The sequence below is a fragment of the Enhydra lutris genome, unplaced genomic scaffold, assembly GCF_002288905.1.
Source record: "Enhydra lutris kenyoni isolate GAN:26980312 unplaced genomic scaffold, ASM228890v2 scaffoldscaffold5, whole genome shotgun sequence".
Lineage (NCBI taxonomy): Eukaryota > Metazoa > Chordata > Mammalia > Carnivora > Mustelidae > Enhydra > Enhydra lutris.
In genome coordinates this window covers 48,439,070-48,541,689 of record NW_019154089.1, presented here as the reverse complement: position 1 = coordinate 48,541,689, position 102,620 = coordinate 48,439,070, and the positions used below count along the sequence as shown (strand labels likewise).

General features: G+C 43.0%; 1 protein-coding gene across 1 annotated transcript; it reads right to left on the bottom strand.

Moving 5' to 3' along the window:
- Positions 1-9,985: 9,985 nt before the first annotated feature.
- On the bottom strand, positions 9,986-83,577 carry LOC111140973 (LIF receptor alpha). The gene is made up of 20 exons (XM_022493260.1): positions 83,525-83,577; positions 60,328-60,488; positions 58,385-58,499; positions 55,525-55,664; positions 49,394-49,557; positions 44,059-44,233; positions 41,968-42,222; positions 37,113-37,242; positions 36,507-36,676; positions 34,489-34,634; positions 33,117-33,279; positions 30,501-30,571; positions 27,694-27,907; positions 24,914-25,093; positions 22,112-22,213; positions 21,361-21,528; positions 17,515-17,676; positions 16,298-16,391; positions 14,574-14,652; positions 9,986-14,209 (listed from the first exon to the last, which is right to left on the bottom strand). The coding sequence occupies exons 2-20, from the start codon at positions 60,467-60,469 to the stop codon at positions 13,586-13,588; spliced, it is 3,294 nt and encodes a 1,097-aa protein (XP_022348968.1). The 5' UTR covers positions 60,470-60,488; positions 83,525-83,577; the 3' UTR covers positions 9,986-13,585.
- Positions 83,578-102,620: the final 19,043 nt, after the last annotated feature.

The following is a 102,620-nucleotide window of genomic DNA, read 5'->3' as shown; positions in this document are numbered from 1 at the left end:
GGTGTTCTTGCTGTTCCTATTAAAACTGACTTCACAGCCACAACTTTCCTCTAAGCCCGGTTGCGGGATTTCTCTCAGGAAGGTCTGTGGGGTCTTCTTTGTCCCCACACTGTCCCAGAAGCCCGTGAGTGGCAGCTTGATGACCCCGGCCGTCAGGCACCGCTCTGAATGGTTGCCCTGCTCTCCCACCCTCTTCTTTGCTTTTCTTTTCCGGACCCGGTCCTGTTCCAGCCTCCAGGCCTGCGCCAACACAAACAGGCCTCAGGTTGCCGGACGCGAACCGCCCGGGCTTCAGAGTCAGAGGAACGGGCGCTTTCCTTCCAACTTCCCGCCTCGCCTTCCCTTCACCGCCCCCCTCATCACTTCTCCCCCTTGCAAGCGAGCTGCCTCCTCCCTGAGTGGGAGGAAGGATCTCGGAAATGTGCCCGGAGCTGGCCGGCCCAGTGCTTTCCACTTGGAGGAAATGCTGCATTTTTCACCTTTAACCCAGAAAAATATGGTTCTCAGAAAGCTTGTTTTTAGCACTGAGAGTTCCCAAAGGAAGAAGAATTGGGAGGAGGAGCAGCTCCCAACCTCTCTCAGCTCTGACAGCCAAACCCCCACCCCAGAAGGCTGTTCCTCTTTGGGAGGGGAGGGCTGGGGGGCAGCCTGCAGAGGCCCAGCAGCTGGGGAAAAATCAAGGCAGAGAATTCCAGCTCCAAGTAGAAGGACGATTCATCTTTTAGGAGAGTGGTCTGGACAAAGCATTAGCCACTCCCTGTTCCCTTTATGGCCCCTTTCAGCTCGGGCCCAGCCACGCACTGGGTAGCTGACCTTGCGGCGGGAGGTGGGGGTCGGGGTGTGCCCGGACCCTTTGCTGATCGGGCTGTGTGGTGAGCTCACCAAAGGCAGGAATGGCATCAAGGTCAGAATCCCAAACAAGGGACGTATGGTGCCTCAGGCCACTCCCGAGTGGCTTATTCCCAAGGTGGAGAGCATGGATCACGCAGCGGCCTCATCGCTGCGTGTTTCTGCAGCACACACGAGACAGACAAGGGAAGAAGAAGGGCCCTGCCTCAGCCCAGTGAGGCAGGGGAGCGCGACGTCTGAAGGCGGCCCTGAAGCTGGTGGGTCTCGGTGGAGGTGACAGGCTGTGGTCCGGAAGTTCCAGCTTGCAGGTGGCTGTATTCTGGCGACCACCGGGACCGGCCTCTGGGATGGCCCCTGTCAGCCGTTGCGCTCCAGCCCCACGTTCACACGTGGACGCTTAATGACAGCCCTCCTCTGGTGACAGCCGGAGCTGACGGGCACGGCTTGTTCGGCTTGGGAGGACAGAAGCTGGCCAGAAAGACCGGGCGACTTGCCCTGGTCCTACCATGAGGACACAGCCATGACGCTTCCTTGTGGAGCTTTCCTCCCCCTGACCTGGATCTGCAGTCAGACGCGACCGGCCCAAGGATCCCAGGATCGTTCGGTGCCCTCTGGGCTTCTTCAGGTTGGCTGTGACCGGCAGCACAGGCCTGTGGGTAAGGGGATTTGGGCAGAGGCTGGTACCCAAGTGTCTGATTGCCAGTTTCTCATCAGAGCTCCAAGTCTGCCTTCTTCCAAAATTCTCTTATCTCAAGGACTCTGGAAGTAGAAACCAGAGCCACTCAGTCTGAGTGGGATTTGGGGACCCACGGTATACGATGAGGTCTGGATTTGAAGTGTTTTCCCTTCTCTCCTTCGCCTTCCCCTCCACAAATAACCTCCAGAACTCAGGGGAGTTGTTGCGAAGTATTTCCAAACAGCAGTGTGCTCCCCTGGGCCCTGGCCTAGCCCCGGCCAAGCCAAGAACTGAGAGCACAGGGCCGGCAGCAGGAAACACTCCCCACCACTCCTCCTCTTCCTGCCTCCCCTTGTGGAGACTTCTTTGGTCCTAGAAAGTGCATGGCTCCCAGAGCACTTGTCTTTTCCTGGAAGGACGTGAGAGGAACACTGTCTCAGTCTTTGGCATGAGGTGGCTGCTTTCTGTCTTTGTCTCACTGACCTATTTAAGATCCAAGTGGTTTACAAAGACAGAAATTTCTAGCACGCAGTATGACCTCCCCCAGTGTCCCAGCTGCCACCTCCAAGCAAGGGCCCAGCCCGGGACTACAGCCTCCTGGGACAGCCCGGTAATGGGGCTGCAGCTCTGAATTAGCTAGAAGACGACTTGGATTGGAATGTCTCTGAGGACGGTCAGGGGAGCTCAAAAAATGTGTTCAAATAGCCTCATTTAGCAACAGAAGTAATAGGCACCAGGCCACAGACTGAGCTGCAGAAAGCCCTATCAGGAAATGGGCTTCAGGAAGGTAGAGGCCAGGGGAGGGAGCTGTCAGACCGAGAGAGTGTGGAGGGGACCTGGGCCCTGGCTGCAGATGTCCTGTACTCCCACTGGACTTCAGCTCACAGGGCAGCTGGGGGAGCGTGGGTGTGACAGGAGAGACTGTCAGAGCAGAAAATGGGCCATACATGTACAACCTCTTGAATGAAGGAAGCTGACTGATGGTCCGATCTAGTCCCCCAAACAGGGCTGGGGAGCTCAAATGATTTGCCAAGTGCTGGGGTCTTATTCACGGTGACATGACTGCCTCTGGCCTGGCAGCCTGGAGCCCGTGGGTTTGTGCAGGGCCGTTGGGGCTATCAGAATGGAAGGAGGCAGAGTGATCTGGGTCCTCACCAACATTGCGTTAGTGCCCCCATCCCCCGACATGTGGCAGCGCACATTTGCTTTGTGAACATTTCCTGAGGATTTGCTGTGTGGAAACCAACCCCTGGAGGAGACATGGGGGAGAGGATGAAGGATAGATAAGACTTGGCTCCTGAAATCCAGGTGTCGGCCAGGGCTGTGGTCTCGTCTGACAGGCTCACGGGCCACCTGCCCCTTCAAAGCCCGCAGGAGACTCTCTTTCTGCAAGACCCAGTCCCTCCTGCGAGACCTGTTGATTAGGTCAGGCCCACCCCAGATGATCTTCCTTTTTATTAAGCAAGTCGATTAATGAGTAACCTAATCACGGCACGAGGTCTTGTCTCCTTCACTTGGGTCGGGCTCACACTCCAGGCAATGGGATGGTAGCAGGCCTGTGCCCCCAGTGCTGGGAATCCTGAGGACCATCTTGGAATTCTGCCGACTACAGCTCATCAACCCTCCATGCCCGCCGTGGGCCTCCACACAGAACTGCCCTGGAAACCAGATCTGTTCGCCTAAGACAGCCTTCATGTCGCGTGTCTCTTGTTAAAGAATGTGCCACCATCTGCTATGTCCCTGCACTAGGGTGTCAAAGACTCCTAGGATAAAGGGACTTCTATTCCCAGTGAGCATCAAAATATTTCAAAATCCCTATGACAGTTCCTGAAAGTCCTGTTTCCCTTGGGTGCAAAGATCCTTACCAATGCCTAAGGGCTCAGGATGGAGTTCGGCGGTTGGTGTGGGTGCCCTGAGGACCAGGGGAACCTGAGCCAGGCAGCTGCCTTTTCCAGGGACCTCCCAGCGTGAGCCCTGAGCGGTCCCCACTCCGAGCTTGCTGGCCACCCCGTCATCTCAGAGGAAGTAGCATGTGAGCAGCAGAACTGCATTAGGCTGGAGTCTTCATTATTCAGTTGGTAGGAAAAGACCATGTTTTATGGCACAGAGAAGTTACGTGCTCAAGGGAGTGCTTGAGTAGAGGGTACCAGTGGCTCATGGTGCCAAGCTTGAGTGCTGGGTTTTTAGTCCCAACCAAATCAACCCCAAACATCTTTGCCTGGCTTTCAAAGTCATCCACTGTTTAATGAAAACTATCAGCGGTTTTATAAATGAATAAACGAAGGAATTCAATAAAGAATAAAGAATAGGAAATTCAAATAAACTATCCATACACAGAGTGTTATAGATCCAGGAAAGAACAATGCCATATAAATATTGACATGAAAAGATTTTCAAGGTACATTAAATAAAAGAATCAGGTTTGGAAACAGAATATACAGTATAACCCTCATATATGTGCACACATACATATGGAAACGTGTAAATATTTAGATACATTCACAGAGAAAAATTGTAAGGGTAGAAGGAAAAGTGTTAAAAATAGCTAAAGCTATATAAGAAAACAGTGTGCTTTTTTTCCTTTTATTTTCTAGCTTTTCTTGAGCGAGCCTATAGTGAATATTGTTTTGTTCACTCAGAATATTGCCCATCTTCTTTTGGGGGACTGGTCCTCCTCTGACTCGGAACGTGTAGTTTTGCCTACGGACAGAACCTCTTTCGGGCCATGTGACCGCGCCCCCTCGGCCATGGACACGTGACCCAGGCCACGCCCACCAGAGTCCTCCTCACTAGGCGCTGGGAGGAAGGGCACCCTCCTCTCCCTGACCATAAGCCTGTTAAGCTTGGAGGAGCCTGGCAACCCAGGCCCAGCTCTGTGGGGGCTACCCGACCTGAGAGAAGAAAGTTTGGGATGTGGAGAAGAGATGTGTTAGCCCCTGGGTGGAGCGGGAGGCTACCGGGGGGCCTGTGGAACTTACCAGGACTTCCCTACCCCACCGAGGCAATGTTTGAGAGGGGAGGCCACGCTTGTCTTCTGGAGAAGCAGATATGCAACTGCGGGGAGGAGAGGTGGTGGCGGAAATGGATGACTTAGTCATGCAGATGGTCCCTGGGAGGGAGAAGCCAACCCAGAGAGAAAAACATAAATTTCGAAGCAGGGAGGATGTGCAGGTGTTGGCGGACGGTGGGTAGGAGGAGGGCTGTCACCTGTGGTCGCTTCCATAAAGCCTATTTGTCCTTTATCTACGTTTGTCAGAGAGACAGGAGGATGAAGGCAAGTGTCTGTGAAGGAGAGCAAAGGGTGAGGGCAGGCAACAAAGACTGGAGCGCCGCGGGTGAGCGAGGTCTACCCGAGCCCACCTGGGAAGGAGCTGCTCCTGCCACCACAGGGGCCTCCGTTCCTTGTGTGAGGCACGCCGGTGCAGGGCGATCCCTTGTCTTTCCACGGCTGGAGACCAGATCCCAGGCAGATCACCTCTCTGTTCGATGACGTAGTTCTTCTATCCAGGAGACACATTAAGCCATGTATTGGCTTTTCAAGGTCCAGGTATTTCAAGATACGTACCAAGCCCTTGTCCTGTGGTTGGCACTATGCCGAGCTCTATGGATACAGCGACAACCAAGATGCCCCTCCATTTCTGCATCAAAGAAAGCATTCAGAATTGTGCTCAGTGCTTGGAGGGGTGGGGGCTGCACAGAAATGGGGGGCGCGGAGAGATGGGGGTGCTGAGACACGGGAAGAGACTTCTCTCTGCCAGCCATGCTTAGCCTGAGATGTGAGGATGGAGAAAGGTTACCCGACTGAAGAGAGGTCACGTTCATTTAAGCAGGGGGGAACAGGTCTCGGTAGGCCTCTTGCCATGTAACACCCCTCTGGGTAACCGGGGGCTGTGACCTCAGGGGCATCCAAACCAAGTTTAAGGTTATTTACACCTTAAGGTGCTAGTCAGAAAGTCAGAGGCATTCGTGAAGTTTCTGGAGGGACAGAGGCACGGGTGACAATCCCACATCTACCTGTTGGGAGCGTGGCCTGGAGTCCAATTTTCCGTTCCCCTTGGTGGCTCCTTTCCTTTCCTGGGGTGGCGGATGGGGTTTCCCGTGAGGCCAGGCCCATTTGGGAAGGGTGTGTGCTGTTGGGAACTGGGTAACGTGGCCTCTGGGATCAGAACCCGTCCCAGGACAAGGTGAGTGCGGGTGTGTGTGAGCACCTCCGGGGCAGGAAGCAGGTCTGGCTCCAGCCCAGGAAAGCTGTCAGCAGCGGTAAAGACGGTGAAGATGTCTCCAGGGCGGTGAGAAAGCTGGCTGGGGCCCCGGGGCAGGTGGTGGGGGCGTGGGGGGGGGGGTGGCCAGATTTCCATCTGAGCTGGGCCCTCAGACTCGCTCTCACCTTCAGGAGATGCAAGATGTCTGAGCAGCTCACTATGCTCCACTTGTACTCAATTTAACATGATTTCACTTCCGGGTTTTTATCAAAATCCTCACAAGTTTTTGTCTCTTTAATCCAAAACTAATCACTCTGGGATAAAATCCAGTCCAATTCAAGCCCAAATCAATTCATCTTTGTTAAATCAACTTCGCTGGTTCTCAGACACTGAATAAATACTTTTAATTCCATTTTTCTGTTAGTCACTCCAGGGGAAGGGTAATGGATCAAATTTATAGGCCATTCAAAACTAATTGTTACACGGCTCTTTTGTAAAGAACTTGAGATTTCTAAGCATTTTAGTGATGTTGAATACTATAAAGAAAAAATCCATACAGCTCTAGTTTTCTTTCCCTTAATACTTACACCATTACTCTGACCTTTTCAAAGTTCCTGGGGCGCATGATGCTCATGTATTTTGGCTCAAGAATCCACCATCTGGGAAACTAATTATGCACGGACATCTTCCCCGAAGGACAGACCATATGTATGTGCTCTTCTAGGACTTAAATACGAACATGTGTTTTACAACTAATTCTAAATTGTCTATGGTTTCTTCAGGTTAAATTGTAGCCATTCGTATTTTAGTTGTGACTCTGGGTAAAGCAAAGGGAACAGAGGCCTTGAAGATTTCATTTCTCCCCTTCGGATACGCTACTTAAGATCACTTCTACTTTTTGAAATTACTGAGGTTTCGCTCAACCAATGACAGTATTTCCAAATTCGGTGCCTTGAAATTAAACTGATTTTGCCATATTCCCAGAATCTCCAGAAATGTTTAGGTTGTCTTCAGAGTTAAAAAAAAAATTAAAAACCATACTTTTAGGACCAGTATTTTTTGTTTCATGATGTTGGATTCCCACTTTTTATTTTTATACTAACTTCCCTGGGACACGGAATATAGATTTAGTGGAACATATGGAAGATTATGTCAAGGGCATACCAAAATATTAAAATGTTAAAAATTTAGTTAGAGCTCTGTGTGACTGCTTCATAAACCAGTGTAATTCTTTTGGGAATTAATAAAAGTATTAACTTTTTCCTAAGTGTTTAAAACAGGAGAAAAAAACAAAACAGCAATGTCCAAATCCGTCAGTGTAAGTTGTAAGAAAATATATTTATTTTTCCATGACAATACTATGATAAAATTGTTAAATACATGCATTTTAAAAACAAACATAAGTAACATCTTTAGAGTTAACAGCCAAGCATACTAGTTTTATGTTTAAGGTGTCTTAGTAATAGGTTACTTATATTCTATGTTCTTGATATAATCATGTTCTCCAAAAGATATGGAAACTAAATTCTGAAATTATACGAGGATATGAAATACTCAAATTTTTCCTTCTAACACCAACATAATCTCCCAAGTTTTCACAAGGTAGAAAATACTTCAGTTGTCATCTCTGTTAAGTGGAGTTATTTTATTCCGTTAAACTCGAAATTCTGTGAATCACACCAATATATAGTTTGGTGCCTCTACCTGTGTATTTAAAGGTTTCCTTATACAAATAAGCATGATTTTAGGTATAGAACATCACAGAGGAGAATTCGGGTTAAAAAAAAAAAAAGTCTAGTGGTAACATTTCAAGAAATGAAAATGGGACCGGTTTTGGATGTGCGGCTTCTCCTTATCTTTCAGCTACATTTGCACACACCTGACCAAACAAAAGTTAGTAAACAGTTACTAGTATTTATAAAAAAAAAAAAAAATTGAAAATATTTAACATGTAACAACTCCTTTAAAAAGACACTCATTCTACAGACAACCTTATAAAAGACAAAACTTCTATCTGTTCACAGTATGTGTATTTTGTAAACAGTTAATTCACTATAATGCAATTGTGAGAGTAAAAAAATGGCGATTTCTAAACATGAAGACGACCTCTGACTTAGGGCTGACTAATGAGAGAGAAGAGAAGGCAACACGTCCCTTTGGGATAGTTGGGTATTTTTCAATGATTTTCAACCTTTGGATACTTTTAAGGTGGTACCATCTCAAATTTCGGATGTCTTTCTATCCAGGCCAATCTTTTTCAAGCAATTTTAAACTGAAATTTATTTAAGAAAAAGCCATGCTCCTTTTTTGAGAAAATAATAGGGAAGCACAAATGCCAAGGTAGGCTAGAATACCTACTCTTTCCCAACAACAGAGTAAGGGTTTCTTACTGTGTGTTGTCTTCAACTATTCATAACATATTCACCTTTCTCCAAAACATTATGTTGGGAGGAAAAAATTAAATAGAAGGGTGTATCATAAATAATGGGAAAAAGTTTTGGAATCCAACGGGGGGGCCAAGTATTTGAAACTTTTTTTTTTTAATGAAAATCATTATCAAATCATTATCAAATCAGTAACAAAATATTGTTGTCTATGATCAATTTGTTAGGTTTAACAGTATTTTGGCAATTGATCATATCAACCAACCCATGTTTCAAAGCAAATTGTATTACCACCTAGAAATATTTCTGAAACGGAATGTTTAGGAGGCACAGTAAGTTCAGAAATTAAAATTACCTACTTTTAAAATGGAATATTCTGAAGGGAAGTATATTTTCAATGTGTAAGGAAATTCTAAACATTTAAATAAGCCATTCAACCAAGTATACGAAGTATTTTTGGCTTAAGGGCAACATAAGGTCTGCTGCTGTTTGGGTTTTTAAAGTTCTGGTTAGTTATTACAAAGGAAATCTTAAGGAAATACAGTAAGTGTAATACAAATTAATTTCCTTATCAGTGAAATATTAATTTTCCCCATCACATCTCTGAGTTTTTAAGGTAGTCAGTTATAGCAATCAAAAAGTAATATAAATTATTACTGTTTTGTATTTGGTTAATATTTAATCAGGGATAGCTTACTTGAGAGATTTTGAAGGTTTCTGTAGTTCAGCTAGGCACCTGTAATGAAGACATGCAGAAGGCTTCCCTCTTAAAACGCTACTTTTAATTTTCATAAAAATGTTGCACAGTTAGAATTTATCTTCCATAGGTAAATTTAAATTCTGTCTGTAACTTGGACACTTATAATCCAAAATAATAACTTTCTTAATACAGGGAGAAACAAGCACTAATCATGGTTAAGAATAACAGACACCTGTCATAACTCAGTATCGTAATTTTGAGAATTTGAATATATTTAGATCAAATCACAGCCTGTGGAATTTTACCACACACAATAAAGCCTGCACTATCAGTTAACTGAATGTTCTTAATCCTCCATACAGGCACTAAAAATAGCTCATTCGTATTGTACTGGCATGAATGCGACCATGTAATAGTTAAGACAAAGGCACAAATTGAAAAATCTCACCACCCTGTCGGAATAAGAGGTTTAAATATTAATAGCCTTGGTACATAATCCACAAAGACCTAAACGGACCAAATTTAAACCCAGTGATTTCCAATGACACTCTAAGGTCTTGTCTAAAGGATGCATTTCCAGTAAGTTTAGAAAATCATTTTCTTCTATGAAAAATTTTCTTCTGGATCTGAAAGGTAGGACGGGCGTTGGTACCCTGCGATTTTGTTTCAGCGGGAAATACCAGTTTAAAATAAATGCTTTGAAGAAATGGTTTATCAAGTGAATGCATGAGTCCTTATAGTTAAGCTCACACATCAATGTCTTGTCGGTTTGCTAGAACAATGCTGATTGGTACAGACACATCCCAAGTTTTGTACACATTAAATAAAATGTTGCTATGGATCCTCACGATGAGGGAGGAGTAAGAAATCTAGTGACGCCTTTGCCAGAGTCTCTCCCAAGTTCTCACCCAAACTGGAGCTACTTCTTGAGTAGATTCAATCTTTTCAGTCAATAGTCTCGGCTCTACACAGGCTAGATGCTAGTATAAAGCGCCCCTTGTGAAAACTGCACATTCTGGAATGGGACTCAGTCAATAAACACTCACTCACTGAATTTCCACCATGTACCTAGCTGTCTTTGGAATTAGCTAATGATCTCACATTTGACTTCTGGGATGCCTAATATTAGATTTTGGAGAAAAAAATGGCATTTTATAAAAGGTATGCAAACTTTAAATGGTTGAAAACAGAAAATAAAAATTACTTTAAACAGAAAAAAAGAGCCTTATCAGATTATGTGCTTGAGCAGTCAAAAAATCTGAGATAACATCTGCATTTTGATATGTTAGGGAGTACTTTAATTTAAAAAATACTATAAAACTGATTTCAAATTCCTTTTGAAAGAAAATATTCCCTAGTCTCCTTCACTAACCTACATCTGATTATTCAAATGTAGAGAGGGCGGTCATGTTCTTTATACATGGTCTGTATGAAGACAATTAAGAAATTACAGGACTAATGATTTCCCACAAGAATACAAGTTGCCTCAAGTTTTAACAATGTGACTTTGACCACGGTTTCCGAGTACGATAGTACCAGACGTTCTTAAAAGCAGTCCTTCAGATCCATGAGCCATGAAGTAATGCTGGTATGGAAAACAGGGCTGATCCTTTCGCCCTTAACCTTTTCCGTGAATGGCTGCTTCAGAGTCTAAGCTGTCGGAACACAGCACCTCTGTCACCAAAGCACATAAACACACAACTATCCAGATATCCAGGGCCACAATCTCAAATCCAGGCTTCTGTCATTCAACACACAGATGACTTCAACTGTATCTGGGTACTAATCCATGCACACGTAATGCACAAGCTCTACCTAATGTCAGAATTCTAGCTAAGTCGTCTAAGAGTATTTTTATAGTACTGTTCGTCTAGGAGGGCCACTCACAAGAGAAGTGCCGTCATAATCACCACCAGAATCTCCATTTTCCACAAGCGAAGCTTGATCTGAAACCGGTTTGTAAGTGAACTGGCTTATCCGAGACAGGAAAACGTGTCCTGAGACAGACTACAATTCAAAAGACGTGGTGAGGCATAGATGAGTCCAGATACTTAAGAGTTTTCTAACCAATGACTAGGCTTTAGTTGAGGAAAGGGGCATCTCCCCATTACTCTGCCAGTCGGGAAGGGCTGAAGGGAACACATCTAACCTCCCCTTCCAACTAGCCTTTAGTTTCCCCTCCCCCAGGCAGAGGAGCTAAAATGACTGGACAGAGCATGACCAACTCTGACTGCTTTTCACATCTGAGAACAGTCCTGGCATTGACAAATAGTGCACATTTACCCAGGGTCTCCAGTGCCACCAACAAGTGGATATGTGACAAAGGGCAGTGTTGAGGTCGCCCCCACATGCCCAGGTAGGGTGGGGAATGGGGGTGGGGAGGGAGGTAATGACTTCGGATTTGCACAGTGAGTCTAGCTGTCTTCAATTCAGTGGGGAAGGACAAGCAACCTGCCTTGGCCTCAGCCCTAAACCATGTATTTCTAGGTATATAGCAAGTTATAAGGAGCTTGCCCAGACGAACAGTGTTGTTATGCTTCCCATTCACCAAGTGAGGATCACTGTGTATGAACTCCAGGGGCAGGGAGAGGTGAGCAGCACTCTGATCCTTTCTCATGCAGGAGAGACACTGAGTCTTGGAGAGAAAGGACTGAAGAGCCCAGTGATATTCACCGTAAGCCAAACAAATGAGTCATTCCGCAGGTTAGAAAGGGCACTGGAACCAGAGCTGCAATGCAATATATACTGATGACAGAGGTCCAATACTCTCTTCTAGACCTTTCCCATTCTCGGTTTAGTGTAGCTCAGACCCACCAACTTCTACTCTAGCCAACACTTATCCTCAAGAGATGGAAGTACGGGATCCACTGGTTTCAAGGGGGAACAAGGCAGGAGCCTGGGGCAGGAGGGGATAGAAATGACAAGCTTCAGCAGGAATGCAGGGAACCCCAGGTCTGAGCACCTGGGGTGCAGGCTGAGGACAGGAGCCTGAGAGGAAAAAGGAGAGTAGCAAACTGTCAGGGACGATCTGGTTTGAGATGTTTTTCACTGCTGAAAATCTCTAGGAGCCATTACATGGTTTTAACGTCTACCAAATGTGAACATAATTAGTTCAGTTTCTATTTCATTCCACGTGTCCCTATATCATGAAGCTCAAGAATTTAGGTGAATTCTAGCAATTAAAATCAGGATTCAGAGAGTACCCAAATGGATTTTGGCCCTTGTCGCCTTGTAGCTTTTTTCCATGACGTGGTTTTTATAAAGAAACATGAGGACCTAGAACAAAAGGATAACCAATCCATTATCATCACAGAACCTCAGAGGATTAAAGAAAGAAACAAAACAAAACAAAACAAGCACATCTTGATGTATTCAGGTATTTCAAATTTTCTGGTACTTTGCCTTAACTACCAAAAAATAAAATATCCATGGGGTAAGGAAAAGGTGTAAGATACACTTTTTAGTTTTTCATTCTGCTTTTCCAAAAACCACGTTCATTCTAGACATCACTTGAGAAAAGCAAGGACAGGCAGAGGCGGCTGTGAAGACACATGGTCACAGACAGCTCACAAAGCTGACACGGGTACACCCGCTGATTCAAACGGACCTGGCCACAATCCGTACGCCATAGCCCTTGAGGAACTGTCCCTGGAGAAGGCATCACCTTCTAAGTTTTAGATTTAAAAATCTGAAGACTGTGTTTAAACAGTCTAGACTGATGATCATTTCAAAAGCAAAACTGCCAAAATGCCTGATCAGAAGGAACCTTCGCTACGAGGTGTCAAAGGTCACCACTGCCCTGTGTCCTGGGGAGGCGCTGAAGCTAGTCGGAACCCTACAGACAGCTAACGCAGCGAGCGTTTGTGCAGGTGTCCCCTCAAACAATCACTGCAATTCTGTTTCTCAGTAATGTTGGATTTGCTCGTGTAACATGGACACTGTGTCATAAGAAAACCAGTTTTTAAAAAAACCTCAGGTCTCCAGGCTTAGAGAATTCGGTCTTAAACGTCAGCGCAACCAAATGCAATAAAGGAAGTTCACATGCAAGCTACAGGGTAAGGAAAAGGTTTGCAAAACCTCCCAAAGCAAAGACAACATGATTGTAATTTGGGCTGGTCAGTGTCATGCTCATTTTCAAAGTTTGTACCCCTGAGAAAACTGTCTGAAAACCATTATACAGTAGGCACAGAAATCAGCATACTTTGTATCAAACAAAACACTACATAGCGGTCACTACATCAGAAATTATATTAATTTTTTGTAAATGCTGTGGACAGAGGAGACTCATGTTGAAAGTTCTGAAATCTGTGCTTGGTTTTCATCTAGAATGGAGCAAGTGTCAGGCAAATAAACATCATCTGGTACTCTGACGTCTTTCTCCCGTGCCTGTAATCGGCTCGCAATTCCACAGCATCCGTATGAGAAAACCACTAGCAGAACAGAACACGCGGCTGGGGGACTTGTTTTGCGTGTGCGGACCGGACGGTATCCGCCGGGAAGTGCTTCCTGAAGGGAGAGCACGTGGGAACTCTCTGGCTCTGATCACGGGTCGCTCCAAGACTTGAGCTGCATGGACCGAATCTCTGAGTGACTCTACTTGGGCTGTGAGACTACACTGAAAGCACAGGGACACTTGGAGTGTGACTTGCGTGCGGGAAGGTCCTCCTCGCCAACAGTACTTCACAGGATCCCTCCAAGACGCCCAGTGCTGGCCCAGGAGCGCCGGAACGGAGAGCTTACTGAGATGGCAGACTGAAGTGACGCGGCGACGCTGTTAGTCGTTGGGTTTGTTCTGAAAAAAGTTTGTGAAGGACCACCCTCCCCCGTTCGACTTCGGGGAGTCTTCGTCTTTAGGAGGGATCAAAAACTGCCTGGAGTTAATGGAGCAGGGGCTTCCGAAAGAGGCCGTTTCACTGGTGCTGTCTGTGGACCTGGGAGAGTCTGGAGACACTAAGTTCCAGTTATTGACATTTGCCTGAGGTCTGTAACCAGCAGTTTTATCTAAGTCGTCCTCCGCGCCGAGGTCTGCCCCAGTAGCAGGGACCAGCAGGTGCATCTGGGGCTTATAGCCGGCGCCCCCGACAGGGTCACTGTCTTGATCTTCCTCTGGTTTCGCCTGAGGCTGGTACATAGACTGGATATCGATGTACACGACCTGAGAGGTCCCTCCGGCCTCCTCGGCGCCCGGCTGCGCCGTTTCCTCCTCAATGACAGGGGGGCAGTAGGACACGACCACGTGGTTCTCGGCATCTGCATCACAGCTCTCGTCCCGCCGCTCGGCTACCGGAGAGATTATTTCCGTGTCTTCTATTTTCGGAACCACTGATCGAGTTTCCAGAACCTCAACATTATTTGGGGTACAAGGATTCATTTCCAATGTTTTGAGAGCACTGTTTCCCTAGAAATAAATGATGAGGCAATGATTAAGAGGGGCACGAGAAGCTGCGGCAGTGCCCTTCCTACAAAAAGGGGCATTATCTCGTGTATGTTCCTCGTGGCTACTTAGGGAAATGTGTCTTTGCTGTTCTGTACTGCATACGAGAACACAGGTACTGTTTCACATATCAGTATATTCCCGGCTATTCATAGCAGTAGCAAAAACACACGTTAATATGCATCAGCGCAGAACTTCAGCAGATGTCCAAGACGCCCTCTGCTCAACACATTTTCTGCTGGGTACATATCTGCATGTTACAAACATCTCACAAAAGACTAAAAAAAGCAGCCCGTACTGACAAATAAATGTAAGAAAAGAGGATTACCTCACAGACACTCTTCTGAAACTGCAGAGCTTTACAATTCTCTGGATTTGGAATATCAGGGTAGAAGGTTTCTTTGATCCTTTAAATAAAGATGATTAAGTGCATTTAACAATTAGGATTATCAGACCACAAGTAAGTTAGCAAACCCCTGGGCTTATTTTGACATTTCACAGGACGCTTCAGTGAACATCTGAGACTGTGAAGCCGCATCAAAGGTGCGCTCGCTCACGAAGCTCCTGTCTGAAAACTACAAGCAGTACTTCTGTTTCTAGAACTACAGTATCTTACGGATCTTATGAAAGTGGAAAAAGCAAAGGATTCAAACGGTGACGGTGCTCTCAGGTCAAAAGTACAACACAGGCACCGCTTGTCTGACTCAATGGCCACAGTGCGAGTGGGATCATGCACCGTCTGGTTGTTGGGGAGCGTATCTGCACGAGGCAGTTCCCCACGGCTCCTAACAAGGTCTGCACTCTGGGGGGAAAAGGCTACCAAAAATGAAAGGCAAACAAAAACAAGATTGGCTCAGAGCTGTGTCATATGTAGACCTGTTAAAAAGTCTGGCATTTGACATTCCCGCAGGAAAAAAAAACAAAACTTTATTAATCTAAAATGCCTTAGCTTCTAAATATCTTTTGTATTCAAATCGTTTTTATTTTTTTTATAATTTTTTTTTAAGATTTTATTTATTTAGTTGACAAAGATCACAAGTAGGCAGAGAAGCAGGCAGAGAGAGAGAGAAGGAAGCAGGCTCCCTGCTGAGCAGAGAGCCGGATGTGGGGCTCGATCCCAGGACCCTGAGATCATGACCTGAGCCGAAGGCAGAGGCGTAACCCACTGAGCCACCCAGGTGCCCCAAGGATGGCATTTTTAATACCAGTGAGGGCCGTCTATTCATGAACACAGCCATCTGTCCCAAGCCCCGCCCAGGACGCCTCCTGCCAGCTGACCCTGAGTCCCCGCTCACCACCTCCCCTCCTCTCCCCTCCCCTCCTGCCTCTCTAGCTTCACTCAGACACCCAGGTCTTCTCACTGCCTCCTGATGACCACGCTCTTTCCGGTTTCTGGGCCCTCACAGGATCATTCTCTCCTCCTGGGACACTCTTTCTCTTCTCCTTACCCTGTGGGACTCTGCTCAGATGGAACTCCCCTTGGGAAGTCGTGGCTGACCACCTGCAGTGACATGGTTGCCCCGTTATTCCCCTCATGGTACCCTGTGACCTTCCCAGTACACACATACTTTATAAGCATGTGTTTACTGGATGATTATGGGTTTGAGGTCCCCCCTTCCCCACTGAGCTCTAAGTCTGTAAGGATCACGCTTATTTAGTTCCCCACTGTTATCACTCTTCATGTGGGAGGCGGCATTCATATTTGCCAAATATATGAGTAAATGACAGTATATTCTAAATAGGTCACCAGGACAAGTGTGATCTAATCATTAATCCCGCACACAGCTATTGCCGTATCTACACCTATACGTATTTTTAGTGCATCTATTACTTTAAATCATTAGTAAATACAGTTAAGAGGAGGTTTACCTTTTATATTATTACTTTAAAAACCTTTCAGTAATTCTTGTTTAATATTAAATCCAATATTAATTAGGACTAAACCAACATTTTTTACCAACCAGTTTCAACCAAGTACTTATTTCTTAACACATGAACTGAATTATCACACTCTTCAGAAACAACAGCAAGCAGAAACGCAGGTACCATTACCATTCTCGTTTCCGATAGCAAAGGACACTCGTGACCACTCCCACGGTGACAGCCACGGCCACTGGGATGAGAATGGCGATTATTAACCCCACAGCTGAAAAAAGAATATTGGATATATTCAAATCACCACTTTAAGCAGGATGTATAGAAGACATTCATATTATAAGATACTTAAGTTGACAGATTAAAGAAAAAAAATCCTACCTGATCCAGAGACACCAAAAAATTATTAAAATACGACCTTCAAGCATTTTAGTAATTTTTACACTAATACGTAAATTCTTTAGAACAGGACTGAGTGCCACTGACATGTGAGGCTGGATCCTTCTTCCCTGTGGGGCTACCGTGTGCACTACAGGGAGCTTAGCAGCGCCCCTGGGTTTCTACCCACTAGATCCCAATATAGCACCCCACAGCTCTGAGATCCAATCCTGTCACCAGATGCCACCAAGTATCCCCCAGGAGGCAAAATGGCCCCCAGCTGAGAACCATGTCCTCATGGTGCTTTATTTAAGTGTGTGTGAACTCTAACTCCAGGCTGGAGGAGATGCCACCTTCCAACTCAAGCTCTTCGCTGCAGACAGTCAAGCCCATCTTCCCTATTCTCCTTCTCAAACTGGTGAATGCTGGGGTTTACAGTTTTTTAAAGGGTATTTCTTTAGCTCTTCCCTGGGTATGTTAAAAATCACATTTGGAATAGGGCAAAAAGGTGTTAAAGTGGGGGACACCTGGGTGGCTCATTCAGCTGAGGGTGCAACTCTTGATTTCAACTCAGGTTATGATCTCGGGGATGTGAGATCGAGCCCTGCATGGGGCTCCCAGCTCAGTGGGGAGTCTGCCAGAGAGTCTTTCTTTCCCTCTCCCCCTGCACCTCCCCCACTTGCACACACGTGTGTGTTCTCTCAAATAAATATAATCTTTAAAAAATATGTTAAAGGGGGTCAGCTTTATATAGATTTAACATGAATTTAGAACTCCAGATTTGAGATGTATCCTTCATACAGTAATTTCTTAAGTACTCTTAGGAAAAGAGCTTCAAATAACTGACAAGAATAAATATGAAGTCATCCTGTGGCCTTTGAACACTGCTGGCTACGCATGATAAACAAGCAACAATACATGCAATTTTAAAAAAGGGGGTTCCTCCATGAACAAAACTTGCTGAAAACTTATGCATTTAGGTACGGAAAGCACCTCAACAGCAATAATTATCTTACAATTTTCCTTCGTCACCACGAACATGCTCTTCTCTGGGCCCATGCCACCATCTGTGTAGGCTCGCAGGACCAGATGGTAACTTGTTTTACCCTGAAGATCAGCAATTCTCAGTGTCTTCTGGGATAGGTCAGTAATGTTCTTAATCTTTATGTCTGACCGACCTATTTTCAAAGGGAAGATTATTATTACTGATCTCTACACCATTTTTTAAACACCTAGCTACTCATACCTGTTCGACCCACACCTCTGTCTCGAGTGAGTGGTTGCCGACTGCCCTTGAGGCCAGTGCCTGTGGACCCCATTTCAAGTTCTCCCTCTGCCGTTAGCAGCCATGTGGTCCAGACCTGGTATTGAAACTACCCCAAACTTGAGTTTCTCTAATTCATGAAACAACGATCACGACCTACCTCCCAGGGCTGTGAGAAGTTGTCATACATTCTCTAGAATAATCCTGGCATATGGCAGGTAATCAACAGAAGTCCCTTCTCTTCCTCAGAGCAGGAAAGTGTACCTCCACCTGCTGGGGCAGGGTCGCTGTGCCTGGGGCCACCCCACCGAGTGGTGCCAGAGCCCCCTTGCTACCATGCTCGCTCCCGACTGCCTGCGAAGAGGCAGCACACTGAGCTGTCGCGTGAGCCGCTAGCCAGGAAGCCTTGAATACTCACAGGATCATTTCAGAAGAAGGATGAAGAACTGCTTCAACTATTGTTTTAAAGTTTTAATCAAAGTAATAGACGACTAGTTTGAAAAACTGAACAAGATTAAATGGTAACAACAAAACGCAGCAGTTTTCTGCTCGCACCTTCCCTGCCAAACGTCACCTGTTTCTTTGGATATTTACTTCTGTATTTTGAAATAAAATCACGCTGGCGGCACTTTAAGACTTGTAGACATTACATACCCATGTCCTACAAAGAAGGTGAAGCTTGGGTGTTCTCAGCACTCTGTCTCCCTCACGTCCCACATCATTCACACATACCACAATGTTTGGGAAATTCACCATTTACATTACTGCGATCGTTTAAGTATGGATTCCTGCTAGACAAACTGCTTGGTCTGCTCATGTTTCCCTTACTTTTCTGTTGTTTTAATGTCTTTTCCTCATTTGCTTAATGTACCCATTCCTAATTCTTCCCACACCCTCCTGTGACTATTCAGTGCAATTTTCCACATGGCCCAATGCAACAAAATCCCAGAGCCATGACTGGCTGCCCCACCTCCCCACATCCCCCCACCCAGGGCCCCCTTCCCAGTGTATCTGCTCCAGACCCAGGCCTTCCCAGCTCCCACCGTCCTGAACCACCTTGTCCCACTTGCTTCCTCAGGCTGACCCACTGTTCTAGAACCATTGCCTGAGAAGGGGACATGGGGAAGGAAGTATTTGCAGCTCTACGGGTCTGAAGATGCCTTCCCTCTGCTCTCACACTGGCTGCCGCTGACAGAGTACAGACTTCAAGGTTGAAAAAAATTTGCACTCAGTTATCTTGGAGACCCAGCTGTGCTCTCTTCCAGCATCTGCTGTGCTGCTGAGAAATCCGAGGCCACTTTCATTCCTGAGGCCTCACACCTGAGCCAGTCTTTTCTGTTTCTAGGACTTGTATCAGGTGCTTGGGAAATTCATGACAGCCTACCCTGGTGTAGATTTCTTTTTTGGTGTAGATTTTTTTCTACCTATCTTACTGTGTACTTACTGAGTGCTTTTATCTGGGAAATGTTCTTCTGCTCTTTGGTCATTTCCTTCTATTGCGGCCCCCTCCATACCTCCCCCACCAAGAACTCCTATAAAGCGTGACAGCACAGGTCTCCGCGTGCTCCAACTTCCTCATTTTACTCCAAGTTTTCTCCTCTGCATTTGTCTAACTTGGGGAAGAATTTCTCTCCCATGTAATTTCACTACTATTTAATTCTTTAAAATTTTCTTTGATTACATTTGTAATTTTGATGAGTTCTTACCTATCTTCTGACCATTCTTTTTTAATAACACCAGGGGATAATAATAAATACAATAAATACAGGGAGGGTATCTCCACTATGCAAGGATAGTTTTGTTCTTTGTTTTAAAATTTTGTTTCCCTACTCTGAATCTGTTTTCTCTAATTTCTTCTGGTTTCTGTTAGAAACCAGAAGAAATGTTAGAATCTTTCTCAACCATCTGGTTATCCCTGGCTGCTAGTCACAGTTAGAGCGAGCCCCTGGAAGGTCACTGTGAATGGGTGGAGCTTACTGGTTGGTGGGCTTCACTTATCACTGGTGGGGAATGACCAGGTCAATTTCTGGCCTTTCACTGGGACAGCCCCCCAATACCAGCACCTTTTGTGTCTTGCCCCAGGAACCATTTCCTTTTTTGCAAAGAAAGATCCTCTTATCTTGTCCAGGGAAATAGACCTTAGCTGAAGATGTCCTATTAGCTTCCTATTAGGGGAAGGAGGAACAGAAAAGGTCACACTGTTCACTAGGGTCCCTCTCTCTGGAGGTTCTCTGGCTGTTTCTCCAAAGAATAAAGCCCTCATCTTTGGGCAGGGGAACGGGCACTCACGTTAGCTGAATGAAGTTGGTGTACAACTTTGGGGGTTCTCACTGCTTACAAACTTTCAGTGAGTCCTCACTGTTCAGCTCCTATCCATCCTAACCACCTGCCTCCAATCCCGACCTATAGGATGAGTCAAATTATTTCTCGCTGAAGCCTGAACGTCCACCTGGATTTCACCATCCTTCATCCTCCAGGTGATCTGTCCTACTCCCATCAGCCCAAAAATGTCCAAATTTGGTGTACTCTTGCCTGTCTCTGTTTGTTTGGCTTTATGCTTTTCTTTTCCTCTTCAACTTCAGTGACCAATCCTCCATGTCTAAATGGAGTCTAGGTGCTAGAATTTTAATTGGTACAGCGTAAAATTTCTGAACATTTGAGAAAAATTTCACCAGACTCTAGGTATTTGTAGAACTTTGTATGTGGGGTTTTTCTCATTCACAGGCAACTGCGAAGGTTCTGGAAACACAGACCTTAGTGGTGAGGAGGCGGTGCACAGTTGGCACAGCTGCTCTGGGAAGTGCCTTAGCTGATGCCCGGGCAGCACCACCATGCAGCACTACTGTTCTCAACTTGTCGGACGGGCATTGAATAATTAAAGTGGTTTTCTTCTGAGGAGAGGTCATTAAGGGAAGTGAGAGCTCTCAAACTGAAAAGATGATAGCCTTGTGTTATGTGGCTATGAAGAGGAAACATCTGACTCCCAACAGAAATATAATTTAGGGAGAAGCCATAAGTCTGCATAAACATTTCTGTATTTATAAATTTGAAAATTCTCTATGGACTCTGGACATCCGCTTACCAACTGTCAAGGACTGACTGAACCTTTAAAGATCTAATGGATGCTCTTGTCCCCAGTCAAGTCAATTAAGCTTGCCAGCTCACCAAGGCCACTACTAACTGTGCGGACGGCTCTCTGTCAGGTAACAGCAGAGGCTCTGGAGCCCTTCTCTGGGTTCCTGAACTTTTCTCCTCCATTATTAGAATTACAGAAAGACTTTTTTAAAAAAATTTTAAATAACCTAGGTAAGATGCTATGTTTGTTATGCATGATACAAGACTGCTAAGAGATGATCTCTGTCCTACGGGGCTTATAATCACAGTCTGCAGAATAATTTAAATGCAAAATGGTACAAGTCATTTATCACATACTAAAATCCTGAAATTCTCATATTTATCCATTTTCCTTTATCTCTTTGTCAGTTTTGGAAACCAGTATTACTCAGCAGCACTTCTCTTTCCTTGGTTTTTATTTTTTTATTTTTTGTGGTTAAAGAGAACTTCTAGGAAATATTCCCGCTGTAGTTAAGTGACTTACCGGATTCCAAACCCCTTATTTTAGATGTGTCTCTCTCTCCTTTTTCAAAGTAAAATAAGTATCCTCTTAAAAAGCCTCTGAGCTCTTCCACGGGAATATCTTCCCATTTTACTAGTATCGAATCTGCAGATGTGTCCTCAACAGTGAAATTTGGCGCAACAATTGGAGCTGTAAAGAGAAAAACGTCCGCAGCTAGAGGAGAGTTGACGGACACAGAGGAAGACCGCAACATTTGATGACATTTCTATCCTCAAGAATAACTGAATCTGAAATTAGAACTTTATTGTCTACGAAGTCCCACTTTCAGAGGTACTAGCACAAGCACTGCTCCCGTGAAGCTCATGCACTACTGACTGGAGACACAAGGGGGTTTCTCACAGCACACACCCGCAGCAGAGGGAGAGGGGGCCCCCTCGGCAAAATCCGGGAGCAGCTATGCAAACAGAACTGTGTCCCCCCTCTGTACACAGTCTTAAAGTTAATGGTTTTATTAAACGTGTTTAAGTGCAAATTTTAAGTCTCTCTGACATCAAAATTCAGATTTCATTTCTCAATGACAACAGTAAAACTGTGAAATATAAACATTAACGAAATGAAGATTAAGTAATCACAATTTTCAATTTATCATACAAATTATTCTTCCTTCCTTAAACATCTCAAATCGTTTTTAGAATTCAATCTTGCAATCGCTATTTATTTCTGATTCCTCATGTTACCTTGGACTCTAAGAAAACATACCCATTTAACTTACCCAGTTCTTCTACATATCCAATTATAGAGCGCAGTAACTGATACCCTTGATTCCTGCACCCATACAGAAAAAACTTGTATCTTACACCAGGTCGAAACTGATCTACAGGATGGAGACAATTAACTTTTGTTAAGCACATATTACTATGAACATCTATTTTAGAAATAGCAAACCTATATATAATCACTTATTCTGAAGTTTCCAAAGCTAATTTTAAATAGCTTTTTTCTTATCATTAAAAAAATCCATTTTTTCGAAACTGATAAATATTCAGAGTGAAAAATGACTAAAGAAAAATTAAACAAATTCACTTCTGTAATGAACAGTGTAACATACCATGACCTTGAAGGGAGAAAATAGTGAACAGGGCTTTCATTCTGTTTCTTTAAGACCAAGCAACGAGGACTTCTTCCCAATTTGGGCCGGGTCAGTTTACTAGCCAATTCCAGGTCCAAGTCAAGCCTCTGGAAAGCCCTTCCTGCTCTAGCCAGTGTGATCGCTCTCTCCCCTTGCCTCTGAAAAGCAGAAACTAACATTTCCACTCTACCTTGCTGCTTCAAGTATGCCGGCCCATAGAGTCTGTTTTTCTATACAGCATCACTATTTAGTGCCCTTGAGTTAACATCACAAAATGCGCAAGAGAAGCATCTTAACTTCAAAAAGCCCCCTTTAAAATACCTGACACAATGCAACATGTGAAATCTTGGGAACACAGAGGCAGACACTGTGTGGGCCATAGCCTAGAAAGGTGGTAGAATGGTGGGGAGACAGATGAACGGGGGTAACCAAGACACCACGTGCTAGACTACAGGGACCTATCACAGGCTGGGGCACCTTTACCGTGCCACCAAAGGAGTCTAAGAGTACCACGAAAAGCCACCAAGAGGTGACATCTGAAACAGGGTCTTAAAAGGTAATTAGGAGCTCAGCAGTGGTGGTCTAGGAAGAAGATCCCGCCTGGGGGAAAACGGCAGCATGTGGGGTTGCACTGCGCTCGTGGAGAGCAACTCTTCTGGTGTGGTCAGAGCGCCAGTTCTCTAACTATGCACCCACGTAACACCAGTGCTTCTACAAGCTCCAGAGTGAGATGGCCAACCTCTATGATCGTTTTGTAACTTTTTCTTTGGCATCAGGCATGCCTGAGGTTAGTTTAATCTTCATGTAAGTTAGTAAACTGTACCTAGTGTTACGACGATAAGTATGTCAATATTCATAGGGTTCTGCTACCTTAAAAAGAAAAAGGGCCCGAGTGGGGATTATGGCTTTAGTTCTGTGTTTTGAGGTGGTAAAATAGACAGCTGAAGAGATGATTAGGTTGGGAAAAGGACAGGAAGTGCCTCCTGTGGCCTCCTGTGGCCACGGTGCTGTCCCAGCAGCAGTAAATGCGAGAGACCATTCCTGGCCTCCCAAGGCACTGAACGTTCTGCTTTGAATTTGAATCCTGGAGCTGCCACAAGCTGGTTCTGTCAACTTGGGCGGTCTGAGCCTTTCTCAACCACTGTGGGGCCTTTGCTAACATGCTGTAATCGGGAGCTTCTCCCTCTCACCATACAGGTCTCAGCTTCAACTTCTGTCTCCAGATGCTCTAAGACGACCCCTCCCACACCACCGAGCCTGCCCCAGTCCACCCTCGTTATTCTCAAAGCCCAGGTGCGGAGGTGGAAGAGGGACGAGAATCTACGATGTACATTAGGCTGGCGTAAGGCTTAGGCAGCCCCAGGTGGGGACGGTGCGAGGGCAGGTGCGGGAGAGGAGGGTGGAGAGTGCCAGGCACTCTGAGAAGGGAGGCAGGCGCTAAGGAAGGATAAAGGGAACCATCAAGTACTTCAAGTAGAACTGGCAAATACTCTTAACCAACCTGGAGTCATCTAGCCGACGCGACTCATCTTCACCAGCTGATGGTGAAAAAGCAAGCGGGCAGCACTGGCTCCTGGGCGAGAGGCTCAGCCTACTCTCCTGGGCTTCCCCTCAACGTGAGAAGAACCGGGACAGGGGGATGACCTCGAGGAGCATCACCACCAAGGCTATAGGATCCAGAATCCCCAAGGGCAGGGGCACGAAACACTCACAGCTACTCAGAATGAACAATGGTGGTGGAAAGAGGGCTGTAACGTCCAACGGCAAGGCTGGCTTCGCCTGCTCCTGTTGTTCTCCTCATGGCTGACCTGTAGGCTGGTGCTATCAAAAGCAGCGTGCCTTACAGGGCTCCCCAGCTTGTCAATGGTCAGGCGCCGGGAACCGTCCCCTCCCCGCCCCACACACCCTGTGCCCCCTGCCACACGGGTGCCCCCCATCCTCCATCAGTGGCTCTGTTCTTGGCTCTGCCCAGAAAACTGCGCTTGGACACATGAAGGCAAAGGTCGAGGAGTGAGACCACACGGCTTAGGGCTCCATGGTTTTCTTTCTTCAGGAGCATTCCTCCATGCTGTTATGGTTTTGACGCCATCTGCGGTGCTACTTAACATTCCACTTTACAGATACACTGTAACTGACTCATTCTCTTATTTGGGTTTTCAAGTTTTGTGATTACAAGTAACACTATGGTGAACCTTCCTAGATGGAATCCTGTGCTGCCCTCTGATTTCTTAGAATAAACTCCTAGACAAATAATTACTAAATTAAAAGATAGGAACCCTTTTCCATGCATACTGCTACAAAGCACTTTCCAGAAAGGTCAAACCAATTCACACCCATTCCCGTGGTAAGGTGTAAACGACCACTCATCACACGCAGTCACCCCATGTACTGCTCTCTTAGAAATATTTTTAACAACTTTCATGGAGAGGCATGAGTTCATCTTACCAGATTCTATTACAGTTTCAGTGCTGTTTGAAGGGACTTTTTTCCAGTCCATAAGGCAGGGTTCAGACCGAGATGAGTTACACCATTTAATAACATAGTCACAAGTCATATTGGGATCGTAATTCCAAGTGAGGAGAATTCCATTTCCCATTCCGACAGCCTGCTCTACTTTGAGATCATCTTCAACAAGAAAGAAGTGCATGTTACTTGTATTAAAAACAGTAATATAAGGTATATCTCATGAAAATGGGCAAGAGTTAAAAAAACTACTTCACTGGACAGAAATTTTTGAAAGAGTGCTCAAACTACCTAAACCTGTAGCAAAGTTTAGAAGACTTACTCCGCTGCTTTTGTTGTAAAAAGCTAACTGCCTGTGCGTACAGACAGATTCGGAAGCTGGAAAGTCATGAAAGCGCACCTGGGACAGGTGAGGGCGCAGCAGGCCAGGGTGTGAAGGCCGGCCAGGGCAGATGGGTGGGAGGACGGGGCTGCGGGCATGCAGACAACGGGGGGGTGGTGGCAGTGTTTGGAGGGGAAGGCAGATGTGAGCTCTGTGAGCAGACGGGGGTGACTATGCCCGCGACCCCCGCCCTGGGGCCAGACCTATATACCGGGAGCACGAGAATCTGTGGTGAACAAGCGGACCAAACCTTCTCTTCCTCTCAAGCCTCTGGGTGGGCTTAAGGGGCTTGTGGAGACGGGCTGAGGAATGGGGAATCGGCTAATACGCAGAGGGATCAAAGGCCATGGGACGGAATGGCCGCTATGGGACAGAACGGCCAGCTTGCGCACAGGGAGGGAACCACACACACACACACACGGGACAGAGGGCTGAGGTGCAGAGGTTGGAGGGACAGGGGCTGTGCTGAGATTCTGCCTCCCCATCCTGTCAGATCTTGGCCTACAGATGATGGGGGGGTGGCTAGGCTGGAGGTGAGGACTGGGTAGCTTAGGCCCAAAGGGAGAGGGTATTTTCCACAGTTAATAGCAGGAAATTCCTTTTTTTTTTTTTTTTAAGATTTTATTTATTTATTTGACAGAGATCACACGTAGGCAGAGAGGCAGGCAGAGAGAGAGGAGGAAGCAGGCTCCCTGCTGAGCAGAGTGCCCAATTCGGGGCTTGATCCCAGGACCCTGGGATCGTGACCTGAGCTGAAGGCAGAGCCTTTAACCCACTGAGCCACCCAGGTGCCCCCATAGCAGAAAATTCTATAACTGATTTTTATTCAAGGGTCCAGTAAAAAGACACAGAAAGGGTTTTTGGAGAAAAAAAAAAATGGTATTCATAAAGCAATTCCTACCTGACACAAGACAACAATTTGGCTTAGAATTCAGAAGACCCTGGACATAGGAGTGTTTGGGCTCAATGTGATTAAACCCCCACACTATGAACCTGCTTCGGGGCCACAGGGCCTCCGACGCAGGAAATCCTCAAGGAAGGGTGATTTTTTGTGAGGCTTCCGTAACTGTCTAGGAGCTGATGCTATACCATTGTTAGTTCAGAAGTTACCACCTTCTGAAGGACACATGGAAAAGGCAGGAAAACAATCTGTGAATTAAAAGACAACGCAGCTATTGCCTATCATTGTAAAGCAATGAAATGTAGAATCTAAACCAGAAGGCTATCTTCTTAAGGATGTTCACACCTCTCTTCTCTTTTTTTTTCTTTCTGCTGTCACAGCACTGCCTGAGGACCTCTGCCCTCTGGTGTGTGCTGAGATCTGGGCTCTGTGTTCCATGTGTCTGAAAGGAACAGTGCTTCCCCCTGTCCTTCCTCCCCTATGGTCCACTGAACAAAGCCAAGCAGCAGCTAAGTGCAAGGAGTAAGAAACTGCCTCGGTCAAGAGTTGAAAAGATACTTGGAGGAACCTAACTGGACCAACCAACTTTTCTTCCTTCAGGAGTGGCTGGTCACAGACCAGCGCCCCCATATTGGGGCAGGACAGCAAAGGGAGATGGGAGCAGGGAATGACCTGAAGAGGAATGAACTGAGAAAAGAGGCAGAAGTGGCTATGGGTTAAGTATTATGGATTACTGGTAATCCATAACATTTAAAGAAAGGCACTCAGTTAATTTTAAAATTGTTCTAGAGTGACTTTTTAAAGTTTATACTGAAGATCTAATTTAGACTTTAATTTTTTTTTTTAAGATTTTATTTGATAAGAGTGACGCCAAGAGAGCAAACACAAGCAGGGGGAGTGGGAGAGGGACAAGCAAGCTTCCCGTTGAACAGAAGCCCGATGTGGGACTTGATCCTAGGACCCTGGGATCATAACCTGAGCCCAAGGCAGATGCTCAATGACTGTACCACCTAGGTGCCCCTAAGAAGAATTTTTTTTTATTAGTAAAGGATTCCTATTAATAAAGAAATGTCTTATCAACAAAGCTGCTATTAAAACTAAGTATTTTTTTCCTCCCTGGCAGTTTGTGGAACAGCGCAGCTGATACAGCAACAGCTCCCATGGTCTTGGAAAGATACCTGAAAATGGTCTTAAATAAACGAAAGTCCACCACCATAACTCTCCAATGTTATGCCCTACTGTGACTGGGTAACACTAATTATTTTATCCACCAGCACCGAGGTCTGGAGTCACCACGAGTGACTAATGGCTGCTGTCTCTTCAAGAATTCTGCACAGGAACGGGCTAAATCCTCCTTACAGATCAGCAGCAGCCGGGGATATGATAAGAGAGCTGACCTTGTAAGAGCAGGCGAACACCCTTTAAAATGTTTCGCTGTAATTGCCGGTTCTTAGATTCTGCATTATCTTAGGTACTCACCGTTTGGAATTTCCATGCTAGCTATTTTAGAAGGTGGCGATGAGCCAACAGAATTTTTTGCCACCACACTGATGATGTAGTCGTTTTTATCAAGTTGTAGTTCTGCCTTGTGTTGAGGATCAGGGATCTCAGAAAGGGACTGTGTCTCCTCATCAAGCAAACAGGATACATTATAGGAAAGTATTTTCCCATTTGCTTCATTAATGGGTAAAGGCTGAGAGAAACAGAAAAATAAATTGTCAAGAAACCTGCAACACCAGCCATGTGGTGAGGCAAGACGGTCAGGTGTAAACCAGACACCACGTCAGTCATGACAAGGCAACATCAGACTCACGGAAGCTGTGAATGGTGTCAAACACAGATTCAGAAGGCACCGTGGCCAGGACAGATCAGGGGAGTGATGCTGAGGAAAAAAATATACTTACTGTAAGCAGTTTAAAAGCACACAGCAATTTAAAAATTAAGTTAATACGAACCAGTTTTTAGCCTCACATTTTTCAGAAGCAAACAAAAAAGTAACAATGACTGCTCTACCAAACGAAACATAAAATATTACGGCACTGGGGCGCCTGGCAGGGTCAACCAATGGGGCATGTGACTCTTGATCTCAGGGTCATGAGTTTGAGCCCCACACTGGTGGAGAATACTTAAATAAATAAAACTTTAAAAAAAAAAAACAGCATCATAGTTTTTAAAAAATATATTTATTATTTTCTCAAAATAGTACATGCCCATTACCAGAAAATTTGGAAATGATACAAAAGTTAAAAAAAAAACCTGTAAAATGTTCCCATATTCCCACCTCTTAAACACTCTTATATTTTTGCATTTTCTTCAAGTTGTTTTCTAAGATGTAGATATTTTTTAATTAAAATTGTTTTAATCACGATTTTATCTTTTTTTCACCTTTCTATAATATAGCTGTCTATAATATATATACACTTGAATGGCTTTATATTTTATGTAGTATTTTTACTAGTTATTTGAATATTCCATAAATAAATGAAATTTAAGTTGTTTCTAACTTATTACTAAAATTATACTTTGGTGTACCTTTTCATACCACTTTTTTCTTTCATAGTTAGGATTAATTCTTTAATGTGGATCTCCAAAGTAGACTTATTAAACTGCTTTTCCAAACTATTCCTCCAATTTATACAACAACAAACAGGACACTCTGATCCAGACTGACCTCGATATTAATACTCTGTTGAAAACAGTGCTCCAAACAGGGACTCTCTGATGGCCTGTCCTATTGGGTCCTTTATCAGTCTAAGGCTCATGGGCCTTCTTTGACGCTACTGATGGCTCGCTCCTTCACAGAACCCCACCCTGGGTTTCTGCTTTACCAGTTTCTGCTGGTCTTCCTGTCCTCTAACCTTCCCACTCTCTTCTGCGGGCTCCTCCTCCTCTGCCGCTCCTTTATACGCTATCACCTACGCGTCCCTCCTTGGCCTCTTTCCTCCCAGCATGGTCTCCCTGAGTGATTCCACGTACACGCTACTCAAAGCTATGTCTTTAGCTCTGACTACCCTCCTGAACTCCAGAGCCTCACATTAAACCACTACCTATTAGACTTTACTTTGATACCCTAGTGGCACCTATTTTTAGAATGTGTTTTTAAAAAGTCAACCCCAACCAACTTAATTTTCCACCCAAACACACTCCTCCTTGGCAAATGGCAGAACCATCAACCTAGTCTCTGAAGTTACAATCACCTCAGTATTTTTAACCGTTGGTTAGGCATTCATCTAGTTTGAAGCACGTCCCAGACTTTCTCTACACTGAAGTAATGGTCCTGCAACACCAGGCCAATGAGTGGAGTGGGTACAGTAGGCTCCTGTTCCATCACCTAATTCCAAAGACCCATGTGATACATTGTCTTTGGCTAGAGGACGCATCAGCTATTACACCATGAAGAACAGACCCTACACTTGATCTTAGCCGAAAGGCTGAGAAGCGACACACTGAGGTGGTGTGGAACTGTAACTACATCGTCATGAAATCTGACAGACAACTCTGAGTAGCAGTGGATTCTCTAATCAAGGGTCAGAGGGGTACACGGTCATACGCAGACAATCACAAAGCAACAGGACTTACAGTGAATCTGCACACAGACTTAACTTTCCTCAAAGCTGGGCTGACCTCAAATTTTCGTAAAAATAATGTTTTACTTTCAGTAACAAAATTCACTATTGAAAGGAATCCAATTACGGCTGCTCTTGTAACATCTGACTCGAAAACAACCGTTTGTTTTTGACGTTTGCAAATCAGATAAAGAATATAATGCTACAAAAATGTCTGCCCCAGTAGAGGAACACCAGTGAAAACACAATACAATTTATAGTGTATCTAAAAATTTCACAAAACCATGAAAGTCTTTTTAAGTGGCATACAGTAATACAATTAAGGGAAAACAAATTACATATGAGATATGTAAGAAGTTTCCTATTCAGTGAAGAAAAAAATGTCAAGAGAACTGAGATTCTAACTTGTAGCTTCTGGCTGTGTTTCTGGCTCAGGTGAGAGAGAGGAATTCATGAAATCCTCAGTTCCTTTGTAGGCCTCATGAAATCGAACTAAAGAACGCTGCGATCTGTCAGAGAAGATCCCCGCCAAACTGACCGCGGTGCATACGGGGTGATGAGCACTGTGGGGGCTGGCAGGAGCTAGTTAGATTCGCAGCAGGACTGCGAACAGCCAGTCTCGGAAACCCGGGCTCCTTGATCACCGAAGTAACACACATAAGCTAAGTAACTCAGCACAGTAGTGTTGTTTAAATTCTCAGGGGAAAATCAGGTATTTACCTTCCAGTAGATTATCAAATTTTTTCCATCGGAACTCCACTCTCTCCACGTATCTGGTCCCTTTGAAGGAACTAGGAAAGAGATTTAAAAGTTAGCAGCTGAAGGCGTGGACTACATGTCAGTTGTTAACAGCAGTAATTGAAACAGTGGCACTGCGATTTTTTTCCCTAGGTTTTTGGAATTCTCATAAAAATGTGAAGTGGCCCAGTGGCTTCCCCTCAGAAATGAAATAAGGGAAAAGCTGAGTGATCAAGGCCAGCAAAACGGGAGGCCCCTTACAAAGGATTAAAATCACCCCTCAGGCCCTGAGGGATGCGACTCCGTCTCACATCCTCCTACCTCCCCTCACTCAAGTGGTGAGGACTCTCCCTGAGCACAGGCTTCTTGGTGCTCCTCAAATGTGCTGAGGACACCTGCCTCAGGCTTCCGGTGCTTTCTGTGACCCCTCTCCCCGCACAGAGAAACTCTCCTCCCCTGGAGGAGATCACCTCACCTCCTCCGTATCTCAGCTCCGGTGTTACTCTCCTACTTGAAGTCTTTTCTAGCTACCCTATTTAAAAAACTGCAACCCCTCTACCCCTGTCACCTTCTTTCCTTAGTCCCCTTTCTAGGCTTTATTTTTCTCTGTGGCACTACCCAACATACTATTTTTTAAAAACTGATTTCTAATCCTTTATCCTAATAAACTCCATGGGCAGAGACTGTTTTATTCAGTGCTATATCCTTGGTGACTACAACAGCTCCTGACACACTGTGGGTGCTTTTTTTTTTTTTAAAGATTTATTTGAGAGAGAGCAAGCAAGGATGCATGTGAATGGGGTGGGGGGGTAGAGAATCCTGAAGCAGATCCCTGCTGAGTGCAGAGCCCGACATGGGGCTCAACCCATGACCCACGAGATCATGACCTGAGCTAAAACCAACAGTCAGCCCCTTGACCGACTGAGCCACGCAGGTGCCCCTCAGTAAGTATCTGTTTAGTGAATTCGTGCTATCATCTCAGTGAGGTATAGATAAAATGTTTTCTTGTGGCAACAACAGTGCATCAACTGAACGCAAAAGATCCTGTAGTAGCCAGTCTCCAAATGATCAGTGATACTGGTCACAGCTCCTGGTATGCCCACCTGCGTGTGGTCCTCTCCCACACTGTCACAGCACTGGCCTGGGTGACCAACAGAGTATGACAGATATGATGGTAGGTCCCTTCTAAGGCCCGGTCATAAGAGGCATTGCGGAGGCTGCCATGTTCTCCCTCTACCCACTAAGTCTAGAGCAGCTAGCTGCCATGTTGTGAGGATACTCGGCAGCACCACGGAGAGACCTAATGGTGAGCAACAGCCTCGGCATGAGCCATCCTGAAAGCAGATTCTCTAGCCCTGGGCAAGCCTGCAGCCTCCATCTATGTCCACGCTGTGGCCTCACGAGAGACTGTAAGCCAGAGCCACTCAGCTAAGCTGCTTCTGAATTTCTGACCTATACTCATTGTGAGATAATATATGTTTACTGTTTTAAGTCACTGAATTTTAGAGTAATTTGTCAGGTAGCAATGGGTAACTAAATACACTCCCCTTTCTGGCCTCGTACACAGCGTTCAGTTTTGATGATCCAGATAGTTTTTTTTACATTTATCACAAAGCTTTTCTCATCTCTCTAACCTTCCTTCATGTGGAGAGGCAAAAATCTGGATTAACATCAATCATTTTTTGTCTTACTGTGCATTAATTTTTTGGAAAAAGTTTTTTTCAAAGATTCATTTACCTGAGAGAGAGAGAGAGAGAGAGAAACACACACATAAGCTGGGGGAGGGGCAAGAAGAGGAAGAGAGAGAAAATTCTCAAGCAGACTCCCTGCTGAATATGGAGCCTGATGTGAGGCTTGATCCCAGGACCCCGAGATCATGACCTGAGCTGAAATCAAGAGTCAGATGTTTAACCAACTAAGCCACCCAAGCGCCCCTGGAAGAAGTTTTATATTCCCTATATTAGCTAGTGCAAATAAAGCATTTGCTATCTTTTGTTGAATGACTCCTAAAAAATTATACCTATTCGTAAGTTTTTTGTTTTTGACTTTTAAAGCTGACATCTGACTATTCAAGGATAAAATCTCGTTTCATCTTTGGAAATTACCATACTCAGAAAACCAGTTACCTAATTTTGTACTTATTTTGGCCTCTGTGTACTACAGAAAATGAAGTTCAAGACTTCTGGCCCCATCCATTTCTCAGGCCAAGGTCACAAATAAAAATTCCAACAAATTCTCTTTGTTAATATCTAAATAGATTATTAAAATTATAGGGAAGGAGGACAGAGTGTCAGAAAAATCACCCATATTCTTACCACAGTCTCGAGTCTGTTTCCTCTACATCATCTTAGGACAGCCGCAAACATCCTGCAGATAGGCCTAGTCTTTCCACACAGCACAGCCAGCAGCTGTTGTATTATCACAAACCTTAGAGCCACCACTTAAGATGTCTGGATGATCTTTTACTAGCAGATATTACACAATTCCGCAATTCAAGCGTTATCCTTTTACTCACTTTAGTGACATTTTCTTTAAAAATAAGTTGTAAAATTCAAGACCCACAGTAATAATCAGCTATAAATCATTTAGTGAACTTACTGGCTTCTGTGGTTAAGTATTTTTTTTCATTGCTCCATTTGCTCCATTTCCAGAAAGTTTCAGTAGAACAGCGAATCCGGAAAGTATATATGGTATATGGATTTAACTTGTCCACAGCTACAAGATAACTTGAATTTTCTACTCCTTTGATTGTGACATTCCGCTATTAAAGCAAATCAGTAAGTATATGTATATACATGGAACATCATGTAAGAATTCTCATATATACACACACACATACACATTTTAATAAGAAAGCCCACCCATATTTGTATCATAAATAGACTAAATGTCCACAGGAGTTTACCTTTATAAAACTAAAGACCGTTCATCCACCAAAATATTTTAATTTTTACATAAATACAAAACTCATGAAATTATGCTCTATAGTAACAATAAACAGTATTTATGTGTCATTTTAATTCAAATATGGATCTAAGTAATAATGATAAGATAAATTATGCAGAGAGGATGATATGCTCTTGCTCACTGGTCAATGGCTAATGGTAATACAACAGGCCTTAGTACACTTTAGTAATCTAAGATGACCTTGAGGATTAAATATATAAGCTGTATTTGGAAGCTTCTTTGAGGCAGGCATCATTTTATGCATTTTTAATAGGGTACTCAGAACCTCTAGTATGGTGCTAAACATGTAGAATATATTCTTCAACAAACTCTTATTTAAATTATATAAAATTAAAGTGAAACAATTTAAACAAATCTGAGGATCCGCATGTCTCAGGAAATCCTCTGAGCTCCCAATTACGAATTACAAAGCAGTTTTCTGGGTTATATTCTGCCATTTGACTGATTTTCTAGCAATCATGTAAATTTCCAAATGAGTATTTTCATTCAGTATCTTTCATTTTGGACTTAGCACAAATTACAAGATGGTGCAGTACAAAAGTCAAGCTAAGTATCCGCAATGTATTAAAAAGTCATGTTCTGACTTGAAACGACCACCTTCTGACTTAGAACTTGTTCCTATTGCTGCACTTGGCAATTTTAAAAATCACATCTCCTCTCTGGTGCTTATCAGCCCATTAACTGATGTGAAAGGTTATAGCAACAACTATCCATTCATTTACAAATCTGCTGAGCACCAGCCATGTGCCAGGGACTATACTAGACCTGGAAACATTGTGGGAAGTCAAAGTCAAACTCATGTTCTATGACACCCAGTATTACAATTGTTTCAAGTGCTACATATAATGCTGTCATTACACTGATATATATAGTGTCTTACTTCTTACTAAATCTCTGTAATAATCCATGTGAGAGCTTCTGCATATCAATATCCTTAATTCATTCTGAAAACTATTTTAGCCAAAGTAACATCAAAGGAAGTTTATAGGAAAATCTTACTCACCAATTCTTGGACTGAGTTAGTTTTGTTAATTTCAATTTGACATAAAAGTTTAATCTTTGCAAAGTTGCCTGGTAAATGCCAGGAAAGTGTAACAGCTGTTGAATTAATATCCTTCACTTTGATTGAAGTAGGAATACGAGGACAGACTGTAAGTATAATTTGTAAAGATTACTTAAAAAGTTACTTTCTAATAGGACAAATGACAATTAAAAACAAAACAAAACAAAACAAAACAAAAACCACTAAGAAACGAGAGGAGTCATTGGTACCGATCAACAACATTCCACTCAAGCCGTGGCATACACAAACCTCACTTTTACTGCTGGAATCATGCCTACTCTGTTTCCGGACCAACCACACTCACGGTTCCTAGACTGGCATCAGGAATACTAAAAGGTAGTAAGATCATAATCTCTACCTTTAAGGAATGCCGAATTCATTTGGAGAGTGACCAAAAGAGAGAGAGAGAGAGAGAGAGAGAGAGAGAGAGAATGAATAAGAGTATATACGCTAAGTTGGAAATGCGTAGTACTAGTGGCCACAGGCACTGAGATGCCAAGTGTGGTCGGGAAAGTCTGAGAGAGAAGATGGGACTTAAGGTGCGCTCTGAAGGAAGAATCTAACTAAAATTGGCAAAACAGATGCGGAAGAGCACTTCTGATTGGGGTCTTGGCAAGAACGGGACGACAGTGAGACAAACTGCACATGATGCCGGTGATGGCACAGAGGCCAACGTGAGTGGCAAGGAGTACTGTGACAGTAAGGCGGAAAGGCAGGGGGCAAATACACATGAACACTAGCCCTCAAATGTACCAAACATAGCTCTTCTGAGCTTAGGGAAAACCAGGAAAGAACGAAAGTGAGGAGAAGGAATAACCAATAGAAGTTACTTACATTTACGAGTAGGGCAACGAGCTCAGCTACTGGGCACTTGCCAGTCTCTATCATAATGTGTTTGGTTTGAGCCCTTCTCCACTGACTGTGAGTCTGTGAGGGAGGTCAGGCCTCCACACCAGCGCTCCGTGGGCCAGAGAGCCCGCTATGGCACCGATGCAGTGGGATGCCCACAGGAATGAATGCTAAGAAGATGGACCATATTTTATTTCTATCTTGAGCTAGGTATTAATAGGGCTAGTAAAAATTCCAGAATCATCAGCAATAAAAAGGAACCACTCACTCACTGATGTACACAGCACCTTAGATGGAGCTCAAGGACATTACTCTTAGTAAAAAATGCCAATCTCCAAAAGTTAGGTACTGGGTATTCCATTTATACAACATTTCAAAATGACAAAACACAGAGATGAGGAACAGAGGAGATATTGCCTGGGGACAGGGCTGCAGGAGCATGGTGTGTGTGGGGGGGATGGGTAGCGGGGAGGTGTGGGGAGGTTTGCCAATGGGGCAGGAAGAGAGAGTGTCTCTGTGGAGACAGAACAGCTCTGTATCTTGACTATGCTGGTGGTTCCATGAATCTCTAGACAGATTCAACTGCACAGACACATCCATGCACACACACCTCTCAATGCACACAGAACCTCGTTAGAACTGAGCAAGGTCAGCAGTCCAGTTCACCAGTCTGGTTTACCATACTGTACCCATGTCGACTGCTCACTTGAAAACTGTACTACAGTTAGTAAGACATCACAAATGGGGAAAGCTGGGGGAGATGTCACAGGGCTTTATTATTTTTGCAACCACTCGTGAGTCTATAGTTATTTTAAAATAGAAAGATTTTAAAAAATAAAAATCTTTTAAGAACTGGACACAAAATTTTTCAACAATCAAAAACTATTAAAGCCACTTAGAGTTTCTATGTAAATGACCAATTCAAATTTGTATCTGAAATCAACAAAATGGTGAAACTTGAAATTATACATTTTAAGGATTTTAAAATAAAAACTTATTTGTAACTCTAAAGAAAATTATAAAAAGTAAGCCCTAAAAGAACTTTAATTTCAAAATATTTTATCCCTTCTAAAATTGTTTTTAAGACACTGGTTTATGCAGCAGCTTACCTTTTTCAGTTATGTTAACTAAAATAGTTGATTCTGATCGACCCAGAGGATTGTGAGCATTCAAAGTAAAATTATATATTTCTTGATTTGGATGCATTTGAAAGAATAACTGATAGCTTTCATTTGTTGGCGCTTCAACTCTTTTAAATCTAACATATTTCCCCGAAAAACTGAATTAGAAGAAGAAGAAATATTAAAATCATTTCAAAACGGCAAGAGAGATAAATACTTCAGGAAAAAATAAATGGGTAAATTTCTAATAATTAATCTTTTTTAAAAGTTTGTATTTCTAATTCCAGATGCACTACATACTTGGCTAGGAAATTGTGTCTGATTCAGAAAATAGACGAAAATCACCAGCCAGAAGCCTACTATCTAAAACAGTCCCTGTTCGTATTTGAGGGTTCTTCTAGGATTTTTAAAAAAGGCACATGAATCTAGTCTGTGTGCATGTCATTTGCAGTATTAATGGTATATCCAATTTTATACAGCGTACTGAGTTTTTATTTTATTCATAACAGAAATGAGATACCACATTTCCCTGTGTCATTTAATACCCTCCAGGGTACTCCCTGCCATCTGACATCTTTCCCTGGTGAGTTTTACCTTTCAAATAAAGTGTAACTCGTATTGCGTGGGCCCACCAATGCGGTTGGTCTTCCTGGATTCCAAGTACAGACAATCTCTTTTAAATCAGAGGTCTCACAATTCAGTTTTTGAGGAGTATCAGGTGGATCTAACAGGAAAAAAATGCAGTTACTTAGTGGTTACATACATTTTCCCTGAAAACATGTTTCACAAATGTTAATTACATTTTGTACAATTTCCTCTGGAAATGAAATAACGTATTTACATTTGACCTTCTGAACAACGCAGCACTGCCATGCTTTCTGTAGCATGTTTTTCTGGAGTCCATATTATGTCAGAAATGATGAAATACTAAATGTATTTAGTATGTAGAAATGTAGAAATACTAAAATGTACTGCTTAATGACAACTAGCTCATTTGGAAACGCCCCAAGAGCAACCTGAACACATTCTTTCCCCCTCAAATCCCACCAAATCTCTCAAAAGAAGCTGTAGCCAATAAATCAAAAAAATCTACAGGGTGAAAGTAGTATTATCTATCATGTCTATACCGTGATTTGAAAAGAAGTACCAATTCAAATCACAGGTCAGCACAAGCCACATTCCAAGTTTCAGAGTTCTTAAATGAGTTACAATGACTATTATCTGCAAAGCATCTCTTGGTAAAATCCTGCATCTTCCTCATGTTCAAAGTGACTACAGCTCTTTTGTTTTTGTTCTTGACTGCAACATTCCCTCTGATTTTGCAGGGAGAAAACTAAATAAAAGAAAAACTTTTGGGGTTTTTCTGTGTGTCTTAGACTTTTAAAGTAATAATGGAAAATTCTTCAGTTAGACACTAATTACAGAAACTGTTATTTCCGATTTCATGTTTAATTAAACATACATAGAAACGGGTGTTCTCTGTTACATTTATCTAAATTATCTTTCATTAAATAAGATTTTTTTTTTAGATTTTATTTATTTATTTGACAGAGAGAGATCACAAGTAGGCAGAGAGGCAGGCAGAGAGAGAGAGGAGGAAGCAGGCTCCCTGCCAAGCAAAGAGCCCGACGCAGGACTCGATCCCAGGACCCTGGGATCATGACCTGAGCCGAAAGCAGCGGCTTAAGCCACTGAGCCACCCAGGCTCCCTTAAATAAGATTTTTTAAAAACGATTATCTACTTGTTGAAAAATTCTGTAAAATAATTTAGTTTTTTAAAAAACTAAACTTTAAGGGGTGCCTGGGTGGCTCAGTCAAAGCGTCCGCCTTCTGCTCAGGTGATTGTCTTGGGGTCCTGGGATCGAGCACCGTCAGGCTCTCTGCTCGGCGGGGAGCCTGCTTCCCTCTCTCTCTTCCTGCCTCTGCCTCCTTGTGATCTCTGTCAAATAAATAAAATCTTTAAAAACAAAAAACAAACAAACAACCCCCCCCAAAAAAAACAAAAACAAAAAAACTGAACTTTAAAAACTAATTCTTAGGGGCACCTGGGTGGCTGAGTGGGTTAAAGACTCTGCCTTCGGCTCAGGTCATGGGATCGAGCCCCACATCAGGCTCTCTGCTCAGCGGGGAGCCTGCTTCCCTTCCTCTCTCTGCCTGCCTCTCTGTCTACTTGTAATCTCTGCCTGTCAAATAAATAAATAAAATCTTTAAAAAAATAAAAATAAATAAAAATAAAAACTGTTCTTAGACTGTTTTAGAGACTTAAAAGGGCACAGAAAATTTCACATAGCTTCCTAAGGTAGAATCATGTCCGTCAATAACATTTTAGGTAATATTAAGAGAAGTCATGAGTATTTAAAGTCTAACAACTGCATAATCAGATAACACTGACATACTTGTTTAAAAAATTGTTCTAAATCTAAGGCTAAACTTTCATTTTATTAAAATGACATACTAGATTTTTTAGTATAATCCTGAGTATTATAGTATGTAGCAGATGTGTTTAGTTAAAACCCAAATAACAGAAGCAATTAGAAAGAAGTGGAAGCAAAGATGCAGGGAGAAAAAAATATGACAAAGCTGTATTTGAAAGGGAATGTACTGACTGTCTTCTCAAAGAACTAACAAGGGAATCAGCTAAAGCTGGATAAAAACTAGGTATAATCAACTGTATAACCAGCAAATAGAAAATGCAATTTTTTAAAAAAGCCATTTTTTATTAAAGTATTTCCAAATGAGAAAGTATGAAATTTGACTGGTGACATAAAATATTTACATGCTCTAATTCTATGTCACAGTGTCACAGTGTAGTATTTTGAAGTTTTTGAGTATGATGAAAGATTAATACTTAGGTATCATGCTGAAGTGACACTATCTATGAAAATAGTGATTACTGAACACATAGTATTTATAAAAGATTTTGCCTATAACTAAATCAGTTCATGCATAAACACTGACAAGTACTGGATAAATAACTATTCTGTCTGCTGGATAATACATGAATTTGCAATCACAGTAATAAACTGAAGAGGAAAAAAGCTACTCTAATACTAGCACTGAACATCAAATTCTTAGTGATAAACTTACTGAAAGATATGTAAGACCACCTATCACTGACATAAATCAAAGAAGAGCTAACTAAATGAAAAGATATACATGTTCCTGATTTGGGTAACTCAGTACAATGAGAATGAAAATTCTCCTAAGTGGTCTCCTAAATTAATAAATCTAATGCAACTCAAATCAAAATCCTGTCAGGTTTTGATTGTGTCTTTTCAATATATGGAGGGTTAACAGGATGTGCGTAAGGAAAAGAAAATAATGACTCTTAATCCCTAACTCATGCCATGAACTGCCCTTGCTGTTAAGTTCCTAAAGAAATCCCTCTGCAGGGAAATTCTACTTCTGCTTTTGAGTTAACAAATACTCAATTTTTCAACCCCCAAATGCTATAAATGAAGGTTAAATTATGAATTAAACAGGCCTGTTCTACTATTATGGTAGAAGAGTAGCACACTATTGGAAAAACTTGATGTATAACCTGATGTATAACAAAAACTTGATGTGTAACTTGATGTATAACAAAAACGATGTATAGTCTCTTCAGAGTTTTAGTTTTTGTCTTTTGTATTTTTAGGTGGATATCTCACTTCTTGGTATCAGTTATCACTCCATATACCACTGGTTCTGAACTTATATTCCATGGTCATTTGTAAGGAACACTCCCAAGTCCCTTCCTAAAATTCCTTTAGGAAAAAAATTTTCTAAAGTTTAAATCTGAACATAATCTCACTCTCACTTCAATTCCAAAATGCATTACTGGGAAGACAAAAAGTTAGTAAGGGTAGAGCCATCAAACAGAAGTGCATCTAATCCTGGTTATGCCCTTGAGACTGTATCAGCCATGCAATATAATTCATCCCAAGTTTCACTGGAAGGAAAAGAGAGGTGAAGAATCCAAAAAAGAGTAAGAAGAACCACCACACGATCAAAAGAAAATCGCAAAACCCACTCACACTACATTCCACACACTCTGATCATGAGACCCTTTAGACCAAATTCAGCCTCTTACTCCGCATTCCAGGGAGGAACGGGCAAGGCCATCAGTGCGCCACATGACAGTTACCATGGGAGAGGGGACAGAAACCCTTGAAACACAAAAATCTCTGTGGATATTCAACACAAGCTATGTAAAAAGGGCAGTCTCTCACAACAACTTCTGGAAATATCATGGAATTTTAGAACTGTAGCAATGACCATATTAATAAAGAAGCCCTTGTACTCTGAAGCATATGTTACACACAGAACATGCCTGGCCTCTAAGGACCCTCTTCTTCTCAGATGTATTACTTTAGAAGTTAGAGAAGCATATACTACAGTACTGAAAGAGTTTGTGTAAAATCATTACAGTTCCATTAACTGGGGGGAAAAAAAAAGCATGTTTTAGTTTTAAAAAGGTATTTCTGCATTAGGTGGGATGCTTTACAATTTTAATTTTAAAAGGTGCGTTTTAGGTAGGAAATTGACTTTTGAGTAGGCCCCTGAACACAGGGTTCAGGGGTACTGACCTCCCATGAAAGTCAAAAATCTACATACAGGGCAAATGGTTCACTCTGTCCAAAGAGCATGCAACTCTAGATCTCTGGGTTGTGAGTCTGAGCCCCACGCTGGGTGTAGAGATTACTAAAACAAACTTTAAAAAAAAAAAAAAAAATTTTCCATAGAACTCCTAACTCCCCCAGAACTTAACTCCTCGTAGTTTACTACTGACTAGAAGCCTGACCTACAACATAGACAATTCATTAACACATATTTTGTATGTTGTATGTATTATTTACAATAAAGTAAGGTACAGAAAATGTTAAGAAAATTGTAAGAGAAAATGCATGTAAAGTACTGTACTGTAGTTACTGAAAAAAATCCACGTAGGGATGCCTGGGTGGCTCAATCAGTTAACTGTGTGATGCATGTCCTCATCGCTCGTGAGATTGAGCCCTATGCCAGAAGTCTGCTTGAAGGTTCTGTTCCTCTGCCCCTCCCCCCCACCTCTTGCACACGGGTTCTCTAAATAAATAAATCTTAAAAAAAAAATACATGCATAAGCAGACCCATGCAATTTGAACTTTTTTTGTTCAAGAGTCAACTATGTATGAAATAATTCCTAAGCAATGTAGGACTAAGAAATATATAAAAACTATCCTTGACTCAACAAAACTGTTAAGTAAGAACTTAAAACTAAGCAGCTGGGTGTTTCCAATCTTATCACACAAGCTACATAAATACAAATATATAGGAAATGAACTTAGAATGCATCATAAAACAGGCGAAAATTTTGGTGTCTTCATATTAAAAAAAAAAAAAAAGACTGCCCAGTCCCCAGAAATAGCATTAAAGTTTTTAAAGAGGAGCAAAACAGATCAACAGGAACTCTTTAATATTAAATACTTACATCCTGCGAAAATAACAGTCCCAAATATGTTATCTTCTGTTGTAAAAACCACATTTGTTCCACTATTAGCAGAAACAGAAATATTACGGATCTTGATCGCCACATTTTCCCCATCAAGATGGATAAGGGGACAATTTGTTTGGCCAATCTGTGCTGATAACACTTTTTCTTGAGTCACACAACAAAATATTATATCTGAGCCTACAAGTATCACTTTGTCTTGAGGAAAAACCTTAGTCTGGGAATCAGGTGACCCTAGAGAGAACAAAAGGAATCACAAATATTTTATAAGTCTTTTACCATAAAAATAGCCCGGTATATATAAAATATACTATAAAGTGTTTTATAGTAATGGTGGCCCAAAGGAGCTTTCAAAGGATCAAGACATATATAAATAAAACGAAACCATGTATGTTTTATCGACTTATGGCTGATGATGGGGGGAACAGAGGGGACTGCAGGCCGATGCCCAAGGTCACAGGTTAGTATCCAAGAAGTCTGAAAGTTCACTCTAAATGGGCTTATAGCTACATGTGAAAAATCTACACCAAGAAAAAGTCATTCATTACATAATTCTATTCCTTTGAAATCACTTCTATGTATTTAGGGAAGACTTCTTACTTTCCATCAGCCAGAATATGTATTTAAGTACTCCCATCCTAAACAGCACTTTTTCTTTAACCCCAACTCTGTGCAGGTTAAAGCCACACCTCTGCTTTTATTTTCCTGTATGTCCAATTTTATCATTATCTCTAGTTTTCTTTCTACCTACCACTATTTAATCTACCACAATCTGGCTTCTAGCCCAATCATTCTACTGAAGTGGCTCACTGACCTCTTTGCTCAGTCCAGTGGCCACTTCTCAGCCACCCTTCCTTCCCACATCGACAGCATCAGTAAGTTGCCTAAGTTCTAACATCTCAAAACTCCCTTCTCCTCTTGGGTTCTACAGCGCCCTACTCTCCTGGGCTACTCTGAACCCTCTGGCTACTGTCCTCCACTTTGCTGCCTCTTTTTTCTTCCGTCCTACCCTTAGACAGTACAAGCTTAAGGCATGTGTCCCTGGTCCCCATTTCTCTTTCCCTGAGTATGGTAACCTCTAGATTGAAACAAGTTCGCATACATCTATGTTGATGACTCTCAGATATGTATCTCCGGCTCCTAGTAATCCCTTGGATACCAAACTGGTATTTCCCACGGCCTGAGACATCCCTACCCAGATACTTCACAATACCTCAAGCTCAACATGTTAAAAATGAATTTATCTTTCCCACCAGAGTTATTCATGTATTTCCTGTCTCAGTGGAAGGCATCACCAGCCACTCAGCTGCCCAAACTAATAGTCATCTTTGACTCTATTTCTTGGTCACCAAATACACAGTCAACTAATTTTAATTCTGTCCCTTCAGTGTTTTCACACCTTTTCCACCTTTTCATTTCCAGACCGAAGTACCCTACTTTATGCTTCCACTGTCTTTTGCTGAACCACAACAAGATCCTTCTTGCTTATCCACGTGCTTCCAGTCCTGCCTTCCTCTGATCCATTTCTCCATGCGGTCACTAGAGTGGATAATCTATAACGATAATCAGCCTTTCGAAGGACTTCATTTCACTGTCAACTATTTTCCAGGCCTCTCTCATGTCGCCAACATTCTACCTGCATATGAATTTCATTCAATGTACAGATGATTTCAGGTATCCTTACAGATCATGTTCTCCGCAATTAATTCTTTAGCTCACAGGGATCTGTTCTGTGGGCAAGAAACTAGAAGCCATTTTTTTTTAAATACAGATTTTATCTCAATTACACCTACATAAAATTTTTAAATGTTCTTCAATGCCTACCACAGTGATTTTCAAACCTGGATGGTTATGTAATCACTTTGGAAGATCTTTAAAAATACAGATTCCTGAATCCTAACTCAAGAGTTTTTTAATCAAAATGTTCTGGGACAGAGATCTGGGAGATCCCCAGGTGACCCTCATGAAGCCAAATGGCATTTGGAGAACTGAAAGCTTAACCGATACCTTACCCTTAAGCAAGACTAATCTCGTTCATTTGAAACGAAAGCTTTTTAAACAGAAGCTTACAAGAAACGTTCTTCAGTGGGCTCCAGTCACTCCACTCTTTGCGACCAGAGAAATGAAGATCATCAACATAGCACCTAATTCCCACAGAATGAGTGGTGCACTCCAAGGGCATGTCTGAGGTCCAACTCCAGTGGTGAATTGTATCTTTACCATTCACAGTTGTGTTGTGGGTCACCTAAAAAATGAACACAAACACAAAATGAGATTTCTAAGTAGTGATATGTTCTGCTTCCCTTAGATTTAAAGAACACACAATAGACAGTATACAACCACTAAGCTATAAAGGCTCGCCTTTTTGTACAACTATCTCAGTTTTCTATTAGGTGTAAAAGGAGAGTTATGGAGACAATAATCATGATTCATTTGTTTACCTATTTTTTGTAAAATTCCAGTATAGTTAACATACAGTGTACTATTAGCCTCAGGTGTACGACATAATGACCCACATTTGCATACACCAGTGTTCGTTGTGACTGGTCCACCTTCCTCAGCTTGAGGCTCCGCTCCCTGATATACAGGATGTTAATACTCCAGAACATTCAATACAGTTCAGAGAGAAATGAACCATTGCCAAAACTGATCTCAATTTTTCGTCGAGAAAAAGTAATTAATGGATTTGTACTCCCAAGAATTAAAGTCAAAGAAAGGAGCAGCATTTCAACAAAGTAACTGTTTCAGATTAGGTTTTATATGTGTTAACTGTTTAAAACTTTATTTTTAAATATGCAGCTTATAACAGGATAAAATATTAATCTCAACTGTGAAAAATGGAAGGATTTCAATCAAATATCAAGGATCTACTAAAAGAAACCTTGGGAGCTCCAGCTAAAGACAAGAGATTAAATAACTGTACTTCCTTCTCTCTTCTGAAATCTTTCTAAAACAAAAGTACACAGATTTTTTTTTTTTAAGGCATAGATGCACAGAGCCAAAAAAAAAAAAAAAAAAGAAGAAGAAGAAGAAGAAGAAGAAGAAACAGTATCAATGAATTTCTGGATCCTGGAGAGCTGATGGACAATAGTAATGGATTCTAAAGACCTGAAAATGCTGAATCTTAAGCCCCCAATGGAAAACACTGAAACAACCTGATTTCTATCACAGAAATGCCAAAGGGCTCAGGAAGAGGCTGTACCAGGCTCCCCTGGAAGTGCATGGTGAAGGTGAGGCACTGAACAGAAGACTGCTTGAAAGCTTTTCAAAGAGACATTAGACACCCAGAGATCCCTCCCACATTCTATGCTACTGAAAGACCACCCTTCTTCATCTTGGCAGAATGGAGATTTATGATCTGAAAAGTAAAACAGAACACCTCTGGAATGAAGAACCTCAGAAAGAGTGGAGAACGGGGAATACTGTACCAAAAACAAGGGACTTGCTAACCTATGCACCAGGAAGGCTGGGGTGCTCATGCCTCCTTCTCCTACTCAGCCCCCAGGATACAGATGGCAGAGTTGCTACTTACAAGGCAGGGATCTGAATCGATTTTTCTGGGGCATATGAACAGGTCATGATAAAAATCTAAAAGAATAATATTAAGGTTGTGCCAACTTGATAGGCCATTTTAATCACCTATGATGAAGCCCCAGTCATCTAAAGTCCCTGGATGACACATAAAAGTTCCAATTAGATTTTAAAAGAAGGTTAAGAGCCACTCAAATATGAGCAGCAACCAGGATGACCAGAAATTGGAGAAAAAGTTCTAGTATCAGAGTTAAAGATAAAATAAGAAAGGAACTCAAAGAAACTGACTCTGCTAAAAGAAAAAAAAAAATAACTGCTATCCTTAGAGATGAGATACTGCATCCATAAAATGAACAAAAAGAAGAGACAAATGGGATCTCGTGTACATTAAAAAAAATTTATTAATAAAAAATACAAAAAATTCAATAGCAGGAATGCAAGATAATGTTTAAGAAAACTGTTAAGAAAACAGAGCAAAATAACATTACAGATGGAAAGTGGAAACAATTAAGAACATTAGAGGACCAGCCTAGAAGGTCCAATTTCTGAAGAAAAGAGTTTCTAAGGAAAAAAAAAAAAAAAAAAGAGGAGAAAACAGTTATGAAGGAATCAAAGCCATAAGACCTACAATAAGGAGATTCCCCAAGCTGAGAAACATGTGTTTTCAGACTGAAAGGGACCCAATGACTGTCTAGTACAACAAAGAAAGATAGATCCACAAGAAGAAACAAATGGAACAGTGTCTTCCAAATCTTGAGAAAATCCCCTAACCTACAATTCTATACCCAGCTAAAGTAGAAATCATGAGTGAGTACAAAATAGACACTTTCAGAAATGTCATGTCTTAATTAATTCATCAGGCAGTATTTTACACTCCCATCAGAAATGTATGAAAGTTCCAATTCTTCTGGATCTTCTCAAGATTTGTAATCAACAGTCTTAAAAATTTTGCTGGCAACCAATTTAAATTTAAAAAATAGTGTATCTGCAAGCTACCATTAAAGACAGCAGATAGTATCGACAATACATAGCAAATACCTACTAGAACATATGCTTCCACCAAAATGAGGAAGAGGAAAAAATTTTTTAAAAAGGGGATCCACTACAAGACAGGGCACCTGGGTGGCTCAGTGGGTTATAAAAAAGGGGGACCCATTGCAAGAAAAGGTAAAAGGAATCCCCTAGATGATGATGGAGATCCCTTGGACAACAACTTCCTAAGAAATGTGCCAAAAAAACCCACAGAGGTTTATCCTAAATGACTTGTGAGTATACTTAGGTGCTGCAGCTCCTGAGAAACCTCTGGCCACAAGGGTCCTCAGCTTTCTACCACACTCCTGCTACACAAACACTGTACCTGTGTGAACCCTATGTAAGCAGGATTGAGAAGTCAGTCAGAAGGCCTTCGAGAGAGCTATTCACAAACATACAGCTGATAAAATACTAGTGTGTCTGAACACTTCAGCAGGAGATTACAAAGGATTAAATTAATGGGGCACAAAAATTAAACTGAAAATACAAGACATGACAAGAAGTTGTACTTCTGAAAAGGAAAATAGTAGTATATGCTGCTTGGTTTAGCTGTGGATAGTGTTTATATAACTGTAACACAAATAATGAATGCCTGTCTGCCACACATTACCACAGTGTAATAGAACAATACTGGAAAAAGGATGGGAAATGAGAGAGAGAGACAGAGAGAGAGACAGGGACAGAGAGTGAGTGAGCACTCCAGCATGCACATGTGTGCTCCCAGGCCAGGTGGTGACAGGACGAAATTCTCATCTCCGACTGTTAAAATAAAACATTGTTCGAAACTATAAAGAAAAATTAAGGAAGAACAACATAAGCATGCTACCCGGACAACAGAAATACGTCACAGAAGAATCAGCTAGAAGAACTGAAACCTGCTGTTTACTGGAAAAGTAAAATGGGAGGGGCTGGAGGTGCGGCAGAGATCCCAGGTATCACAACCACCCTGGTCCCCATAGCACCCAGCTTCCGTACCCATATGTGAGGCCAAGAGCAGAAACCATCATGTTCTAATTGAAACACCAATGTACAGTATTCTTTATTCTTACACAACCACAAAATAGTATCGAAGTGACAAGGCATAAGCAGCTCTGCCTCAAATGATATCGATAACATATAAAAAGAAAGGTCACATTTTACTACAGATCTGCATCACTTGCCCTCTCACGTTTTACTTTTAAAAAATTCATTTGGTCTATCTGTTTCTCTGGCCTCTTGGCTGTATTTCCCCGCACAAAGATTTTTCTTCAAAGATCGGATCCTACTCTGCCGTTGCCATCTTGTGATGCATCTTGTGGCAATGAGTTAATAGGACCCTGAAAACGAAATTCCATTCCCTTACGCTGGATTTCACTTATACTTCAAAAAGTAGCCCCCAAAGGAAATACTGACAACTAGTAGGCATTCAGCAGCTTTACAGGTACCGTTATCATTTACTGAGGTAGATACTTGGCACCATTTTACAAATGAGAAAAAGGAGGTTTTGGGAAGTTACCCAAAGCCAATAATAGGTAACTCACCCAGCACAAAATGTCAGCCACATAAAGAGTTACACGGTCCAATTTTAGATAAGCAATAGTTTCAAGACAACAAGGTAGAGCTCTATCAAAGCTACTTGCAAATTAGGCTGACAGGAAAGAACTGCCATTACAACTCAAGAAAAGAAAGAGCATTTTAGGCTGAGGTAATTAGGATGGGCTTTAAAATGAGGGGTAGGATTTGACTCAAGTCTTGAAGTATACATCAATTAGCACAGGTGCAAAGGAAGGAAAGGTATCTTACACAAAAATAAACATATCTATTTTGTAACAGAAACTGCAGTGGTTAAGAAAGAGCACAGACTGTAACTCTGGGTCCTGGCTCCACTACTTCCTGTCTTCCTGCTTCTCTGCAGCTTCATCTCGAAAATGGAGGTGATGCTGATGGTGCCTCCCTCAGGGGTCCGTGGTGAGGATGCAGAGAACCACACATGGAGCATTTAGAGCACTGTCAGCAGCAACACGGACGCACCAACGCCCGAAGCTACAGCTATGGCCGCCGCTAACTTAGGAAGCTAATACACACAGAGTCAGAAAGGAACACCATGACAAGCACCATGAACTAGAGAGTTAATTCTTTATCTTTACAATCTAGCTTATCTATGTACTTAGGCAAATAATGTAAAATATGAGCTAGTCTTCTAAGTCTTTAATCTATAACTAAGCATATTCAAATCCACTGAGGAAAAAAGGACAAAAGAGGGAATTCCCACACACCCACTGTCAAAACTTTTCACTATTATTCCTCATTCTCCTTCAGATTAAGAGGAAACTAAAGATAGATTATATAAGGAAACCATTTACCAACAAAATTCTAAAAAGAGGGAAAAAAAAGTATGTATTATTAAATGTAAAACCGTTATTTCAGATTCAGATAAATTCAACCTTAAAATTTCTCAACAATTACTATAACTAGGTTTCAAACACTTTTATGTTTATAGTATTAGCCAAAATTAAATAGTACATTTTATGTATACATTTATTTCATTTACATAAAAACATGCACATAAAAAAGCTGGAAACACAAAAATAACATTTACTGTGGTCAAGTGGTAGAATCATGGATTATTCCTCCCTTAATTTCCTAAATTTACTATAATTAATGTTATATGTTATTTTAAGTTATACATTATTTTAGTATGTGATTTGAGTAATAGCACATAGTTTTTAATGAACCTGAAAGGATATCTGATCTATACCCTTAACAATGTAAGAGTTCACTGATATCACCTTAAAATCTTTTAAAAATTACTTGGCTTCTTTAATGTCACAGGAAAAAAAAATCTATTTTGGTTTAAACTTACTAATTTTACGACTTCCTTATTTTCTTTACGTAGAATTTTAATTTCCCAGATGACATTTAAGTGATGTGGAAAAACAGAACCCCTGTCATTCCACTTTAGGTGTAATGTGGAAGTTGAGAAATCAGCAGACAAATTCAAGATCTCTGGAGTGTCCGGAATTAAAGCTTCAAAAAAGAAAACAAAAAACACGACTTAGTAAAATAAGTAATTATTTTTCATATTGTAATTCCATTAATCAACTACTTTTAAACTCCATTCCTTCTTGACCAAAAATGATCGAGAACAAAACACAAGCTCCTGGGGCACCTGGGTGGCAGAGGTGGTTAAGCATGCGACCCTTGATTGTGACTCAGGTTGTGACAGGGTTGTGAGACTGAGCCCCACATCCAGCTCTATGCTGGTCATGGAGCCTGCTTAAGATTCTGTCTCCTTCCACCCCTCCCTCTGTCCTGTTCATGCTCTCGGCAGGGGGGGGGGCAAATTCTCAAAGCATGCTGAAAAAAGTGAATATACATATTTATTTGCATAAGCAGTTCCCAATGATTCAACTGTCAAATCTGAGAAAATTATCAAATCCTAGTATGTCTTCTAATACAAACAACCACCACATTCCCACAAAACTCTAGTGTCATCAGTCTGGAATCTGTTAAGGAGGCAACATCAGAGAGAAGTAAAGGAGCTTCCTCTGTATGACTGTGCCTTAGGCCTAAGAAAATGACAGAATATGGAAAGCCTGTTCTCGTAGAGCTTTCTGTCTGTTTTTTTCTGCAGCCTTCCCACTCACCTGGCGGTGTCAGAGCCCCTGATGCTGGCGGAAGTGACCCACTTTGGGATGCTATGAGCCATTACTGGTTTGGGGAGCTGTGAACTGCAGCAAGACCATAGAAATGACCAAGGCACTGACTGGGGGAGCCAACAGGGTACTGTGCAGATGTGGGCAATACTCCGCAGGGCAAGAAAGTCCTCCAGAAAGGCTAGGTGAGCTGTTGGCATGCAGTGCAGTGCAGGGGGCTGAGAGAGAGAAGGTGGTTCAGTTGGAGACCACTGGGGAAAGGCTGACCAAAGCAGCAAGGACAGAGATCATGAAGCATTGTCATGTTCATGAGGGATAGGGAAAAGGAAAACAACTCTGATGGGCATTTCAAAGAAATGACCAGATCAAAGAAATGAAGGATTAGTATAGTAAGAAAGGGAAACATCTAAGATTTCCTCAAGTTTCCACCCTAGAAAGCAGGCAAAGGAATCACAGACACTGTGAAGAAATAATAGAGACAGGCTATGGGTGACCAAGTGTCAGGGAGGGACAGAGAGAGGTTTAGTGAGTGGAGGGGTCTGCCGACAGCGAGGGAGAATGGGGCCCATCAACACCATGGACAGACTCAAGAGGAACTCTCTGAGTGCAGCTGAAGACTGCAACTGACAGACTTGAACTCAGGACTCAAAGGGGCCAAAGCTTGCCTGAGAGCGGAGAGCTACCAACAGTCACACCTTCGAGTCACCAGAGAACCCCAGCAAGAATCCTGAGAAACAGAAGGAAACCAGAGAAGGCCCAGCACGGCTGAGACTAAAAGAAATGGATTGTCATTTAGGCCAAATCAGAGAGGAAGAGTGAGAAAAGGCCACCAGCATTGGGGAGGGTATGGTCATTGGTGGGAAATACAAAAGGTAAAGAAAAAAAAACAAGCAAAAAAAAAAACATGCTCAAGGATACAGTAGCTCACAGACAGAAAATGGTAAATTAAAAAAAAAAAAAAAAAGGCAGAGAAAGTAAAGTATTCTTTAAAATCTCCAAGTCTCCCTATCTACAGGGGATGGGTAAATTACTCCAATAGTTTGGATCAATGAAAAACATGTAAGGTGTGACCCTGTTCCATTGTATGAGACACAGGCTTTGTGGTATGACAGGCAGACAACGCGGGGACTCTGTTTTCCACGTTCTGACTCTTCCAATCCCAGTAAGTGAACCAGAGATGTCCAGAGACGTGCACCCCTGGGCCACCCCTACCCCAGCACTGCCCTGTGCAGCACAAGGGCAGCTCAGAGGAGTCCCGGCAAGCCCAGACTGCAGGACTTCATAGAGCTGGGCTGGCTGAGTGTGCTAAGCAACAAAAATGGCAGAGCAAACCAACATAAATTAGTCTTGAAATTTAAAAATAAGTTCTTGCGACACCTGGGTGGCTCAGTCGGTTAAGCCACTGCCTTTGGCTCAAGTCATGATCCCAGGGTCCTAAAATATATGTATCTATAATATATATATATATAAATTTGTATTTACTTATTTACATATATTTACACACACACACACACACACACACACACACGGAACCCGTGTCTGACTCCTTGCTCAGCAGGGAGCCTGCCTGTCTCTGCCCGCTTGTGCTCTCTCTCTGAAAAATAAATAAAATCTTTAAAAAAAAAAAAAAGGGGGTTCTTCATAAATTTAACTAAGATGTGCTGACCACGGCACTCTACACTGGATCTGTATAAAATACTTACAACTGCACAGGAAATCGGACCTGTGGCTTCAAAACCTAAGCACCATACAGCAAAGTCAATGGCTCTATAGCTACAGAAGGACAGTGGGGGATGCCTCACAGGACAGATTTCAAGTGGGAGGGGCCACTGCATCACACACCAGAAACTTGTGTAACAAATGCTGCATGTTAACTAACTGGAATTAAAATAAAAACTTAAACAAAACAAACCAAAAAAAAAAAAAAAAAAAAAAACCAGAAGGAACAAAAAGGAGGATCAAGAAGCTGTCTTGGTACCAGGAGAGGGAAAGCTGAAGGTGCCAGCGCGACCACGGAGCAGAGGCTTTGAAGAACACAGTTCTTTCAAATGCTTCAGGCTGTCATGATATAAGAACTTCAAAATTATGTTTTGAGCACTTACAAGTACGGGAGCACTTACATGAAGGCAATATTCATCTATTATTAAATGCTCCCTCCCTGGAAAGTACACGTAATTTACATTTTATCTCAACAGAAGTGGGCTCTTCTTTAAAACACAAGTCATAGCCAATATTTAAGGTAAAAGACAGTAACAATCACAATTACACAAATGAAAGGATTACACACACACACACACACACACACACACACACACATTTTCCACTACTTCATAGTACACTTCCTCACAATAAAATGGGAAGTTTCTCTAAGATCGCATGAACTATTATTTGCATTTCTTTCCAGCTAAAATAGACACTTGAGGACAGTATTAACTTGCTTTCTAGAAGATAGGAACTTTTCAGCTGGGAAATAAGTCTAATCACTTGTGTTTGTTTATTTTTTAAGGCTGGTACATCTTTACCCATAACCTCCATGTTCTGCTTAAACATCAGAGGATGGGAGCTTTCCCAGCTCATTTATAGGATCCACATTATGATTTTGTCTCAGCCAGATCCATATTTTCAGGTTATTTTAAGAAACTTAAACACTTAAGTCTTACGAAGACTTATTTTTGTGTTTGCCCTTGTCAATTAGAAGCGTATTACGTATATGTGCGTATATTAAATACTTTGCTTTATATGCATGGTGTTGACAGCATCTGGAGAAAACATTAATTTCTCATACTTTTCTTCGGTAGCGAACTGCCAGAAAACCCAGATCCTCTAACGTACAGGTACAGTACCCTTTCCTTGCTTCTCCCCAACACGGTAGGTACTCGAAGATCTGCTGATGCATCCACCTCCCTTTTATATTCATCTAGTTGCTTTTCAATTTTCTTATCAGTATTATCATAATAGTAATAGTGATATCTTATTACTTGGATACTGTTAATCTAATATTCTAATCAGAATCAGACTCAATAGTATTAAAACTGCTATCAACAAATTACATAATTTTGTAAAAAACACAAGGAACTACTCATCTATTAAGTCATCTAGCATCTGTCTTGATTTGTCCTTCTAATTCTTTCTGTCAAACACTATCATCTTCAAGTAACTTCCCTGCCAGAACCTTCTCCTCACCTCTTGAAAAATCAGACAACACAAACTGGCTCTCAGAGTCCTGGGGAATTTTTTAAAAACCTGGAATAAAATTAAGTTAGATTCCTTATACCATACTACAAAATAATTCCAGATGGGTAAAAGATTTAAATTGAGCATGGTAACAAAACCAAAAGCTCAAAGAAAAAGAGTGGAAGATTCTATTTATATAAAAGTGAAATCCATGAAGTTTAAATTTTAAACTCAGAAAATTATTTGTAGCAAATATGACAGAATTAATAACCATAATATAGAGAGCTCTTGTGAACCAATGAGGGAAAGGCCGAGGTTCAACACAAGATAAAACTGAGAAAGGATATAGACCAGAAAGAATAAAAACGACTGGTAACTTTTTTAAAATAAGTAATCACAAAACAATCTGCAAAAACAAAGTGCTATAACTGGGGGGCCATCAGACTGAAATGGCAAAACTAAGAGAAATGGACAACACCCAGTCTTGGCAAGAAGTAAAGAATAGGGTGTCCCTCTAATAGGATGTTTGTGGAAATGCAAAGAGACTCCAAATTTTTAGAAAACAACTGGCAATGGGTATCAAAAGTTCTAACAAGGGGATTCCCAATTTTAGGAATTTAGCCTAATGAAATCATCACACAAATCAGAAACATACATGTGCAAAACATGCTCATTAAAGCATTGGTTATAATACTGAAAAACCAGAAATAAAAATCTCAATGTTAATTATCAATCACGTAACATAATTATGGCATTCAATGGGATACTATGCAGCCTATAAAAATAATACAAATTTAGATAACAAACTGAAAAATCTGTGTCTTCTGTTAAGCAGGTTATAAAGTAATATAAACCTTACTGTTTATATGTACATGCAAAGAGAATATATTTAAGTGTTTTAACAGTATTGCTCTGTGGGTATTGAGATCATGGCTGACCTGCACAAAACGTTCTCACATGGATCGCACATTCAGCTGTAGGAAGAAAATAACCAACATGGCTCCTCTCTCTTTATCTTGAAAGGCAGTGAGACAGATGCGAAGTTCCTGGAAAGCTTGCTTTGTTATTATCCTTTCAGAATCTGTTCTATCTCAGACACAGACCACTCCAAACAGGCATCTTATCCATGAAATTGGACAGGTCACCAAGTTAATTATATTTTTTCCCCTGTTTCAAAGTAAGTCATCCTTGTAAGTCTCATTATAATGTCATTATGCCGTGCCATGATAGTTGTCAGGAGAGAATAAACCCACCTCCCCCACCAGGGAGAGTCAAGGCTCCTGGGGTTTCTAAGGTCTCACTGTGTAGCCAAATCTCCATCTCCATCAGCCTGGGCCTAGTTCATGACTCCACTCAGCCTGTTACCTAGGTCATAGGCACTGAATCAACACCTCTGTAAAAGATGCCTTGTCACATGTAAGTCAGTGGCTAGGCGCTAGGTGTAGAAGAGAAACTTCCTGTCCTACTGAACCTATTCTCTTGCAGAAGTGACCACTTAAGTGCCTTATCACATAATACATTAGTAATGCAACTGTGAGAAAATGCCACAAAGGAGAAGACACATTGCCCAAGGGAATGTTAAGAAAGGAACGGGGTCTCCTCTGGGAGGGCAGGGTCAAAGACTACTTCCTACAGCAAGGGACACCTGAAAAATTCTGTAAGGTATGCAGGAATCAATGAGACGAACAGGTGACGAGAAAGTAGCCAAATGTGGAAAGGATCGTGAATTCTGTGACATCTACTCTGATTGACTAGACGACAGTCTGCTTCCTTCCCAATCTTGGCTGTGCTCTAGAAGCCACACTATGGTTGCTGGGGAAAAGCAAACATTAGTCTAACAAGTGAAATTCAAAAGAAGAGTAAATTTCTGCCCATTTTATAAAGCACTGCAATGCTAAGCACAAAGGCACTGTGCTGAGTTCTTTTATCCTTTTTTTTCCCCTAAAGATTTTATTTATTAATATCTGAGAGAGACTGAAAGCAAGAGAGAACACAGAGGAAGAGGGGGAAGTAGAGTCACCACGAGCAGTGAGCCCGATGAGGGGCTCCATCCCAGGTCCCTGAGATTGTGACCTGAGCCGAAGGCAGACGCTTAACCCACTGAGCCACCCAGGTGAACCCGTGCCAAGTTATTTTCAAGTCAATTTTCTTTTCAAATACTTACAAACATTTTTTTCATTTAGTGTGAATTTACTTATAAGATTTCCAAAATCATACAGACGGTTTATTGTTATTTCATGATCACCAGGTGGAAGAGCAGGGATCTTAGTATTTGTCTTCTCTGACTGATAACAAGAATGAGACCTGCAATAGGAAAAAAAAAATCCAATTTTAATTAGTGGATAAAACCAACAGTGCAATTTTCACAGAAACACGACTAACAGAAAATGTGCTGGAAAATACTTTGTTCTTTCATACAAAAACACAATAGGTTATACTGCCTTTTAAGACGGAAAAAGGGGAGGTCGATATAAGTCCATCAATGTGGAGGATGAATAACCAGACTATACCAGAAAGCCGAGTGATAAGCAGGGATGATTATTTCAAGAAACTCGGGATTTTGTCATGCCCTTCATACTTCCCCAACCTTCCCTCTGCAGCCTTACCTAGCGCCGCACATGCCCACCCCACTACAGCCCTGCACTTCTATACAAGACCATCACGCGGTCTCAGGTGCTCCTGAGAAGAGTTCATTTCTGCCCATTTTATAAAGCACTGCAATGCTAAGCACAAAGGCACTGTGCTGAATTCTTTTATCTTTTTTTTTCCCTAAAGATTTTATGTATTAATATCTGAGAGAGACTGAAAGCAAGAGAGAACACAGAGGAAGAGGGGGAAGCAGAGTCACCACGAGCAGTGAGCCCGATGAGGGGCTCCATCCCAGGTCCCTGAGATTGTGACCTGAGCCAAAGGCAGACGCTTAACCCACTGAGCCACCCAGGCGACCAGGTACTGGTCACACATACAAGTGTGCCCAGGTGCTCCACAGGTACTGAGGACAGGCACGAAACTGGCTGCTTGTGGCCCCGCAGACACACACCTCAGTCTGTCGGCTGCTTTCTGTTCTGGCCCAAGTTTCAATGGGAACAACACCTTCTCTTCCACTCTGCTTTCAAAACTCTGCCAGTTCCCCACCCATTATCCCTTCAGCGAAAGTTGTTTTTTTCCCCTCCTTGGTTCCATGGTCTTTTACATTCACATTTACATTATTTTTATGGCTATTCATCCATATATATATGTTTTTTTTTTTTAAATCCACATTTCTAATATCCCATATAAATCTGAGTTCAAGAAGAGGTACTCTGTAGTGTCTTGGGTGACCCTGCCCAGCACCCCACACAGACCTCTTCATGTTCTTTACTCAGGAGTCCCGACTTAACCAGGGCGGCTCCCCTCCTGTACGCTCAAAGAGGGAGGCTTCCTTAGCTGCCAGTAACACAAAAGCCCTGGAATTCACTAAATCATGCTATTTCATACATTATGTTCTTTCAGGCTTTTTGTCCTTTTTCTGAGAAACTAGGTCTTCACACTCCACAATCACACTTTGGACAGCCTCTCTGAAGGCCCACACCGCTCAGTCAACGTGCCCTTCACCTATAATTTCCATCAGCGCCCACAGTGATTTGTTTCTTGTGAACTCCTGGAGAGCCAGAACAGCTTCCTCTCTCTGTGGCATAAGGTAGTCATTCATGCTATTTACCAAATTTTTCAGGTTCTCCCCTTCTGGATTCACAGCAGGGCTATACTTCCGACTCCTTAAAAGCAAGGCAGGTGGTAGGGCTTTATTTGCAGAGACATGTGAGTGAAAGTCCTATCTGTCCCTTCCAGAAGGAAGCTCTGGAAGCCAGCATAGGCTGTGCTCCCTCTCCTCCTGTCTCCATGCACTGGAGGGTGAGGGACCCCCTACTGGTTTGGGGTTCCCAAGGAGAGCCTGGGGGCAGAGATGCCAGCCGACCCAAGGAGGACACTGAACACAAGCAGGAAATAATCCTTTATTTTCACAGCAGAAAATAAGAAAATAAGATTTTAGGGCTACTTTTACAACATAACTAACTCCTCCTGGTTGACAAATATACCACAAAGCTTAGACTCACGCTCACTGAACCGATACCAAATGGGAAGACAACACCTGAGTAATATTTAAATGCACACTTAGGACCATTTACATAAGGGCCACCCATCGGCAAAACGGGACTTGGAGCTGCCCTGCTGAACAACACTGATGTTGCTGAACCATTCAGAGTCCCGCTAGCATCAGGGAAAGGGAAAAGAATATTCCCATTTGCAGAGAGCCCAAATGCCTCATCTCTAGGCTTCAGAGCTCCTGGCCCTCTCCAAGATTACCTGAGAGGGGAAGGTGGGGTGACAGAACCAGTCAGCTGGCCTCCTAACGTCCTTTCCCCTTTCCCTTAGTAACATGAACTCAAGGTTTATCCAGGCACATTGCCCCGCCTCTTATGCAAATAGGCTTCATCATGTGACTATATTCTGCCAATGAGATGTAAGCAGAGGTGTGTGGGACTCCTTGGAGGTCTCCCTAAAGAAAAGCATCCTTTTCCGCACTTTCTGGAATGCAGACAGGACAGCCACTCCTCAAGCATCCTTGAACCAGGAGATCGCATGCTAATGCTGCACAGCAGCACGATAAAGAGGGACCTGGGTCTCTCATCCACAACCGTGCCAGCCTTGAACTGCCTACTCCAGACCGAACATTTTCTGTTGGGCAGAGTCAGAACAAGAACCCACCTGATCTAGACCTATGGTTTGGGACAGACTAGTAAAACTTCCCTACAGTAGATGAGAATCCAGAGCATATGAGAGGGGTGTCCTACACTTAATATTCAGATAACACAATAATCAGTTTCGGCTGGGAGAAGGGTTTTTTCCATCCTGACTGATGTAAGATTCAGATTTTTTAGGGAACAGAGAGCTAAGATTTAAAATTTCATTAAAAAATTTCCAAAATAAAATCTCTATGCTCTAATACTAAAGACCTTTAGGTTACAGCTCTTCATTTCTCTTACCTGTTCTCAATGCAAACTTCATAAACAGTACCATGGCCTGCTCCAGAGGGTGCTTTCCAAGAACAGTCCCACACCCGCAAATTGTTAGTTACACACTTCAAATCACGAGGCGCCCCTGGAGAAGGAGAAACACACACACACACGTTTAATAATTTAACTGCACCATGAAAGGCCAACGTATCAAACCGTCTTCAGCCCTGAGTATGAGCACCTGTGTCTGCACAGGGCCCATGTTCTTCATGTAGGGATGAGCCTGCAGTCACAGATGGACTAGTTTTCTATTTGTTTGTAGCTGTCGATTAAAAAATGAAGGAAACCAAAGGAAGTGAGCCAACCACTAGACTACCTAGGGACTGAGCCTCCATCGAAGTCCCAACTTCAGCCACTAAGATAAACGGAGGAGTCAAGGATGAGACCCGAAGAGGGCCTGGAAGAATTTTATCTTCAACAGCCCCATGTGCCCCCATTCCTCCCTGCAAATAAAGTAACTCTAAGTAAAAATTACATGTTTCCCATGCCCACAAATACAGCTTCTAAGCACTCCTAGCCACTGCCGCCCCACTGCATGTTACCAGAATGCTACCTCGTAGAAACCCCACAGCCAATCTTTAATTTTCTACGAAGCAGAGGTGCCTGGGTGGCTCAGTCAGTTAAGAACCCCCCCCCCCACCCCCTACCCCCCCGGCTTGTCTCTGGAGTCCTGGGATCTAGCCCTAGGTTAGGCTCTCTGCTCAGCAGGGAGTCTGCCTCTCCCTCTCCCCATCTTGCTCTCAAGTAAGTAAGATCTTTAAAAATGTTTATGAAGCATATTATATTTAAAAAGTAATGAACTCACACAAGTCTCTGAAAAGTATTTTTTTGTGTAACCCTAAGCAACTGAAGAGTAACTCAGTTGTTAACTCAGAATATAACTCAGAATATTATAATCCTATTATAATCCAATAGTATTTATTCATACCTATGAAAGAATACTGTGAAAGAATACACTGGCACCACACAATGAAAAGCTTGTCATGTTAGAATGAAAAGAAAGGAGGTGGTACCAAGTAAGAGGGAGAACAAAAGGAAAAAGGAAGGAGGAGAGAGAAGGAGGAGGAAATAAAGTAATCAGAGTATAAAAAACATTATTCCATCTCAGACCTTCTCTGTTAATGCCTCTGAAAAGGTTTTTTTAATTTTTACACGACTGACATGACATTTATGGTAGCAATAAATTATAAAGGTACTTATATGTGACAGAAAACAAAAACAAAAACATTAGAAGCACTCACATTAAAAATCATCATAACGATACTTAAGTTATTTAACAGTGATCTCGGGGGAAAAGAGGCTATCTGTTTAATTATGGAAATAATACAAAAACTAAATACAGGGGCAGAAGGATGATAACGTTCTTTATAGGAATGAGCTAGGGAATAACATCTACACAAACATTCTTAATATATTTAAGGAAGATGAATACAACGTATTATTAAAGAGATTTAGATTTCATTTATATGACATTCAGAAAAGCAAAATTATAGACAGCAGGTCAGTGCTGGCTGGAGGCAGGGAGGAGAAAAGAGCTGAGTACAGAGGAGCATGGGGAATTTTCTGGAATGGGGAGTGTTCTGTTATTTAGTGCTGGTGGTCACATGACTACACATTTGTCAAAACTCGCAGAATTTTATCCCAAAAGGGTGAACTGTACTGTATGTAAATTATACCTTAATTTTTTTTTTCTGGGGAAAGACTATTTAGGTCTGTCTTTACAAGCCTCTTTTTAAGAGAGAAGGAATAGGAATACATAGGGAAAAAAATGACGATAGAGAAATGGATTTTAACCACAGAAAACCTGAAGGGGTCAATAAAGACACAAGATCACCTCATAATCAAAATAATAATGGCAAAAAATAGCAATGGCATTGCAATCAGTTCATTCTCTAAGACTCAGATGCACTTACCTTTTTTCTGGCTATTTACTTGGTTCATTAAATATAGGAGAGTAAATGTTAATAAGAGCCACTGGAAATGTGATGTCATCCCCATTCTTTTACTATCCATCATCCAGGAGGGTCTTCTTAAATGTGAGGAAAGGTTCATCATCTGTGCAAAGCAGTCAGTCCTGGACGAGGAGAAGAATTTCAAAATGCTGCAGACACACCTCTTGGGCTGCGCACAGCACCACAGACAGTGGATACTGACGGATACTGACATGTACTGTACGTTAGTAACTTTGCAGACTAACTAGACTCAAGCTGCCTTGGCTTTGAGAGATGTCAATAATCGAACACAGCTGTAGCTTCTGTGATCCATCACAGCGTCAGTTTTCAAATGGCAGGCCTCAAGTTCAAAATTATAACCAAACAATGTATTTCTCAACTCTCCATTCCAATACTACTACTACACTGTAGAAAAGCAGTACATGAAACTGAAGTTTTGACGATTTTCAATTATCTATGGAATGACATTTTTAAGTTCAATTAATATAGTCACTTATGACAAGTAGTACCTTTCTTTCCATTTACACTATGATGTGAAGTTTCTATTGCATATAAGAAAAAATCAGGTTAAATAACAGTATAGGGAGTTCACAGATGTGGCCAAAACAGTGCCCAATACACACAAATGACTAGGATGTAACAAATATTACAACTATAATGGGAAAGGGACCACTGGTAGACAAGAGATGTCCACTCCTACAGACGAGCAGGGACTGAAGCCAGTGTGCCATGGGGGAAGGGATGCCATGTAGGCAGGAGCTGTTCAGCCTAAGAGCTCGAAGGACACTTGTCAGCAAATGACCAGAGACAGACTACCAAGTGTGAACCTCACTGGAGGTTCACACTGAACCAAAGTCCCAGCCCTCAGGGAGCCTGGAATCTAGCTGGGAAATACATATACATAAACAACTAAGAAATTTAAGATTTTTTTTTTTTAAGATTTTATTTATTTATTTGACAGACAGAGACAGTGAGAGAGGGAATACAAGGAGAGGGAGCAGAAGAGGGAGAAGCAGGCTCCTGCTAAGCAGGGAGGCTTATGCGGGGCTCAATCCCAGCACCCTGGGATCATGCCCTGAGCTGAAGGCAGACGCTTAACGAATGAGCCACCCAGGGGCCCCTCCACTGTTGTTGTCATCAAGGGGAAATCCATGATCTGATCTGCACTTTGGGAAGATTTCTCTAGCTGCTACATGGAGGTGGACTCCAGGGGAAGAATAGAGGTAGGGAAACCAGAGCCAGGTGAGACCACCAGTGATGAGGACTAGGGTTCTAAGAGCAGACATGGAAGAGACAGTCAGATTCAGCATCTGTTCTAGAGATGGGAGGGTCTTCCCACTGTGCTAGAGGCAGGATAGTGTGGTGATTTAAGAACATGGACTGGACATCTGACCTCTATACATGTTTTTGACTACTGTGGACATTGCTGCTGTAAACACTGGGGTAGCATGTGCCCCTTCAAATTACTATTTTTGTATCATTTGGATAAATACCTAGTAGTACAATTGCTGTGTCATAGGGTAACTCTATTTTTAACTTTCTGAGGAACCTCCATGCTGTTTTCCAGAGTGACTATACCAGTTTGCATTCCTGCCAACAACCCCTGAACTAGAGGGTATAATGCTAAGCAAAATAAGTCAGGCAGAGAAAGACAAATACCATATGGCTTCACTCACTGTGTGGAATTTAAGAAATAAGACACATTAGCACAGAGTAAGGAAAAGAAAAATAAAGTAAGATAAAAACAGAGAGGGAGGCAAACCATAGGAGACTTAACTATAAGGAAAAAACTGAGGGTTGCTAAAAAGGTGGGAGGGCTGGGCTAAATGGGTGATGAGCATTGGGGAGGGCACTTGTTACAATGAGCACTGGGTGTACATGCAACAGTTCCATCACTAAATTCTACCCCTGAAACCAATAATGCAATATATGTTAACGAACTTGAATTTAAATAAAAATCTAAACAAAACAAAAAAATGGACTGGGGCTGAATCCTAGCTCTGCTAATTATATGGCCTTAACTTCCCTGTGTCTCAATGTCTTCATGGGTGAAGTGGGGATAAGAACTGTATTTTCCGTAAGTTTGTTGTAAACATTAAAAGAGTAAATGTGTAAGGCACTTAGCAGAGTGCCGCACATGTACTAGGTGGTGTAAGTGTATTTAGTGTGTTGTGGGAGATTTAGGGAGAGGAGAGGAAGCAAAGATGGCTATGGATTTGGTGGAAACACACCAACGGATGGCGGGTGGTGCCATATAAATGCTCTCTAGGTACACAGAGGCGGCGGCAGTGATTTACTGCTCAAAGGCTGTTTACAGACCGTCTGTTTATATCAGAGATCTGTTTAAGGACCTCAACCTTGACATGTTCCTACTCCTGAAATGGAGACATCCTCTATAGAATGTGAAAGAACTGCCCAGGATTTGAGAGCAGCTAACAAAGACACGGATGTCCAAGAGGAAAGGCTTCCACATCTGACACTGAGGGATTCCTCAGAGCAATGATGCCCCCACTCTCGCTGAACGAGGCCACCAGCTGACAAGTCCTCCCAATGCACTGAGAACTCCGTGTCAGACTTAGCAGGGCCTTGTTTTTATGCTGGAACAGACAACAAAGGATCATAAAACAGACAAGCCAAGCTTAAAACAATAAAAACAAATTCAGAACAAACAGGATCCCTAGAAGGAAAATAAAAATTACTCCCAGAGAGAATAGGGATAATGTAGAAAAGAGGAAAACTAAAAAAACAGGAAAACCACCTCCGAAAAGACTCTCAAAGTGAACACAGCATAGCCATAAAAACTAGAAGAGGATGAGGACGCCTGGGTAGCTAGCTCAGCTGGCTGAGTGTCTGCCTTGGGCTTAGGTCATAATCCCAGTGTCCCTGGATGGAGAGCTCTTGAGTCAGGCTCCCTGCTCAGCAGGAGAGCCTACTTCTTCCACCTCTCCTTCTGCCACTCCCCCTGCTTACACTCTCTCTTTCAAATAAATAAATAAAATTTTTTTATACAAAACATAAACATGTTTTGTTAAGTACAATTTCATATTTATAACATTTAAGATTACAATTGTGATTAGATATTTAGGATACATAATATATTCTTAAAATATATAAGTTATATACAGACATTAAAAACTCAGTCTCCAAAATACTCAATAAAGATGTCTGGATGACACTTATAAAACTGACCTGTTTTTTTAAAAAACAAAACAAAACAAAACAAAAAAAAAAAAAAACAACTAAAAGAGGATTCAACAAAAAAGGAATAATGAGAAATAAAAATAACTCTTACAAGTTAAATGTATTGGCCAGTATTAAAAATTTTTTAAAGACAGATAAAACATTGAGCTATCTTTCAGGGGGAAAAAAGAGACAAAAACAGAACATGTGGAAGAGATGTTAAGAACAGGGACTTAATATTGGAAAAAAGATCCAACATCTTAACAACTGGAGCCCACAAGGATAATTCAGAAAACACTTTTCTTAGCAAAAGCAGACGGCAAGACCTCCTCTTGGCTATTGCTGAGTACGGTCAAAAACTCAGGAGAGGGGGCACCTGGGTGGCTCAGTCGTTAAGCGTCTGCCTTCGGCTCAGGTCACGATCCGGGATTCTGGGATCGAGCCCCGCATCAGGCTCCCGGCTTGGTGGGAAGCCTGCTTCTCCCTCTCTCACTCCCCCTGCTTGTGTTCCCTCTCTCGCTGTGTCTCTCTGTCAGATAAATAAATACAATATTTAAAAAAAAAAAAAAAAAAAACTCAGGAGAGAAATCTCGAGTAGCTGACAGAACTATAACCCAAACAGGCACGTATTTCCAAAAGCGTTCAACTATTTGCTGGCCGAATGACTCCCTAGTCATTCCCAATGTCATTGAGCTTACACAGTAGAATGAAAATGTATTCACAATGCCAGTTGCGAAAGTTATAGAATTCCGTGGCATGTGCAGGAATAAATGAATAAAGGAGCCCCAATCATGACCAAACCGGAATAGAAACCATCACAAACCATATTCACTGGCTGAACATCCTCCTGAAATGAAACCAGCCCCTCACTACAGGTTTGCACTTGTTCCAGGAAAGAGATGTGTCCCACATGAAGTGGCAGGGCAGGTCCGGAGGCCGTGGAGCTCTGGACCAGGTCCTGGGGACACGGACTCTCATCCTGGCTCCAGGGCTACAGAGCAGCGTGACTGAGGCAAATCCCTCAATCCCTCCCGCCCTCAGGCTCAGGAGTGAGGGCAGAGGCCACTTCTGCTCAGGGTCCACAGGAGAAACTTCGCAGAGTTAAGGTGTTAATACTGCACTCCGCTGACAGGCGAGGAGCAAGCAGACAGACTGACACAAGGTCAGAGCCAGCGGCGGGTGCCAATCAAGGACACCACTGAGAAGGTCAGCGAGGGACAGACAGGGTGTGGGGTGTGCTCGGGGACAGCAGGACCAGTGCTCCTGTCACCAACATCTGCTTAACTGAACACAGGCAGGATGTAAAGAAAACTCTCTTCTGTCGTTAACATTTATGTAGAAAATGGTAAGTGTGTCACTTAAGTCATACAATATTATGCTTGCGATCGATCTGACTTCTCTGCTAAGCAAAAATTTCGAGTGGACTCACTTGAGGCCAGGACAGTACAGGAACAGAATGTTCTAAAATACTTTAAGGGAAAAAGGACCAATGAACCTTGTCTCTGCTCCCTTCGAATAGAAACATTGCCAGAATTTACTCTTTTCCCCACTGACGCCTTATTCCTAGAGGAGCACACATTTTTAGAGAGTTTCTGAAATTAGGATCATAGTCACTTGCTGCAGCTGTAGAGGGCAAATCCAAGTATCTGGAAGGCAGAACGAGACCAACTCTGCCCACAGGTGATGCAAACCGGCGCTCGTCAGCCTCACCTAGAGGGGGCAGCAGTGGGCCTCGTTTTGCCAGATTTTTCTGATTTTTCAAGTTAAAGTAGAAACCTGGGAATTTCTATGAAACCCTCAAATTTTTATTTAAGGAACGAATTTGTAGTTTTTAAATATTCTAAAAGCCAAACAAAATAGATCTTCTGACTGTATCCCACCCACGGGCCACTGGTCTGTATCCTATGCAATATAATTATGGTAAAGGATTAAAAAAAAGTCAACAAACCTTCTTTTTAAGAAAACTGATCAAGCAGAATCAATTTATAAAACTGTTGGAATGGAAAGAAAAAAAAATTGTTCTTTGCTTATTTTGTTTATGTTGTATCCTGACCTCAGTCTTAGGTTGTGACAGGCCAACCCCTCATGCAGAGCTTTCTGGCCCCTCTTGTGAAAACGGAACGTCACAAATGCACTGTGCTTTGCTTTCTCTTCTGCCCTGAATACTCTGGTTCCAGCCTACATGAGGTTTTTCCGGCCGGGATAGTTAGAAAAGAGAGCTGGAAGAGGAAAGTAAAGGCAGAGGAGGACCAGAAACTGTGGTCCAGATATATTTTGTTTAGTCTGTGTTCTTCTTTTTGGTGGGGTGGGAGGGGAAGGACGTGGGGAGGGGAAGGAGAAATGTGGTGGAGAGCTAGTGCATTCTGGGGCAGCACTCTCCCACACCAAGGTCAGTGGGAAGAGGCCTGAGAAGCACCTGTGAGGTCAGGAAAACAGAAAATGAAGAGGACCCAGAGCATCTTTTACCTCAAGAGTCTATCCTGTTGCCATCCCAATGAGATACTTCCCTTGTCACTGCTTCACAAAAGGAACTGCACACTGGAGGGAGAAAAGCCACTGAACTACAAGGCAAGATAAACATGTCCCTGCAGATCACCAAACCTGCAGGAGAGGAGATGCTGGTATGTTTACCCCTAGCGAGGGAGACTGAAATGTAAAAGTAAACAGTATCCATATTGTTCATTCATACTCTTAGTAGCCCTTCTTTACTCTTTTCTATCAGGGGACAAAAACACTGCTGAAAAACCGGGACCAGCAGCTACTCTCCTAACTGCATTCCTCACATACCCCCCCACACACACACACACAAGATCTTCAGTTCCTGGAGCACGGCCTTTGAAGAAGGCTTTTCAGGAACACACACTCTGCAGTCAGGGAGACACGACTGTATTGTAAAGTGAAGTGTCGGGATTTAAGCAGAGCGAGACATACCTATGAGAAACACAAACCTGGCCAGTTTGGGAAAGCAGACTGTGACTAGACTGTGTAGGGAGACAGTAAAGGTTTTTTCAGGAAGAGAGAAGCTTGAAGGAAGCGGTGTTTTCAAGGGATTAAGAAACCAGTGCAATAACAAAGACACACAAAGAATTATCAACATATATACTCAGCTGCAAGAAATCGAGTTCTCCAGGAGCCAACCAAGTACACAGTACAGTGAATTTACAGTTATACCGAAGGACGCCGTGGAGAATAACGGTATAAAAGGAAATCTGAAGAGCTGTCAGGGAGAGGAAGGGCAGCTGTACAAGGACTCCAAAATGAGAGCACGGGACTCTGGTCCAGGACCGTGGGACTTGCTGCTGTGAGCCCGACAAGCCCTCCTCCATGACACAGGGACAGTGCCAGTGCTATCTTCTCACGCTGCGGGGGCGGGGAGAGGAGACACAGGGTGTGTGCTCCCCAAACACAGTGGGGGACTGGAGAGGGGACAGCAGACTTCCTAGAACTGAAGGCTAAAGAGAGCAGCTCCAACATCACACGGTAAAATGACTTTCATACATGAATTCTATACTCAAGCTACTAACTGAGAGGATAAAACACATTTTATAAAGCTATGCCAGAGCTCAAAAGATACAATTTCCACCAAAAAAGTGAGCTAGAAAAAAAAAAAAAAAAAAATGAGAAAACGAGAAAAATGATCCATAAAACCATAGCCCCGAGCCCTCCCAAGCTGCCACATCCCTTTATGACTCCTTACATTTGCACAAACTTTCCTTCTGCCTGGAATTCCTTTCTGGACTGCTCTCTGCCCCCTCCTCTCCTCACCCGGGAAACCCTGCCTGGTGATAGGAAGAGCCCACGGTGGCCTCTGAGATCCTTCTGGGGTTCCCCAGCAGGTCAGCTGCTTCTTCTGCTTCCACAACATGTTAATGACCTACTTCAGGGCCTTCACAATGTGACCCACTGCCAGCCCTGCTCCTGTCAATGAAGGTTTCCCAGGACCCAGCCATGCCCATGTGTCTGCGTGCCACCACCCCGCCCCCGCCCGGCTGCTTCCACGTTGAGTGTTCAGACAGCACAGCTTCCACAGACACTTGCAGGACCGGCAGAGTCTGAAACACTCGCGTACTACCGGGCCCCTTCCAGAAAGCCTGCTGACCCCCACACCAGAGCAGCACTTCCTGATTCTGTCATTCCTCCAACAGCCGGTAAGAGGATGCTGCCTCCTCTGGGTTCACCGTGAGCCCAGAGACCCAGCGCAGTGCCTGGCACTGGGCAGACTTGCTCCAAAGTGGGCTGCTGGCTGCGCCAAGCACGGCCCAGGCTGGAACCCAAGGCAAAGGTGTGGTTCCCAAACTGTGCCCAGAGGTGCCTGCGAGGCACGGAGGCCAGTGAACTGGGGTATCTCGATGTACTTTTAAGTTGTCAAAGGAAAATAGCAACATCACTGTCCGTCACTGTCAGAACCTTCAGCTCAAGGTAGTTCAGTTTCAACACCAGGCCATGCTACCCTCCTCTCAATGATCTTGTATTTTGCAAAGACAGGGTCACTGGATACTACAATAAAACACAGGTACCATCCATTCAAAAATCCATGTAGAAACGGGAACAAGGGTGACAGCGTTCGACCTGTTCCCAAGGTTAGAGAAGCTACGCAGTGCTCCACAGGTTCACACATGCGGCTTTTTAAAGAATAAAATAAAAATGGGATTTATCTTTTTAACTGTTATGCATTATTTTTCCAAACTGCTACTCCAGTGTCAGGTCATAAATACTAGGTTGTTTGGAATTTAGTACCTCCTAAGAACTGTGAGGCGTTTCTCTTGACCTGGGGGCACCGCAAAAACAAAGAGACACCAAGAGCCCTGTGAAGCACGAATGTGGGAGTCCTACTGTCAACTGAATCCACAGGTGGGAAAATAATCCTACCAAGGACCTTCTGCTGTGTTACAGATCTTTGTAGACTCTGCAGGGGATCGTGTTTCCCCAAAAACAGCGCAGTTATTTCTTGGTCTATGACTTTGTTTTTCAGGATCCTTAGTTCCTCTCCTTCAGTTCTGGTGATCTTCACCCCAGGGAGACTTCCCCGTTCACTGAAGAGCCCACTCACTATGAACTTGAGCAAGTCAGAACGAATTTGAGTACCTCACTCTGGTGCTTGAATCCTTTGAAGACTCCCCGCTGCTCCAACATCAAGTTCCTGGCCAGCCTCAAGGACAAATCCCTTCAACAGTCTTCTCAGCTCCACCGTGCAGCGGGCTGACTACCTCCAGCTCCCCACATTCCCCACAGGCCTTAGGGTCTCCCCTCAAACCACTGCCTCTGTGGGATGGGCCCCATGGCCTTCTCCAGGTGCTCCAGGATCCGCCCGCAGCTCTGCCACACCGCCCTGACCAGTGATGTCTCCACGCTCGCCTCTGCCCTCCTTGGGGCTGTCAGCAGCCTGGTCCGCAGGAGCCGTCAATGAATGCTAATGATGTCTAGCGACAAAAATGAACTTGCTCTTGCCTCCTCCCACAAGGTGAAACACCCTATTATTATGCCAAAGAAAGGAGCAGAAGGACACTCCTCCTGCCAAGAGGGATCTCTAACTTGCTGGGAGAAAAGCAGCAGAGCAGCAAAACTTCAAAAAAGGATCTGGAACAGCTCTATTCCCCACTACCTGGTTGCCCACACTCTCACCAACAGCAAGATTATTATTATTATTTCCTTAATCTCTTCCAACTCTTAGGCCCTAAATGGCATTTCCTTGACTATGGAGTCAGAAGTACTTTTCATGGGTCTATTGGCAATCCTCAATGCTTTATATGTAAGATGCTTATTCTGTCTTTTGCCCATTTTTTCTAATCAGACATTAATCTTTTCTTCACTGCTTGATAAGAAACAAATCCTAACACCATACCATAACATGCATATGAACTGGTACCAGTGTTGCAAATATTTCCAGTTTGTTTCCTTACTTTTCAGTGAGGTTTCTGTTTGACTTTAAGTCAGATTTCCCAATTTCGTCCTTTATAGTTTCTGACCATGAACTCTTTCTCATGCCAAACCCGTATAAATGGTCACCTATATAGTTTTCCAGTCTATTTAAGCCTTTTTACATGTGAAACTTTAATCCATATGAAATTAATTTGGATGTAGGACAAGAGTCAGGAACCCAGGCTCCCCCCAGCCCCCAAAGGTCACACTTACCCTAACACCATCTATTAAATGATCCGTTCCTTCCCCCGCTGACTAGAGATGCCCTGAAGAGAGCGCTTCTCCTCCACTTCCTTGGGGGACTCCCTTATTAGCCTACTGCTCGCTCTTCACTGAATTGCATTATCGATTCTGTGGCTTACATTGTTCACAACTCATGATCTCCACATCTGTACTTCCAGGACTGGCCTCTTCCCATTTACAGATTAACCCCCTGCCCACTAGGCAACTGCTTGCTTGTCTACACGCCCCCAATTCAAAGGAGGTCCTGCAAGAGTGACAGAATCTTTTGATGCTACATATCTACTTAGATAGCTCTTGGATCCCTCAAAAATCTCCACAGGTATCAAATTACACTCACCTTCCCTTCCCTACCTGCTCTTATGCCCCAGTCCTGGTTCAGGGCACCAGTCTTCTCCTGGGTCACCCCAGCGAGAGTAATCCTAACTCCTCCTTCTTCCCCAGCCCTTCCACTGACTGGTCAGCTCTCCCTCCTAAAGGCGACCTGTCTCACTCCCTGTCCCTCATGCCTCTCTCCACATCCCCTGGCTCTGGCAGGCCCTCAGCAGCATCGTGGCCCAAGAACTTGAATGCTGGCTTAACCCACCCGGTGGCCTCCAGCTTCCACAGTGACTCTCCTGGCTTTGATTAGCTTCTCCGTCTCTGACCCACATTGTCCCTTCAAGCTCCAGGCCAACGGTCAGGAGGCTGTCCAACCAGCAGCTCCGACTACAGGTCCGACGTCCAAGTCAAACTTCAGCCCCACAGTCTAATCCTCCCCTTCAGCTGTTTGGCATCTTTGCCTCCTGGCTCTCGCAGATCATCCTGCCCAGATCCTGGCATTCTCTTCGTGTTCCCGCTGCCCTTTGCTCGGTTTTGAGTTCAAGCATTTCTTACCCCACACCAGGTACTAAGGACACTATTCTCTCCTTTCCTCCCACCCTCTCTTCCCATTAATTATGAGCTGCTGAAGAGCAGAACTTATCTTTACAACTCTCTTGCATCTAAAGGGTTTTTATATGCACTATATATTCCAGATCTATTTAGTGAATTGAACAAATCCATCCACACAGTGTCTTTGGTGAGGACTGAAAATATTTTGATGACATCCAATTGTTTCTTTACATTCTGAAGAGAAAGTTGAACAGGAGGCTTTTGAATGCACCTGTCTGCTACAGAAAACTTTATGAATAAAAAAATAAAATTGGGTCACATTGTTGGAGGCTTTAAAAAATATACACAGAGTAAAATGATCTTTAAAGTCCTTTCTAAATTCTAAAAGGGAAACAAATACTATGTAATAGTTTTGTGTGGTTGAAATGCTGGTTTTAGCTAAGTCCTCTGTGATAATACAGACTTACAAATATTATTTTTCAGACATCATGCATTGTTAATGCAATATTTACTACAGGTAGTCACTGTTTTAAGTTACTTAAATGCAATTATCAGATTTAAGCCCCATAACCATCTGATGAGGTCAGTATCATTATTCTCCCCTTCTTTTTAACAAGGAAAATGAGGCACAGAGAGGTTTTTGACACTTGCCTGAGGTCACACAGCTATTCAGGGGCAGAACTTGGATCTGAATCCAGGCCTGATTACCAACTTCATCTCTGCACCGTGACACAAAAATGAAAAACGTGGCGTGGAAAACTCACTGAACCGGAGTCGTGAGTCCTGGGCTCCAGTCCCTAGTCCACCACTGCCCAGGTGGCAGGTATGTGACCTTGAACAACTCTCCTCACCTCTCTGAAATCACACAATGATGACCCAGGGCCTACCTTCCCTACTTTACACATGCTAAGAAATGCAGAGCTGTTTTAGTCTTAGGACACCTTGCTTGTCACCTTGAACTGGCAGATCTGGAATGCCAGGAGGGACGCTGCTCTCCTCCACGCTGCCCAGCTGCCCACTGCTCCTGGGAGGGGAAATTCCACCCGCTCTCCCAAGCACTGCCAGTCATCACATCATGTCCAAGGTCAAACAGCCTACGTTCAGGGAACAAAAGAGCAAATGGCTACCACCTTCCTATTCTCCTCCCAACTCTGAAGTACGCTCCTAACTGGTTAGCTCTTTAACTCAGCAGACAGGTGCAAACTCAAACCTACTCAGGAGGACCAGCCCGATGGAGTGAGTGAGGCTGGCCACAGGGACGAACACGGAGCGCACAGGTACGGCAAGTAGCTCCCAGATGCGGCTTTATTCTAGACAACTGCCATGTAGGAACATGGGTCCAGTGCAGTCAAGACCTTCAAGGTTTTCAAAAAGGGACAGGGATGCAGGTTTGGTTTGGTTTGGTTTTGTAATGTGAAATCTCCTTATGTTTAAATGCTGGCAACTACTTCTTTATGAAACACTATGTGGGCCAAAGAAAACACATCTGTAGGCCAAGTACAGTTCGTAGGGCACCAGTTAACAACCTGTTTTCAAAATGTATTGGCATTAAAAATTCTTGACTTGCTGTTGAAATAATCTTAAAATATAAACTGTTTCAAGATTTGTATTTCAGTGTACAGATATTGACGAAAATGCGCCTGAATGTTTTCTTAACATTCTTTGGGGCTGGACTCTCAAAGCTCTCCTCTCCCAAAGAATTCAAATGGTGCTTTTCTGTTCTTTAGGGTATTATTTAATTCCAGATCTCCAAGTGCTAAACATCACCTTAAAATGCAAATGCTTCTCAAAAGAAAAAAAGGAAAAAAAGAACGAAAAGAGAAATCTTTAGCTTTTGACCACCATCAGCAGCATCTTCAAAGCTTTTGCGAGCCTAGGACTTCACCTTATACTCACTTGAAACTTCTAACAGAGTGGAACAGAGAATGAAAAATGCAACAGAATTGATTTCTGGCCAAACTGTTTTGGAAAGGGATGTTCTGTGGGCCATACAATCAAGAAAGCAGATTCTACAGACGAGAGCCATGTGCGCTTGACACTGATCCCGGGTAAGAAATACAGAACATGTCAGAAAAGGGACCCTAGGCCAATGTACTTCAGCCCCACCACACCCCCTCACCTGATGAGGCTGCCCACATGGGAAAGCAAGCGCCAGAAACAGGAGGCATTTGAAGAGTATCTCTTCTAAATGCTTGAAGGGTCCTTATGAGCGAGAGATACAGGTTGTATACGAAAGAGTAAAGGGGGTGTTTTCACTACCACATGCTCAACCTTACTCAAGGGGGGCTAATTACTGGATGCTGGACAAAGATTACTAACAGACATGACAGTTTGGCTTTTCTTGACCTTTTCAATAATGAACTGGATGCTGACACAGGAATCACATTCATCAAATCTGTGGATGAAAAAAATGGGCAAAACAGCAAGTATGTTGCATTTTATAATGAGGATCCTAATAAACTAATCCAGTCAACTAGTCCAAAAGATAATTTAGCAGCGCTCATTTCAGGGTCCGAAATCAAATGATGCAGATGCGGACAATGGCATCCCATGCAGAAAATGAACAAATATAGGCTGGGAGAGACATGATTTAGCAGTAACACGTGGGAAAAACACAGAAGACGGATCAAGGAGAATGGGCCAACAATGGAATGTAACTGCCGAAACCAGGACAACAAGGACAGCTCTTGTGTCTCATTTTACCACAATGCCTAATACCCTGTCCTCCAGTGGCAGCAAAATGGGAGGATTCACTTCCAGTCTGAAAAATCAGCAGGTAGGTAATCCAATAGGAAGGTATTCTTCATTCCAAACATAAGCGGTTATTGTCTTTCCTACTGCCCAAATCGTTTATAAAGTTCTTGCTTCAACATAAATCTCACTCCACATAGTCTTATCCCATCTCTCCGTGGGTGTGCCTGCTCCCAACTGTCTTCTCAGCTTCACTGAGGGACAAGTGACCGAACAGGATACATCTCACGTGTACAACCTGCTCACGTGATGATATACACAATGAAATGACAACACGATCAGGTTAACAGACACATCTATCACCTCACAGTTTTTTGTGTGTGGAGGGGGTAAACATGCCTAAGATCTGGTCTCTAGAAATTTTCAAGCATACACTACAAACTTAACTACAGGCACCATGCTGTCCATGAGACCCCCCAGAACTCCCGCATCTTGTAACTCAAAGTTTGTAACCTGTGGCCAACATCTTCCAGACTTCAACTGCTCCCTATTTTATAATACCACCCACGCTCAGGGACCCCTTGAACACTTAGCAACCTAAGGGTAGGGCACCAGCAGATCTGTGTTTGGGAGCTCTGAGGACATGGGAATGCTTCTGCTGAGTCTAATCAGAAGCTTCAAGAAAGGGCAGGGCAGACTGGGTATGAGAGGAGCTTGCAGTCTTCCCCACTCTGTGTGCTGCTGGTGTTAAGAAGGAAAATCCACACAGACTTGAGGGACTGGGCCTGCTGGGGACCTCTTCTCCTCAGCCTAGGCTACTGCAGGGCTCCTCACTGGTCTCTGGATTCCCAAGCCCTCCACAGCACAACCAGGAGTCATCTTTCTGAAATGCTGGTCTCACGTGCCTGAAATTTTCCATCACTCTCCTGACCCACTGGAAAAGGGGCCAACTTTAGCTGAGACACGAGGCTCTCCACTGTTTAATGCCACCTAACCTCCCACTCCCACCTCTGCCCACATCGCCCCTGTGCTCAGGTCCCACCAAACATACCAGACTGGGCTGTCCTCTGTGTCACTGGACATGATGTGCGCTCTGCCCAGAATCTGTCCTTGCCCATTTAACAAAGAGCAACCCACCCTTCCAAACTAAGCTCGCACTGCCCCACATCCAACGTCCCCCAGTGTCTTTTATTATTGGTCTCCAGAACAGAGACAAATTTCAGTTGCCATTTACCATCTAGATTGTCACTGTTGCCCACCTCGTAGTACAAGATATTTCTTATTGTCTCTCCCAAAAGCACAAAGACAGCTGGCAGATCAGACCCACTCAGCCAGGCACCTGACCTTCACTGCACCTGTAAGCATTTGAGCTTCTGATCCCAGCAATACAGCCCTTGAAATGTCTGAGTAGAGCAACCACAGCCCTGACTATGCGGCAGTGAGCTGAAAAGTTCCCAAACAGAGACATCTGTACTTTTATCGAAGCTGGCGTTTGAGAAAAGGCAAACGGGCTAAATGCAATGTCTACCCAACAGCCTCCTGTCTGCATGTCAACACAGCTTGGCTGCTCTCTTCTTGCCAAACATACTCAGTCCGTCCCACTGAGAGAGAGAAAAGAGCACTTCTTTCTGGAAAGCGATCGCCCCCCCCCCCCCCACAAAAAAAAGGAAAGCTACTGCTGATTCTAGTGGGGGCGGGAAGGAGGGAGTGAGGTAGACCATGGAAAGCAAGAGAGCGGGCAGAAAAAACATAAGTGACAAATAAAATGTTGGTTCTGCTGGTGCCTCTGACCTGTGACATGACTTAACCTTCCATGCATTTTAGAGGCACGAGGAAAAAAGACTAGTGAAACCATCTTCTTTTATTAGGGCCAGATGGGGGAAAACATGAAATGCAAGGTCACCGCTTGTCATGAAAGTTCTGAGGCTTCCTCCGTGACTGCTGCAGCTACTTTAGGTCAGAATTTGTCAACCATTGCCAACTTCAGAACTGTCCTCGCATTAGGAAATTCCAAAATTAATGCTGTTTGGTGTATTTTAAGCTGCATGCTTTATTGCCCTCATCCTCCGTAAGATCACAGGCTAGAATTTCTCTAATGGGATACCCATGAATTCCATTCGTCCTGAATTTATTAGTAGGAACCCATCTCAATAATTTTATAAAAGATAACATCAAAAAGGCATGTCCTTCACAGAAGAAACATGGTCGCAATTTTAAGACTATCAGCCTAGGATATTCTCACATGTGTATAATGTAAATCAGTAAATCCTCACTGAAGGAAATAACCTTCTCTGCTCCTCATGTCATTTGTGGAGTAAGCAGGAGGCAATGTTTGTGTTCACTGAAAAGAAACATCACAACAAAGTTTCTTTCAGAACTGCCGGAGAGGAAATAAAGCCTGCCTGTCAGTTGTGGCAATACCATTTACTGAGTGCGTGTGAGCGCACCTCCTGGCCAGGCCCTGCCACCATACTGCACACTTTCCATGTCCTGCAAATGAAGGGGACATGCCTGTCCTGGCCTCTGCTCTGTAGCTGAGCCTGCCCACTGCCTGGGGGGGGGGGAAAAAAAAGGCCCCTAACAGTTACTGAATGAGTCAATCACATTTCATTCCAACTCTACAAAAGGAAAAGATCCGATCTTCACCTTCAAGAACTTACCATACAAGACTACTAAAGACAGAAACAGAAGGGGGGTAAAAAAAAAAAAAAAGCTTTCAATTCAAAATAAATTTCTTGGCAATGGAAAGCATTTCGGTTTTAAAGTAAATAAAAATTCAGCAAAATTATTTCCCAGTGACCAAAAGCAATGAAATATTTTGTCAGAATGTCCCAAAATGCTTTTCACAAGAGTCTGACATAACCTGTAAAACAAGTTATTCTGCTTAGAAATTCTGTATTAATAGGAACATAATATTGGCCTTAATCACTAATCAGATTAGTGAGGCCAAGGTAACATTTATCAAACACAACCTGCACATACCTGAGCTGGAAAGTATTGTTCCCATTTTACAGACAGGCACAGAGACACAAGACACAACTTGCTCAAGTTCACAACCCGTAAATGGGAAACAGCATCTAATCCCGTTCTCTTAACTATGTAACATGCTTTATATAAAAGAAATCAGGAATACTGTAATAAAAAATAATAGTCACCTGCAATTTCAACACACAAAGATAATCTCATCGAACATTTGGTATATAATTTTCCTGGCATTTTACCAAATTGTATACACAGACAGACAGACACACACATGCTCATTCTCTATTTACCCTCCAAAACAAATAGCCAAAAAACTTAGGTCAATTTACATGCCATTTTGCAATCTGCTTTTTCAGTTTGCAAATTCTTTCTTTCTCATCAGTAAATTACTCCCCTACCTCACTGTTAATAAATAAAGGGTTCTCTGTTACATGTACATACCGCAATATTTGTAGCTAATCTCCCTATTATTGAGCACTTAAATTGTTTCTAATTTACAACTATCATAAACAAAACTACAAAACCATTTTTGCAAATTAGAGGGGTTTTTCTCTGTGTACTTTGCCAGGAAGTCACCAGAATCTGGAGATGTGTTTTCCCCAAACTTCAGAGAGCACCCCCTTCCCAATTTTGAGACACTCCACCAAGCAGACTTCCCACCAAGAGTCACTGCTGGGGAGAAAGCTACCGATGGGAATGGGAATACGGTATCTGTAAACACTGTGTAGGTAAGAACCACTGCTATAGATTGGTCTCTGTACACATGCTTATTTCTTTTTCCTTAGTTTAAATTGCTCGTGATGGAAATGCCTGACTAAGGGACACTGCACATTTTTGAGGCTTTCCATGAGTAATGCAAAATTGCCCTCCTGGAAAGTTATGACAACTGAAACACCCACCAGCAGCATTTGAAAGTGACAATTCCCCAAACCCACCAGTTGGCTAGACTGGTTTTTAAACAATCAAATCCCTATATAGCCTCAAGTCTTAAAAATAGTGGAACTATTAGTAAAACATATCTAGAAAAACGGCAAACAATTCAGACAACAAATGCTGTATTTTAAAATACATGTGTTTTCAAATAGGATATATAAGATGTTAATGACATCAAATCCCAGCCGACTGAGCTTACAAAAGGACAATTTGAAAATTTAGTGAAATCAGGGTCAGTAAGGTACCAAGCTACTAAGTAAAACCCCACATCTTCACTTGCCTATCTGGCTAATATTAAGCTTAATATTGAAGGGTTTAATAGCAATATGCCATATTTTTTAAACAAGAAACTCATGAAATTGTACATTCTTTCAAATTTTATAAATACTGTACTATCTTATAGTCAATACGGCAATCTGAAGTTGTTAAAATCCTGTAGATATTCATTTATCAACAAATATCCTAACACCTACTATGGGCTGGACAATGTTCTCTATTGAGGACATAATGATGGACCCCACAAAGTCCCTGCATTCAATGAGCTGCTATTCCGGCAGCGGGGAGGGGGTGGGGGGAGATGTGCTCAGGACCCTTCAGGGAAGAATCAGCAAATCATGGTTACAATGCCAGTCTGGAACCACTGGATTCTTGGGCAAACTGTAACCTCTCTGGGTCTCGGTTTCTTCATCAGTGAACTAAGACGTTGACCAGATGACCCAAGACTTCTGGCTCTCAAAATTCCAGACTTTGGTTTCATTTGAATGTTTAAGTTCTTATTACTGATAAGAGCTTTGCATTTTAAGCTCTATATAGTTCGACAAAATCTGAACGTAGATTTCCAAAAAAGATAATTTTACATCTACAGTAAAACTCTGGTGGACCCAGGTGTCTTCAAGAAATCAACACAGGACAGGTTCCAATTAAATGAAGATGTAAGCTCCCAACTTTAATGGTTTCTTTGAAGAGGTTTCTGAAATGCCCTTGCCTCCTTCCCTTCTGTACTGCACTATAAATACGGAGAATGAGATGTGAAACAGGACCTCACTGGTACCTCAGCAAGCCTCCTAGCTTGCGGCCAGGGATGGCTGGCACCGCAGCTTTCAGGAGGCGCCCTGGTGCCCTCAGGGTCTGCAGCACTGGTGGATGCTCACTCCTCTGCAGCTTACACCCACCCTCGACTCAGCGGACGCACAGGATTCTGTCTGCAGAACGTCTACAGCTCATGGCCCCGTTAGCATTTCTAATATTAGAAATGGGAAGCACTTCTTCTGCCACCACTTGTTATTTTCCACCAGATGTTCCTGCCACCACCATTTCAAAGTGTCCTCAGATCCAGGGTCTCCCTGCGGGCTGCTTCGCACAGCAGTCAGAGGAAATGCACCGCAAGGGGCCTCAGCCTCCAAATCCCCCCTTTAGGGAAGTGCCACACGCACACTTTCAGGAAGTGATATCGCCTCCTTGTGGTCTGTCCAGATACTGTCACTTAATAATCCAGAGAGAATCTCAATTACAGGCACAGAGGAGGATTCCAAGATTCTTCTGCACCTGGCGTACAAACCAGGAGAACGGTTGTAAAAGCCAAGATTTTTCTCACCTCAGTGCAAAATTCCATGAAAAATTCACCCACCAGAATTTTTTTCTCAACTTTCAACATAAAACCATAAAACGGTATCTGATAAACACCTTTGCCCAAGTGAGGGACATGAGCAGCAACGATTGGTGAGAGGGTTTATGTGCTGTAATTTTAGATGATGTAAGACAAATTTGCAATTCCTGCATCTCTATAGTTCACAGAGGAAATAGAAGGAAAGTAGTAGAAGTACTTTAATTCAACCATCTAAGCCGCTAAGTCACCACAACCAGTTACATATAAAACAGATGTGTACATGCTTCGGCTACATAAAGAGCTTTTTACTGCAGGGACAGTGACAAAGGACAAAGCTGACTCTCCTTGAGCCTTAGAGGAGTCGCGGAAGCCATCCTTTACATAGTGTTTGTGCAGAGCTTATGAGAAAAAGTTGGAAAGATAAACCTAGACACAACTTATTGGTTCTGGCATCAACCAATTAGAACAGAAAATTAAACAATTCAGAACCCTCATTCCGCAAGATGACAAAACTCCTAATGGCAGACAGAAGCCAAAAAGTCACGGTCAAGAGAAAGATAACAGATTCTTATTAGACATGTATAACAATTACTTGGCTCAAAACTCATTTCCCACGCTTTCAATTAATATAAAGGAACATGTATTTAGAATGACAAACAGATTAGAAGTTGGGAAGAGGAAATACCACGGTTCCTGATAGTCCCTAAAATAGAACATGAACACATTCTTCCTGTGAGAATAAAAGTACCTGCACAGAGTACATATATTTTATTTGCTCGTTAGTCTGACATCTGCCCAAAGGAATTAATGCATTCAGTACACAAAAAAAGGGGGAGGGCATCTTTGAAAATTTTATACTAAAGCAGCTAACAAAATCTACTGAAATCAAAGATGAAACTTCTGACTACATCACTCAGAAATCACTATAATGTCCTGGAAAATTAGGTAGGTTTTTAAGGCTTCATGTTTTAATTTCACGGAAAAGCAGTCAAATGCAACCAATGTAAAAACAACAACAACAAAAAACCAAAAAAAAAAAACAACTAACTTTGAGAGGATGAGGTGTGTAACTGATTTGGTAACATCAAGAGCCAGAGCCAAAATGGAAAGCTCAAATGAGACTCCTGAATCTAAGCAGTTTGACCAAAACCAGGCAAGATTTTTTTTTTTTGAAACTCTGATTATTCATTAATTCAACAGATATTCCCAGCCCATCCTGACCGCAGCTATTCCTGGTGGTGAGAAAGAATGGGGAGTGATCAAACCCCACCCACTCTCCTGGAGCATCTGGCAGGTGGAGGACCACCACCATCCACGGCCTATTCCATGTCAGCGAACATTCCTTCACACACACGTGAACACCCAGTGCACCAAATGCAGTGCCTGCGGGCTCCGGCCTGCCACTCTCCCCATCCCCTTTCCATCATAAACCCCAGCCACAAAGACAGCCCCAGTACCTCCCAAGAGAGGGGCTCAGACCCCCCCCCCCCGCCCCGCAGGGCCTTTGCACTTACTGTTCCCTCTGCCTGAGCCACTCTTCCTTCAGACCTCTAAACACAGATGTCTTCCCTCATTCAACTCTGCTCAAATCTCTCCACCTAAGAGAGAGTGTTCCAGGGCTGCTCAATCTAAAACAACAGCCCCCATCCTGCCCCTCTTCACTACAGCAACTCTTATTATTCTCCAGTACATAGCACTATTTGGTATTACCTCCCTTATTGCTTCTCTGCTTTTTGTTCATCTCCCCCAGTAAGATGTGAAGTCATTTACAGCGGGGTCTGTCTACCCTGTGCACCGCAATACCTGCAGTCCCCATCAAGCTGTCTGCAATGTAACAGATGCTCAATATATACTTACTTAAGAAGAACGAATATAGGCAATATTAGCAGTTTTGTAGTACAATGGTAGGTGCCACATAATAAAGGGACAACACCTTAAATGCTAAAAGAGTTGATCAGTTGGAAAAAACTATAGCTTACAGGAGTCTTAAAACACTAAAAAATAAATATAACGAACATTTACAGGTCAACACTGGCTAATACTCAACTTTTATGCTGTATTAGGCACAATCTCTAGGATTAGCAGTACAACTTATTCTATTAAGTCAGCAAATGTTCATAGCCCATCCTGACTGAGGCTGTTCCTGGGGGTGAGGAAGGTTGGGGAGCAATCAGCCCCTGCCCACGCTCCTGAAGGTGGGGGTGTTTAAAGCACTCTGAAATGTTCATTTTTAATTTAAATGAGCCAAATATTTTCTGAAAGCATGGCCCCCCCTCGTTACTCATACCCTTCTCCCAGACTGTAACAACATTAAATAGCAGATATTAGTGATAATCTACAGAAGGCAGGCATTTTAGTGCCTAATGGTAAACAAGCCCTATGGAACCAAAACTGCCTTCATCTTCAATTTAATCAAAGGCACAGTCTTTTCCCCAGGTTCAGAAATATTTAATCTCTTGTAAATTTTTCTTACAGATTCTTCTTTAGAGTTTATGTATGTTCTTTTTTACTCAGAACAAAGAGGCAGGGTGTTAAATCAAGGTGCATGACTTTAGTTCCTGGCCATCATGGATCAGGCTTCCCCACAAAGACGCCAAAGATCCTAATGGATCATTATGAAATTACACAAAAGCAAGAGGTGTATACTGGAGAGTAGGGGCATTTGTTTCCTGGAATGTGAGGCAAAGAAGTCAATTACTGCTCCTCTGGGCCTTTGGGAATAATTAAAATCCACTTACAAACCTTAAAAACGACTGTTTTACAAAAATTTTACAACAAGGTATTAGAAACAATCTACACATATCTCAATAAAATGGAGGTTAAATAAATAATTGTTCACCCCTACTGGAGTACTCTCAGCAGCTCTTACAGAATGAGACAGCTCTTAAGTACTGATAGAGGGACTGCCAAGATTCAGTACTCTAAGGTAAGGGCTTGGAGCTGGTGCAGAACAGCTTATACAATGTGTCCTCGTTTGTGGAAAGACAAATAAAAAGAACACATACAAAATGTTTATACTAGCATAAGCTATATCTGGAAAGATATACACAAGGAACTAGTAACCCTGGTTCCTGGGGAGAACAGGGTGCTATGTTTCAGAGAGGGGACAGAGATGCACAGTTTGTGCTCCAGACCTTTTTATGTCTATTCAATCTCCTACAGCGGGCACAGAGTGCCTGTCGCACAAATTAATCCAATAAATTTTAATATCAGAATAATTTATACTCTTGCCAACGTATTATTCAGGAATGATCATCAAAAGTACAGGCTTTCAAAAATCACAGAAGTTTCACTTGACAGCAGAGTTCCTGATCGTTAATTCCCAGAAGAGAATCCAAGTCTCCACTAATTAGAGAGGCTAGCTTGTGATCTCACCTATTACAAAGCAAATAAGCCTCAATTCAATTCTTGGAAGGGAAAGAGCTAAGTTCACCTTAAAAGCATACCTCGTATTTAAATTGAGCTTGTTACTACCTAATGAAGCCTCCAAATTAACAGTTTCCACCTAATGATAAAACAGAAAGTCAATGTAAAAAACGAGAGGAGAGTCTGGAGTTTCTGAAAACACGCTATACTTATTCCCTTCTTCTGCCAGGCTTAGACAAGGAACCCTCTGATATTAGTGAAAGAGGATTTCACATCTGTGGCAAAATAATAATTTTAAGGGGAGGGGCAAGCATCATTTGCACTACACAAACGCTTTAATTTTTCATTTGTAAGGGATGGAAATTTGCTTAAAACTCAAGTTAGGATTCATTTGTGGACCCCTGACTAAATGATAGTACTATATCACATTAATTTTACTCCAAGCAAAACTTTTAATGAAAGACAAATCTGAAACTGAAAATGAACATGTCAGAAGACAAACCTTAAACTGAAACCCTTCTGCTGAAAAATTTATGTTAAAAGAACACATAAAAAGAAATGCAAAAAATTAATTTCTATACAAATGCTACTCAGTAATCGTACACGTTATATCAATATTGCCTGCATTAACACCCTCCACAAAAAGGCACACTAAGATACCCAACTGAGAATAAAGACCTTATATATATACTTCGGTAGCGGAAGATGGGGACCAGAATCACATTACTCAAGCCTAGACGTAAATGCACAACCACTAGAAATGCAGTCTTCTGTCGGGGTAAGGATTCAAGATTCCAGCTCCCCCCTTTTAGACAATGTTATCAGAAGCCGCATCTTTCATGAAACCCAACTTTGTTCACTAAAGCTTTAACTCTGGGTTTTTTGAGTCTAGTGCCTTCGGATATAAACACACAAAAATACAGGTAAATCAAATACAGTATAAATAAGGGAAGGGAGGAAGAAGTGGTTTCATGAAGAGCTGAAGTACGGGGTCACGAAATCAATCGGTTGATTCCATCTCCAAAGTTAAATAAATATTAAAGTCCCCCCCCCCCCCCCGTCCCCCAGGTAGCCTATGGTCTCAGAACTTACTGCCCTATGTGGGGCAGAACTTCGCGACCGCGGAGTAGGCGCCCTCCGGGTCGCGAGGTGGCCCAAGGGCGCGCGGAGAGCGGTGCGACCCGGAGCGCTCCCCCTCCCCCGTCCCTCCTTGCGGACGCCCCCAGACCAGAGCCGACCGGAGCGCTGCCCTCCACCCCGCCCGAGCCGCCAGGCGCTCGCGGCGACGCGCCCACGGGACCGGGCTCCGGGCTCCCTGGCTCCCGCTCCCCACACCCCGCGCCGCGCCCACCCGCCTCCGGCACTCACGGGCCGCTGCCGTGCCGCTATCTCGCCATCCCCCGCCGTCCGCTCGGCCGCCTCGGCCGCCGCCCGGGGGCTGCCCGGAGTCCGCAGTCGCCCGGGGACTGGAGGCGAGGAGGAGGGGGGCCGGGCACAACCCGCCCCCGCCGCCGCCGCCGCCGCCGCCGCCTCGCCTCCCCTGCCCCAGCGCCGGGCTGCTCCAGGCGGCCACGGGCCTGGGGCCGCCCGCTGCCCTCCGCGAGCCCCGGGAGTCGCCGCCGCCGCCAGAGCCTCCTGGAGCCAACGCTAACGGCTACGGCCACGGCCACGGCCGAGACGCTTCAGCCGGGACTGCGGCGCGCGGGGGCGGTGCCTGCACGCCGCTCGGCGGGGGGCGCTGCTGTCCCGGCCCCGCCCCCAGAACCGCCCCGCCCCGCCGCCCGCGCCCCGCGCGCCCCCGCCGGAAGCCGCCCGCGCGCCCCCGCCGCCACAACCCCCCATCCCCTCCCGCGCCCGGCCGCGCGCGTCCGGCGCTCGCCTGCGGGGCCGCCCCTGGGAGTTGGAGGAGTGCGGCGGCGCGCGGAGCCGAAGCGCCAAGGGTGACGCTTCCGCGGAGAGTCCTGGCCGGAGCGAGGCGGATCTCGGAAGGTCATGTAGGAGCCGGAGAGAGCGAAGCGGCCGGGCGGGTGCGAATCCTTACGGAAGGCCGGCCGAGCGCGCGGCGGCCCTGCGGGGAAGGAGAGTGGCCCCCCCCAAATGCTGTCAGTGCCCATTGCCAACATTGCCTAGAGGATTGGAAAGTGTGGGGCCGTGTTTTCGCTTCCCCTGTAAAAACACATGAAAACCAGCTTCTGCGCCTCCTCGAGGGTGGCGGTTGGTGGGGAGGGGCGATCGCTTAGATTTTTTGAGTTACCTAAAATGCGCCCAGCGCTGGGGCCCTGCCGCTCACGCCACCTTCCTTCTTGGTGGTGCAGGGCTCCCTCCGTACTGGAGGGCCCGCGGGGGCATTCTGATAATATCCTGGAGCCATCTAGTCTTGCCTCCAAGGCGTGGTGGGCTTATTTGTACAGAGAAGAAACGGATCCCTTAATGGGGTGAAATTTTTTCCTCCGTGCATTGTTCCCATTTCCGCAGTTTCACTTGGCCTCGATTTTCTTCCAGAGTAATGCACCAAATGAAATTAGCTGGAGAACGCTTGATGGCGCAGAATCATGGTTTGAAGATGTTTACACTCCATGCCGGACGCGTTTGATGGTGTTCTCTCCGGCACAATTAATTTTGCAAAGTTCAGAAATGTGCCAGATAGAGCCCTTGGCACGCAGAGTCACAGGGCTCTGTAGACACACCTTCAATAGGAAGCCAGCTTGTTTGTTTTCATTTGTGATTTATTTGCTACACCAGCACCAAGGCCAGTGTGTTTTCTAGAGAACTTTGGGTGAAATTCTCAGTTTTTAAATTGGCAAAATGAAGCTTATTTTCTGAAATAACATTTCCTTGTTGATAATGTAACTAAAATGGGTAACAAAACACCTGCAAGAATGTTAATGGAAAAAGTAAGCTTTAGAGACAAAAATATGGGTTTCACAGTAAGACATGGTTCCTGCTAGTGTCCTAATGGCCAACTCCATCCATGTGCATATTTTATTTTACTTTTTTATTCCACGTGTGTATTTCGAACACCAAAACTAAATGCTGCCCATGGTCCCTAAGATCTTGTTTGGAAAACGTGCCTCTATTAAGTGTACCTGAAGCTCTGTTTAAGATGTACCACGTTGGGCACCTGGGTGGCTCAGTGGGTTAAAAGCCTCTGCCTTCCGCTCAGGTCATGATCCCAGGGCCTGGGATGGAGCCCCACATCAGGCTCTCTGCTAGGCAGGGAGCCTGCTTCCCTTCCTCTCTCTCTCTGCCTACTTGTGATCTCTCTCTCTCTGTCAAATAAATAAATAAAATCTTAAAAAAAAAAAAAAATGTACCACGTTGCTTTTTGTTTATCCCGGTTCTTGAGTCCATGATGGTTTGGGAAATTTATCATTATTCGTATTGGGGACTCCCACAACTGTGTTTTCCAATAGGCACAGTGCCTAGGTTCCATAGTAGTTTAGGGTGTAGTTTCAAAGGGAAAAAATTAACATTAAGATTTAAGAAAGTGTTTTAATATATATTAAAGAATTTGTCTTTATACTAATACAATGTTAAAATATAATTTTTAATCTTTTTTTAATGGAGGAAGGTATTCAACAGAGGCCTAGAGCTCCCCGAATCATGTGGTCTTGTTTCCTGGGATTTGAAAAGTTCCTTTTCGTGAAACAAATTTGCAGTTTTAAGCACATCAAATGCTAACTTTTATGACTTTGTCTTCCAGATAGAAAGAAAGAAAGAAAGAAAGAAAAGAAAAGAGAAGAGAAGAGAAGGGAGAACATTTGGGGGAATAATGCCTAGCCTAGCATCCATTGGTTACATACCATGTACCCAGAACTGTCTATTACTCCTTTAATCCTCCCAACTCACCTGTAAAATAGGTACTATTATCACACCTAGACACTGATGCAGTTTTTGTGAGGCCTAAAAATTGGGTAGTCCTCTTAAAGAAAAAGGAATAATGGAAAAAGAAAGAAAGAAAGAAAGAAAGAAAGAAAGAAAGAAAGAAAGAAAGAAAAGAAAAAGGAATAATAAATGCAGCATACTCACGCTATCCCAGCAACACCCAGTACAAGGGACAATGACAAAGCGAACATCCACGTGGAAAAGGACCTCAATCTCAGCTGACCATGGCTAAAATATCTTACTTTTGCCAACTGTATAAAAATGTACAACCATGTGAATATATTGCCAGGGTCCTGCCAGGGCCTTGAATGGGGGCTTGGAAAAGATGCCTTGAAGCTTAGCTTTAATTAGCTTCACAGAAAACTGCCTCTGATGTATACCCAATTCATAGGTCAAGAAACTCGGGGACTTGCTGCAGCTCCTAAGGGCCACCATAGTGCCCCCCCCACACCCAGGTCTGGTTTGAAAATAGGGGGTGTACACACTTCTCACGAGAAATAATGGATTTTGTATTTCCGTAACAAGGCAAGGGGTTTAAAAATACGTTAGCAATGTTCTGAATATGACTAGGCCAAAATTCAATTTGCAGCACTTGATATGATCCTGTTATCTGTGCTGACAGGAGTAAATTTTTCTTAACTACTGTGTGAAAAGGTGTATTAACCACTGGGGATTTTTAAAGGAATATCAGCTTAATTTCAAGTGCCATGGATTTCACTCAACTTCAAGGGTCATAGGCTAGTCAATCTGTAAATACTGTCTTATGTAGTATTTACTTTTTTACAATTTCCTGAGATGTTGCAAAATAAATATCAGAACAAGAATTTGTTTTGGTCTCTGCTTAGATCTCCTACTATGAAGAGCCCGACACATAGTTCTCACTAAATGTTCCTCTGAAACAAAGAATGAAAGAGAAAAGATCACTTAATGAGAAGTAAAATGGTAGGTTATTATTACAAGCTAAAATTAAATGGGAATGAAGCAGCAAATTGTTAAATTTTAACGTCTTGCTGGAGAGCAGAATTTAGCTTCTTAGTTATTTTGTGACCAAGATTTGTGCTCTTCTTTCCAACTTTCTGTGATTCTCCGTATTCCTGTTTTGTTCATTTCTCTTTTTTTGTAAATAAGATTTCATTTGAAATGCTTAAAATATAAAATGATCTCTAAATGTAACAAAAATCATAATCACACCTGTAATGGAAGTTCCCGAAACAAAAGGCTTTGTTCTTTGAAAGGATTGATCACCCACAAAAGGAATAACCTTGATATGATAAGGTTTTATTATTAAACTATTTCCATTTTGGACCTTAAGCTGGCTTTTGGGGATGTGTGATGCAACGTGTATAGTGTTTATCAATCGGCGGGCTGAGACTTGGCTGTGTTCCTGAAAGAAATTTTGGAACTAAATAAAAATATACAAATTCAGTATAGTTATTAATCGGTGAATAGTTGAAATGAGTGAAAGTATTCTTTGTTTTAAGTCTGCCTGATAAATGTAGATTTAAATTGGTTTATTTTAGAGCACAGTTTTGGACCTTAATTAGATCTTTAATTAGATCTTTAACTTTAATTAGATCCCTGTAACAAGAAGATATATGAGACCAATCGGCTAATTTTCTCTAGATGTTACGTTCTTTTCCCAAAGTGGTCTGGAATGCTATTTGAGGGGCATGAAAAATGCGATAAACACTGTGAAAGATAGTATCTGCCCAGGATTCCGTTTAGAATATTCTCTTTCAGATAAAAAAGATCTCAGGGGTGTTATGTAAACTATTTTGGTAAATTATTATATCCCTAGCATAGCCCCAACAGGATTACATTTTGTCTTTTGTTTATTTATACTGTGCCTTCTTCCAAAGAGACTTAAGGCGGTTTACAATGAAAGGCAAATATTAAAAAAAAAAAAAAAAAAGGCAAGTCAAAAAAGTCTGGCTGAGACAAACAATAGCATTTGAGCACAAAACTTAGCTCCAAGTTTTCTCATAGCCAAGTGAAACAGGGAAATGAAGATTTTCATAACTCCCTTTGTCAAGTGGAAGAAATCGTACAATATATTGAGGAGAAAGTCTCTCCTGGTCCAAGTTCTGAGAGGAATTTGTTATAAGGGTCTTTATATAAGGGATATTTAAAAATCTAAATTAAGAAGGCTACTACACACCAATGGTTTTAGACCCCTTTGCGTGGCAAGCAGAGCTAATATGTATTTTTTTTTCCTGGTGAATAGCTTTGAAATTGCTATTGTTGAAAGTACGTAGCAAGACGCCCACAGAGTAATAATTTTTTATACTGTCCTTTGAAGGCAAGCCAAGGACGTAATATCAAATCTTGGTTTTTCCAGTTTCCTTCTTTATAAAAAGGAGTTATTAAAAGTACCTACCTCATGGGGTGGTAGAAAGAACAACTGAATTAACGTCTATAAAACCACTTACTCTGTGTTACTTTTGCTAGTTTTCCTCAGCCAACGAGTGTGTTGTGTACTTCCTCCTCCCCTCTTAGAGCTTGTCCTGTATCGTGAACAGCTTCAAGTCCCTTTTGGAAGAAGTATGTGCCTGACCTAGAGTGAGCAAATATTAGCTGTGAATATTCTCATTATTTTGATTTCTTTTATTCCTCCTACATCTATAAAGCAGATAGAAGAGCCTGTTCTGGGGCTAAGTGTGGTTGTGAAGTGGTTATAAAATCTTTTCCTTAGTGGGTAATGCTTAGAGGGTGAGGAGGGGTTACTAGGTTAGGTATTACTATGATGCCCGTAAAATCATCTCTGTTCTCTTTTATTCCCTTTTATTGTTTGCCCATCATTTCCCCTCCTACATGACGTAACTAGTTGATTTGAGGAGCACTGAGTAAGGGCCCTGTCCCCAGTAGACTCACATTTAGTTAATTCCCTAGATCTTAAGACCTGTCATCTTTAAGACTCATGTGAAAGTTCTTACGCTTCTGAGAGATCAAGTCCCTCAGGCTGAGCCCAGAGACTGAGCCCAAGGCTAAAGAGGGGCAAGTCCCAGGAATGGAGAGAGCTCCTGCAGGGAAAAGGGGGCACCACTAACAAACCCTTCTTTCTGGAACAAACCCTGCCTGCCTCCCTCACCCTGCCCTTCTCCAGACCTCCCATTTGACCCCAAGGAACAGCTGATTGATTAGAATCTTCCTTTCTAATCCTTGCACTTCCTCTCAGCAAGCTCATCCCCCTTCCTGCCTCTCTGATCATCTCTTTTCCCTGTCTATACTCACATCTTATCGTCATCTCACATCTTATCTTATCGTCCTTCAACCCTCTACCTTTTATCTCTTCTTCCTGCCACACCAAACCCTCTCCTCTGGCCCTGTTTTTCTCTTTCCTCTCTGTATTCTTTATCTGTTGTCTCGAGTCATTGTGGGGCAAAGCGAGACATTAAAATTGATGCTACCTTATTCCATATAGTCCATCAACGTCCCAGAATCCTGTGCTAACATTCTCAGTTGAGCTAATGGATCCCACAAAAGAGCAATTTACTCCATTCTCAGTGGTGATATTAAGCCCATTATTTAATTTCTTCCTACAGCTACTGCACTCAGTGTGTTGCCAGAGGCCTCTTGCACAGATGGAGAAAGAAGCCAGAAGATTAAGGAATTGAGCTGAGGTCAAGCCAGAGGTAGTGGAGTGGTTCAAAATTGGACCCAAATTCCTTAAATCCTTGAATATATTATTCTAACTAATGCACTTAATCCACAGACTTCAATGGTCTGTGCAAGACCAAAAACATAAAACCAAAAGAAAGTTTTTTTTCCAGTTTCTGACTGTGAAGAATTTTCAATGGTTACACATTTACCAACGGACTTAATTCAAGGTCTCTAACACACTGGAAGATAATGAGTCAGTTAAATAATTAATTTCAGCCACGTCCCTGGGGTTTCCTTCAGATACCTAATCTGGTGCACCGCCTGGGTCTCATATTGGAAAACAAAAGTGGCCATCACTATGGCAGCTCTGGTCAGCAGGGACATTTCTGTTGATGATTTGCCCATGGAACTTGAGGTAACTGAGGACACCACTCTCAAAGGAAAACTAGCAACCCTGAGATTCTTCTCTGTGACATGCCCAAGAAATCTGGGGTTTCTGGCTCATCTGTTTAATCACACAGAATCTTATGCTCAAAAAGCAAACAGAAACGTGACCACAACCGAAATCCAGCTCAAAGTCAAGGGCTCATGGAATCTCATTCTACTCACCGAGGTAGGCCAATCCTGGACTACACCAATTAGTCTAAGCTTGCTAGATGTTTTTCTTAACTCTCGGAAGGAGAAACAGTCCTACGTATGCTCCTGAGATGGGCAGGTTAATATGAATTGGTTATTAACCAGTTAATAAGTATAAACAGCCTCAGTGCCGGGCACTTTCTCTGTGTTCTAGGTATCAGTCCCACTTTACAGATGAACAAACCAAAGTTCAACGAAGTAAAATAACAAAGATTTGAACATACCCATCTAATTCAGAAGTTATTTTAATGATTTTGAAGATACTGATTAAAGGGAGAGGTCAGAGTATTTAGCCAGTAGTTAATGGTAACAATGTTTATTGAGCACTTAGAGCGTGCTGGGCACTGCACCAACTCGTCCACCCTCTGCAATCCTGTGAGTTGCAACCCCTTTACAAAGGAGGCCCACGCAGCTATCGACAACAATGCAATTAAAACCATGGACAACTGTCTCCAAAATCCATACTCCTACTTCCCAGACTCCGTTCCACCATCAGTGCTGCCCGGTAAACCTTTGCCACTTCTGGCTTCAGGAGCTGCCCTGGGCTCTCGCCTACAACTTGTTGCCAGGGTAGGTGATGCTTTGACTCAGTTGAGTTTTGACCAAGCACCATGCAAAACCTTTCCCAGCCTGAAGGAATGCTCTGAACGTTCCCCAAAGCAGCTTGGGAACTGGTGTTCTAGCTCATTCTCCCATTCACTTCATGGGGTACTGGACACTCTGAGGAACTTCCTCTTCCCTGTCTTTACCTAGAAATCTGAATTGCTAACTATCTTCTAAAATTCTAAAGGCTCTTCAGACTCCACATAGATGAAACTCATATTTTCTGCTGCAAGTACACTCCTCCTATGTCCCCATTTTCATTAACTTATGCACTAATTACATTCCTGACCAGGGATATAACAGTGAAGGACATAAAATTCTTGCCTAATTCTAGAGAGAAAAACAGACAACGAACACAACAAATAGCTAAGTAATATAATGTCAGCATCTGCTTGAAATACATACTTTGGAAAAAAATAAAGTAGGTTTAAGCGATAGAAAATGACAGGGGTTTCTTTTCTTTTCTTTTTAATTTTTATTTATTTTTTAAAATTTCTTTTCAGTGTTCCGGAATTCATTGTTTATGCACCACACCCAGTGCTCCATGCAATACGTGCCCTCCTTAATACCCACCACTAGTCTCACCCAATCCCCCACCCCTCTCCCCTCCAAAACCCTCAGATTGTTTTTCAGAGTCCACAGTCTCTCATGGTTTGTCTCCCCCTCCAATTTCCCCCAACTCCCTTCTAGGGGTTGCTTTTCTTTTTTGGGTGGGTGAGGAGGAGAGGCAGAGGGATAGGGAGAGAGAGAATCCCAAGCAAGCTCCATGCCCAGTGCTGAGCCCGATGCAATTCTTGATGTGGGGCTCGATGAGGGGCTTGATCTCACGACCCTGAAATTATGACCTGAGCCAAAATCAAAAGTTAGATGCCTAACTGACCAAGCCAACCAGATACCCCCAGGGGCCGCTCTTCTAAATGGGGGTAACTGGGGAGGCCTGTGAGAAGGAGTTCTTGAGCAGAGAGATATAATTGAAATGAGAGATGCTAATATCTGGAGAGCAACAGGTGTGTGGCTAACATGGCCCAGAACTGCAAGGAGGCCATGGGGCCTTGAGCATAGAGCAGAGAACGACTAGAGAGAAGTATGATCAAGACTTTTAATTTTCTTCTTTATGTGATCCCTCTAGCCTATAGGTGAAGAGCAGATTTTAGGGGTCAGGAAGAGAAACAGGGATATTCTCAAGGGGCCCATGACAGTTATCCTGGGGAAAGACCAGGCTAGCTTAGACCATCATCCTTCTAGCTACTTTGGTTGGCCACCTTCTTTAACGTGTCCCTCTCTTCCATTTGCTGTTTCTGTATAGATGCCCCACTATGGGTTTTGTTTCTACAATGCACTCTAATGCCACTGGAAGCTGGTTAAGTTTCCCAAGGTATGGATCTTAAGAGATGAGCATGGAGAAGGTTTATTAGGAAGTGTTTTTAGGGTAACAGCCTGTTGAGAAGGGAAGGAAGCCAGCAGACTGGGCAGAGAAAGAACTTCAAATGCAGTATGGAGGCTTCTGAAGCCAGGATGACCTTTCAGAGCCTTCTGAGCTACGGTGAGAGGTGGTGCCTTTACGCCCCTGCAGGAATCAGTCATTGGACACCAACCATCCCAGGAAGAAGGTATGCCTTTGTAAGTAATAGGGCTTGATAGCTGAGGGCTCTTGGTTGGCAGCATTCTCAGTGACTTGGATAATAAGATCTTTATTCTTTCAGAGGGTCTGAGAACCACTTCCCAACACCCAACACCCCATCCCTCTTTATATTCATCATTGAAACAGCCCTGATGTAATTCCCCCTTCCTCCTGCTAAGACTACAACCTGCTATGCTATCTCCGGGATTATATTCTTAGTAAAGGCCCAATTGCTCCTATTACCTATAGAATTACATTTAGACCTGAGCACAGCACAGAACCTTCTAAGAGCCAAACATCATCTCCCCACCGTACGTCTCACAATCTGTGCAGACAAGCCTCTTTGGCACACCCTAAAATCCACGCTGTTGCTTGGATCAGAAATGCCTTTCCCTTTATCTGTCAAAATCCTATCCTTCAAGGCAAGCTGAGTTCTACCTTCCTCTTTCCTCAGAACCTCTATTCCAAAACTCCTTCCGTTCTGCCTAGAGTGAGGTGTTTCTTTGTTAGTGGAGCAGGAGCAGCAATGAGGCCCTCCCCATTTCAGCCCCACCAGTCCTACCAGCCTTTAGCATCGTGGTTGCCCAGTGGGTGACTTGGTCTCCGTCAGCTTTCACCAGTGGTCAGGCTATATCCTAAGATGGCCGCATGCAGAATGGTTAAGAGCAGGCTTCTCGGGGCGCCTGGGTGGCTCAGTGGGTTAGAGCCTCTGCCTTCGGCTCGGGTCATGGTCCTGGGGTCCTGTGATCGAGCCCCGCATTGGGCTCTCTGCTCAGCAGGGAGCCTGCTTCTCTGTCTCTCTCTCTCTCTGCCTGCCTCTCTGCCTACCTGTGATCTCTGTCTGTCAAATAAATAAATAAAATCTTTAAAAAAAAAAAAAAAAAGAGCAGGCTTCTCCATTCATTCTATCAAGGTCTAAATTTGGCCCCGCCACTTGCTAGGTCCATTTCATGTTTTATGCTTCAGTTTGCCCATCTCGAAAATGAGGATGATAATAATGACTACTTCATAAGGTCATTTTCAAGATTAAAAGAATTAGTGTAAGTACAGCCTTTAGAATAGTGCCTGCCACTTCATGAGCACATATACATGTTGGCTCATAATCATGCCTAGAGGTTATTGGGTACCTGCCTGAGTCACTAGTCCCCATGTTGACCCGTGCTCACTCGTGCTCGTCAAGACTGCCCCAGAGGAAACTGCTTCTTGCTGAGATTCATACACTCAGTGAAGGGGCCTTCATACAGCTCTTCCGTAGGGATATCTGTTAATAGCGCTCTTGTTTTCCTCTTAATAGCATTCTTTTAGTGAGTGAGGATATTCTTGCAAAACATTCTGGAATTCTGTGCTTTCCTGGGGCTCTTTCAATCTGGACTCAGACCTGGTTTTATAATGAAGATTATGCACTTTTCCAATGTTGCAAGAAAAAAAAACAAGCACAAAGCATTGCATTTATGAGTGAATAGATTCACAGACACTTTTGAACTGAAAAGGGACCATAGAGATCACCTGGTCCTGAAGACAAAAAAACAAGGAGATCATGTGACTTGTCTAATTCATACAAACTTATCCAAGTTATTAAAAGACAAAGTTCTTCAACAGCATTATCCAGTTTTTGCCCAAAGACATTATTTTCTTCAGTAGGTACAATTCAACCAAGGTAGATCTAACTTGCTAAATCTCCAGAGGGGGGTGGAAAAAAAAAAAAGAAATCTTGTTTATTCCTTAGATTTATTGTGTTATTTAAAATTCCTCCTAAATTTGGCACAATACTTACTTGGTCTCGTAATTACCTTTTCTTGTGAGGACAAGAAGTGACCATGATTTTTCACTCAGTTATGTATTCATTCATCAACTCAAGAGATATTTGTGGCGTTTCTTTGATGTACCAAGCACTGAGCTAGAAGTTGGAGGCTTTTTGGAATGAATGAGCCCTAGTGTTGTGTGACTTGTCCCCTTCTGTAGAATCTGTGTTCTGCTGGGTAATTCCAACTCAAGCAACTTCAGCACCTGGGCTCTGGCTAGGAATCGATCTTCATCAGACAAAGGTTAAATGCTGTCAGTCACAAAGTCAGCGATAAGAGTCACAGCAAACTTGCCATATATAAAACCAATTACCATTAAGTGAGAATGGTCCTCTAAAGACAGACAAACACTGTGTACTGGTGTCCTTCTCCCTCTCTCCCACTGATTGAGCTCTACAAAAGCCAGGACCAAAAGAGACGGCATCACACATTTTGTAGCCCAAGATCATGTTATGATAACAGAATCTGAATGCAGATATTATCATGTTTCTACGAGATGTTAATGAGTGTTAGGTTAAAAAAAAAAATTCCACAGTCAAATCAATTTGGAAAATTCTGGGTACAATATCATAAAAGAGATTTCTTTTAATGTGCTTCCCTTTCTGAACATTTAACATGTTGCTATGCATCAGGGATCTCCACCAAGGGGCTAAATTATTTGACCTGAGTCAAACTAACTTGCCTGCGGGAATCTTTGCCGTGCATTGTCCACGAATATTTCCAAACGCAAGGTCAACCCAGTCAGTTTCTATAATGTGCCGTCTCTCAGGTATTGCTTTTATCTGATAAAAAATCCTTTTGCAGTTTAAGCCTAACTTTTTCTATCATACAAGATTTCATATTATATTTTAATATTATTTTTATATTGAGAAAGATGACTCAAAAATCATCTGCATAAGATTCCTATCTTTGCTTGCAAATCATCGGTACCTTATTTACATGCAAATCAGCATGCACGCTATCAGCTGCTTACCCAGAGCTCACGGAGACACCGCTAATCCACTGCCACCCTCCTTCCATGTAGGTCTTTTTTGTTTTTTATTATGTTCAGTTAGCCACTGTATAGTACATAATTAGTCCTTGATGTGGTGTTCAATGATCCATTAGTTGAGTATAACACTCAGTGCTCATCACAGCACGTGTCTTCCTCAATACCCATCACCATGTTACCCCATCCCCCCCACCCTCTTCCCTTCTGAAAACCCCAGATTATTTCTCGGTATCCATAGTTTCTCATGGTTCATCTCCCTCTCTGATTTCTCCCCCTCTGGATTTCCCTCCCTTTCCCTATGGTCATCCATGCTATTGCTTACACTCCATATATGAGTAAAACCATATGATAATTTGTCTTTCTCTGCTTGACTTACTTCACTTAGCATAGTCCCCTCCAGTTCCATCCCTGTTGATGCAAATCACGGGTATTCATCATTTCTGATGGTCTGAAAGACATTCAGTACCTTTCTTTTTTTTTTTTTTTAAGATTTATTTATTTGACAGAGATCACAAGTAAGCAGAGAGGCAGGCAGAGAGAGAGGAGGAAGCAGGCTCCCCACTGAGCAGAGAGCCTGACGTGGGGCTTGATCCCAGGACCCTGAGATCATGACCCGAGCTGAAGGCAGAGGCTTTAACCCACTGAGCCACCCAAGCACCCCATTCAGTACTTTTCTTGATGTCATGCTTTAGGTGGCAGATTCCAAGCCATGAAATCTGCCCTGCTAGGTTGAAATGAACATGAGTTCATGGTTAACAATAGCTACCTCTTACCACATGCCCACTCCATGCCAAGCATTTTGCAAGGCCTTTTATTTAGATTCTCTCATTTCATTTCCACGTTAACTGTCATTGCACAGGTCTAAGCTGCCAGCATCCCTCACCCAGACTGTTGTGATCATCTCCTAACTGATCACATCCCTTCCCTCTGCACTAAAAGAACAATCCAAAACACTTCCATGGTCCACAGGCCTGCAGGATTTGGACCCCGCCTACTTCCCCAGCTCTGCACGCATCCCTCTCCTGAGGTCCAGTCATGGATCTCCAACTGGATGTGCAGGTTTGGAAGCTCAGCCTTCATAGTCTGCTATGAAGGGATGGAGCTCCTGAGAACTGAATCAGGCTAATCAACTCCCAAGAGATTATTGTGTAATGCACACTGCTAATGTGTTGATTTAAAATGAGAAATAGAGCAATCAAACCAACCAGAGATTAGTGTTGGCTTGTTTGTGACCTCTTTCTGGAGGCTGTAAAGAGTAGTCATTGAGAGTTTGGGGGCTGGGATCAGACTGCTGGAGGGGGTTCCAACTGTGTGTTTACTAACTGGGTGATCTTGGGCAAGTGGACCAGTGCACTTTTTGGTGACTGCTTCCCCATCAGTAAAATGAGAATAATAATAAAATGCACCTCCCTGAGTTGTTGTGGCAAGGATTAAATGAGAGGAGATATATATACCTCTTAGGCATTGCTTAGAAGGGAAGTCAACGCATAGTAACACCATAAATCTGAGCTACGGTTCTCAGAATGAAAATCTACTGTAGAACTAAGTTAATATCAGAGGAAAGGGAATGAAATCATCTTAAAGACATTTTTTGTAGATTATGGCAGTCTCACAAACTGTTATTTGTATATTCATCCAGTCACTAGTTTTTGATACCCAAATAGTTTCACGCATGACCTGATTCACTTGGTAGTTCCTCATCCCACAAATGTATCTGAATTCATGGATGAGTACTGAACTGCAAATTCATGAGTCAACCTCTGTCTTTGCACTTAGGTGATTCTGCAACCACTCCTGCTCCTTCCCCCAGCCCTCTCTATCCTTTCAGTTTTAAGCGCTTCACAATTCATGTGAAGCTCGTCCCTTAAAGGCTCCTCGGCTCTTCCCATTAAATCTGCCCCTGCTTTTCCATTTGCATTCTGTTTGCACACTCACTCTCTCTTTTCCTCACACATGCCACACTCTTTCCCCTTAGATTTCCCTCGGTGCTTTTTGAATCTGCCTGGAATTTCTCACCCCCAACTCCTGGCCAGACTCATGTCTACTTAGCCCCAGAGAGCCTCCCTGACCCCCCAGTTTAGGCTACATTCCTTCATCTTATTTACCGTAATTATAATTAAATTATCATTGTTTACTGTGTTCCTTCCTGGCAAAATCAACGAGGTCAAGAACTCTCTCTTTTTTGTTGTTGTTCCCCACTGAATCCCCAGGACCCTGCACACAAGTAGACAGTCAGTCAATAGTTGTGGAATGAATGGATTTCATCTTTCCACAACCTCTGTTTCCTGCAATGGAAAGCCAAAGCTCTGAGCTGTCAAGGGACACACAGTCACATCTAGAAGAGCAAGCTTCTAACTCAGGCCTGTTTGCCGCCTACCCAAACCCTATACTGCCCGACAAGGCTGCCACTCGATTTCCACAAGCTACCTGCCACCCTGCACACACCATCGGTTTAAACCACACCCTATCTCATGTCATTGCCTTTTCTTTCCTGAGCTCCGGACTTCTTCTTTCATTTTTGAACCTAGCCATACCTCCTTATCATATTGGTAGCTCTATTTTTACTGCCCTCCCTACAACATGCTACATTTCATCTCCTTAAGATTTCTTTTCCCTCCTGTAACCCTGCAATTCCACTCTTACATGTTCATCCAACAGAAATGTGTACCTGTTTATCAAAAGCACGTACTAGAACTTTCACAGCAGCACTACTCATAATAACCCCCAACTGGAAACTCTCCAAATGCCCATCCAAGTAGAATAGATCAACTATTTCCGTTCACACTGTGGCATATTATAGAGCAATGAAAATGAATCGTCTAGAACATAACAAGACAACATGGATGACTCTCACAGACATCTTGTTAAGGGAAAGAAGTCAAGTATGTGCTAGATGGTTTCATTTGTTAAAAGTTTCAAAACCAACAAACTCATGGTATTAAAAGTTGAGGAGTGGCTACTCTTGGGAGAGTGGTGAATTGGAGGGGGGAGAGGAAAGGGGTGGAGGGATTTTCTGGGTGCAGATCATGTTCCGTTTCTTGATCTGGGTGTTAGTTATGTACTGGTGTTTTGCTTTGAAAACCCATCAGTATGTACCTTTGTGATACATATAGTGCTCTTTTTGTATATTATGCATCAGTAATAGTTTGTGCAAAACAACCTCCCCTCTGTTTCTGATAACGTCGATATGCAGAGATTGGTTTGAAATCCAATGCCACTGTCTGGCGTATGAACCACCCACTATTTGGCCAGATGGGGGCTTCCTATGCATGTAAAGATGCCTCTTTGGAGCGTTTAAAGTCTTAATCAGGACAAGCAGCCTCCAGCTGTGACAACCCAAAATGTCTCCAGATGTTGCCCAACGTCCCCTCAAAAATGAAATGATCCCAGTTGAGAACCACTGGCCTAAAAGGGCTTACATAGTTTCCTCACCCTCACCCCCCGCTGCTTGCTCCCTCGTCTCTTTCTGTCGGGCCTCCTCCTTGCACAAATCCAGCTGCCTGGCCTCCTTGCTGTTCTTTGAATGTCCAGGCCCCTCACTTCTGCATCTGCTCTTTCTTCTGCCTGTAAAGCTCTTTCTCAGCCATTTGCATGGCCCACACCCTCTCCTCCAAGGATTTGCCCAAAGGTTACCTTCTCTGCAAGGCTTTCCCTGGCCTCCTTATTGAAAATTTTAATCCTCCATACTTCCTACCTCTACCTGGCTTTATTTTTCTTCAGAGCTTTCATTACACTCTAATCTACTATAAACTTTATTTATTTTGTTTGTTGTCTGTCTTCCCTGTGAAAAGGTAAGAACTAAGGAAGCAAGGATTTTGTTTTCTTCACTGCTCTATCCCCTGTGCCTAGAACAGTGTCTGGCATGTAGTCAATGCTCAATAAAACTTGCTGAATAAATGAATGACTAAAATCTATAGCCCAGTTCAATGTCTGATACACAAGCAATGAATATCTGTTCCCTTTTCCTCACTCTTTTGTGCCCAAGCCACTGTTATAACAGGATTTTTCAGGATTTACTCACTGCTTTTTCTGTTTTACTGCTCTCCTTGTAACCTCCAGCGCCCTCATCAAGATTAGGGTCTATCCTTTAATCCCAGAAGGTGCCATGATTTTGGCTGACTAGTTGTTCTTGATCCTGACTGCCCCATTTCCACTGCTCCTAGGCATGCTTAGCCCACCTGCCAGGATGTTCACCTGATCACATCTCATCTAACCTTCCTAGCGCAGATTACCTGTCTGGATTGCCACCTTTTTGACCCCAGATGCTGCAGGTTCTGTGACCGTCTGCTCTCTCTCCTTCCTCCACACTGGGCCTGCACCCTGACCTTATCCCTCTGCTCCTACCCTACCAGCAACATTCTCACACACAACCTTCTCAGAGACAGAGGCAGGTCTGATCTCCATCTGTAACGTGACCCACCCATATCTCCGACCCCACAACTTCCTTCTGTCAAAATCTTGGGAAAGTCAAGAGAAATTGCATCTCCCTTCTCTCTGTTCATTTACCAAGAAACCTGACATTATGGCAGGCCTATCTTTCCATGAAAGGCTTGTCTGAATTTTCCTCTTTCCACTTGACTGTAATGCCAGCCAGCACTCAGAGCCATAGAAACCTGACACCGTCCAACAAGCAAACAACTGTAAATGCCAAGAGTCAACAAGCTGTGAGAGCCTCCAGTGCAGGAGGCCTTGCAGGCGGGTTGGTCATCATTTTCACCGTGTCCACATGACACTAGACGGTTTCTTTGGCAGGAATCACACTCATGTTAGTGGGGACTTCTCTGGATATAGTAGTTAGTTGCCTGTGATAAGAGAGAATCAAGTAACCAAACACATGACATTTCTACCTCAGTTGTGCTCACATGCCTGTTGTGGGGAGGCATTTGGGGCAAAATCCAGATCCATCCAAAGCAAAAACTTGTGAAAATTGGTAAAGCAGCATTCTGAGAACTAAATTTTTTACTGGAAACAGATCTATGGACACAATCCCAAAGTGCTCACTAAAGCAGAATGATTGATTGGACCATAATGCCTTTGTCTATGATAAAATTGAAGATTGTCTCCCAAACTGTCCGTGGAGTCCATGACTTGAACTGATACTGATGATATAAACAGATATTTGAGGTTATAAGAATTTCATGAATAGCTCAAGGAATTCAAGGACACCATTTGAAAAGACTATTATGATTTGGTTTCTGGACATCTGGCCATGGTATGCGGCCAACTCACTCTCCTCCCTCCTCTCTCTTCCCACTCTGGCTTCTAACAGCTTCCCTACAAGCTATGAAAGGAAGGGGCTGACACAGATAAGCCCTCCGTGCCCTTGAACTTTTCAGTTCCCGAATGTCATGTGGGATAGCAGCCATTTATCCCCATTGCCATGGCCCATGGGCTGCAGGGGCAGGACAGGAGTCTGACTTCCCGGCTGGTTCTGTGCTTTCCACAATGGTCTGAAAATGATAAATACACTTGTTACTGTAACAGCTCTTCAGAGGAGGAACTGCTCTGCATGATTACATAAGTTACATATGGATTACGTGCATCAGAGCTATTTCTCTGCAGTCAAATGTTGAACTCTTGACTGCCAAAGCTGTCAACAACCAGATAGGAGTTAGTAGTTTTCCCAAATAAACCTCACTTTATCAATTGTGCTTCACTTTTTATTCTGAGCATTAACAAATAAAAGTAGCTGTTGTGTTTTGATTTTCTATAAAAGAAGCCGCGCTTTAAAAAAAAAAGATCTCATTTTTGGAATTTTCCAAGTCTGGTAAAATGTCCAAATATCTAGAGCTTGGCAGAGCTCTGAGTTGTCTCAGAAATGACTCCACAATGCTTCAGTGAATGGTGGCATAATCTTGGGCTGAGTCATTAATTAGTGACATTTATTGAACACTCGTTGTATACAAGGCATCATACTAACCGAGTATACAAACAAAAATACAAGAATGGGAATCTCATTATACCAGGGGGACAAGAAGAGGAAGTTTTCTTTAGGTAAGAGAATAGGCCAATGGAGAAATAACTTCACTTATAAACTTCCCTCCTCTAAAATGGTTCCATAATACTAGACAAGTGAAAATATTAGCTGTAAATAGAAAGGCACAGCAGAGTCCAAAACCTTTTTCTGTAAAGAGACTTGATGCAGATCTTCTTGGTCAAAGGTCATGAGTGAGTTAATAGAAGTCATAATGAAGACTGAACTACTTTTCTTCGTGGTTCTTTGAGAACTCTGTAGAAAATGGCTCTGATTCTCGCCAATAGTAATTGATTTAATAGGACAAAAGGTTGCCAGCATTTTCCCCCTTAAACATGAATGTGTGGGGGTGCCTGGGTGGCTGAGTTGGTTAAGTGACTGCCTTCGGCTCAGGTTATGATCCTGGAGTCCCAGGATCGAGCCCCACATCAGGCTCTGGGCTCAGCAGCGAGTCTGTTTCTTCCTCTGACCTTCTCCCTTCTCATGTTCTCTCTCTCTCATTCTCTCTCTCACATGAAAAAAAAAAATGGGTGCATGTGTAGATAATCTGGCTTCCATGAAAACTACACAATAGTGAATTTAAAGCAAGGTTTTTAAGTATGTAGGTTCAACACATCTATTGTAAAAATTTTATTAAGGAAGCAAGGATTTTGTTTTCTTCTTTCTTTTTTCTAATAGGCAGTCTTGGAGTAGAAAACACAGGTTCTTATAACTGCAGTTAGACCTAACTGTGGCCTATAACTGTGGTCTCTGATATTTTCCCAGAAAGGAAGAGATATGGTTTGCTTACTTCAAACATTTTGCTTTGCTTGCTTGCTTGCTTGTTTTGAAATTGCTTGCTTCATTCATTCATTCATTCATTCCCCCTTGGGGAAAAAAAATCCAGTGTGCAAGTTCCCTTTCCTATCAGATTGAGAATGCAGAGTAGGAAAAGTATCATGAGGTCTACAGTGGACAGATCGAATTTTCCCTGCACAGTCTTCATTGCCCCCTGGCTGCTGGGAATAGTGGCCCAATATCCTTTTGGGAAACCTCTGTGATTTAGATAACTGTAACTTCATCTTTGTCTGCAGAGATGGGCACATGGCCCAATCCTGGCCAAACAGGCATCTCTGGCCACAATGATTGAGCCAAAGATGGGCCTTGACCCAAGCCAGACCAACAAGACCCAGCTTGGGGATTACTAAATTAAGGGTCCCCATCTTGCTTCTCATGGGAGAGTCTGCCTGAGAGTGAAGTAACAGGAGGAAAGCAGAACTGAGAGATGGAAAAGAAACAGATACTTGAAGCCAACTTTCGAACATCTAGATCCAACTGTAAGTAAAGCCTTGATTCCAACTAATTGATACTCT

Excerpts from the sequence above, each read along its gene's own strand:
- LOC111140973 (XM_022493260.1), bottom strand. The coding sequence starts at position 60,469 with ATGATGAACCTTTCCTCACATTTAAGAAGACCCTCCTGGATGATGGAT. Across the intron at positions 14,653-16,297 it reads TGCTATCGGAAACGAGAATG|GATCAAAGAAACCTTCTACC; the intron begins GTAATGGTACCT and ends CTTTATTTAAAG. Across the intron at positions 14,210-14,573 it reads TTCAGAAGAGTGTCTGTGAG|GGAAACAGTGCTCTCAAAAC; the intron begins GTAATCCTCTTT and ends ATTTATTTCTAG.